Consider the following 144,179-nt stretch of genomic DNA (forward strand, 5'->3'; position numbering starts at 1 on the left):
CGCGCGATTCCCAAATTTTTGTGTGCTATAGCCCATGCCTTCCGCCTTGGGCCCGGATGGATCCGTCCTGGAATCGCCTAATATTTGTCCTGGACATCAAGTACGGCCTAAGAAACCATTGTCGCTGCCCCGAAATGACCAAATTACAATTTTGGCATTTTACATCCATAAACCTACAAATCCGCGCGAGTCCCAAATTTTTGTGTGCTATCGCCCATGCCTTCCGCCTTGGGACCGGATGGATCCGTCCTGGAATCGCCTAATATTTGTCCCAAAAATCAAGTACGGCCTAAGAAACCATTGTCGCCGCTTCGAAATGACCAAATTACATTTTTTGGCATTTTACAGCCATAAACCTGCAAATCCGCGCGAGTCCTAAATTTTTGTGTGTTATAGCCCATGCCTTCCGCCTTTGGCCCGGATGGATCCATCCTGGAATCGCCTAATATTTGTCCTGAACATCAAGTACGGCCTAAGAAACCATTTTCGCCGCCCCTAAATGACCAAATTACATTTGTTGGCATTTTACAGCCATAAACCAACAAATTCGCGCGATTCCCAAATTTTTGTGTGCTATAGCCCATGCCTTCCGCCTTGGGCCCGGATGGATCCATCCTGGAATCGCCTAATATTTGTCCTGGACATCAAGTACGGCCTAAGAAACCATTGTCGCTGCCCCGAAATGACCAAATTAAAATTTTGGCATTTTACATCCATAAACCTACAAATCCGCGCGAGTCCCAAATTTTTGTGTGCTATCGCCCATGCCTTCCGCCTTGGGACCGGATGGATCCGTCCTGGAATCGCCTAATATTTGTCCCAAAAATCAAGTACGGCCTAAGAAACCATTGTCGCCGCTTCGAAATGACCAAATTACATTTTTTGGCATTTTACAGCCATAAACCTGCAAATCCGCGCGAGTCCCAAATTTTTGTGTGTTATAGCCCATGCCTTCCGCCTTGGGCCCGGATGGATCCATCCTGGAATCGCCTAATATTTGTCCTGAACATCAAGTACGGCCTAAGAAACCATTTTCGCCGCCCCTAAATGACCAAATTACATTTGTTGGCATTTTACAGCCATAAACCAACAAATTCGCGCGATTCCCAAATTTTTGTGTGCTATAGCCCATGCCTTCCGCCTTGGGCCCGGATGGATCCATCCTGGAATCGCCTAATATTTGTCCCAGACATCAAGTACGGCCTAAGAAACCATTGTCGCTGCCCCGAAATGACCAAATTACAATTTTGGTATTTTACAGCCATAAACCTACAAATCCGCGCGAGTCCCAAATTTTTGTGTGCTATCGCCCATGCCTTCCGCCTTGGGACCGGATGGATCCGTTCTGGAATCGCCTAATATTTGTCCCAAAAATCAAGTACGGCCTAAGAAACCATTGTCGCCGGTTCGAAATGACCAAATTACATTTTTTGGCATTTTACAGCCATAAACCTGCAAATCCGCGCGAGTCCCAAATTTTTGTGTGTTATAGCCCATGCCTTCCGCCTTGGGCCCGGATGGATCCATCCTGGAATCGCCTAATATTTGTCCTGAACATCAAGTACGGCCTAAGAAACCATGGTCACCGCCCCGAAAAGACCAAATTATATTTTTGGCATTTTACAGCCATAAACCTGCAAATCCGCGCGAGTCTCAAATGTTTGTGTGCTATCGCCCATGCCTTCCTCTTTGAGCCGGGATGGATCCGTCCTGGAATCGCCTAATATTTGGTCCCAAAATCAAATACGGCCTAAGAAACCATGGTCACCGCCCCGAAAAGACCAAATTATATTTTTGGCATTTTACAGCCATAAACCTGCAAATCCACGCGAGTCCCAAATTTTTGTGTGTTATCGCCCATGCCTTCCGCCTTGGGCCCGGATGGATCCATCCTGGAATCGCCTAATATTTGTCCCGGACATCAAGTACGGCCTAAGAAACCATTGTCGCTGCCCTGAAATGACCAAATTATATTTTTTAGCATTTTACAGCCATAAACCTGCAAATCCGCGCGAGTCCCAAATTTTTGTGTGCTATCGCACGTGCCTTCCGACTTGGGCCCGGATGGATCCATCCTGGAATCGCCTAATATTTGGTCCCGAAATTAAATACGGCCAATGAAACCATGGTCACCGCCACGAAAAGACCAAATTACATTTTTGGCATTTTACAACCATAAACCTGCAAATCCGCGTGAGTCCCAAATTTTTGTGTGTTATCGCCCATGCCTTCCGCCTTGGGCCCGGATGGATTCATCGTGGAATCGCCTAATATTTGTCAAGGACATCAAGTACGACCTAAGAAACCATTGTCGCCGCTTCGAAATGACCAAATTACATTTTTTGGCATTTTACAGCCATAAACCTGCAAATCCGCGCGAGTCCCAAATTTTTGTGTGTTATAGCCCATGCCTTCCGCCTTGGGCCCGGATAGATCCATCCTGGAATCGCCTAATATTTGTCCTGAACATCAAGTACGGCCTAAGAAACCATTTTCGCCGCCCCTAAATGAACAAATTACATTTGTTGGCATTTTACAGCCATAAACCAACAAATTCGCGCGATTCCCAAATTTTTGTGTGCTATAGCCCATGCCTTCCGCCTTGGGCCCGGATGGATCCATCTTGGAATCGCCTAATATTTGTCCCAGACATCAAATACGGCCTAAGAAACCTTTGTCACTGTCCCGAAATGACCAAATTACATTTTTTGGCATTTTACAGCCATAAACCTGCAAATCCGCGCGAGTCCCAAATTTTTGTGTGCTATAGCCCATGCCTTCCGCCTTGGGCCCGGATGGATCCATCCTGGAATCGCCTAATATTTGTCCCAGACATCAAATACGGCCTAAGAAACCATTGTCGCCGCTTCGAAATGACCAAATTACATTTTTTAGCATTTTACAGCCATAAACCTGCAAATCCGCGCGATTCCCAAATTTTTGTGTGCTATAGCCCATGCCTTCCGCCTTGGGCCCGGATGGATCCATCCTGGAATCGCCTAATATTTGTCCCAGACATCAAATACGGCCTAAGAAACCATTGTCGCCGCTTCGAAATGACCAAATTATATTTTTTAGCATTTTACAGCCATAAACCTGCAAATCCGCGCGAGTCCCAAATTTTTGTGTGCTATCGCCCCTGCCTTCCGCCTTGGGACCGGATGGATCCGTCCTGGAATCGCCTAATATTTGTCCCAAAAATCAAGTACGGCCTAAGAAACCATTGTCACCGCTTCGAAATGACCAAATTACATTTTTTGGCATTTTACAGCCATAAACCTGCAAATCCGCGCGAGTCCCAAATTTTTGTGTGCTATCGCACGTGCCTTCCGACTTGGGCCCGGATGGATCCATCCTGGAATCACCTAATATTTGGTCCCCAAATCAAATACGACCTATGAAACCATGGTCACCGCCACGGAAAGACCAAATTACATTTTTGGCACTTTACAGCAATAGACCTGCAAATCCGCGCGAGTCCCAAATTTTTGTGTGTTATCGCCCATGCCTTCCGCCTTGGGCCCGGATGGATCCATCCTGGAATCGCCTAATATTTGTTCCGGACATCAAGTACGGCCTAAGAAACCATTGTCGCTGCCCTGAAATGACCAAATTACAATTTTGGTATTTTACAGCCATAAACTTACAAATCCGCGCGAGTCCCAAATTTTCGTGTGCTATCGCCCATGCCTTCCGCCTTGGAACTGGATGGGATCCGTCCTGGAATCGCCTAATATTTGTCCTGGACATCAAGTACGGCCTAAGAAACCATGGTCACCGCCCCGAAAAGACCAAATTATATTTTTGGCATTATACAGCCATAAAACTGCAAATCCACGCGAGTCCGAAATTTTTGTGTGTTATCGCCCATGCCTTCCGCCTTGGGCCCGGATGGATCCATCCTGGAATCGCCTAATATTTGTCCCAGACATCAAATACGGCCTAAGAAACCATTGTCGCTGCTTCGAAATGACCAAATTATATTTTTTAGCAGTTTACAGCCATAAACCTGCAAATCCGCGCGAGTCCCAAATTTTTGTGTGCTATCGCACGTGCCTTCCGACTTGGGCCCGGATGGATCCATCCTGGAATCGCCTAATATTTGCTCCCGAAATTAAATACGGCCTATGAAACCATGGTCACCACCACGAAAAGACCAAATTACATTTTTGGCATTTTACAACCATAAACCTGCAAATCCGCGTGAGTCCCAAATTTTTGTGTGCTATCGCCCATGCCTTCCGCCTTGGGCCCGGATGGATCCGTCGTGGAATCGCCTAATATTTGTCCAGGACATCAAGTACGGCCTAAGAAACCATTGTCGCCGCTTCGAAATGACCAAATTACATTTTTTGGCATTTTACAGCCATAAACCTGCAAATCCGCGCGAGTCCCAAATTTTTGTGTGTTATAGCCCATGCCTCCCGCCTTGGGCCCGGATAGATCCATCCAGGAATCGCCTAATATTTGTCCTGAACATCAAGTACGGCCTAAGAAACCATTTTCGCCGCCCCTAAATGACCAAATTACATTTGTTGGCATTTTACAGCCATAAACCAACAAATTCGCGCGAGTCCCAAATTTTTGTGTGCTATAGCCCATGCCTTCCGCCTTGGGCCCGGATGGATCCGTCGTGGAATCGCCTAATATTTGTCCCGGACATCAAATACGGCCTATGAAACCATTGTCACTACCCCGAAATGACCAAATTACATTTTTTGGCATTTTACAGCCATAAACCTGCAAATCCGCGCGAGTCCCAAATTTTTGTGTGCTATCGCCCATGCCTTCCGCCTTGGGCCCGGATGGATCCGTCGTGAAATCGCATAATATTTGTCCAGGACATCAAGTACGGCCTAAGAAACCATTGTCACTGCCCCGAAATAACCAAATTAAATTTTTTGGCATTTTACAGCCATAAACCTGCAAATCCGCGCGAGTCTCAAATGTTTGTGTGCTATCGCCCATGCCTTCCTCTTTGAGCCGGGATGGATCCGTCCTGGAATCGCCTAATATTTGGTCCCGAAATCAAATACGGCCTAAGAAACCATGGTCACCGCCTCGAAAAGACCAAATTATATTTTTGGCATTTTACAGCCATAAACCTGCAAATCCGCGCGAGTCTCAAATGTTTGTGTGCTATCGCCCATGCCTTCCTCTTTGAGCCGGGATGGATCCATCCTGGAATCGCCTAATATTTGGTCCCGAAATAAAATACGGCCTAAGAAACCATGGTCACCGCCCCGAAAAGACCAAATTATATTTTTGGTATTTTACAGCCATAAACCTGCAAATCCACGCGAGTCCCAAATTTTTGTGTGTTATCGCCCATGCCTTCCGCCTTGGGCCCGGATGGATCCATCCTGGAATCGCCTAATATTTGTCCCGGACATCAAGTACGGCCTAAGAAACCATTGTCGCTGCCCTGAAATGACCAAATTACAATTTTGGCATTTTACATCCATAAACCTACAAATCCACGCGAGTCCCAAATTTTTGTGTGCTATCGCCCATGCTTTCTGCCTTGGGACCGGATGGATCCGTCCTGGAATCGCCTAATATTTGTCCCAAAAATCAAGTACGGCCTAAGAAACCATTGTCGCCGCTTCGAAATGACCAAATTACATTTTTTTGCATTTTACATCCATAAACCTGCAAATCTGCGCGAGTCCCAAATTTTTGTGTGCTATAGCCCATGCCTTCCGCCTTGGGCCCGGATGGATCCATCCTGGAATCGCCTAATATTTGTCCCAGACATCAAATACGGCCTAAGAAACCATTGTCGCCGCTTCGAAATGACCAAATTATATTTTTTAGCATTTTACAGCCATAAACCTGCAAATCCGCGCGAGTCCCAAATTTTTGTGTGCTATCGCACGTGCCTTCAGACTTGGGCCCGGATGGATCCATCCTGGAATCGCCTAATATTTGGTCCCGAAATTAAATACGGCCTATGAAACCATGGTCACCGCCACGAAAAGATCAAATTACATTTTTGGCATTTTACAACCATAAACCTGCAAATCCGCGTGAGTCCCAAATTTTTGTGTGCTATCGCCAATGCCTTCCGCCTTGGGCCCGGATGGATCCGTCGTGGAATCGCCTAATATTTCTCCAGGACATTAAGTACGGCCTAAGAAACCATTGTCGCCGCTTCGAAATGACCAAATTACATTTTTTGGCATTTTACAGCCATAAACCTGCAAATCCGCGCGAGTCCCAAATTTTTGTGTGTTATAGCCCATGCCTTCAGCCTTGGGCCCGGATAGATCCATCCTGGAATCGCCTAATATTTGTCCTGAACATCATGTACGGACTAAGAAACCATGGTCACCGCCACGGAAAGACCAAATTACATTTTTGGCATTTTACAGCCATAAACCTGCAAATCCGCGCGAGTCCCAAATTTTTGTGTGTTATAGCCCATGCCTTCCGCCTTGGGCCCGGATGGATCCATCCTGGAATCGCCTAATATTTGTCCCAGACATCAAATACGGCCTAAGAAACCATTGTCGCCGCTTCGAAATGACCAAATTACATTTTTTAGCATTTTACAGCCATAAACCTGCAAATCCGCGCGAGTCCCAAATTTTTGTGTGCTATCGCACGTGCCTTCCGACTTGGGCCCGGATGGATCCGTCCTGGAATCGCCTAATATTTGGTCCCGAAATCAAATACGGCCTATGAAACCATGGTCACCGCCACGGAAAGACCAAATTACATTTTTGGCATTTTACAGCCATAAACCTGCAAATCCGCGCGAGTCCCAAATTTTTGTGTGCTATCGCCCATGCCTTCCGCCTTGGGCCTGGATGGATCCGTCATGGAATCGCCTAATATTTGTCTTGGACATCAAATACGGCCTAAGAAACCATTGCCACTGCCCCGAAATGACCAAATTACATTTTTTGGCATTTTACAGCCATAAACCTGCAAATCCGCGCGAGTCCCAAATTTTTGTGTGTTATCTCCCGTGCCTTCCGCCTTGGGCCCGGATGGATCCATCCTGGAATTGCCTAATATTTGTTTCGGACATCAAGTACGGCCTAAGAAACCATTGTCGCTGCCCCGAAAAGACCAAATTACAATTTTGGTATTTTACAGCCATAAACCTACAAATCCGCGCGAGTCACAAATTTTCGTGTGCTATCGCCCATGCCTTCCGCCTTGGAACCGGATGGGATCCGTCCTGGAATCGCCTAATATTTGTCCCGAAAATCAAGTACGGCCTAAGAAACCATTGTCACTGCCCCGAAATAACCAAATTAAATTTTTTGGCATTTTACAGCCATAAACCTGCAAATCCGCGCGAGTCTCAAATGTTTGTGTGCTATCGCCCATGCCTTCCTCTTTGAGCCGGGATGGATCCGTCCTGGAATCGCCTAATATTTGGTCCCGAAATCAAATACGGCCTAAGAAACCATGGTCACCGCCTCGAAAAGACCAAATTATATTTTTGGCATTTTACAGCCATAAACCTGCAAATCCGCGCGAGTCTCAAATGTTTGTGTGCTATCGCCCATGCCTTCCTCTTTGAGCCGGGATGGATCCATCCTGGAATCGCCTAATATTTGGTCCCGAAATAAAATACGGCCTAAGAAACCATGGTCACCGCCCCGAAAAGACCAAATTATATTTTTGGTATTTTACAGCCATAAACCTGCAAATCCACGCGAGTCCCAAATTTTTGTGTGTTATCGCCCATGCCTTCCGCCTTGGGCCCGGATGGATCCATCCTGGAATCGCCTAATATTTGTCCCGGACATCAAGTACGGCCTAAGAAACCATTGTCGCTGCCCTGAAATGACCAAATTACAATTTTGGCATTTTACATCCATAAACCTACAAATCCACGCGAGTCCCAAATTTTTGTGTGCTATCGCCCATGCTTTCTGCCTTGGGCCCGGATGGATCCATCCTGGAATCGCCTAATATTTGGTCCCGAAATTAAATACGGCCTATGAAACCATGGTCACCGCCACGAAAAGATCAAATTACATTTTTGGCATTTTACAACCATAAACCTGCAAATCCGCGTGAGTCCCAAATTTTTGTGTGCTATCGCCCATGCCTTCCGCCTTGGGCCCGGATGGATCCGTCGTGGAATCGCCTAATATTTCTCCAGGACATTAAGTACGGCCTAAGAAACCATTGTCGCCGCTTCGAAATGACCAAATTACATTTTTTGGCATTTTACAGCCATAAACCTGCAAATCCGCGCGAGTCCCAAATTTTTGTGTGTTATAGCCCATGCCTTCAGCCTTGGGCCCGGATAGATCCATCCTGGAATCGCCTAATATTTGTCCTGAACATCATGTACGGACTAAGAAACCATGGTCACCGCCACGGAAAGACCAAATTACATTTTTGGCATTTTACAGCCATAAACCTGCAAATCCGCGCGAGTCCCAAATTTTTGTGTGTTATAGCCCATGCCTTCCGCCTTGGGCCCGGATGGATCCATCCTGGAATCGCCTAATATTTGTCCCAGACATCAAATACGGCCTAAGAAACCATTGTCGCCGCTTCGAAATGACCAAATTACATTTTTTAGCATTTTACAGCCATAAACCTGCAAATCCGCGCGAGTCCCAAATTTTTGTGTGCTATCGCACGTGCCTTCCGACTTGGGCCCGGATGGATCCGTCCTGGAATCGCCTAATATTTGGTCCCGAAATCAAATACGGCCTATGAAACCATGGTCACCGCCACGGAAAGACCAAATTACATTTTTGGCATTTTACAGCCATAAACCTGCAAATCCGCGCGAGTCCCAAATTTTTGTGTGCTATCGCCCATGCCTTCCGCCTTGGGCCTGGATGGATCCGTCATGGAATCGCCTAATATTTGTCTTGGACATCAAATACGGCCTAAGAAACCATTGCCACTGCCCCGAAATGACCAAATTACATTTTTTGGCATTTTACAGCCATAAACCTGCAAATCCGCGCGAGTCCCAAATTTTTGTGTGTTATCTCCCGTGCCTTCCGCCTTGGGCCCGGATGGATCCATCCTGGAATTGCCTAATATTTGTTTCGGACATCAAGTACGGCCTAAGAAACCATTGTCGCTGCCCCGAAAAGACCAAATTACAATTTTGGTATTTTACAGCCATAAACCTACAAATCCGCGCGAGTCTCAAATTTTCGTGTGCTATCGCCCATGCCTTCCGCCTTGGAACCGGATGGGATCCGTCCTGGAATCGCCTAATATTTGTCCCGAAAATCAAGTACGGCCTAAGAAACCATTGTCACTGCCCCGAAATAACCAAATTACATTTTTTGGCATTTTACAGCCATAAACCTGCAAATCCGCGCGAGTCTCAAATGTTTGTGTGCTATCGTCCATGCCTTCCTCTTTGAGCCGGGATGGATCCGTCCTGGAATCGCCTAATATTTGGTCCCGAAATCAAATACGGCCTAAGAAACCATGGTCACCGCCCCGAAAAGACCAAATTATATTTTTGGCATTTTACAGCCATAAACCTGCAAATCCGCGCGAGTCTCAAATGTTTGTGTGCTATCGCCCATGCCTTCCTCTTTGAGCCGGGATGGATCCGTCCTGGAATCGCCTAATATTTGGTCCCGAAATCAAATACGGCCTAAGAAACCATGGTCACCGCCCCGAAAAGACCAAATTATATTTTTGGCATTTTACAGCCATAAACCTGCAAATCCGCGCGAGTCTCAAATGTTTGTGTGCTATCGCCCATGCCTTCCTCTTTGAGCCGGGATGGATCCGTCCTGGAATCGCCTAATATTTGGTCCCGAAATAAAATACGGCCTAAGAAACCATGGTCACCGCCCCGAAAAGACCAAATTATATTTTTGGCATTTTACATCCATAAACCTACAAATCCGCGCGAGTCCCAAATTTTTGTGTGCTATCGCCCATGCCTTCCGCCTTGGGACCGGATGGATCCGTCCTGGAATCGCCTAATATTTGTCCAAAAAATCAAGTACGGCCTAAGAAACCATTGTCGCCGCTTCGAAATGACCAAATTACATTTTTTTGCATTTTACAGCCATAAACCTGCAAATCCACGCGAGTCCCAAATTTTTGTGTGTTATCGCCCATGCCTTCCGCCTTGGGCCCGGATGGATCCATCCTGGAATCGCCTAATATTTGTCCCGGACATCAAGTACGGCCTAAGAAACCATTGCCACTGCCCCGAAATGACCAAATTACATTTTTTGGCATTTTACAGCCATAAACCTGCAAATCCGCGCGAGTCCCAAATTTTTGTGTGCTATCGCACGTGCCTTCAGACTTGGGCCCGGATGGATCCATCCTGGAATCGCCTAATATTTGGTCCCGAAATTAAATACGGCCTATGAAACCATGGTCACCGCCACGAAAAGATCAAATTACATTTTTGGCATTTTACAACCATAAACCTGCAAATCCGCGTGAGTCCCAAATTTTTGTGTGCTATCGCCAATGCCTTCCGCCTTGGGCCCGGATGGATCCGTCGTGGAATCGCCTAATATTTCTCCAGGACATTAAGTACGGCCTAAGATACCATTGTCGCCGCTTCGAAATGACCAAATTACATTTTTTGGCATTTTACAGCCATAAACCTGCAAATCCGCGCGAGTCCCAAATTTTTGTGTGCTATCGCCCATGCCTTCCGCCTTGGGCCTGGATGGATCCGTCATGGAATCGCCTAATATTTGTCTTGGACATCAAATACGGCCTAAGAAACCATTGCCACTGCCCCGAAATGACCAAATTACATTTTTTGGCATTTTACAGCCATAAACCTGCAAATCCGCGCGAGTCCCAAATTTTTGTGTGTTATAGCCCATGCCTTCCGCCTTGGGCCCGGATGGATCCATCCTGGAATCGCCTAATATTTGTCCCAGACATCAAATACGGCCTAAGAAACCATTGTCGCCGCTTCGAAATGACCAAATTACATTTTTTAGCATTTTACAGCCATAAACCTGCAAATCCGCGCGAGTCCCAAATTTTTGTGTGCTATCGCACGTGCCTTCCGACTTGGGCCCGGATGGATCCGTCCTGGAATCGCCTAATATTTGGTCCCGAAATCAAATACGGCCTATGAAACCATGGTCACCGCCACGGAAAGACCAAATTACATTTTTGGCATTTTACAGCCATAAACCTGCAAATCCGCGCGAGTCCCAAATTTTTGTGTGCTATCGCCCATGCCTTCCGCCTTGGGCCTGGATGGATCCGTCATGGAATCGCCTAATATTTGTCTTGGACATCAAATACGGCCTAAGAAACCATTGCCACTGCCCCGAAATGACCAAATTACATTTTTTGGCATTTTACAGCCATAAACCTGCAAATCCGCGCGAGTCCCAAATTTTTGTGTGTTATCTCCCGTGCCTTCCGCCTTGGGCCCGGATGGATCCATCCTGGAATTGCCTAATATTTGTTTCGGACATCAAGTACGGCCTAAGAAACCATTGTCGCTGCCCCGAAAAGACCAAATTACAATTTTGGTATTTTACAGCCATAAACCTACAAATCCGCGCGAGTCACAAATTTTCGTGTGCTATCGCCCATGCCTTCCGCCTTGGAACCGGATGGGATCCGTCCTGGAATCGCCTAATATTTGTCCCGAAAATCAAGTACGGCCTAAGAAACCATTGTCACTGCCCCGAAATAACCAAATTACATTTTTTGGCATTTTACAGCCATAAACCTGCAAATCCGCGCGAGTCTCAAATGTTTGTGTGCTATCGTCCATGCCTTCCTCTTTGAGCCGGGATGGATCCGTCCTGGAATCGCCTAATATTTGGTCCCGAAATCAAATACGGCCTAAGAAACCATGGTCACCGCCCCGAAAAGACCAAATTATATTTTTGGCATTTTACAGCCATAAACCTGCAAATCCGCGCGAGTCTCAAATGTTTGTGTGCTATCGCCCATGCCTTCCTCTTTGAGCCGGGATGGATCCGTCCTGGAATCGCCTAATATTTGGTCCCGAAATAAAATACGGCCTAAGAAACCATGGTCACCGCCCCGAAAAGACCAAATTATATTTTTGGCATTTTACAGCCATAAACCTGCAAATCCACGCGAGTCCCAAATTTTTGTGTGTTATCGCCCATGCCTTCCGCCTTGGGCCCGGATGGATCCATCCTGGAATCGCCTAATATTTGTCCCAGACATCAAATACGGCCTAAGAAACCATTGTCGCCGCTTCGAAATGACCAAATTACATTTTTTAGCATTTTACAGCCATAAACCTGCAAATCCGCGCGAGTCCCAAATTTTTGTGTGCTATCGCACGTGCCTTCCGACTTGGGCCCGGATGGATCCGTCCTGGAATCGCCTAATATTTGGTCCCGAAATCAAATACGGCCTATGAAACCATGGTCACCGCCACGGAAAGACCAAATTACATTTTTGGCATTTTACAGCCATAAACCTGCAAATCCGCGCGAGTCCCAAATTTTTGTGTGCTATCGCCCATGCCTTCCGCCTTGGGCCTGGATGGATCCGTCATGGAATCGCCTAATATTTGTCTTGGACATCAAATACGGCCTAAGAAACCATTGCCACTGCCCCGAAATGACCAAATTACATTTTTTGGCATTTTACAGCCATAAACCTGCAAATCCGCGCGAGTCCCAAATTTTTGTGTGTTATCTCCCGTGCCTTCCGCCTTGGGCCCGGATGGATCCATCCTGGAATTGCCTAATATTTGTTTCGGACATCAAGTACGGCCTAAGAAACCATTGTCGCTGCCCCGAAAAGACCAAATTACAATTTTGGTATTTTACAGCCATAAACCTACAAATCCGCGCGAGTCACAAATTTTCGTGTGCTATCGCCCATGCCTTCCGCCTTGGAACCGGATGGGATCCGTCCTGGAATCGCCTAATATTTGTCCCGAAAATCAAGTACGGCCTAAGAAACCATTGTCACTGCCCCGAAATAACCAAATTACATTTTTTGGCATTTTACAGCCATAAACCTGCAAATCCGCGCGAGTCTCAAATGTTTGTGTGCTATCGTCCATGCCTTCCTCTTTGAGCCGGGATGGATCCGTCCTGGAATCGCCTAATATTTGGTCCCGAAATCAAATACGGCCTAAGAAACCATGGTCACCGCCCCGAAAAGACCAAATTATATTTTTGGCATTTTACAGCCATAAACCTGCAAATCTGCGCGAGTCTCAAATGTTTGTGTGCTATCGCCCATGCCTTCCTCTTTGAGCCGGGATGGATCCGTCCTGGAATCGCCTAATATTTGGTCCCGAAATAAAATACGGCCTAAGAAACCATGGTCACCGCCCCGAAAAGACCAAATTATATTTTTGGCATTTTACAGCCATAAACCTGCAAATCCACGCGAGTCCCAAATTTTTGTGTGTTATCGCCCATGCCTTCCGCCTTGGGCCCGGATGGATCCATCCTGGAATCGCCTAATATTTGTCCCGGACATCAAGTACGGCCTATGAAACCATTGTCGCTGCCCCGAAATGACCAAATTACAATTTTGGCATTTTACATCCATAAACCTACAAATCCGCGCGAGTCCCAAATTTTTGTGTGCTATCGCCCATGCCTTCCGCCTTGGGACCGGATGGATCCGTCCTGGAATCGCCTAATATTTGTCCCAAAAATCAAGTACGGCCTAAGAAACCATTGTCGCCGCTTCGAAATGACCAAATTACATTTTTTGGCATTTTACAGCCATAAACCTGCAAATCCGCGCGAGTCCCAAATTTTTGTGTGTTATAGCCCATGCCTTCCGCCTTGGGCCCGGATGGATCCATCCTGGAATCGCCTAATATTTGTCCTGAACATCAAGTACGGCCTAAGAAACCATTTTCGCCGCCCCTAAATGACCAAATTACATTTGTTGGCATTTTACAGCCATAAACCAACAAATTCGCGCGATTCCCAAATTTTTGTGTGCTATAGCCCATGCCTTCCGCCTTGGGTCCGGATGGATCCATCCTGGAATCGCCTAATATTTGTCCCAGACATCAAATACGGCCTAAGAAACCATTGTCGCCGCTTTGAAATGACCAAATTACATTTTTTAGCATTTTACAGCCATAAACCTGCAAATCCGCGCGAGTCCCATATTTTTGTGTGCTATCGCACGTGCCTTCCGACTTGGGCCCGGATGGATCCCTCCTGGAATCGCCTAATATTTGGTCCCGAAATCAAATACGGCCTATGAAACCATGGTCATCGCCATTAAAAGACCAAATTACATTTTTGGCATTTTACAGCCATAAACCTGCAAATCCGCGCGAGTCCCAAATTTTTGTGTGCTATCGCCCATGCCTTCCGCCTTGGGCCCGGATGGATCCATCCTGGAATCGCTTAATATTTGTCCAGGACATCAAGTACGGCCTAAGAAACCATTGCCACCGCCCCGAAATGACCAAATTACATTTGTTGGCATTTTATAGCCAAAAACCTGCAAATCCGCGCGAGTCCTAAATTTTTGTATGTGAACCTTCCGCCTTGGACCCGGATGGATCCATCGTGGAATCGCCTAATATTTGTCCAGGACATCAAGTACGGCCTAAGAAACCATTGTTGCCGCTTCGAAATGACCAAATTACATTTGTTGGCATTTTACAGCCATAAACATGCAAATCCGCGCGAGTCCCAAATTTTTGTGTGCTATCGCCCATGCCTTCCTCCTTGGGCCCGGTTGGATCCGTCGTGGAATCGCCTAATATTTGTCCAGGACATCAAGTACGGCCTAGGAAACCATTGTCGCCGCTTCGAAATGACCAAATTATATTTTTTGGCATTTTACAGCCATAAACCTGCAAATCCGCGCGAGTCCCAAATTTTTGTGTGCTATCGCCCATGCCTTCCGCATTGGGACCGGATGGATCCGTCGTGGAATCGCCTAATATTTGTCTCGGACATCAAATACGGCCTAAGAAACCATTGTCACTGCCCCGAAATGACCAAATTACATTTTTTGGCATTTTACAGCCATAAACCTGCAAATCCGCGCGAGTCCCAAATTTTTGTGTGTTATCTCCCGTGCCTTCCGCCTTGGGCCCGGATGGATCCATCCTGGAATCGCCTAATATTTGTTCCGGACATCAAGTACGGCCTAAGAAACCATTGTCGCTGCCCCGAAATGACCAAATTACAATTTTGGTATTTTACAGCCATAAACCTACAAATCCGCGCGAGTCCCAAATTTTCGTGTGCTATCGCTCATGCCTTCCGCCTTGGAACCGGATGGGATCCGTCCTGGAATCGCCTAATATTTGTTCCGAAAATCAAGTACGGCTAAGAAACCATTGTCACTGCCCCGAAATAACCAAATTACATTTTTCGGCATTTTACAGCCATAAACGTGCAAATCCGCGCGAGTCTCAAATGTTTGTGTGCTATCGCCCATGCCTTCCTCTTTGAGCCGGGATGGATCCGTCCTGGAATCGCCTAATATTTGGTCCCGAAATCAAATACGGCCTAAGAAACCATGGTCACCGCCCCGAAAAGACCAAATTATATTTTTGGCATTTTACAGCCATAAACCTGCAAATCTGCGCGAGTCTCAAATGTTTGTGTGCTATCGCCCATGCCTTCCTCTTTGAGCCGGGATGGATCCGTCCTGGAACCGCCTAATATTTGGTCCCGAAATCAAATACGGCCTAAGAAACCATGGTCACCGCCCCGAAAAGACCAAATTATATTTTTGGCATTTTACAACCATAAACCTGCAAATCCGCGTGAGTCCCAAATTTTTGTGTGCTATCGCCCATGCCTTCCACCTTGGGACCGGATGGATCCGTCCTGGAATCGCCTAATATTTTTCCCAAAAATCAAGTACGGCCTAAGAAACCATTGTCGCTGCTTCGAAATGACCAAATTACATTTTTTGGCATTTTATAGCCATAAACCTACAAATCCGCGCGAGTCCCAAATTTTTGTGTGTTATAGCCCATGCCTTCCGCCTTGGGCCCGGATGGATCCATCCTGGAATCGCCTAATATTTGTCCCGAACATCAAGTACGGCCTAAGAAACCATTTTTGCCGCCCCTAAATGATCAAATTACATTTGTTGGCATTTTACAGCCATAAACCAACAAATTCGCGCGATTCCCAAATTTTTGTGTGCTATAGCCCATGCCTTCCGCCTTGGGCCCGGATGGATCCATCCTGGAATCGCCTAATATTTGTCCCAGACATCAAATACGGCCTAAGAAACCATTGTCGCCGCTTCGAAATGACCAAATTATATTTTTTAGCATTTTACAGCCATAAACCTGCAAATCCGCGCGAGTCCCAAATTTTTGTGTGCTATCGCACGTGCCTTCCGACTTGGGCCCGGATGGATCCGTCCTAGAATCGCCTAATATTTGGTCCCGAAATCAAATACGGCCTATGAAACCATGGTCACCGCCACGAAAAGACCAAATTACATTTTTGGCATTTTACAGCCATAAACCTGCAAATCCGCGCGAGTCCCAAATTTTTGTGTGCTATCGCCCATGCCTTCCGCCTTGGGCCCGGATGGATCCGTCTTGGAATCGCCTAATATTTGTCCAGGACATCAAGTACGGCCTAAGAAACCATTGCCACCGCCCCGAAATGACCAAATTACATTTGTTGGCATTTTACAGCCAAAAACCTGCAAATCCGCGCGAGTCCCAAATTTTTGTGTGCTATCGCACGTGCCTTCCGACTTGGGCCCGGATGGATCTGTCCTGGAATCGCCTAATATTTTGTCCCAAAATCAAATACGGCCTAAGAAACCATGGTCACCGCCTCGAAAAGACCAAATTACATTTTTGGCATTTTATAATTATTTCCCACCATTATTATTGATCTCTCACATGCGTCGGGAGTGATGTTGTTCAACAACTACCTAAATATATACTCTTTCCTGAGTAATACATACTAAATAGGCACAGCTAATTGAGGGCCCTTCAATCAACCACAAGAATAATATAGTTGAACAAATAGAGAAAATACTATGGCTCAATTATATGAACAAATAGACAAAAGGTTCCATCAAAACCCTAGATAACAAATTAGCTATTCATAATAGTATGCAAAATTAAATACAATACTAAATGCCATAACCAATAATGGAAATAGGAAGAAGGAAGTGAGAACCTTGTAGAAGAATTCTCCGCCTTGCTACTAATATGTTCTTGCCTCCTTAGGTCGAATCCTCGGTCTCCTTAGCCCCATTAGGTCTAAATTATGTCAAAAGTATGTCCAAGGTCTTCAAAATACCGTTTTCCATGTATATATACCAAGTATGGTTGGGCACAAACAATTACACCTTCTCCTACGCGAAAAAGGACACATTTTCCGGATAGGACGTGCACGGTCGTGCTTGGACCGCACTTAGACCGTGCATATCCACTTTGATTCTGTCTGACGAGCGCGGTCTGAGCGCGGCCTCACTATTGACATGCAATTTTTACCTTGTTCCGATTGGAATTTGGAAAAATGTAAAACATGAAAGTTGTAGCCCTTGGAGTTAGATTTCCAACCATATATTGTTCTGCCCAAATGGAGTTCTGAGAAAAAGTTATGTTTATTTTACTAGACAGTGCGCAATATGCCTACTCGATTCTTTGTTTGTTCTAACTATCATCTGTTGACCCCCGAACACGATCTCGGCTTAATTCCTTGAGCTTTTACTCAGACTTCAAAGCTCTAAATCAATTGAATTCATTCCATAACATCTACATAGCTTGGAATCCCTCCTACAAGGCATAAAACACACAATTAGTGCAAAACACTAGCGATTAAAGCTCAAACTCAATTAAGGTGCAGTAAATTAGAGTGTAATAAGCGACGAAAATACGTAATTATAGCCTATCATCAACACCCCACACTGCATGTACTCTGAGCCTCTTCTACAAAAAAGGACTTAAGAAACAATAGTCACCATTCCACCATAATTGTTCCTCGTTTTTTATGTTTCAGGGCCATAACACCGGAATTCTACCCGATTCTCAAAATTTTGTATGCTATAGCCCATGCCTTCCACATGGGTGCGAGCCCTTGGACTCAAATCGCCTAAAAAGGTTTTGGGCCATCAATAACGACCTAAGGAATAATAGTTACCGCCCTGCCATGATTGTTCCTTATTTTTTGGCATTTTAGGGCCATAAAACTAGAATTTCGCCCAATTTATAGATTTTCGTGTGCTAGCCCGCGCCTTCCGCATAGGTCCGGGCCCCTATAACGGAACATCCAAATTTTTTTAGGGCCATCAAAAATTACCCGAGGAACAATAGTCACCGCCCCTCCATGACAATTCCTCATTTTTAGGTGTTTTAGGGACATAAAACTTAAAATTTTGCCCTTTTCCAGATTTTCGTGTGTTATAGTCCACATCTTCCGCATGGGCCCAGTCCCCCCATATCTAGATTGCTTAATATTTTCCCATGCCATCAAAAATGACATGAGGAACAATAGTCATCGTCTCGCTATGGCCTTCCTCTTTTTTGTCACTTTTGGGCCATAAAACTAGAATTTAGCCCCATTCCCAGATTTTCATGTGCTATAGCCCAGTTTTCACAATATATAGCCCACAGCCCAACAACAATATGAACAAGAATCTCAATGATATTTTAGACTTCAATACCACACAAGAGGGAGGGTGATTTGTGTGGTGACCAATTTTTCGCTTAAACTGATTATGGAAGAACATGGTTCTTCTATATGTTCCTTTTGCTACTGTTGCGGAATAATAAATGTAGAAAGTAAAGAACACAAGTATTTTTACGTGGAAAACACCTGGCTCAAAAGGTGAAAAAACCACGACCTACTACTTAGTAGGATTTTCCCCAACACTTCACTATTTCACTGAGCCAAAATAGCACTTACAAAACTCTTTGTAAACCTAAGGATTACCTCTAATCCCGTCGTAGCAACCAGCCTCTAACTGTTGCGACAACTTCAAGTTAACTCTAACTTGAATACTCAAAGTACCTATTACAATTGCTTCTAGATAAAGCTGAAAAGTACAATATGAAAACACCTACTACAATTGAACTAGAAATAAAGAAAGACACATAAAACTCTTTATGGAGATTGTTCTTCAATCTGGTTCATGTAGCTTCAGTTTTGCACACTTGAATCATACACGAACTTCTTGCAAAAAGCCTTACTATTTTGCTCGCAATTCACGTTTAACTTCTGCATTTTTGTGCAACACCTGTAATGAGAGAACATCCTGCAATTTATAGAGTTAGTAGATGATAAAATAACTAGAGTTCTGATGCAACTCTTCCTTAGTGGAATATTTCTAGTTGATTTCAACTTCTAACCCCTTCCCTATCTTGGATAGTGTTCTCATTGATTAAGGAGTCCTTCTCCTTATTAATTATGCAACATTTTCGATCAGGATATATTAAATACATCAAGTTAAGCTTATCTCCTTCACGTGCATCTCACATGCTCGAATCTGCCCGTTTTTATGAACCTGAGGGATGGACCACTGGGATGGACTTGGTTCATGTCTGAGTTCCTTTGTCAATCTTCAAAACTCAACCTTTACTTGGGCCAACAAATTCCCCATTTTTGATGATGATAAACTCTGTGCTTTTCATACACTTATGCCCTGCGAAAACTCAGCTCAACATCAATACAAAGTTAGAAATTTTTCACTTATCATCAAGGATCAGGTACATTAGGCTATAAACATCACTATTCTTTTTTTAAAAAATAAATTACACTAAAAAACATTTTTTTCATTTTCTCAAAAATTTGGCAGAGTTTGCTTTTTTTTTTTTAAGCAATCCACTAGGCATAGCCTAGGGTTGGTTTTTATTAATATATAAAAAGAGAAACAAAGTGTCATGAAATCTTAAAAGGTGCACGAAATAAATTTTGTAAACTACATAATACCTATTATCAAAGTTGAGTAATGCACTCAAAGTTGATATCACACTTTGTATAACTAAAAGCCAGCCCATACAATTCATGCATTAGTATACGCCTTTCTCCTTCGCATTTGCTTCTATCCAGTTGCAATTTAGGTCCTGCTGTTTGCATACATTACTCTATTTGGCTTATCGATCTCAATGTTCAGTCTATTCTTTTGTTGGTGCGGCTAAATTATTCACGCGTCCAATCTGTTGTTCCAGCTTAAGATAGTCGAAATTCATTAGCCATGGAATGTCGACCTAGTGGTGCCTCCTAGGAAACTAGACGTGTGCGCTTACTCTTCTGTCGCTATTGCTTAATCGGAGCATCGTATTCCCACGCGTATACTCTTTTCGTTCGATCCCTTTGTTGTTGCTGCGCCGAAGATGAGAGCACTGGCCATTGTTTAAACACTGGCCATTATTTAATTACTGCCTTTATCGAAAACCGAGCTGGAACATCCCTGTGCTCGCACATGCTCTAGCATTTCTCGAATTGTGCAAATGTAGTACATGCTCCAATATCAAAAGCATTCATGTCTAGCATGCATTAACTTCCAACGTGCACAACTGCCACCATCCATGCGTGTATCAAGCATTTCTGAAAAGGCAATTGCATGTGTGTGTGGTTGTTCTTCCATTCCTTGAACGCTTTTTTGAGTTCTTCCTCAGAATCAGTGTCCTTCATCTTATGTTCCATCAGATTCAAGAACTCTGGAAAATCAATGGTTCCATTCTGATCAGCATCAAACTCACTGATCATATCCTGTAGTTCAGTTTCAGTGGGATTCTGACCAAGTGATCTCCTCACTGTTCCCAATTCCTTGGTAGTAATATAGCCATGGTCGTCCTTGTCGAAAAGGCTAAATGCCTTCTTGAACTCAGTGATCTGCTCCTCCGTTAGCTGCTCTGCCATTTCTCTCTCTCTTTTTTCACGATTCACGCTTTCCACATTAAACCATGTGCGCACATTAAAGGGTTTATCGATGTCTCCATGTTCCAGCTAAAGAGGTGTTGCCCATTGTTTTGCTCAAGATGTCCCCTTTAAAAAAGTGCGTTGTAATCCCCATGCTCATGCCTTCTTGTTTCCTTCAAAAGTGTCATTCACCCCTGCATGCGTTCCTTTGAAGGAGCTAATCCTCGTGGTTTGCGTTTATTTAAATAATGCGTGCATTTAAAGGTGCTCCAGCATTAGCTGTACCAAGCTTCATGCGTTCCAAAATGTTCCAATATGCTTTCCAAAAACTGCTCGACATGCTTTTGATTGTGGAAACCCAATGCAAATGCGTTTGCTGCAAGTTTTGCTTGAAAGTTTTACAAAGCAATATGCTTAGCAAGTGGTCCCAAAGAGAATGCTTCCCAAAGCCTCTTCTTTTTTGAACTTTATGTACGGTTATATTCCCTTTTGATAGCCTCTAGAACTCCTTTACTTATTTAATTTGTAGCTTCCCAAGTATGCAGGCGTACATATGCTCCAATTAACCAGGTGTGCAATAAACAAACTAAAAAGTTGTGAATGTTTGCTCCGCTTTTCCTCGAACACGATTTTTCCACCACGCTTGTTGTTGAGCCCATGTGTTTGTAAGATTCTTCAGGATGTGAGCTTCCAGCTTTTGTCGAGCATTTGGTTTGTCTTATGTTTCCAAAATGCATTGTGAAGTTTGTTCCACTCGTTTGATTAGTTCTCGAGTTCCCTTCATCTTCCAGCATTAAACAATTATAAACCTGCAAATCCTCGAAATTCCCTAGCATGCTGGTGCAAACTCCAAACGAATTGGCATCTATTTTTGTCCAGAACTTGAAATGCCCATCATGTTTTCCATGCTCCCATTTTGAGGAGAATCGCATGCTCTCCATAACTACATGGAAGTATCGATCCATCCCATTTTTCTTTAAACCCTTTTGCACCTGTTTTAATGTCCTCCCAGTGGATTGAATGCTCTTCCTTTTCTCTTTGCTTCTTATCTCCTGTCCACTTTCACCCTTAGCCTTGGACATTGCAGTTTATCTTCATTAACTAACCTCCTTCCTTGTGCATCCAGATGCCAGAAATGTTGGCATTCTATTTCTTCATGATCTAAAGCATAATTAGCCAAGTGATCTGCCAGCTTGTTGCCCTCCCTATGAATATGAGTAATTGTGTAATTGCCCCCATTCATTAGTTGCATCATTTCCTCTACCTACTCAGATATGATCTATGGTGGTTTCCAGATCCCATCCATTATCTTTTTTAATAGCATTGAGTCCGTTTGAAGCCATACACGAGAGTATTGCTGAAATCTGCAGAACCTTAGTGCTTCTACCATGGCCTTCGCTTCAGCTACTGTGTTTGTTGTCTCCTCAATCTCCTTCCCTATTGACTTGACTATGTCACCATTTTCATTTCTTATACAAAAACCTATTGAGCTCCTGCCTGGATTTCCCCTCGATGCACCATCCGTATTAACTTTTAGCCATCCTGCACTTGGAAATTCCTACATGACTTTGGTAACCTTAAGTTTTGGAGTAAAATTTTCCATCATAGCTAATAGATCTTGCCATTTGTGAGGTACAATGTCCATCCCAGGCTTTCTCACTTTCACCAATGCCTGGAGATTTGATGAAACTTGATAAATCATCCTGCTAGTTGTCACATCATCACCATACTTCATACTATTTCTTCTTTTCCAGAGTTCCCAGACTACACATGAGGGAAGTGCTTGCATTACTGGTTTGAGCCTTAAGCACACATTTGCAGTCCAACATTTTGTGATTTCTTGGTGCAATGTAAGTCCCTCCACAACTATTCCTGCCCTCGATAGAAAATACTTCCAAGTTGTCTTTGCAGTTTCTGATCTAAAAAACAAGTGCTGAAGAGATTCCTCGTCAGGCTGTACATAACACCAACATTTTGATGGCATGCAGTAGCCTACCCTTTTCAAGAAATCGTCCAAAGGTAACTTTGCTTTCCACACTTTCCACATGGAAAAAGCTATTTTAAAAGGCAATCCCTTTACCCAAATCATCTTATAAGTTGTTCTTGGTTCGTCTCTTCTTCTCGTATAATCCCATGCTGACTTAACACTGAAATATCCTCTTGTTTCCAGCATCCAACAAGGCATGTCAAGAACCTGCTGAGGTGAAGGTGGTCTGATTTTCTCCAGAATGTGTACTGCTAAGTCTTTAGGAAGCATTTCAAATAGCATGTCCATATCCCACTCACCATCTAAGGTAACATCATGTATATTATGTACAGTTTTATCAATGCCAAAGTCCTGAGTAACCAAAAAAATATAGTGCCCCAAGACCTGTCTAGTTTTCAAACCAAAAAAGTGAGGATCCCCTTTTTGTTTGCCAAAAGATTTGATGTTCAATCAGATCTCTGCATTCCAACATTTTTCTCCAAATGTGAGACCCCCTTTTCCATGGAACAATTACAGAATTCATTTTCTTACAGTATTTCTGACATACGAAAGCGCTCCATAGGCTTGGTTTTGTTCTAAAATTCCACCACAACTTGCTGAATAATGCCTTTGCTACATCATGCAGTGACCTGAAACATATTCCTCCTTCCTCAACTGGCATGCATAATGTATTCCATGAAGCCCAATGCCTACTAGTTCCTCCTACAGAGCTACACCAAAAAAACTGAGCAAACAATTTGTGCAACCTATTTATCACATAATTTGGAGGGTTTACAGCTGATAGTAGATGCATAGGCATGCTTTGCAGTACATGGGATATGAGAACTGCCCTGCCCTTACTGATAATAACTTACCCTGCCATGATTGCAGTTTGTCCATTACCTTAGTAATTAGGGGCTGATAGTATTCCAGCTTTCTCCTTGCATAAAATATAGGACAACCTAGATATATGATAGGAAAATCATTCCTATGAATGCCTGTGATCCTTTCCACCTTGCTGACCACTTCCATGTCTGTTAAATGATGCAGGTACACAGCTGATTTGGTCTTGTTAACAAGCTGTCCAGATGCAGCTTCATATGCATTCAGCACTTGCATAATCAGCATCAGAGATGTTTCATCTGAGGATGAGAAAATAATCATGTCATCTGCATACGCCAAATGATTGATCTTTGGACTCCACTTTGGCATCCCAAATCCACAAAAATACAGGTTAGTAGGTAGTGCATTGAGACCCCTAGATAATGCTTTTGTTACCAAGATAAACAAAGTTGGAGATACATGATCACCTTGTTTTACTCCCCTTGAGGACTTAAAGAACCCATGAGCTTGACCATTGATTAGAATAGAATACCAATTGTTTGAAACTAATCCAAAAACAATCCCTATAAACCTTTATGTGAATCCCATCTTTCTCAGTACCTTGGTTAGGAATATCCAAGATAATCTATCATAAGCTTTGGTCATATCTAGCTTCAGGATGACATTAGGTCCAGCCTTAGTTCTAAGCCTAATGTCGGTCACTATCTCCTGAGTTAGAAGGATGTTTTCTACTATATTCCTGCCCTTAACAAAACCTGATTGTTCCTCCGATATCAGACTTTGGAGAAATTTCACTAGCCTTTCATGTACCACCCTCGATATAACCTTATTAGAAAAGTTACTGAGGCTTATTGATCTTAAATCAGAAAAGGTGGTAACTTCTTTTTTCTTTGGTAGCAAAACTAGGTTTGTGTGTGTTACACACTTGGGTAGCGCATGACCATTGAAAAAAACCCTCACCGTGTCGTACAGGTCATCCCCTATTATGTCCCAACAAGAATGGTAGAATTTTCTTGTCATACCATCTGGTCCCCCAGCACTATCACCATTAAGTCCGAGTACTGCCATTTTAACCTCCTCTTTTGTTGGCTGCTTAATCAATTCTGCATTCTGCTCAGTGTTAATCAGATTAGGAACATGCTCTACGATATCAAATGCTGAAGGAGTAGCTGCTTCTGTGAACTATTCCTCGTAGAATTTGATAGCCTCTTCTGCAATTTCTTGTTCTTCTTCAATCCATGTTTCTCCACTATTTTGAATTCTGTTAAGTCGGAGTCTCTTCCTCCTACCTCTCACTTGTGCGTGGAAGAACTTAGAGTTCCTATCCCCTTCCTTGAACCAAGTCATGCCTGCCTTTTGTTGCCAATATTTCTCCTCTAGTGCAAGACATTTGATCAATTCTGGCTGAACCTTTTGTAGCCTTTCCTTGTTCATCCCTGTAGGATTTGCTTCAAATTATGCTTCATGAACCATCACTACCTCCTCCATGCTTGCTATATTTTGGAAAATATCTCCAAATGTAGCCTTACTCCACAGTGAAAGGGCCTTCTTTAATCTTTTTAACTTGTGATTAAAAAGAATATAAGGATTTGCACTGAAATCAGCTGTCCAATTCTCTTTCACCACATCTTTAAAAGTTGCATGTTTCACCCAAAAATTCAAGAACTTAAAAGGCTTTTTAATTGGTGTAGTCTCAATATCACACTTCAGATACATTGGACTATGATCGGAACCAGTCTTTGACAAATGTTGTACCTCTATTCCTGGAAATGTTTGTTGGAACTGAAGATTGGCCAAGCATCTGTCTAGCCTTTTGAATATACAGTCTTCCTTTGCTCTCTCATTCCACCATGTAAATATGCTACCTTTAAATCCAAGGTCGAAGAGATTGCAAGTGTTGACGCAGTGTCAAAAATCATCAATTTCATTCAATGACACAGGTAACCCACCAAACATCTCTTCTTCGTCCCATATTACATTGAAATCTCCTCCTACAAGCCATGGTGCATCCATATCCCTTGCCATTGCATATAATGAATCCCATAATTCTATTCTCTCAATTGCATCACACTTAGCATATATCAATGTTAGGACAAACTCCACATGCGATTCAGTATAAAACAATCGTAGTGTTAATTGTTGCACCATATTGTACATAACAGTTACCTCAAATACCTCATCTACGAAAGCCCAGATCTTGTTGGAAACATTTGAAATTGCTTGTGCAAGTCCTATCTTGTTTCTGTACCTTTCCAGTTTTTTTGCTTGTTGTTTTGGCTCCATTAATCCTACAAATTCATAGTGATTTTTCCTGTGCATTTTTGTTAACCTTTCAAAGGCTTGTTGTATGTTGACTGACCTTATATTCCAAATGATAGCATTCATCACTGATTGTTTGATTTAGTTAGCGTTCTCCTTGTGTGCACCCCAGATTTTGGGGCTGCAAAATTATCTTTTTGTTGATTCTTCTTACCTTTTGCTGTTGATTTTGCCTTTTCCACTTGCGTAGGTGATAAGTCACCTTACCTTGCAGCATTCATAAGGTGTTGGGTAGTTGATTCGTGATCCATGTCGTATCCTGATCTACCAGGTTGTCTTCCTTCCCTCCTGATGTAGCTCCAAATGCATTCTTTTTAGGGACCAAGGCCTTCTCTTCTCCTCATTTTAACAGCTGCAACTGCTTTTTCTCCAATGTAACAGTAACATTTACTATTTTTGTTTTTTGTTTTGGTTGTTTATCCTTCTCTGTTGTGTTGTGTCCTTGTGGGTCTTCTTGTGATTTCTGAAGTTTATCGTCTTCTGTTCCTCCAGGATCATTTACCTCTAGGCCTATTCCTTCATAGTTTCTAATTTCTGTGACTTCTGCTATCTGATAATTATTGTTGTGCTCAACAATTTCTGATCCTCCCATTATTAAAAAATTACCAATTGTATTGTTATCATTGGCATGGAGCTCTCCATTTACACTTTGCTCATTTACACTTTGCTCATCTTCTTCTTTATCCTTCTCATTTGGTTCCTCGTCAGCTTGTGCTCCTAGTGGTACTTCGTTCTCATCTGAATCGTATTCCCTTTATGCATCCCATAGTCTGCCTCCACAACCTTGCACTCTTTCTTTAAATGTAGATGATTTTGACCCTTCTACATGAGAATTTAGAGTTTTATTAAGTTCCTTGTTCACTAATGTATCTTGTGATGGGATTTCCTGGCATGATGTATTGATCTTCACTATTACTTCTCCTGTTTTATCCTTGAAACTTCTTTCTACCCATTGTGCAGTGTCGTATTTTGCTTTTGATGCCTCCTTTCCATTGACTAGACCATTAGTCGAACCAATCCCCGATGAGTTAAGATGAAAAGCTTGTGATGCTGGATTTAGCTTTCCCTCATTATTGACCATTGTTTCTTTGTGCTTCTGCTTGTCTATCTATAGTGCTTGTACCCTCCTTGTTCTTATTGTTTTCAAGCTGCTTAGCTGGTGTCATCTCCATTCCATTATTATTGAGACTAGTATTTTGATTTACTACATTTCTAACTCTGTTGTCCTTCACTTCCTTCCATTGCTTTTTTGATGTAACATTCACATTACCCACGACCTTTCTACTAGATAAAATCATTATAGGCTGTGAGTTCCCTATGTTCTGCTTCTTAGCTGTATCTGCTTTGTTAGCATTCTCCTTCTCCACATATAGTTCAGGGTGTATCCTCCAACATTCAAATTGATCATGCCCTTGAAGTTTACAATGTCTGCAATATTTAGGCAGCATGTCATATTGAATTCTCACCCATTCAGTTCTTGTTGTTCCATTAGCTTCATTGAATATGTCCATCCTCACCTTTTTAGGCAAATCTGCAAGTAGATCAACTAGTACCTTCACCCTAGCACAACTAGGTCTAGTTTTATTAATTGTTGCCATGTCTAGATGCATAGGTTTACAAACTGTTGTAGCAAGAGAAAATAGACATTCCTTCATAAAAAAGGTTGGCAATAGACCTGAGAATGAAATCCAAGCCATTGACTTGGTGTTTCTTCATCTGCTCTAAACTTTGAGTCGTAAATCAATGGCCTAAGCTGATATTGATAGCCACCCCTGTCCTTTATGTAATGAGTTTTTGATGAGAAATGTAGATAGTCCTGCCTTAACGTCATTCTAATTAAAATGTGCCTATCCCTTAGAAATCCAATGTTACACTCACCTTTAATTCCGCATTGAATTGGTATTAACTTATGCAATTGTTGAATTTCTGGGATTCCATAAGAACATTTACCAACTATTGCATATTGTAATCCTTCGATGATATCCATCCTTTCTACTTTTGCTTCTATGAACTGAATAACATGCTCTCCATTCAATATTATAGGTGGCCGAATGGGAATTGGCTCAACTTCCTGTTGCTCATGCATTGCAGCATTTAAAGTGCAAGGTTTCAGAATTTTGGAGTAATCCATCGGTTGTTTATTGTTATTTGTGTTCCCTGATGTTTGTGCAATGTTTGGAGGAGGTTGGGTAGGCAGCGCAGCCACCAATGGTGGCTGGACACCTACCTGTGTGTTCATTACAGTTGTAATTCTTTAGCACATTAATTACATGACAAAGGTGCAGCAGCTTTGCAAGAAAATGATGCTATTGTAATTCGAATTAGCTTCAAGTTACTTACTTCTTATGGCTGTGAATCCAATTTCACAGTCCAAATTGTAAAAAAAAACAGTAATTTCGATTTAAAATGAAGTTTAGAATTCAAACCAATCTTAGAAGAGAAGAGAACACTTTCACGTTACCAAAATAAGCTGTTGTGCTGAAAAGTAGCGCTGGAATTAGCTGAATCGCTGAAATTGAATGAAAAACAATGTCTGCTACAGTAACTCGTGAAAATGAATTTAATATCTACAAAAATTGACTATAGATATGAAGTTGAAACCAATTGGGTATTATTCGTAAGGAAATTATGTATCTTTTGACACCAAGTTTGGTTAGTTCCACCATCGGATGACGGAGTTATGACCGGAAAATGATGACGAAATTACTATTCCTTCTCTTCCTAGAGAGAAGGCAGAGAATTTTACTGTTTTGTCCTCTTGGTATTTTCAAAGTGTAAAGCATAGCCTTTTTCCCCTTTGGCATCATTGAAAAGTTGCATAAAATGTGAGATAACCAGATTTTAAAACTTACTCATGGCCACTAGGGATACTTCAAATGCAATCATGGATTAATCATCATAGATCAAGCTAAAAAATTTTAACCATAAAAGAAATATAAACAAACAGTTAGAGCAAAAGACATTGAATTTCATTGATGATTGATAAGATTCTACCACAAAGCATAAGAAGAAATAAAAATACTGAAAACATGAGCAAAAGAAACAAAAAATCCCGAACTAGGTCACTAGTTAATCTACACTAGGCTTAAGGCTGGGAAGAACTAGGTGCTTGGTTTTTGACTTGGAGGAGTTTCAGCATACCTTGAAGAATGCCATAATTTTTCTCTTTTTCTCTTGCCAACTCAGTTCTGAGAGTATATCTCTTAGTCTCCACCTCAACCAACCTCTTCTTCAACCTTTCAATCTCAGTATCCTTAGCCCCACTTTCTTGCACCAAGGATCTGACCTTGTTATTCACTGGTACCTTTTGGATGAACTAGGTTCTTTAGGAGTGACATTGACTTCATAATCGCAAGCAAATAGAGTATTAACCCAAAAATGATCCACGTGTGTACTAACCACCCACTTTTTTATAGGTATATTGAAATGTGCAAGCACAGTTGTGAGAATGAAGCCATAGGGAATGGTATGAGTTTTGGCGCCTTTAATAACTCTATCAAGAAGTTGGATTATAGCTTTCAGTCACTTTCTTCTGTAGGTCTACGAGAGTTTCCTCTACAGATGAACCAGGTGCATCTCCCCAAACAGTCATTGCACTTGTGTCTTTGGTTAAACTCACAAGAGTGGGTGAAGAATCAGCCACTCTTGTCCCATTTCCCCTCACAGTACTCCTAGCACCCTTGCTCTCCTTTTTTTCTTTTTCATTTTTACCACCAACTTCTTCAGATTCTATAGTCTCACCACCTGCTATAGATCCTACAAATCTATTTTCCAAATTTGCAACGACTTTAGAAATTGTCTCAGGAGATTCTTTAGAATCAGAAGGTACCTGTTCAATTTTGGAAGAACCACTCTCTTCCCCTTGAGTAGCAGACTTAAAAGAATCTAGGTAGTTTAATACGGTCAGGAGTCTTGAACGTAAGTGTTTCACTTGTAACAGATAAGTTCACAAGAACTTTGGTATTTGGTAGGACTCTGCTCATGATCCAAATATAGTTATTTCAAATTATGTAGAGTATAGAAAACATACCGTGTTATCTTGATGAACTAGGTTCTTCACTGATAATTCTCGTATGTAAGTCTAAATTCACCAAAATAAAGAAAATATAATTAGAGATTAATGGGTCATTTTAACACATGGCACAAGAGTATACTATGGAAAGTATGAGATTGAGCAAGATTTAATCTAATTATACACAATTTACAGACTTTCTAACCAATTTTCTTTTCAATTTTTTTTAATTTTTTTCGTTTAACCTTGAACTGGTCCTTTTAGGTGATCTTAATCATCTCTAATTCCAAACTGTTCCTCTCAAAGTGATCTCTACTTAAGGATTTTGTGAGGATGTTAGCAATTTGCTTGTCAGTAGCACAAAACTCCACAGTGATCAAGCCTTTCTCATAGTTGTCCCTCAAAAAATGGTGTTTAACATCTATATGCTTAGTTCTCTTATGATGAACCGTAGAGGTGGGCATCGCTCGGTTCAGTCCGGTCGTGAATGTTATCGGTTCAACATATCGATTGTCGGTTTATAAATATACTAAACCGATAAGATATTGGTTATCGGGTATTGGTTTGTCGGTTATCGATCCTTATCGGTTCGGCTATTGATTTATCCGATAAGAATAAAAAATATCCAAAAAAATCATGTTTTTATTATAGAAATCGTGATTAGACTTCTAAGAGAAAGGTACTGAATTTTAGCTCATAAGAAAAGATGGATTAAATTTCAACTTTAAAAAAGAAAACTTTCTTTATTTACATTTGAAAATCTCAATATCATCTCAATTTTTAAAGTTATAAGTTAGTAGGAGTAAGGAATAAAATATTCAACAATCTAATCTTACTAACTATCTTATTGGGGGCGGGCATAATGAATAGAAAAATAATAAAATCCTAATCTTGTAAAACTAAAGAATCAGTGCAACAAAAGAAACAAATATAAATACAAAAAATCTAAACAATTAATTCTTTAAAGTATAAAACTAAAAATCTTAACTGAAGAATTAAGATGAGAAATTCAGAAAAGTTTAAAACTTACTCTAAGGATTAAGGTTTAAAGATAAAGAGTAACTGCCGAGAGAATTGAGAAAATGAAATCATAAGGTGACTTTATATACTTAGTGAGTAAAATAATAATTTTGTTAAAATTTATTGGGCTATCTTTAAACCGTTAATAAGATTGGGCAAACCGAGACCTGAACCGATATCCCAATAGTCAAATAGCATTAAACCGTTATCGAACCATTTACCCAATAACCTGATATCGAAAACCCAATAGTATTTTATCGGTTATACCCGATATATGCCCAGCCCTAATGAACCGGATTCTTAGTCATACTAATAGCACTATTGTTATCACAGAAAATAGGGATGCAACCAACTTCAATACCAAAATCCATCAATTGTTGCTTGATCCACAACAATTGAGCACAATCATGAAGCAGCAACAACATACTCAGCTTCAGCAGTAGATAAGGCCACTAAATTTTTCTTGTTAGTAGCCCATAACACAAGACATGAACTAAGGAAGTGTGTCATACCTGAGCTGCTCTTCCTATCTACTAGGAAACCTACATAATCAGCGTCAGCATATCCCACTAGGTTAAAATTACTTCCTTTTGGATACCAAAGGCAAAGGTCAGTGGTTCCTTTCAAGTATCTCAATATTCACTTGACAGAAGTCAAGTGGGACTTCTTTGGATTTGCCTGAAATTGAGCACAAAGACCTATATTGAAAACAATGTTAGGTCTACTAGCAGTAAGATACAAAAGAGAATCAATCATTCCCCTATACAACTTCTGATCAATAGATGAACCAGGTTCATCTATATCCAATTTCATGGATGTTGTATAGGGATGTCAAATTTCTTTGGATGTTCCTTCCTAGTTTTGTTATTGAGAAATAGGTTCATGGACAGGTTCCCTCGAAGTTCGAGGATCAATTCCTCTCTAGTCAGTTCCCCATGTCATGTTGCCCTGGGTGGAAGGACATGTTCCATCATCTGTTCCTTCTTGTGATGCATCTTCAGGTTGGATAGTGGTTTCACCATTTGGATTTCTTATCAACCCAATCTCTTCATTATCTTGTTCCTGCCTCTCGGAAAGAATGTTAGTATTTAAAAAATAACATATACATTTTTTTTGTACACGCATAGTTTTTTTAGTGTATATCTTATAAGTACTATGTAAAGAATATCTCCAGAATACTCCCTCATCACTTCTGGGATCATACTTACCTAGAGAGTCTTTGCCATTATTGTGCACAAAGCATTTGCATCTAAATGCCCTAAGATGAGATATATTTAGCTTTCTCCCTTTAAGTGACTCATAGGGAATCTTCTTAATAAGAGGTCTAGTCATGCAACTATTTATGATGTAGCATGCAAAAATTCAGCAAACTTAGCATTTCCAAGTTCAATTCCATGATTAGACCTAATTGATGCAAGTTGATTACCTAGTTGTTTCTGAGTTTTTCTAACAAAAGAAGTAAACATGTCAAATGTTTCATCTTTAGATGTTAAAAATAATGTCCAAGTAAACTAGAGTAATCATCAACCTCCGCTTAATGTTCTCATTGGACCACAGAGATCCATATGGACCAGTTCCATCGTTCTGGTGGTGCTTACCACTTTCTTGCATTTAAAAGAGGATCTTACCTGCTTCCCCCTTGTACAAGCCTCACAAACTTTGTCTTACTTGAACTTGATGTTAGGCATCCCTATCACCCCTATCACCAGATCCTTGGAGACTAATTTGTTGAGTTAACTCAGACTTGCATGTCCAAGTCTCTTGTGCCAAAGGAGGGGATCATTGTCCAACACACTTAAGCAAGTGAGTTTATTTTCTGAAAGTGTGGACAAATCTACAATGTATGAATTGTTTACTCTTTTTCCCTGCAAAACAATCTTGTCAGTGGTAAGATTAATCACAAAATATTTGGTAGAGGTGAATGCTACCAAGTTACCTCTATCACACAATTGTGATTGTCTTATTAGTTTGTATTTTAGGCCATCTATCAAGTAGACATTCTCAATAGAGTGAGAATCGGTCTTACCTACCTTTCTAACCCCAATGATTCTTCACATTTCCAAAGGAGACATTACCTCATTGGAGGTCCTTAAATGGAAGGAACTGGTTCTTGCTTCGTGTCATATGCTTTGAGCAGCCACTATCCATGTACCATATTTGGTTGCTCCCCTTCAGTTGAACCTACAAAAGGAAATTAGGGGTTAGTCTTAGAAACTCAAACTAGTTTGGGTCCCTTTCTATAGGCAAAACGGTAAATCAAATTCTTTTTAGCCCAACCTGGCAGCCTATTTTTCCCTTGAACAAATTCTTTATTCTTTTTACTAGACTTTTCTTTTGCAATACATTCAGATTTATAATGACCAGGTTTACCACAGTGTGTGCAAATTATGTTCTTAGGAAGTATGAGGTACTTGCTTTTGGGATCCCACTTAGGTGCAGGGGTCCCGTAGCCAAGTCCTCTCTTATTGCTACTATGGTGTTCATGTAGCCATGAAAGTGCATCAGAGGACCTATTCCATTTACAGGTTATGTCTAACTCATGCTTAACCTTGTTTAGATCCTCCTTAAGGACTATTATTTGCTCATCTCTTTTGTACAACTCATCTTTCATTTTTTTTACATTTTCTTCTAAAGTGAGTTGTGTGTGATCTCTTTCTTTTTACCAGTTCTAATTTCAATTTTAGATTTTCAGATCTAAGCTCAAGGATAATGGTGTCAAGTTCATGAACCCGATTCTTTAACTCACCATTTTTACTTTTACTTTCACTAGCCCTAAGTTTCAAATTTTTGCACTTAACTTTCAAAATCACACACTCCTTAGACAGTTGTTCCTTTTCATTATTTAGATCCTCAGATTCATCAATGAAATCCAGGAGTAACTCAGATAGTCTTTCTTTAGATAAAAATTTAATCTTGTCTTTGAGATGAATTATACTTACCTCAGATTCCTTATCGGATTCTCCAATTACCATAAGTGCTTGTTCATCTCCATCTTCACCCTCTGAGTCCTCATCTGAGCTTTCTCGCCAGGCAGCAACCATAGCCTTTGTTGATCCTTTGTTCTTCTTGGGTTGAACCCGTTCCTTCTTCATGTTCCTTCGTTCAGCTCTTTCCTTCTTCCATTCAATTTCCCATTGAGGGCAGTTTTTTATGTGGTGATCAGTCTTCCCACACTTGTAACAACCCTCATTGGTTTGTTTTTCAGGAACCCTTGGTTTGATGTAGTTTCCACTTCTTGAAGGACAATTTCCTCTTATTAGGTACTTCTTGAAGTCCTTTGTGATCATGGTCATTTCATCCTCCTCTAGATCAGCACCTTCAGTAATTCTGAATGTCAGGCTCCTTTCCTTCTTGGGTGCATCCATCTTCATGGATTGCCTTCTAAGTTCATAGGCAGTGAGATTTCCAATTAGCTCATCCAACTTAAGAGTGGCAAAGTTCTTTGATTCTTGAATAGCAGTGATTTTGCTTTCCCAAGTAACAGGCAAAACCATTGTCAGAATTTTCTCAACCTTGTCTTCTTCAAGAATAACCCTTCCAAAAGACTTAAGTTCATTTTTCAGTATGGTGAACCTTGTATACATCTCCTGGATGGTTTCCCCTTCATTTATGGTGAAATTCTCATATTGAAAATACATCAGTGTTCCTCTTGATCTCTTTACTTGAGGAGTTCCTTCATGAGCCACTTGTAAAGTGCCCCATATTTCCTTAGCAGTGGTTGTTGATACCCAATTTTTCCCTAGGTATTTTTGTACCCAAAATACTTCCAAAATAGCATACATGTGCATATATCAGCACATCCAAGAGTTTTGGTATTTTTAATGATTTTTAAACCAATTTATTGCCTATTTTAATACCATAAAATCCAATAATTACTCCCAAAATTATTATTTTGGGTGAATAACTTATTTTATCCTCATATTTTCATCAAAATATAATTAAGGTAATTTTTGCATATTTTTACAAATTCATTTGGCATTTTTAAAGTTAAATTGCATATAATTGCAATTACAGCCTATTTTGTAATTGATAGCATTTTATAATTACAAAATTAACCCCAGCATTTTAAATTAATATTTATATAATATTTGTTTATCAAATACTTTTAATTTATTTTTAAAATCGTTATTGCTATTTTTATAAAACAAAATGGGAAAAGTGGCTATTTACAATCTAGCCTCAATTGTATTCCAATTTCAGCCAATTTGGCACCCCAATTCAACCCAACTCAGCCCCAAAATTGAGCCCAAATTACCCAGCCCAATTACCACTCTAACCCGACCCAACACCTATTCAACTGACCCAGCCCATAACCCCTTTTAAATCCCGGTCGTTGATCATTTAGATCAACGGCCACCGTTGCTTCTTACCTTTTTAATCCAAACGACCCTAAACCCTACCTCATTCTTTCAGAGATGCCGCCTTTGAATCCCTTCTTTCCCTCAACTCTCTCTCAACTCACCTCAAACCCTAGCCGCCCCTCTCACTAAAACCTCAATCCATGGCTTCCCAGGCTTATTGGAGACCTATACCAGCCTCTCATGGCTTCTATGTGCTCGTTTCTGAGGTCCTATGACCAGATCTTGAAAGGTTTTCGACCAAGCCTTTGCTTGATGACTATTCTCCAGTCGTCTTCAACCTTTGTCCGGCCAGCCATGGCTATTCGAGTTCGACCTTCGACTCTCCTGCTTAGATCGATGGTTTTCAAAGCCTTCCTCATCACCTGGGTTTCTTACGAAACCCTAATCTCTAAGGTTCCTCTGATTTTATTTCAGATCTGCTCCAGATCTATGTATGTTTTGAACTTGCTAAGCATCTTTCTCAAAGTTTCTTTACTTTTTTGCTTTCAAAACTCTTTATTCTTTAATTAGGGTTTATGTTAAGGTATTTCGAATCTCTTCTCTGATTATTGACATGTTTTACTGTGTTTGCTTGTGTTGTTTTCTATATGAGTTAGCATGTTTAAAACCCTAATTCTTGAGATTTTGTTCGAGTTTCGTAGTCTGTTTGTAAACATTCGTTTACCTTGTTTTTCTATCTAAGTTAGCATGTTGAAAACCCTAATTTTTGGGGTTTATTCGAGATTCTGAATTTGTTTGCTTGTTTCACTTGTTTATCGCCTCTAAACCTGACTGATTTTGAAAACCCTAGTTCTTTGGGGGTCTATTTGAGTTCCTGAAGTTCTTCGTCTGTTGAAATTGCTCAATGTGATTCCTTTACTTCAACTCTCTTTTTTCTTTTTGTGACTCTTTTGGTTCTGAGTTCTTGCTACTTGTCAAACTCGACTATGATTTTCACTCGACTCTTTGCATGCCTCTGATCCTTTTCTCTATTACTAAACCACTGAAATCTGACTATCATGCTTCGAATGCTTACTCTATGCTACTACTGTATGTCGTTTCTTTTGCCATAGCTTGGCCTCACATGTCTATTACTTGTACATTCCTTTATATACTAAGTCCCTTCTATGATTGATTTTCAAACTCATAACGGATTTCAAAACTTTTCCCTCTTACTCGCCTGATAAGGGTTAATTGATTCTCTTTCTTGGTTTGGCCTTACTAAACCCTTTCCAAAAATAAGTACAATCCTGTACTTGGACTTAAATACCTATTGTATGATTTTACTGCTCCTTTTATGGCAACAATCATTCTGCTTACAGACTGATTTTCTTTTCTTATTTACCTGTTAGTATCCGTTTGAACAATAATCCCTTGATTAAAGGGAAGTCTTGTGTTAATTGATTCTGGTTGTGATCATGCCCATACTTGTGTTAAAGTTATACTTGTTACCTTATTCTTTACTCGTTTTCAAAATTATAAATACCTATACTCTTCTCTTTCAAAGACACGAACACACACAACATAAGTCACTACTTCTTCTCTAAAATACTTTTAGTTTTTTCTTAAAAGCACGAGTTTTTCTCTGAACTCATAAGCTAGAGTCCTCTTCTCTAATTGTGCTTTGGCTGCAAGTATTCTGCTTTTCTTCTTGCTTACTTTTCTACAACTGGTATGTCTCTTCTTGTTTAAATTCTGCCTCTCTCTTATGTGTTTATGCTTCAGTCTTCTCTTTGTTTATTTTACTGCTTTTTGCAAGTTTGTTTATTCCTACTCCTATATGAATCCCCATCCCTAAACCCTTTGTATGTTGAGTTATGGTTCAGAAAACATGACAACACTTGATATTGTTGTTCATGTATATGGACTAGACTCCCTGAGTCCTAAACTCTTTCAATTCCCATTCCCCTTTCCCTTTATGTGTATTCTGAGCCTGAGACTTTGGTCTGGCAGTGTCCTAATCACTATCCAGACCATAGTCTGACCTTCAATAGGTTTGTGCTCTTCTTTATTAGCTGAACAGGCCTGGTCAGGGGTGTGCCAGCCTATCCTATGGCTAGGCATGACCACCACCCTGCCATGGCACTCCCTAACCCCCCTCTTGCACTTACACTCATTCTTAGAAACTAAGTTATGCCCTTCTCTTGTGAACCTTGCCTTGGGACCCCCTGAGCTCCCTCTGAACTTGGACACCTGAGGGCTGGCCCTTCCACACTGCATTATAACTCTTTCTAATTAATATCTTGGGTGTAAGCACTGCCTCTTGAAACTCCTTGGATCTCTGAAATGCCCTAGATAAGAGAAAGCTTTGGAAATCTGGATTTCCGGAAGTGGTTCAATCTCATATTATTAGATACTAAGTCTGAATTAGGCTGCTCGGATGTAGCTGTAATTTCTAATGTATTTTTATTTCTGTCTTATTTTTCTGGTCTATAATAATTTGTATAAACTCGGAGATCTAGTAAAAAGAGGAGGGGATTTACTTTTATGCACAAAAGGGTAGAAATCATGCCTATAGGACTTTTATTGTTAATCTATGCAATCTCACAAGTAGAAACCATGCATATAGGATCTAACTTCTGATTTCTGCAACTATGCATATAGATACCATGCCTATAGGGATTTGCATTTCTGCATTTATAATGACACTAGGCAAACCGTTAGGTTTAATGATAAATCAACATATAGATATCATGTTTATAAGGTTGTTAACGTTTGAAAGGTATTAAAATCAGTAACTCGTAGAGATCATGCCTATAGGAACTTCAAATCAGAATTGTTTTACTCGTCTAAAACAGTACTGACCCTTTTTGCTAAAACAAGCGACTTTCTGCACGTTTTCTGAACCTTTAAAACTTTTCTTGCAACCAAATTAGTGCATCTTTTTCCTTCTTGATAAATATTCTCAAATCAGTGCATATTTTCTGAAAACTTACTGCTTTCCTGATAATTTGACAAACATTTTTTCAAATCAATCTGAATTCACTTCTTTATACTTATCTGATAAACCTTTTGAATCAGTCTGCAATTCAGTTCTTTTGTTAAAACTCAGCAACTCTTTTTCTTAAACAAGTATGTTTTCTGAAACTCGTTTTAAATCATTTTCTTTGTATTAAGTCTGCAATCTTTTCTGAAACTTATCTTATTCTGCAACTCCTTTACAATCAGTAGTTCCGTCCCACACTTAAGGTAAAGTTGACTAATTAAAGTGGCTCAGTCTTTGACAACTGCATTCGAGTGAGCCTAATGCGGACTTCCTATCTAAAAGTATGTGTTGAATCAGTCCGCTTATCGCTTTAATTTTAAAGACCAAACCAGTACATGCAAGACATGCTAAACTCTATGGCTTATCTGATTTAAGGAGGTTTACTTGAGCCTTACTTGCTTATCTGCCTCCACTTTTACTTGTATTATGTGTTATGATTAACGCCTTAGTATTTTGTCCTTTGAAACTCTCAAAAGGCCCCCAAACCCCTTTCCCTTTAGGATTAGTAGTCCTAAATGCATCTGGGACTAAGGATTGGGACGGGTACTAACATGCAATAAGTAACGAAACTTACCGCGCTTTAATACCTTAACGGGGTGGGAAGGGTAGAATATGGATATGATGACCGGTGCGCTAATATCACGTGTGACCCCTTTTATGAGGAGTGATTGCTGGATATTGCATTGATGTGATCCATATTATCGGTAAACCTAGGACCCCTTTCCCCTTTACTTGTTAATTTTTAAGTTTTCTTTTAAAACTAATTTTCTAAACTCTCTACTTCTTCAACTCTTAAACTTGTTTGCAAAATTATGTGAAGCCCTTTGCTTTATTTTTCTACTTGTCTTCTTAAAGTCACAATTATAGCATGGCCGGGAACCACACTTGTGGATCCTGAGGGGTGCCTAACACCTTCCCCTCGGGATAATTTCTAGCCCTTACCCTAATCTCTAGTCTCTTCATCTCAAACTCTTCTAAAAAGTGCCCTAATGCACTATAATCATTAGGTGGCGATTCTTCAACTTCTAAACCCAATTTTCGAAAGGGAATAGAGTTGTCCTCCCAATGTCGTATACCCGATTTTGACCCATAGAAAAAGGGGGCGTCGATAGTGGTACAACTTTGAAGCCAACTGTACTCATCGAACCCAGTCCATACACAAGCCATTTCTTGGCCTTGGCATTCTTCTCTCATTTCTTTAAGTCTTCAGCAGTGCAGTTAGCTCTTGTCTTTGGCACATCCACTCCTTCAACATTCTTCTTTATAATTGCCAGGGGACCATCAGTGACTATGTCCCAGAGTTCATAGTCTTCTCCTATGATATGATCTCTCATCCTGTTCTTCCACCAAGAAAGAGTAGAGGCCTAGTAGTGGATTGCCCTTCCCAGTTTCCAAGTGGTGCGCTCATCTTGATCTGTTCCTAAGGTGTTAGCCTCTTCAAGGATAACCTGCTTTGATACTAATTGATGTTTTAGACTTCAGTACCACATAAGAGGGAGGGTGATTTGTGTGATGACCAATTTTTCTCTTAAACTGATTGTAGAAGGACCTGGTTCTTCTATGCGTTCCTTATGCTACTATTGTGGAATAATAAATGTAGAAACTAAAGAACAAAAGTATTTTTACATGAAAAACACCCGGCTCAAAAGGTGAAAAAACCACGACCTACTACTCAGTAGGATTTTCTCCAACACTTCACTAAATCATTGAGCCAAAACATCATTTACAAAACTCTTTGTAAACCTAAGGATTACCTCTAATCCCGTCGTAGCAACCCGTCTCTAACTATTGCGACAACTTCAAGTTAACTCTAACTTGAATACTCAAAGTACATATTACAATTGCTTCTGGATAAATCTGAAAAGTACAGTATGAAAACACCTACTACAATTGAACTACAAATAAAGAAAGACACATAAAACTTTTATGGAGCTTGTTCTTCAATCTGGTTCATGTAGTTTCAGGTTTGCACACTTGAATCACACACGAACTGCTTGCAAAAAAACTTGTTATTTTGCTCGCAATTCACGTTTAACTTCTGCGTTTTTGTGCAACACCTGTAATGAGAGAACATCCTGCAATTTATAGAGTTAGTAAATGAAGAAATAACTAGAGTTCTGATGCAACTCTTCCTTGATGGAAGAGTTCTAGTTGATTTCAACTTCTAACCCCTTCCCTATCTTGGATAGTGTTCTCATTGATGAAGGAGTCCTTCTCCTTATTAATAATGCAACCTTTTCGATCAAGAGATATTAAATACACCAAATTAAGCTTATCTCTATCACGTGCATCCCACATGCTCGAATCTGCCCGTTTTTATGAACCCGAGGGATGGACTACTGGGATGGACCTGGTTCATGTCTGAGTTCCTTTGTCAATCTTCAAAACTTAACCTTTACTTGGGCCAACACTCAATAATAACAATATGAATGGGAATTACTTAACAAGGAAAGATATCTCGAAAATAAACAATTTCAACGTCAATGTGATATTAGCTTTCATAACTTCAACTTCAACAACTCAAAATGGAGGCTTTCCGCGGAATGACAATTTTCACTTTAAAAGTACAATATATGCTTAACAATAAAATAAAAGAGATGGTATGAACTAGTATCTATATCTAAGTACATGGAATAACTCAACACGGAAGGACAACATGAAATAACAAACTCCAAATAAGAATAACTCGACAATAAAAGAGGTAACAAGACAATAAGAGAGATAACAAAAGCAATTAAAGCATATAAGAGCATGTTTGACAATAAAGAATAGAGCATGTAATAACAATATGTAAATCATGTAAGAGCAATTTAAAAATGACAGATATAACATGATATTACAATTTTTAATTTAATGCATGAAATAGTCTAAGAGTCTAGTCCGGTCAAAGTACCACACATAAGCCCGTGTACACACTCGGCACCTCGTGTACACGTCTATCACATAACTCAAACAACACAAATCAACCTAATTCCTAAGGGGTAGTTCCTCTACGCTAAGTTAGGCAAGATACTTATCTCAAACAAGTCAAATTAATCACCTAATAATCTTTTCCCACGAATATCCAACTTTGGACTTCTCGAATCTAGCAAAAATATTTTAATACCATAAATACAAACCATAGGAAGCAATTCCAGGTAATAAAGTTGCAATCTTTAAAAAAAATCAAAAGGTCAACTTATAAAGTCAACTCGAAACCCGCACTTAAGAACCCAACTAAACTTACAAAATCCGAACACCCATCAATAATGAGTCTAACCATACCAAAAATTTTCAATTCTGACCTCAAATCAACCTTCAAATCCCCAATTTTCACTTTAGGAAAGTTTTACAAAAATTCCCCATTTTTAGTTTAATTCACTAAATAAATGATAAAAAATAAGATGGAATCATGAAAAATGAACAAATCTGAGTAAAAACAATTACCCTGATCCAAATCATGAAAATCCCCTCCAAAATCGCCCAGCCGAGCTATCTACCTCAAAATATGATATAATAACTCTAACCCTCGAAGTGGATTTTTAACATTCTACCGAGTGACTTACCTTTTGCGATCGCGGACAATCCTACGCGGTCGCGAAGAACAACTTCCAGCCACACCAAAATTTTCCTTACGCGAACGCAGGCTAAGAGTCACGAATGTGAAGCATACATTCTCCAGAACTATGCGAACGCCGAAACAACATCGCAATCGCGTAGGCTAATGCCTGGCACCTTAGCTGAACTCACACTACTACGTGAACACGAATGCTCAACCGCAATCGCGAAGATCACAACCATCTAAAGCTTCGCGAACGTGTCACCACTTCGCAAACACGATGTACATTTTGCCTGCCTCCAAGAACACTCTACGTGATCGCGTCCTTCTCCTCGGGATCACGAAGGAGAAAACTAGACACCAGATATCAGCAGCTCCTAAAGTCCAAAACATGGTCCGACGACCATCCGAAACAATCCTCGGGCCCCTGGACTCCCTCCAAACACACCAACCCGCCCTAAAACACAATACAAACTTATTCTAACCTTCAAATCAAATCAAATAATGCCAAAACCACGAATCATACATCAATTCGAGCCTAATGAAATAATGAATTCCCAACTTCTAAAACCAAATGCCGAACCATACCAAATCAACTCCGAATGACCTCAAGTTTTGCACACTAGTCCCAAATGACACAACAGACCTATTCCAACCCTCGGGACCGAAATCCAAATACGGTATCAACAAAGTCAACTCTCGGTCAAACCTCTCAACCTTCCAAACCTTTCTAACTTTCGCCAATTCAAGCCAATGACATACAGACCTCCAAACCAACATCCAGACATACGCTTAAGTCAAAAATCACCATATGAAGCTATCAAAACCATCAAAACTCCATTATGGAGTCATCTACACAAAAGTCAAACTCCGATCAACTCTTTCAACCTAAGCTTTCAACTTTGGGACTAAGTGTCTCAATTCACTCCGAAACTCACCCGAAACTAAACCAACTACCCCAGCAAGTCACATAACCATAATTAAATATAGAGGAAGCAACAAATAGAGAAACGTGGCTAAATTACTCAAAATAACTGGCCAGATTGTTACATACAAGGACATTTCGTATTAGATATGTAGTTGTCCGTTATTTCACTATACTCGACTTTAATATACTAACCATCATCAGCTTTGTCTCTAGGAACTCTATGCTCGCACCCCCATTCTATAATGACCTTTCCCCTAGTCCTATCCATCTTTCTCTCAGTGGTAGTAGCTTTACCACCACTGCACATCTGTTGTATACTGTTCCTTGTACGTATGTTCATGCATTTAATATAATATGCTATATTTTGCACACACAAAAAACAAAACCAAATAGAAGATTAATAACGAGCTATTTGACTTCAATTTATATGCTCACGGATGTGTGACTAACTTAAACTCACTACAAATTATTACATCTAAAAAAAGACAAAAATAAAAAAGCTTTATTTCCAACGTGCTACAACAAAGATGCTAACTTATTTGACGAAATAACAATTTCATCTCTAAATTTATCTCGGACGATATACATGTGATAAAAATTTGTATGATCACTCACCGCCTCCATTCACATCTCCAACCTTTTGAATCACCATTATGGCACCGCAAAATTTCAAATTGTGAAGACATTTGTCTCTCAATAAAAATGATGTATAAAGCTGAGAATTAAATCTCAAATTGTCTAATAGTTAGTTGTAATAATTTTAAAAAATAATAAAATTTTAAAAGTTAATTGTAATCATAATTTTATCCAACATGGAATGCACTACAAAGGGTAAAAAACTTAATTGACATTAAGATACATAGATTCGTTAGTCTTGAAAGAATGAATGACGGAAGGATTAAATTGGTTAATTTTGAAAACGTTTGAGTATGTTTTTTGTCCACAAGAATACTTAAGGATTTAACTTGAGTTGTGGGTGTAAGTTAACCGGAAAAGAAGTGTATTCAGATCAAGGCATGTGTCTGGTTCCAGGCGTCGAAGTTGTAGGAGCATTACTCCCTCGTACGCGGAAAGCCATCCTTCTTATGATATATCCCAACCCCACCAGAATTAGTCGCCATTGCTGGATAGCAAAGTTCACATACCGATGAAGAAGTGAGTCAAAATGTCGGCTTCTCAAATGCTAGGCGGGCCTTCGCGCTGTGGCTGGGTACTGGGTCCGTCCCTTGATAAGATCATCAAGAACGTCGCCTGGAGGAAACACTCGCAGCTCGTCGCCGCCTGCAAGTCCGCTCTCGACAAGCTTGATTCCGTTGTTGACGACCCTGTAGATCCAGCTTCCTGCACCCCTCTCTATGGCCTCTCTCCTTCCGATGCTGATTTCGTCTTGCAACCCCTCATCATGGCTCTCGACTCTGCATCTCCCAAAGTTGTCGAACCCGCCCTAGATTGCGCCTTCAGGTTATTCTCCTTGGGCTTGATCCGATGCGAGATCGACACCCCCAGCCCTAACCCAAGTCCTCCCTCCCTCATTTTCCGCCTTATAGATTCCGTCTGCAAATGCGGCGCTCTTGGGGACGAAGGAATCGAGCTTGCACTTCTCAGGGTCTTGCTCTCCGTCGTTCGATCTCCCTACGTGCTTGTCAGAGGTGATTGCCTTGTCCACGTTGTTAGGTCCTGTTACAATGTCTATCTCGGGGGCATGAATGGCACCAATCAGATCTGCGCCAAGTCCGTCCTTGCTCAGATGATGATGATTGTTTTCACCAGGGTGGAGGAGAACTCCATGATGGTGGAATTCAAGACCGTCTCTGTGGCTGAACTGTTGGAGTTCACGGATAGGAATTTGAATGAGGGCAGCTCTATACAGTTCGCCCAGAACTTTCTCAATGAGATTGTGGATGCCAAATCCAAGGAAGGCCTTGCTGAATCGAAATTGTGTTTGCAGTTGGAGAATGACAAGGGTGAAAAAAAGAAGGGTGAGCCCACCGATGGGGAACTTAGTGAGGGAGCTGATCTGAGTGGTTACAGTAAAATTAGAGAGGACGGTTTCATGCTCTTCAAGAATTTATGCAAGTTGTCTATGAAATTTTCATCACAGGAGCATGCAGATGACAATATTTTGTTAAGGGGGAAAGTGTTATCGTTGGAGCTCCTAAAGGTTATAATGGATAATGCTGGTCCAATTTGGCGCTCAAATGAGAGGTTTATGTCATTCTGTTACTGTGTTCTGCTGATTTCTTGCCGTCTATTTCTTTTTGTTTGTTACGCAGGGTCTACTCATTCAACTAATATGGCCGGGAAATTACATCTTATGCTTTTATGATAGACCCTCTTAAGTCAAGGAGTTAACTTCTGTCACCAGTTCGACAATAGATCTTTCTAATTGGAACTTTTAGATTAGTTTTGCTTGCAAGATGTGATGGTTTAAATAAATGTCTAGCTTCCCCTGATATACAGACATTACATAGATTGATATGATAGTTCGCCTGCCCTTAAAGAAATCTTTGGTGGTGTAGAATGTAGTTAGTTCTCAGATAAAGGATGAAAAAATGTCAGTGGGAGAGCTCACGAAGCTACAAGTGTCGTAGAAACGGATTATTTGTAGTATTTGACCATTATGCATCTCGGCTATTCCACCAGATACCAAGCTTATCGTGATTGCATGAAGTTGTGGTGTAAACTTTGAAGCTTGGGTTCTTGTATCTTTTCACTACATGTCATTTCGAGTTGATTTATGTTCGCTTTGAGGCTTTTTCTGGTTGTTTCTGTTTAAATTGGAGCTCCAACTAGACTGTCTTTTGAGCTCATTTCGAGATCTTCAAGCTTAGTCAAGTGATATGGTTGTCTCACTCATATTGACTTGAAGTCAATCTCCCCTTCAGATCTACTTTGCTCTCCGTCTTCGAATATGGCCTCGGTCGAGGCAACAACCAGTTTTCTACAGGATTCTTGTGTTGTGACTTACCTTTGAAGGAAATTCTTCTTTTTGTTCATTTGTTTCCTTGTTTTACATCTCTGGTTTTCTGAACCTTGAAACTTGGCGGCACAGAAGTGCAAATGGCCTCCGGGTACCTCATTCTGGTTCACTTGCTTTAAGTTCCACTTTTAGACTTTTGTCTTGATGGGTCAGAACCACTTCTTAGGCTCATTTTAACTTCAGTTCATGGTGTAGAATTTTTTAAAAGTGGCCTGTCATTATGTAGTCCACTTTCTCCTTGTCTTATGGGGTCTTCATCATTCTCTTCTTGTGTTGCCAAAGTGAAAACATAACTAAGGCACATATTTAACTACAGAAAGGCACAAATAATCCTAATTTAGAAAAAGTCAAAAATAATGAATAAGGGGTAAATGTGATGCAATAAAAAATTATTTTTAATACAAACAACAATTATATGAACAAAGAAATTGAAAAACCTTCAATCAAGTGAAATATATGATTTGAGATTGAGGCGTAGCAATAGTATTTGTTGTTAAGTGAAATATACGAAGTACAAATCATGTTTATCGAGTTCCAAACCATTTTAAATTTGTAATTCAGATGCAAAGATACAAATTTAAGTTTCTAATTCAAAATTTAGCGAATGATTATCTTATACTAAATTTTGACTTTTCTGTTTCTCATCTCTTACGCTTTGCAAGTTATCTTAATTGTTAGAGTCAACCCTTTTCAAGATAGAGTATGTGGACGATTTGACGCATGCCTTAGGATAAGTCTCTTGGTGAAGCACACAACTTATCTATGCTTAGCTTCAGTCTTCAAAAGTTAAGCTGGCATCAAGCGAGTCCTTGACAACACTAACCTTGCCATGCGTTCAATTAGAGCTAGGCTTGACGAGCAGCGGGGGAGCTGGGGGCGTAAGGGGTTTCATCAGAACCTCCTTCGCCGGAAAAAACACTTTATATATAGTATAAGTTGAATCCCCTTGGCTTGTTCTTTTGTTTACTTCTATATATTTTGAATTCCTTTAGTGATAATCCTTGATGTGCCACTATGAGGCTCAAGGACCTTCCCCTTTTTCATAATGGACCTTGCTTCCCCCACTTACATTAAGTCCGCTCCAGGCCTACGTTTTATGGCCCATCTGTGTTCATATTTGTATTGCAAACGTACAAATGGGTCGTCCTATGCCATTGGCGGTTGGTTGTCGTCTTCTTCCTCTATTCTAGTGTCTTTTTGTACGTTAGTGATGACTAACGATTGTGGTTCTCACATTGCCTTCAGATTGAAAGACATTGGTCTCAACTTTTTTGGGTCGTAGTTGATGCTTCGAATTTGTCCACTCAGCTATTTTTCCGGTGAAACCCATTTTTGGTTACACATAGTGCTATTCTCATCCAAAATTTAACTACAGTACTCGTCTGCCTTGGTCCTTTACTAAAGTTTATTTTAATTTTAAGGTCCTTAGAAATCTAACCCCAAATGGGGCATTCCATGCATGAGAAGCGGATCCGCTACGTCTCGGGTGAACCTTCTGACTTCTGTCACATGTACACACCCTGTATGACTTCTAAACTCCAACTTCTTCTTGGTTTTAGAGTTCGAGTCTTCACCATATTATCATGCTTGCGGCTTGGTTCATGTTACAACCCTCACTTCTTTTGACATTCTGCTCCAGAAGATTCCTTACTTACTGGCAGAAGTTTTAGAGAGAAGGAAGAGATGGTAAAAACTTGACTGACAGATTAACATTTGTAGGATAGCAAGTCTTAGATTATCATTACTGGTAAAAGTTGGACTACAAATCCTTGTAACGGGTCTTGCATCTAATACTGAAGTTGATGTAAGAGAGTTTCTCAAAAAAAAAAAAAGGTTTCTCACAACACTTAAGATATTGAAACTCGTAATGAAACAAGAATATGAAAGTAAATCCTGATGTAACTGAGTTTGCTGTAGCTGGAAAAGTGATTTAAGCTAAAATTTCTTTTAGATTTATTCTTGATTGTAGATTTTATCCTACAACATTCAACTTGATTGATAAAGAAAGTCCGCCCTTCTTTATTCTTAATGTAGCAAAGTCGAGCTTTGTGTAGAAGTCATTTGTCTCAACTGGGTTCTAAAGAACTCAAGATAATAATATGTTAAAGTATCTGCATTTTCGAAAAAAAGGTTGATGTATCCGGTATATTTCTGGCTTAACATTGTCCTCTGAATACAGGTTTCTCAATGTTATCAAGCAATTTTTATGCTTGTCATTGTTGAAGAACAGTGCATTATCTGTGATGACGATCTTTCAACTTCTTTGTTCAATATTCAAGAACTTATTATCAAAATATAGATCTGGGTTGAAATCGGAAATTGGAATCTTTTTTCCCATGCTCATCTTACGTGTGCTGGAGAATGTGCTTCAGCCTAGTTTCTTGCAGAAGATGACTGTTTTGAGTTTGCTGGAGGAGGTATCAAAGGATCCTCAGATTATCATTGATGTCTTTGTCAATTATGATTGTGATGTCGATGCTCCCAACATTTTTGAAAGGTACTTTTTGTTAGTTGTGCTCTACTTTTTGCTATGACTGTAATCTATGTCCTCTAGTATGTGACCAAGTAAACTTTGAAGAAGAACAATCATATATTTCACTAATGGCGTATTTGGATTATATTATGTAATGGTTTGTTTCATCAGTCGTAGACACTGCTGCATTCATTTTACAAGCTTCTTAGTTGATTGTTGAGATTTATTCTGATGTTGCACTCTTTTTTCAAGCTTCTTAGTTGATTTTGATGTTCACAGTAAAAATCCAGAGTCGAGGTCCTTGAGTTTTATTATGTTTTTGGTTGGACTTTAAAGTATATGATGGATTCTTTAACCGAAAAAGGTTATAGTAGAATGTTTCTCTTTGTTGTTAGGTATGAACCGAAAATCCAAGTCTGAGATACAACTTGATCTCCAAGTCTAATAGTTTTTGACTCGGTCTAGACTTGTCCCAAGTTTATTTAGTTTCCAAGACACTTCCCATATTAACCTCAGACTATTTGCCGATAGCGTTGGCTGTAATAGGAGGCAAAGGCGAAGGGGGCATGCGCCTCTCATATCCGAGGTCACATGGCTAAGGGTGATGGACTTTGGGAATAGGATGGTGCAATGGTGAGGTAGTTATCAAAAGGAATATTGTCTTTCCAAATGGCTAGCAAGATGAAATTCCTAAGAAGGGATAATTGAAGGTTGAACAAACAGGTTTATGGGTGGGCAAAGGGTAAATAAGATTGCTAATGCCTATCTTGGAGGAATTAGAGAGTAGATAGGGGAGATAGTTAGATTGCGGAGGAGAAAGTGGAGTTGGCAATAGTCCAGGAAACTTCATGGAGGCAAAAACCAAAGAAGCTTTGGTATAAGAGCTTTAGGCGAGAGACTAGTTGTTGTGCAATCACCCGCAACATACAAGTGATAAGCTCCCTTGCCATCAATGTTGTCAAAGGCGGCAAAAAAAGGCGCAATGAAGGAAAGAAATAAATATATATGTAATTCAAGGAAAAAAGTTAATAAATTCACTCATAATATTTTCCTTAGTAACTAATACACTTGTTTGTCGATTACTATTGTTGTTTAATAATGCCCAATTTAAGATAACAAAATAAGTGCACACTTTAGTGCCTTGGTACACACACTGAAATGCAACTTGAGCGAAGCGAAGCACCCTGTCATGCACCTCCACGTGCCAAGGAGACTCCTTTTCATTGTGTACCTACCTCTGGGTACCCACTGCCCGAAACCTTGTCATGCACCTCCATGTGTGTCCCGGTGTTATCAAAGGCGAAAAGCGCAAAAAACCTTTAAGGTCTGTTGGAGCTTTAAGCGCGAAGCGCAAGTAAAGCGTGGACTTTAATGAAGAAAGGCGCAAGTGAAGAAAACTACAAATATATATGTGTAGTCAAAGACTAATATCTATAGGCATGCATACCAAATATATGAACAAAGAAATTGAAGAAAATTTATGATAAAGTAAAATATCAATTGTTTAGTATCGCCTATTCAGGATTACGCTCATTGGCAAGGAAAAGTATGCCTTAGAGCCTTGATGACAATACTGAAGTGTCCGCTAAGCGAGGCGAAGCACTCAACATGTTTTGAGCCTCACTTTCAGGGCTTCAACGCGCCTTTAATAACACTGTAGTGTTACGCTCCAAAATCCCACCAACTCATGATGGCACCTAACCCGACTCGCTAGGTAAGCCAATCAACATATAACACAGCTCAGACGGAAGATCATCAAATACATAATAAAATAAGAATGCGAAAATTAATTCAAATATCCCCAAAAACTGGTAGTACAAATCATGAGCCGCTAAGATTAAGAAGTACAACGTTGGTGTGAAGAAAATACATTATCTGTTTGGAGTTTACATAAACAGAAATATAAGTCCTATACTACCATGAACAAATGGTAACTTCAAGCTTGTAACAGGAACACTGGTACATCTTCAATGATAGCCTTCGACTTCCATAACAGCTCAACTCCAAAATTTGCACACAAGGTGTAGAAGTGTAGTATGAGTACAATCGACCCCGTATATTCTGTAAGTATCAGGACTAATCTCAACAAAGTAGTGACGAGTTTTAGTAAAAAAATACTCACTTTATATAACCTTTGCAGCTCATAGGCATACACAATAACAGAGAAATAGTTAAGAAACAATCAAAGAACAACAAATATCAGTAGTAAGGTGCTCAATCAAAGAGGAAGGTAATAAGCATGCCTTTTCAATTAAACAAGTCAAAGCAAATACAAATGCACTTTCACATACAAAAGAGATATGCACCAAGTAATGTTTACTCGAATATTTTTGTATGAATGTAGAGTGTCTATGCATGATAAAGTCCAAATTACATATCAATTACCAATTAACATTTATTCTTATGCTTCTATATGAGTCCAAAATGTCCTTGCATAATCTCATGCCAACATTATGCAAAATATAGAGTACTTAGAAGTTCTCTATATTTCCTACCAGCATAATAATCTCTAATAGAGCTAAAAAACTCATAGAAAGCATACCATTTGAATTAAATGTACTAATACGAGTAAAACATATTCTACCTAAGTGGTATCGGCTTTATAGATCTTTTCCTTCCATTGTGGCATGTGCTCTAGCCTCTAGGTCTACCCATCAATTTTAACGCCTTCATTCACCATGGTTTTGCACCTAAGGAGACCGGTGCATCTGGAGGTCGATGCAAAACATGACAAAACCATTTTAGACGACTTCCTCTCATTTTATGCTCAATGTGTGCTACTTGCACCTTCCAACAAATGCGAACAATTTTAATCTTGTATTGATACACATGCATTTTAGCATCTTCATCTCTGCAACACTCATCTTGTGGATGTGTTGGACTGTAGCATCTGACTTTTCACTCTCATATAACATTACTGGTCTTGTATTTGTTTTATAGAACCCACCTTTCACTTTGGTGGGCATCCTTCTATAACATAATGCCTCGATAGCACTTCTTCATTTCAACCATCTAATTTTGATTATTTTTGTATCATCTTCACATATCATTCATTCTCTTTGACCAACGAGCCTAAATATTTGAATTTACATTTAGATACCACAATCCCTTCTAATCTCACCTGAACTTCGCATTTCTTATGCTAGCTAAACTTGCAATGCATATATTCGGTCTTACTTCTGCTTATCCTAAATCTCTTACTCTCTAGAGTGCTTCTCCGTAGTTCAAGCTTTGGGTTGACACCCTCGTTGTTTTAGTCAATTAGGACAATATTATCAGCAAATAGCATATGGGGAATCATCTTGTGCTGTATTGGAAAAAATTTCTCTCCATTATCTGAACTTCTATCAATAATATTGGAATCTAGAATCGTCGGGCATTTTCACTTGCATTTCCTCTCTCTTATCTGTGTTGTTCACAATCTCTAAGGAGTTTTCCTTCTGCTGCTTCTATCTGGAAATCTAAGGTTCTATTAAAAATTGAGGCTTATGTGTCCCTTTGTTGCCTGAAAGCTTAACACCTATAAGCTGTTACAATTAAGAAAACCTTACTAATTGAAAGTACATATTAGGCGATTGCGCGTAAAATAAACTATAAAGTTACTCTCTTTTTAATTTGTCCCCAGGGCTTTGATCTTGTGGTAAGAGTGCAATGCGTGATGTGTGTTAGGCAGACATCATGGGTTCGAACCCTGCTGCATAGAAAACTCTGGTATTTAAGTCGAGAAAGGTTATCTATCGAGTTTTGAACCGTTTGCCACTGGTTTCTAGGGATTTCTCGGTTACATAAAAAAAGAGTATTTTTCTTTTAAAAAAATTAGCAGTTATATATGTTGAGAATATAGTGTATAAATAGGCATTTCTTTATCAAATCATCAATACATCTCTCTCATATTTTCCCGTGTCGGATATCAGCTATAGGATGAATATCTTATTCTCCCATAGTTCGATAACAAATATGAACTCAACCTTAAGATCAAGAGTAAGGTTGTGTCCTTAGCTCATTGGCGATTTTGAACAAAGTATTGTGATACTGTTGTATGCCAAGAACTTGTGAATGCAACTATTTAAACAGTCACTTTTAATGAGACAGGAAGCCGACCTCCTTATCCTTGCTTGGCTCTCTTTTGCAGCAATGCACATGCTTTTTTGCTGTTGTATTATACTGTTATTCATATATGTTTCCTGTCACTGAATTCTTATGTTATTTTCATCTAAATTGAATTAAAACAGCTTTAATTCCATCAGATATTTGCAGGACTGTTAATGGTCTTCTTAAAACTGCTCTTGGTCCACCTCCTGGTTCCACTACTACATTGTCTCCAGTCCAAGATATTACATTTCGTTCTGAATCAGTGAAATGCTTAGTTACAATTATAAAGTCAATGGGGACGTGGATGGACCAACAACTGAAGGTAGGGGAGCCCAATCTAGATAAGGTGTCCGATCATGAAGTGCCAGAAGCCGCTGCCAGTGTTTGTGAAGAGGGAAATATTATTGACTACGAGCTGCATCCGGAAGCAAATTCTGAATTTTCTGGTGCTGCTGCCTTGGAGCAGCGCCGTGCTTATAAATTAGAAATACAGGTTTATCATCTTTGTTTGCACATTCCACTATCTTCATTCTCTGCTTTCATTCACTTCATGGTACTTGAGGTATGGTTAAGTACTGACAACTCTAATGAATCAAATGCAGAAAGGTGTTTCCCTGTTCAACAGAAAGCCTTCAAAGGGGATTGATTTTTTAATGAGCACCAAAAAGCTTGGCAATTCCCCAGAAGATGTAGCCTCTTTTCTGAAGAACGCGACCGGATTAAATCCATCCATTATTGGTGATTATTTGGGTGAAAGAGAGGAGTTTCCTCTGAAAGTTATGCATGCATATGTCGATTCTTTTAATTTTGAAGGTATGGACTTTGGTGAATCAATCAGATATTTCCTTAGAGGGTTTAGATTACCTGGTGAAGCTCAGAAGATTGACCGTATAATGGAGAAGTTTGCGGAGCGCTATTGTAAATGCAACCCAAACTCTTTTACCAGTGCAGAAACAGCTTATGTGCTTGCTTACTCTGTGATAATGCTCAATACAGATGCACATAATAGCATGGTGAAAGATAAGGTACCCTGGGAATCTCTCTGAAGTGTTTTTCTCCTAGGTGTATGATCCAGTGCATGTTTTCTTAAATTCTCCCATTATTGTCTGCTACTTTCATTCATTTCTACCCTTAGGGGCGGTTTGGTTTGAAACAAGTTACATGAATTAATAATGCATGGATCGAAAATTTGGGAAAATTTAATTACCAAAAAAAGTTAAAATAATACAGGGATTGTAATATGGGGTTTATTCTTGGTTAGATGTTTACAAATTCCTGGTTAGTTTGTTATATTACAAATTAGTACACAATCTATAATTTAAAATATGAGTTTTACTTTTTCAACAAAATAAAAGTTTTCTATTATTATGAGGGTTAGTTTTGTAATTTAGTGCTTATATTCATGTATTACCGATGGCCACATTCTTACTTCACACTCTTTTCCACGTGAAATAATAATAGCTTTCCAGCACAACTTATGCAAGTATTATTTATGGAAATAAAAAGTAGCAACCAAATATTGTATCAGTTAATGTGGAATTGTGTGCAGAGTTTAAGGACCTGTTTGTCCATACAGAATTTTTCCTTTTTCGATTCTTTTTTTTTTTTCCAAAACTTGTTTGGTTATACATTGGATTGAATTTTGAAAAAAAATTTGAAGATGGGTTTCCAAATTTGAAAAAGAGGGTTTTACCACTTTTTCATGTAAAATTTCATTTTTCCTCACAAAACTACAATATTTTCATGTCCAAACACAATTTCAAGTTCCAAATCTTTTTTCAACTCCAAAAATTACTTTTTTCATAAATCACAATTTTTATGTCGAAATGCCTACTAAATCTCCTCACTACCCAACCAAATGACTAGCTTACTGGCTTGTTGAACCTGTGTCACCCGATCACATAGATTAGTTCATAAAATACAACTTATTAAACTTTAGTTCTTTTGCAATGGGCCAAAGCTCAAAGTTAGTACTGTAGTCATTGCAAAATATTGTCCTTGAACAAATATATTCTTATTCGAGAGGTTGGTATTGAATTTGTCTATGTTTTCTTGAGGATGACAATAAGAAAGAAAAATATGTCCAGTATATAAGTTTCCAATAATATTATTAGTGGCCATATTGGACAAGGATTAGAGTATAAGAGTTGTGACTTATGACTATGAGAAGAGCACAAAACCAATATTGAATAAAAGACATAATGTGCTTGAGAGTTGGCTATATATACACCTTGAACTTTTTTGAGCTTATCACATTCATTATTGTTTTTAGGAGAATTGTGTAATGGTTGATTGAAGGTGCCACATGCACATCTCAATAGCTTTCAATCTGGGGTGTCTGTCATTCATTCATTCAGTCACTCATTCCATTCTTTGGTATTAACAACTTAGCCAATTTTGGAGGCAAAATCACTAGGCGATTTCTTCCCATTTGTCCAAGCCTTCGTGGACAGAGTTATCCGTTACTTGTACTGGTTGGAGGTAGCAGGTGCTCCATAGAATTAGTTGAGGTGCACAGACACCACGATTATAAAGAAAACAAAAACAACTTAACCAATTTACCGTGCTGTCAGCTTAATGTAGTGAAAGATCAATAGACTATGCAAATTTGACATTCTAGGAATAGGTTAAATAGTACATAACATGCAACACACTAATGGCGAACCCCAATAGATAAAAGGGCTTTTCAAGCCTCTTGTCCTTCCTTATGAGTTTTTACTCGGCATTAAAGTATATAATAAGAATTCTAGTGAATGAAAAATAATGGAGTAATATAAAATAAAACCCCTGAAATAAGATGGTTAGTGATTTTGTGCATATAAATTCATAGCTATATTGACAGATGAGAATTTGAGTAAAAGAGGATAAAATATGCCAACGGGTGCTTCAAGTGCAAATGTCTAGGTGAAGATGTGGACCACCTCCTCCTACATCATTGGGTGACAACTTGCTTGTGTTTTGAGATGGTTTGGGATGCAGTAGGCAATGTCGGGCACAATGGAGGAGGCACTGGCCAGTGGGAAATTCAGAAGGAGAAACAGAACTTGAAGAGTCGGGAATGTTGCCCCACTAACACTTATGTGTTGGACCGATGGAAGGAAAGAAATAAGAGAGCTTTTGATAGGACAGAAAACAACTATGTGCATTTGAGGAATGGCCTCTCCTTCCTAGTTTCTTTTAAATGCACCAATAGAAGATTGAGTGTCATTCTTAGAGAATCATATTATGTTGTAGATTCTCTACTTTTTAGTATGCTGCTAGTATACGGTAGATTTTCCCATTAGTATTAAAATTATTTACTTATGAAAAAGATCCATAGTATAAGGAAGATGGCGTAGAACGTTCAAGGATAGTGATGCTTAGCTAAAATAAGCTTAAAAGGTCAAATTGTGTCAATATGTATGGACTATAAGAATTTAAAACCTTGTAAAGCTATATTTGGATGAATTTGCTACTACCTTAATTAACAATATTTTTAGTTGAACCTTTACTACAAAACTAAAGTTATTTCTTTACAACGTATAAAAGTTGGAATTCTACATGTAATAGATTCTGTTTGTGAATATGAATTTAGAAATGAAGACTTCTAAAAAGTTTTCCGTATTTGTGATTTTTATATAATATTAACAAGAATGATGTCCCTTATCAAAGGGAATATTAAGAAAAGTTATGTCAAACTAGATAGAGCTTCCCAGTGAATGTTAAATGTCATTCTGTTAGCTTATAATTAATTATCTTGTATTAGGAAATTCAACGGCGATCTTGAGTTTTGCATGAAAGGATAGTGTACAAGTCACGGATAGTGTACAAGTAACGGATATGAGTTACCAATTGTTTTTGATATTGACTGATATGGGTTACCAATAGTGCTGCAACCAATTATGGGGGAGGCAACATCTTCATTTTCCAGTATTTGAGACTTTGAAAGCACATAGTTACTGGGTTGGAGAGTATCTTTTTTGTCTGTTTTAGTCTTTTACATTTAGTCTATGCACTTGGTCATCTTAACTTAGTTACACATGTAGATGTTACTTGTAAAATAATGTGATTGGTTTTCTTCGGAATTAACTGTTGTATTTCTCCATTTAGATGACAAAAGCTGATTTCATCCGGAACAATCGAGGGATTGACGATGGGAAGGACTTACCTGAAGATTATTTGGGTGCTCTCTATGACCAAATAGTGAAAAATGAGATAAAGATGAATGCAGATTCTTCTGTACCGCAAAACAAGCAGGGTAACAGTCTTAATAAGCTTTTGGATTTGGATGGTATACTGAATCTAGTATGGAAACAGAGAGAAGAAAAACCACTGGGTGCCAATGGGGTTCTTGTGAGGCATATTCAAGAGCAGTTTAAAGCAAAATCTGGAAAATCGGAGTAAGATTTAATTCCACATGTTGACTTTTGAATCTATTTTCTGGCTGCATATGTACCAATTGTCAGACGATAGGAATCTGACTCTTTCTTTATCATCTGCGTACGGGTTGATATTTTCTTTCGATGAGTCGCTGCAGTCTGTAGAATTGCGAAACTATCACATATACGGACTATTGAAAGGATTGTGTGCCTTATAGTCCCCATACATATGATTTAGTTTTCTCAAGCTGGCCTCATATGTCTTCTTATCATGGATTTTCTTGTTCAGATGGAAAAGAATGCATAAAATTATATTATGTCCTGTTGCAGGTCTATCTATTATGTCATTGCAGATCCAGCTATATTGAGATTTATGGTAGAAGTCTGCTGGGGTCCCATGCTTGCTGCTTTCAGTGTCACCCTAGACCAGAGTGATGATAAGAATGCCACTTCTCAATGTTTGCTGGGGTTCAGGCATGCTGTGCACATTACAGCTGTGATGGGTATGCAGACGCAGAGAGATGCTTTTGTCACATCTATGGCAAAGTTCACTTATCTTCATTGTGCTGCAGATATGAAACAAAAAAATGTTGATGCAATGAAAGTAATTTCCATCTCCCTCAATTTCTGTCATGTCAGTTTACCATCTTATGCTCAGACGGTAGCAAACTTGCAACAAATGAAGAGTAACCCTACATAATAATACACGCACGCCACATATCTTCTTTTTCTATGAAGTAAAATAATTATATTAATATGGGAAAAAATTCTGTATACAACAAGTGCACCAAAAGGTTGAGAGTAAGCTCTACAAACTACACATCATTTTCGATACAAACAAGAACCTTGTCTATGCACTATAAAAGACCAAAAGCACGAAACTATTCCTCAATTGTACAAGTCACTTTCAATTCCATCAAAAGTTCTACTAATTTTGGAGGACAATTCCTTTATGCATCTTTTGGACTTTATGGCTGGAAAGATACAAGAGATGCTTTGAAGGGCAAAGAAGACATATCTCTAGAATTAAGAATAAATGTCTACATAATTTCTATTTCTGGTGTAAGACTAGTATTTTGGAGATGTAGATCAATTTTGGACTTTATTGAGATGCTTGGGAAGTTATTGTAACTGGCTATGTTGGAGCCTTCTTTCATGTAATTTTGTGTACCATCTTGGTACTTTATTTAATGAAACCTTTACCTTATCCAAAAAAAATAATAATTCCATCAACAGTTCTACTAATTTGAAACTCATGCAGAATAACATCCTTCTAATTGCATGCAGACAATAATGTCGATTGCCATTGAAGATGGGAATCATCTTCATGAAGCTTGGGAGCATTTTTTGACGTGTCTGTCTCGATTTGAGCATCTGCAGCTGCTGGGGGAGGGTGCACCATCTGATTCCTCTTTTTTTACTACCTCGAACTCTGAATCTGAGGAAAAGACATTGAAGTCAGCTGGATTTCCATCACTGAAGAAAAAAGGGACACTCCAAAATCCAACTGTTGCTGCTGTTGTTCGAGGGGGTTCATATGACAGCGCAACTGTTGGAGCTAACTCTCCAGTATTGGTGACTCCAGAACAGATAAATAACTTCATTTCAAACTTAAACTTACTTGATCAGATCGGCAACTTTGAACTAAATCACATATTTGCTCATAGCCAAAGGCTGAACAGTGAAGCAATAGTTGCTTTTGTCAAGGCCCTTTGCAAAGTTTCGATGTCAGAACTACAGTCTCCAACAGATCCCCGTGTATTTAGCCTTACAAAAATTGTTGAAGTTGCGTAAGATTCTGTCCTTGAACTCATCAATTTTTACCTCACAAAGAAACTTTTATAAAGTGAATATGATGAAAGTATGATCTTGATTATGCAGGCACTATAACATGAACCGTATCAGATTAGTGTGGTCCCACATATGGAGTGTTCTTTCAGAGTTCTTTGTGGCTGTTGGTTTGTCAGAAAATCTTTCAGTTGCAATTTTTGTCATGGATTCATTGCGACAACTTGCTATGAAATTTTTAGAACGAGAGGAACTGGCGAATTACAACTTTCAGAATGAATTTTTGAGACCATTTGTTATTGTCATGCAGAAAAGCAATTCTGCTGAAATCAGGGAATTGATAGTTCGTTGTATTTCCCAAATGGTTCTGAGTCGTGTCAATAATGTAAAATCCGGGTGGAAGAGTGTTTTTATGGTAATTATCACATCTTTAGTTCAACTTTTTATAGAGTTTTGCTTTATCCTTATCAGGTATCATCTAGTACATAAATGATTGTTAGCGTCTTTCAGTATCTATTTCTATTGCTCTCTTGCTTATTAGCATTCTATTCCCTCTGTCCCTTTTATGGTGTGAGCTTTCTTTTCCAGGAATCTACTTGTACTTCCTAACTGAGTTTCATGTGAGATATATCCTCTTTGATGCGCTTAGTTATTTATGTGATTTAGCTACTAATATTTTACTGTATGACAATTTTTGTCTTTTTGTTAAGTCTTTAATATGTGGTATAGAAATGGAACCTGGGATATGATAGGTCTTTATATGCACCTTTGCAGGTTTTTACAGCTGCTGCTGCAGATGAAAGGAAGAATATTGTGTTGCTGGCCTTTGAAACCATGGAAAAGATTGTACGGGAATATTTTCGTTATATTACTGAGACTGAAACATTGACTTTTACTGATTGTGTTAGATGCCTCATCACCTTCACAAACAGCAGATTCAACAGTGATGTTAGCCTCAATGCTATTGCTTTTCTCCGTTTCTGTGCTGTCAAACTTGCAGAAGGGGGCCTTGTTAGCAACGAGAAAAACAACAATAATGATTCATCTATTCCAGTGGTCGAAGATGAGGCTTCAGATGGGATGTTCTTCACAGATAAAGATGATTATATGTCTTTCTGGGAGCCTCTGCTCACAGGTGTCTTGTTGCTTTTCTTTTTCCCTATTTCTGCCTTGCTGGAACATTAAACAATTCTTATTGGTGAACCTGCCTAGTTGTATCATGCAGTGACAAGTGGCTAATGCAACGGGGGGTTTCTTACACGTGTGGAATGACCAATTTTTTTTAGTCAAATTAGTTCACCATCCTTTCTGCATAATCCTCACACCTTTAAAAATGGGGAGGACCAGAGGAAATTTGATTATGAGTGAACTGGAAATGAATTTCAGAATCTGAATTGTGGAGTGCACATGTAATTTTAAATTATATGAACTTCTGGAGGAATTTCAAAAGTTGCATTTTTCTATTGTAGCAATTATCCCCGTGTATAATTACTGGAGGGTTCCAGGTTAAACTTTTTGAGTCATTGTTGATCCTGTTTCAGGGTTATCAAGATTGACTTCAGATCCCCGATCAGCCATCAGAAAGAGTGCATTGGAAGTTCTTTTCAATATCTTGAAGGACCATGGCCATCTCTTTCCACGCCTATTCTGGATTAATGTCTTCAAGTCTGTAATCTACCCAATGTTCAGTCCAGTAAACGATAGCGCAGAAGCTCAAGTGAAGTACGACCAGTCTTCATTTAAATCCAGATATATACCACTGGATGGATGCTTATGGGACTCTGAAACTTCTGTGGTGGCAGCTCAATGTTTGGTGGATCTATTTGTTAATTTCTTTGGTATGGTGAGGTCTGAATTGCCAAGTGTTGTGTCTATAATGGTTGGATTTATAAAAGGTTCTGGCAAAGATCCTGCAACCACTGGGGTAGCTTCTTTAATGCGTTTGGCAGGTGATTTGGGAGGCAAATTTCGTGAAGAGGACTGGAAGGTTATCTTTCTAGCTCTGAAAGAAGCTTCAAATTCCACTCTACCCAATTTTTCTAAGCTTTTGAGAACAATGGACGGCATTGAGATACCCATTAGTCAGTCTGATAATGATAGGGAGTTTTCTACTGGGGCTGGATTAATAAATGACGAATCAGAGGATGACAACCTGCATACTGCACGATATGTTGTTTCAAGAATGAAGGATCATATAGCGGCTCAGTTGCGCATCATACAGGTCCGTCTTCCGCCCTTCCCTGCCATTCTCTGAGTATACTTGTTTGTTGTCCTATTTGGTGTTGTTTCACTGGTCAATTGTTCCGCATAGAATATTTTTCTATTAATTTGTATATGGCCCCTGGTTTATTAATTTGTATTCGAACCTAGTAGGGGGCAGTTCATCTGTCTTGGTTAATTGTTGCTCACCTGAATTCAAATTAAATTTCTCACCCATGTGGCCCCTGACTGAAGCGACAACGGGACCCTTTGTTTGGCTCGATGAAACCCTAGCAGAGGTCTTCTCTCTTTCCCTTTTCAGGGAACAACGGTTCCTATTCCAGCAGATATGGTGACTAGGGCATCTTCTAAAATTGAGATTTCAAATTTTTGATCTCCAAGCGGCAATTCAATTTTGTTGGGGATAATTTCTTTTATGCGTGCAACGCAACTTCGAGCCCAGAAAAAATGCATCCTATTCTTTGTATCTTCGTCTATTCCGACAAATCCCCCACAATAATCACCAATCTTGCGTAATCTTGCGGAAGGTATCTGAGGACCAACCATGCAGTGGAATCCTAAAAGCTTTCACCCATTTGTGTTCCGACATCAGTGAGGAAGTCTCCATCTCCGGGACCACCAGTCAAGAGAGAGATGTCTACCGTTCCAAAACCAATCTCCAGCTTTAACTCTTATGGCTTCTTGCATGCAAGGAAACACGAAAAGAATATGGGCAAAAGGTACCTTGAGGCCAGCTGTGGTTTTCCACCTATTGACGAACAATTTCTGTATCACCTCTGAGTTGGGGCTCTGATTAAATGGATGATTGGAAACACCAAGGATCTGAAACAGAGAAGAATGGAGACCTTGTCGTAGTAAGAAGCTGCTACAATTGTCAGTGAGTCCCTTTTGTAATGTCCTTAGTCTTAAACAAAGCACACGGAGCGAGACACTTAACAACGTGCACACAACTTGCAAGGTTAAGTCAGAATGATATTAGTAGCGCTAGATAGCACAAGAGAGATTGCCAAAGGAAGCTTTGTATTAGAGAGAACTTGCCTGATTGCTTGATACAAACGAGCACTCTCTTAGGGGTAGTGTGCAAATAAAGTAGGGCCTATACAGTTTATAATTGTATACAAATAAGGACCGACTCCCGTCTTCCAAAGGGAACCTCTCCATCCTTACGGAATACCTATACAACTCTCCTCGGGGTAGTGTCGAATAAAGTAGGGCTTATAAATTTATAATTGTGTATAAGGACCTCCATATCTACAAATAAGGACCTACTCTTGTCTTCCAAATGGAACCTCCATCCTTCCGGAATAGACCACCAAGATAGCTAAAATGCTGCAAGCTTCTTGCGTAGAACTGTTGTATGCCGAATCGCGCCTATGCGGCGTGATTATGTGGCAGGTTATCATACTCTCTCCCCTCTAATTTCGTGACGATCGCGGCGCAATGCTTGCTCCATGAATGCATTGACCTTATACTTGAATTGCCACAAGCCTTCATATCAATATGGCCCCTTCCGGTGCTCGCCCCTTCTAATGAATAAGGAACATGGTGGTAGGCTTTGTCCCTTTTTCTGTGTGGCCGGGTAGTCAATAATTGGTTCAATGTCCCTATCATGTGGAGGCAGTGATAGTGATGGGCGCACGGCTGGACTGGCCCATGCTAGAATCATCCTTATCTTCATGGTACGGCTTGAGCATGCTGGCTTGAAAGATAGGACAAATCTTAAGCTTGAAAGCCCATCAAAAGCGCATGGCTGATAACTAACTCCTGCCTTCATCGCTTGGCAATCTGGAAGGAATGAAACCTGCGGTGCTTTGACAGAATCTCAACTCAACACACATCGAAAGCTAGACTGGATGTTAAGTTTGTAATGTAAATAGTTCTATTTTCTGGGACTTTGTCAGAGCTAAACCCTATTCTTGTAATTTGAATGCATCTACTGGATGCATGGTTAATAAAATTCACCTTACCTGATTTAAGAAAAATAAAAAGCACTACTTTTTGCTTTTGTTGGATATAGTCCTTAAGGAAAAACAATTTTCTAGAACTATTATGAAGCCAATAATGTTATATAGTAGTAAATGTTGAACTTATACTATCCACATGATCATGTGATAGAAATGGAAATATTTAGATTGGATAAGATCATGAATTATCACATTAAACAGAAACAGCAAGTAACACGCATAGAAGATAGAACGAGAGGAAGTAGACAGATAATTTGGCTATGCCCCGACATAGACCTATACATCACCAGTAGGTCGGACATTATCATGATTGAAAGTTTTAAAAAAGGAATAAACATAGTTCATGCATTAACTTTGGTCTATTTCCCTGCTTCCTTTTCGTTATTTATGAACTGTCTGGAGAGATATTTTCAGAGTTCCCAATGTTACAAAAGAGTTATGTTAAATGCACTGTTATTAGAGAACAGTATGATTCGCTGTGCTTTTCTTATTCATTGTGCTGCTGTTTTTTGATGTGCAGGTGTTGTCTGATCTCTACAAGATGTGTCGGCGATCAGTATCAACTGATACTATCAATATCCTCCTTGGTATTTATTCATCTGTTACTTCTCATGCCCAGCAATTGAAATCCGAGAAAGGTGTACAAGTGAAGCTGCAAAAAGCATGCTCTATCCTTGAGATACCAGAACCTCCGCTGGTGTATTTTGAAAATGAGTCCTACCAGAATTACCTCAACTTCTTGCATGGGCTGCTTGTTAACAATTTATCATTGGTTGAAAAGAGAAATATAGAAACGGAACTTGTGGGTGTATGTGAAGAAATTCTACGCGTATACTTGGACTGTGCTGGATTGAACTCTGTCAAGAGGAAACCAGATGTTAAGGCAACATACCTGTGGAATCTTCCTTTGGGTTCAGCTAAGAAGGAAGAGCTGGTAGCAAGGACTCCCTTGGTTTTGTCAGTATTACGCATTCTCAGCAGTTGGCAAAGCGATTCTTTTAGGAGATACATTTCTCAGTTGTTCCCACTAATGGTAGATCTTGTTCGGAGTGAGCATAGCTCAGGAGAAGTTCAGCGTGAGCTCAGTCATTTTTTTCAATCCTGTATTGGCCCCATTATTATGAATTTGTGATATATATTATATACACCATTTACTGAGCTATGCTAGGCTGCCTTGGCCATTTCTTAGCCATTTAACTGACCATAAATATTGCTACTTCCTGATTTTGTTTATACTTTAGGCAGTCTGAAAATTTTGTTTCTAGGCTCAGGATATGAAATTTTGGAAGCATTAATCTTTCTATCAAGAGGCTCGTTCATATTTAACATTCCTATGAACCTTGTTTATCACCTCAGCAGATACTTTATTTAAATGCCTTCCTGGTGCAGTTTTTGGTACTTTGTCCTATCTCGTCAAAAATAGAAATTCTTAACTAACCATCTGTTATTTTATTATGTTCTAAATCATTCCTAGCTGAGAAAGGATAGTTGGAAGTGTGTTTCACGTAGTTCCTAGATACATGAACTCAAGCGAAGCTCTTTACTTTGAGAAATTCCTATAACTTCCCTGTTAATCTTACTGAGACCACTAAGGTTTGACATACGTAACATGACACAGCTTTTGATTTGATTGTGTCATCTCATTTATTTACCTAGATATTTTATGACGAAGCAAATAGAGAATTCATTTCTACTCTCTACTGAGACTAGTATCAGCTTTATAGTTCTCTTATTTGGGAATTCAACCTTTTTTCTTTTGGTACCGGGTGACATTAGTAGTTAACATGTTTTCATAGTTAAATCAACATAATTGATTGATATGTAAAATAGTTGAGAAAATCAAACTACAAAAATGGATGTAAAGCGGATTAAATTAAGTTTTCTGAAGTAACACAATGTTTAAAATGATTTCTATGCCTGAAGGATTCAAAATCAACTCCGTCTATTTAATCTTAGGTTGGCAGATGCAGCAGTATCTTGTACATAGTGATTTACCAGTTGTACTTCAGCTCAAGTATGTGCTTATTTAGGTTAAGCATGCAGCCCAACGGATGAGGGCAGATGGTTCGAGGTTCAGAAAGATCTCACATACTCATATTACTCGAGCAGCTGATGTGGCAAGAATTTGTACAAAAACTAACAGACTGGGATGAGGTACCATACGAGATGGGATAAGAGGAAATAGCGTGACAGCTGCTTTCTGCTATAATACATACATCACCGTCCAGAGCAAATTATAAAACCTACGAGTTACCCGGCACTAAAAAACATAAATCTATCAAACCAAATTCTGTATCACGGGTGAATTCAACACCTTCATTTCCCAAACAACTCACCCTAGGGTGTCATCTGTTGTTGTATAAGGCCACTCACCTCCGGCTAAATATTTGATTGTTCAAATGGTACACGCACAAAGAGCTGCCCATGCAGAGTAACCACAGCAGAGGTCTGGTGAGGATCAATTCTTGAAGGTAAACTGACTACCTGAAAAAGAAACTAGTTTTCATACGTTAAAATTGCAATTGAAAGAAGATAAAAACCTATAAATGTTAATGACAAACATGATTTCTCCCAGTTTTTTTTCCTTTTCTCCTTTCTCTTGTATTCGAGTGAACAGTTCTAACTAGAAATTCACCAGAAATGTGGATGGATGACTCCCAATTGCCCAAGAAACTAGTCATCAAGTAACAATTTTATTGACATGGCAAGAAAATTCCTAGTGTAGAGGTGGTATAGGAAAGTAAAGAACCAACAAAAAATGTGCACCCAAATACACCATATATGTGTCTAATGGCAATGGAATATTAACCCTCTGGGGATTGAGATTTGACCCCCGCGGCCACTTTCAAGCCAAACTTACTTCAAATTATATTTATGTACATATGTCCACAACATTCTTGCAAAGCCAAAGCAAAATATGTACAGGAATTATGAATATGCATAACAAACAAACCAAACAATAAAAATACTAGAGAATTAATAATGATCGGCAGAGCTGGAAGTATTATAGAAACGAAGTAGGAAAGCAGGACAAATGAAAGCATAGCACTGTCCAGATCATAATAGCCTCCTAAATAAATCAAAAGAAGAATTACTCAAAAAAAAAAGTCTTTTTTTAAAAAACCGTGCCGTCGGGACCAGCTTTTGCACCTCAACTAATCCACGGGTTATCTGCTATCTCCCACCAACATAGGTATCGGCGAATTAATCCATCAAGGCTTGGATTACAAGTTTACAACCCACTTCGTTGACCTTAGAACTTATGATTCTCAACCCATTTCATTGACCGCTATGGGTGCCTAGTAAAAAGGAAATTCTTCATTGCGAAGTAAACGTTGCACATTATCAAAGGGCATTAGGTGTCTCCACTAATGGGGATTAGGAATTGTTGTACAAAAATCTTACACGGTATATTAAGTATAAGAGACATTTCCTCATGAATTTCAAAACTGTTTACTTCTCTAACTTCTCTTCAGAATATCAAGGTGTTAGGGGAAAGAGTTGTAACTTCTTTTAGCAATGGATTTCTTGGTAAGCTGCTGATCTTCCATCCAGTCTACACGTCCTCGCATAATATATTTCGTCTTTCAACTCTCAAAACAATATCCCAAAAATGTTGGCCTATGAAAAACTTCCTGATTCAACAGAAACCACTATTTACCCCTATAGTTCCTAATGACTTCGCTAACCTTACTACTATAACTGAAAGCTACTTAATGAAAGAATTCTGATGCAGTTGAATTATGGTTCATGGGACAAGGAGTTGAATGTCTAATTAAAACTCCTCGCTAGATTTCACAAAAATAATAACTTTATGTGGGTGAACAATGAACATCGGAGCTCAATAGTGGGTCTTACACAAAGTGTGGCTGGTCGCTGCAGAATTACATTTTGTCTTTTTGTTTAGGTTAATATAGTTGTCATCCATGAATTATCACCTATGCAGCTCATGTGTGACAATCAAGCTACCTTGCATATTGCATCTAATCCAGTATTTCATGAGAGAACCAAGCATTATTAAGATGATTGCCCCTTTGTACAGGAAAAGATAGCATATAAAGATACAATTACAATCTTTGCAGACAGAGATGAGTAATTTGAAGACTTTTTCTAGAAATCACTTAAGAGGGCCAGAAATACTCTATGTAGTATCAGGCCTGGAGCATATTATTTGCAAGCTCCGACAAGATATGGAGTCATTGATTTTGGTCATACAATATGGTCTGGAATAGTCAAAAATTAATATATTATAGAATTATGTACTCATTTAAAATATTGTTAGAGGGATTAAAATTATTGTAGATAAGGCTACATTATAAAGTATAAATGCACAAGGGCTGACGCATAGTCCTCATGCATTCTCAAACTTCTCTTTCTCTGGCCTGTTCTCTTCAATTCATTTAATGAGATAAGAATCGGTAAAATTTTCTTGGCATCATAAATAAAGAAAAACATGGTGCCAAACCATGCAAGCAGTTTCTTTTTTCTTTTCGGATAAATAGGTGAGAAGAATGGCATTATAAGCCTGTTTGATAAGTGATATAAAAGGTTCTTTCTTCCACCAACATTAAGGAATATGTTTATTAGATTGCTGAGGGCAGTTAAAGCACACACTTCATTGCCACAAAGCAACACTAAACAGCAGTAGTAAATTTGTTTGGGTAATACACAGATGATAAGCATAGCTGAGGTTATTTCTTATGATTCATCTGACTACATCAACGGCATGAGTACATAACAAACAAATCAAGGCAAATAACAGATGCTGCACTGATGGCAAATGAAGTACTTGATTGGAGGCTAAAATCAGGACAACCTGGTTTGATTTTCAAACTTGACATTGAGAAGGCATTCGATCAGATTAAATGGTCATACCTTATATGCATGCTCAGAAGAATGGGATTTGGGGAAGGCTGGATAAGGTGGATAAGATACTGCATTACCACAGTGAAGTTTTCAATCTTGATCAATGGTGGGGCAGTGGGTTCTTCTCTCCTCAGAAAGGTCTCAGGCAAGGAGACCCTCTGTCCCCATTCCTATTTATTTTAGCAATGGAAGGACTAAGCAAAATGATACACAAAGCTACTCAACCTCAATGGCTGGAGGGGTTTAGAGTTGGAAATGAAGTCGAGACCTCTATAGGTGTCTCTCATCTGTTATATGAGATGATACTCTTATTTTCTATGGAGCTGAAAGATCCCAAGTCATGTATTTGAATCTTACTCTCATGGTTTTTGAAGCAGTGTCAGGACTTCACATGAACATGTTAAAAAGCACCATTTATCCAGTAAATGAAGTCCCTGAATTGGAAGAGTTTGCTAGATTGATGTGTTGCAACGTGGGCTCATTTCCTACTGTCTATCTTGGACTACCACTAGGTGCAAAACACAAGTCTCATGCTATTTGGAATGGAGTAATGAAAATTTTGAAAAGAGACTAGCTTCATGGCAGATGCAATACTTATCTTTAGGTGGGAGAGTAACCCTGATAAACAGTGTATTGGACAGTATCCCAACATACTTCATGTCACTTTTTCCAATTCCAAGTACAGTACAGAAGAAGCTGGACCAGATTAGAAGATCATTTCTTTGGGAGGGAAATAGCCAAGGACATAAATTTCACCTGATTAAGTGGCCTAGAGTCATCTTACCAAAGAAACTTGGGGGCTTGGGAATCAAAGATCTAGCATTGCACAACAAAAGTATGTTCATGAAATGGCACTGGAGATTCAATAGGGAGAATACTGGAATGTGGAAGGAACTGATAATAGCAAAATATGGAGTGCAAAATAATCGGTGTACTAGACTTAGCAACTCACCTCATGGAACAGGACCTTGGAAGCACATCTCAAAACTATGGGGGGAATTTGAGCTCAATACAAAATTCAAGTTGGGAAATGGATCGCAATTATTATTCTGGAAGGACAAGTGGTTGGGACCTATGGCTCTAAGAGATGAGTTTCCCAACCTATATAGAATAGCAAGCAATCAGGGATCCTATGTAGATCGGAACTGGAACAACAATGTGTGGGAACTTCTCTTCAGAAGAAATTTTCAAGACTGGGAGCTGACTGAACTAATGGAGCTATATGCTAAATTAGCAGGGGTCACTATCAATCCACATGCCAGGGATAGTATTCAATGGGGGGCGACTCTATCAAGGGTGATTTTACAGTCAAGAAAGGATATGCTCTCTTGTGCTCCAACAAAGAACTGATTGATAACTGGCCATGGAAGCTAATCTGGAAGACAAAGTTACCTCCCAAAGTGATCTGTTTTTGCTGGCTAGCTTTGTATGAAGCTTGTCTTACCCTAGACAATCTAAGCAAGAGAGGCATCCAGACTGTAAATAGATGCTACATGTGCAGAACGAACCTCGAGAGTGTGAGACATCTGTTTTTGCATTGTCCAGTAGCAGCAGACATTTGGAACATGTTCCTGTCAATTTTTGGGATAGCCTGGGTCATGCCTAGCTCCATCAAAGATGCCTATGAAAGTTGGTGCTCTTGGAAAGTTGGAAAACCCATCAAAAAGACATGGTTAATGGTACCTGCCTCAATCTTTTTTTTTTTTTTTGATTTGCACCGGGTGTCCGACTCTCTATGAGCTCCGACTATTCCCGGGGGTGCACAGGCCCTCGGCAAGGAGTTTCCCGCAAGTGCACCACGGTTAATTCAGGTTTTACCCCGTCCGATGGCCCTCAGAAATTGTTTGCACCCAGTGGGTTTCGAACTTGAGACCTTGAAAGGGAGCAAACCCCAAGGCTCAAGTCAATTGCCACCAATCTTTTGGTGTATATGGAAGGAACGAAACCGTAGGTGTTTTGATGGGATCTCAACTTCAAATCATGCTCTTAAAGCTAAATGTTTAGTGGATTTATTTAGCTGGCTTAACCAATCTCCTGTATCTAGCTGTGAACAACTTTTGGAAGGTGTATGCTCTCTAGTTATAGATTAATCTTTGTATCTGAGCAGTCACCTTTTTCCTTCTTGTAAATTTTTGTAAACATCTTCTTGATGCCTTTACAACAACAACAACAACCCACTATAATCCCACTAGTGGGGTCTGGGGAGGGTAGTGTGTACGCAGACCTTACCCCTACCCTGGGGTAGAGAGGCTGTTTCCAAATAGACCCTCGGCATCCTTCCCTCCAAGAACTCCCCACCTTGCTCTTGGGTTGACTCGAACTCACAACCTCTTGATGCCTTTAATGAAAACCTATTCCTTCATCAAAAAAAACAAACCTTTTTGAATGGAGCAACACCCCAAGGATTGTCCAGCTGTTCAGGTTGGCCAGAAATAACCAAGCGCCCAGCTGGATCAGACTGCACGCGAACCTGAAAAGTTTTTTAAAAACACCCAGAGGTATATCAAAACAATGGTTAAGCTGCGAATGACAGCTGCGACTAATCAAAACACCAGAAGAAAAATCATAATCTTTCCTGTTACAGCAAATGGTAGAATTGCAATTGTCTGCTTTTGCATCAGCAATGATCGAATAATCATTACAAACGTGATAGGAGATTAGTCAATCAATTAACTGCCCGGAGTGAAATTTACAGAGATAGTCCAGTTCAGTATTGACACAGAACACAAGATACGTGAGAATCTTAATTGGTTACAACTGAAAGCAGTAAGCAACAGTACGCATTTGACAAATACACTTTGTTCTGATATGGCAAGTCCAGATAAAATATAACCACAAGTTATGGACTACGCTCACTGACAAACGTAATATTCAAACATTTTTATATCCAACAGTCATCGGGTACAGCTTCCCCAGCTGGTACACAGGAGATCAACAAAAATAAGGAGAAACAACAATGTTAGGATTTACCTCTTCACGCAAAAGGCCAGGAACTAAAGCATACACTTCGTAACAATCCTTCTGTACAAATCATTTTACATTGGAAGTTAGTCCCCATGGAGAAAATACAAGACACCACATTAGAAAACGAATCATGCCAGTGGAGAAAGAGAAACGTACAGTTCTCTGCACATTGATCTTCACCCAGTCAGCTGGAGGGCCAATATCCGCTACCATTGTCTCCAAACTGCAAATTTTGGGGATGTAAAGGTGTTTATTAGTCTTCAGGAAATAAAAGATGCTTCCACAACAAGCAGCTGTAACAGAGTGAAAAAATTTACAAGGATATCAAAGAAGCTCCACGACAGTAGCACATTCCAATTAGAAACATGGTTGTACTCAGCAAAATATCAATAAATCGAGAAAACAAGGATAATTCTTAATGTGATTATCCATGCCTTTCACAGAAAGAATTGTTCACAATAATATCGAAATGTGCATTCAAACTAGTAACCTGCATTTCCATTATGCAAGCCACCTGAATTTATGTGTAAGCAACGAGTCCGTTAAGAATCTAGAGGAAACCCGGAATCTTAACTGCGGTTTTGATACTTTCATGCATGTAACTTTGGCAACCTGCTCCATGGGGGATGGCTTTTTCCGCTTCAAACCTTAATTGAGAAAGGGAGTTCAGTGTAAAAAAAAAAGGTCGCAACTAAGATTGTCTGTAAAAGGATTGTGCTAACAAACGATACCAATGCTTTTAAGTTGCTTTTCACGCTTTGGCATAGACACAGTGCTCTTCTCCTGCGACAAGGAATGGAAAGGAAAGGGCAGCATTAACAGCACCATTTGAGATGACCCATTTGCTATTCTCTTGGGGAATAAACTAATAGACATCTTCACAGACCTTAATGATAGGATCTCCAACCTCACCATTACCAAGAAGACGTTGAGAATGCCAACCTTGCATCGCTCGAGCTGCCGCATCTCTTCTCGCTCTACCAGATCCGGAGGCTTGATTCCCCTGCAACAACAGAAGTTCTAATAGTACATGATGCATGAAGAGATAATTATGGAAACATAGAAATGCCACTACAATTAGTTTCTTGTGGAAGGAAGGCCATAGCTCCTTTATGATGTAGCAACCAGGATCCAAATGCACCTATGTCTCACCATTATTTTCCATAATAAGGACACACTGGATCTTAAAAACACAGTTAACACAGAATAGTAGGAGACAGATTTCAAAAGCACAAGAGATAAAAGGTCGTGGGTTTACACCAGGGTTCTTCATTGAGCCACCACTTATTTACCTAGTTATGGATGAGCTAACCAACGTATTACAAGATGGATTCCTGAGGTGTATGTTATTTGCCGATGAGATTGCGCTAATTGACGAAACTAGCGAGGGTGTCAACCAAAAGCTTGAGCTATGGAGAAGCACCTTAGAGAGTAAGGTTTTAGGATAAGTAGAAATAAGACTGAAAAGAGTGAAGTTAAGGTGAAATTAGATGAGATTGTGGTGCCAAAATGCAAACAATTTAGATATTTAGGCTCGTTGCTCCAAGAGAATAGAATAATAGATGAAGATGTTACTCATAAGGTTAAAACCGGATGGTTGAAACCGAGAAGTGCTACTAGGGTGTTATGTGATAGAAGGATGTCTACCGAAATGAAAGGTAAGTTGTATAGAATAGCTATAAGACCGGCTATGTTATATGGTAGTGAATATTGGGATGCTAAAGTCCAACATATCCACAAGATAAGTGTTGCAGAGATGAGGATACTAAGATGGATGTGCGGTCACACAAAATTAGATAAGATTAAAAATAACCATATTTGCCAGAAGGTGCAAGTAGCACACATTGAGGATAAAAATGAGAGGTCGTTTGAGGTGGTTTGGTCATGTCCTACATCGACCTATAGATGCTCCGGTCCATAGTTGTGAAACTATGGTGAATGAAGGTGTTAAAAGGGAAGAGGTACACCTAAAATCACATGGAAGTAAGTTGGCTCAAAAGACCTACAAATCCTTGAAATCAATGCAAACTTAGCTAAAGATAGATCACAATGGAACACAAAGATTCATATAGATAATATCCACTAGTTTGGAAATAAGTTAGACTTGGTAGAGAACTACTACTTCTATTATTATTATTATTATATATATATATATCTTATTTTTCACGTTCATGTTCACTTTTATTTTGTTAATGATGATGATATGAGTTGAATTTAACGAAAGATGTTAACTAAGGCGCAATTGTTGTCGTTGTTGTTTAAGAATCAGAAGGCAAGATCAGTCCTATGCTATATCGGACTCGTAGCAGAATGACATTAGCTCATCAACCTGCAGGCTTTTCAGGTTATCCCAACAGCTTGTAAGTTCCAAATCAAGGAAAACTCTACTAATTGGTACAACAACTCCACCATCTCATGAATATAGACCCTGCTCCACTAGGAAATGAAAATTAAAAGAAGTCCAATTTGCATTGGGCAATCTATATCACATCTATAGCTCTAATCTATGTTACGCGGGCTCTTTCAAATCTTTGCCGCATCCGTGTCGTCACGACATAGGTGTGGGTGTGAGTGTGGGATTCATACTGGATTTGGTCAACTTACCTTGGGTACTGTAACTACATTCCATGACCGAAAAGTATAGATTGATTGGGTATTTAGTTTGATCTTTGGGTATGTGTGTGTATATATACAGTAATAAATATATATATATATATATAAAGTTAAAGAATGCTTTTCCATTACGCGATTATCTTATGCATAAAATATTGGTGTTTATAAATAATACAGTTTTATTAGTTTTAGTTCAATAACTTCAACTAATTGAAATACATACTTTGTATATCATAATATACATCTATTAGCCATACCCCCGAATCCGAAAATTTATGTGATGAAGAATCCAACCTCTACATTCGAACCCAGAACGGATACTTTTTTTGATAATGGTAACATTTGTACTAATAAAAATACACTAAGGCAGCGCATAACCATATGTAGAGGGAATAGTAGGTCAATCTTGATCTACCTAATTACAAAAAGCCTAACATGTCTACCATAGATTCTGTATCCTCTACAACACCCAGAACGGATACTCGCACTTGAGTTTGAGCAACATAGATGGTGTTACTCCAGAAAAATTCATTTTACATCCATAACTTCATAGCTCTAATACTTAAATAAAATCAGTGTAGAATTGTGTGACCCCCTCATCAAAAAACCGATCTTAGCATCCGCATCTCTACGACGCTCGTCTTGGGGATGTGTTGGACTTCAGCAGCCCAACTTAAATTGTACCTTTTATTTATTTATTTAATTATACTTCTCAACAATTAGGTTAGGAATGTAAGTAGCAGAAATGAGGATGTTGAGGTGGATGTGAGGGCACACTAGGATGGATAAGATTAGGAATGAGGATATTCGGGAGAAGGTGGGCATGACTCCCATGGATGACAAGATGCGGGAGGCGAGGCTCAGATAGTTCGGGCACGTACAGAGGAGAAGCCTAGATACCCCGGTAAGGAGGTGTGAGAAGAGGTAGAAGGCGGCCTAAGAAGTATTGGGGAGAGGTGATCAGGCAAAACATGAGATGGCTTCAGATTTCAGAGGACATGACCCTTGATAGGAAGCTGTGGAGGTCGAGCATTAGGGTTGTAGGTTAGGACGTAGTTAAGCCTATTTCTACTTCGTACCAATGTGAGACTAGTCTGATAGGATTTTTGTCTTAGACTGCAAGTGGTTAATGTTGTATTCTCACTCCGTTTTTCATAGCGTCGGGTCTATTTACTGGTTATTGCTTTTGTTTTTCATCTATTTTCTGGTTTTTATGATGTTATTATTTTTATGGTTTCTGTTGATGATACTGATATGTTGTCTCTTTTCGTCTCCTTAAGCCGAGGGTCTTTCAGAAACAGCCTCTCTACTCCCTCGGGGTAGGAGTAAAGTCTGCGTACACACTACCCTCTCCAGACCCCACTAGTGGGATTTTATTGGGTCAGTGTTGTTGTTGTTGTCTCAACAATCAGGTTACTGAGAAGATCACAAGCCTTTTGTTGTAAGAGAAATGGGAACTTGAAACCCGCCTGATCTTGTAAAAATTGCAAAACCAACTACTTTGCAACACCTCTAGGCAAAGAGTATACAACAATACATCCATCAAAATATGCACAAACCTATAAGAAATTAAAATTTTCCATCTGATACAAAAATGCACTTGTCTCCTCATAAAACATGAGCTTAAGTTATGGGAAAAAAAGTGTATTTGAGTATATGGCTTTCACCTTTCTAATCAACAAATCCAAACAAAGGAACACTTGATAAATCATCCCAGGGCATATTTTCCTAATAAATAAAGCTGAAACAAAAATCCAAAAGAGTGATAGGGGGAAATTTTTTATAGAGCTTTCAGGGTCCAAATTAGTGCAGATAAATGGCAGAAAAGACAGGATGTTTAAGGGTCGAAAAGTTTTGTGATGGGCAATGGCTCCAAAATGAAGCCAAGGGCAGTGTTTAGAAGAAATAAGCAACAAACTCTGTATTGAATTTACGAAAAGAAAAACACAACTGTTGTTCATTACACCATCAGTGACAAGAATCTAGTTTAAATTGCGGAAAAGGAAAAGATAACTGTTGGGAATCACACCGTTTGTTAGTGGAAACGTAAAAGAAAGAACACAAGATTTAACGTGATTCGGATCAAAATAATCCTACGTCCACCAGAGAACAGTTGCCTTTTTAATATTAACAAAGGAAGGGGAGAGTTCCCAATTACACTTAAGAGAATTTCTCTCTTAACTCTCTACTCACTACAATGTGTTGTATTATTTTTGGGATGGTTTCTACAAATGAAGGAGTGCATCTATTTATAGAGGTAAAGACCTCCTCTTGATGTCATTAGTGACATCAAACTACCTCCTCTTGATGTCATGGGTGACATCAAAGGAGGAAGCTTACTCCTAGCATCCACACCAACTCTTCCAATTGGCATGCCATTGTTGACTAAACATAAACCAACACCTTCAATCTCCACCTTGGTTTGCGTTTCGAGCGTGCATGTGAACAACTCTGGTCAAAACTTCTAAGCTTACGGGGCAACCCCGTTGTAAGAAACAAGAAAAATCAAACCATTGTTGAACATACCACCTCCACCTAACAACTGTTCTCTTCGGAGTTGCATCAGTTGATGCACACCCCCGCCAAGTCCTTGCAGTGTGCAAACTTAGTGAGTGAGACTATCTTGGTCAACATATCTGCAGCATTGTCGTCTGTGATAACCTTCACGACCTTAATAGTTCCCTCTTCAACAACATCTCGAATAAAATGAAATCTGACATCAATGTGTTTAGTGCGCTCATGAAATCTCTGATTTTTCATTAGATGAATAGCACTCTGACTATCACATCTAAGAGTTGATTCCAGCTGAACCAAACTCAATTCCGCTACTAAACCTTTCAACCAGATAGCTTCCTTCACCGCCTTCGCTGCTGCGATGTAGTCTGCTTCTGTCGTAGACAAAGCGGCAATCGACTGCAGAGTCGACTTCCAACTAACGGCACTGCCAACGAGGGTAAAGATGTATCCAGTTGTGGACCTTCTTCTGTCAAGATCTCCTGCATAGTCAGAATCTACATAATCGAGAATTGAAATACCTCCACCACTTTTTCGAAAGGTCAGACCAACACCAGAAGCTCCTTTGAGATATCTCAATATCCACTTGACAGCTTCCCAATGCCTCTTTCCTGGGCTGGACATGTATCTACTTACCACACTTACAGATTGAGCAATATCTGGACGTGTGCATATCATAGCATACATAATGCTACCAACTGCACTGGCATAAGGAATCTTTGACATATGCTCCACCTCATCCTCGGACTGAGGCATTTGTAACTCCGAAAGTTTAAAATGAGGAGCTAATAGTGTACTTACAGGCTTGCACGTATGCATATTGAATCTCTTGAGAACCCTTTCAATATACCTCTTCTGAGAAAGATGTACAACACCGTCTTCTCTTGAAATCTCCATACCAAGGATTTTCTTTGCAGCTCCTAAATCCTTCATGTCAAATTCCTTACTCAACAGTTTCTTCAAAGCATTTATCTCTGTAATGTTGTTAGCAGCAATAAGCATATCATCAACATACAACAGTAAATAAATCATTGAGTTACCAGACATCTTCTTGTGATACACACAGCTATCAAATGCTCCTTGAGAATTCATGTGTAGTCATGAATGCATCAAACCTCTTGTACCACTGTTTAGGGGATTGCTTCAAACCATACAAAGACTTCTTTAGTTGGCATACGTGATATTCTTTTCCCTCAGCTAGGAAACCTTCAGGTTGATCCATATAGATTGTCTCTTCTAGATCACCGTGTAAGAAAGCAGTTTTGAAATCAAGCTGTTGAAGCTCCAAGTCAAATTGGGCAACCAATGCTAGTAGCACGCGAATTGAGCTATGCTTCACGACTGGAGAGAAAATCTTATTGTAGTCAATTCCCTCCTTCTGACTGAATCCTTTTGCAACCAATCTCGCCTTGAACCTAGCATCTTCCACTTCAGGAATTCCCTCTTTCTTTCGGTAGACCCACTTGCATCCAACTGTCCTCTTCCCCTTTTGTCTTTTCACTAAGACCCATGTCTGATTCTTGTAAAGAGACTCCATCTCTTCAGTCATGGCTAACCGCCATTGTACAGCATCCTTGCAAGAAGTTGCTTCAATATACGAGAAGGGCTCCAGATCCTTAATCTCTTCTTGTGCAGCTACGAACGCATATGCAATCAAGTTTGCTTGATCTATAAGGCGTTCCGGTTCTCGTGTTTGCCTCTTCTCCCTCCCTTTTGCAATTGTGTATGGTTCATTGACTGCAAGTTATTCAAGGTCTACATCTTCTGACTCATCTTTAACCTGAGTCTCTTGATCCTTTTCCTTGGCAAGCTCCACCAGAAGCTCCACCTGCTCGTCGTTCTTGTTTCCTGAAAACTCCACGGAAACTTTACGGGGATCAAGTATAGAGGATTCATCAAAGGTGACATCTCTACTAACTATAAATTTGAGTAAAGATAAACACCAAAGTTTGTACCCTTTTACTCCATCCACATACCCTACGAATATGGCCTTCTTAGCCCTTGGTTCAAGCTTTCCTTCATTAACGTGATAATAAGCTGGACACCCAAATACTCGTAAGTATGAATAGTTAGAGGGTTCACCTAACCATACCTCATTCGGAGTCTTAAAGTCAATTGCCGGTGCTGGAGATCGATTGACAATATGAGCAGCAGTGTGAACTGCTTCAGCCCAAAATACTTTGGACATTTTGGCTTGTAGGAGAATACAACGAGCCTTTTCAAGAAGAGTTCTGTTCATTCTCTCGGCAACTCCATTCTGCTGTGGGGTATGCTTGACAGTCCTATGTCTTGAGATCCCATGAACCTTGCAGAATTCATTAAACTCTTTATTGCAAAACTCCAAGCCATTGTCTGTGCGAAGATACTTGATTTTCCGCTCCATTTGATTTTCAACCAAAATCTTCCACTCTTTAAATGCTTCAAAAGCATCACTTTTTGCCTTCAAAAAATGCACCCAAACCTTTCGTGAGAAATCATCAATAAAAGTGAGAAGATACCTCTTTTTGCCCTTCGATGGAAGTTTAGAGGGACCCCATAAATCTGAATGGATGTAGTCTAGCACTCCTCTTGTCTTGTGTTTGCCAGTGCTGAAGCTGACCTTCTTTTGCTTCCCTAGAACGCAGTGCTCACAGAAGTCAAGTGTGCTGATCTTCTCACCTTCCAAAAGGTTACGATTGCTCAACATCTCCAGTCCACGTGCGCTCATATGACCCAGTCTCACCTTCCAAAAGAACGCACTGTAGATGCATTTGCAGAGCCAACAATGGTGCTTCCGGCCAATGTGTAAAGGCCGTTCTCCAGCTTGCCTTTCAGCATGACTAAAGAACCTTTAGTCACCTTTATAGTTCCTGCTTCGCTCATGTACCTGTAGCCTTGTTCATCCAGAGTACTCAGGGAGATCAAATTCTTCTTCAGATCAAGAACATGACGGACTTGTGTAATAGTCCTCACGACTCCATCATGGCAGCGAACCCGAACTGAGCCAATGCCAACTATTGCACAAGTTGCATTATTGCCCATTACTACGGTTCCTCCACTTTTCTCATAGCTGCTAAACCAGTCTTTTCGGAACGTCATATGCAGAGTGCAAGCAGAGTCTAACACCCATTTGTTTCCATAACTACTATTATTATTACACGATGTTGTTAGTACATAATCATTATCAAAATCATGTACCTGTTCAACTGTGGATGCACTCGCCTTTTCCTTGAACTTTGACATTGGGCAGTCTCGTTCAAAATGCCCCTTCTTGCCACAACCCCAACACTCTGTATTCTTCTTGTTCACACGAGACTTTGATCTGTGCTTTGATTTGCTCTTTCCCTGTTGGCTAGTCCGGCCTCTCACAAAGAGCCCACTTGCCTGGTCATCTCTATCTCCTTCAATGTGCCTCCGCACATCACTAGAGTTAAGTGTTTGTCGTACTTGCTCAAGCTTGATAGGCTCCTTGCTATACATCGTTGAATTCTCAATATCACGATATCCTGAAGTCAATGAAAATAGCAAAGCACATACAAGCGTCTCCTCCTCCTTTTTAATTCCTGCAATCTGTAAGTCCATGACAAGTTTATTGAACGCATCTAAATGATCTTGTAACGAAGTACCTGACCCCATCTTAAATGTGTGAAGACGTCGTTGTAACAACATCCTTGTTGTCATTGATCGGTCTTGGTATAGCCCTTCTAGCTTTTCCCATAACTGTTTGGCCGTCTCTTCGGTACTCGTACTCACTTCACAAAGCACGTTAGGTGCAAGGGATAGTTGGATTGCACTCAATGCATCCCCTTCAATCTTCTCCTTGTCGGGAGTTGATATATCCTTAGGATACTTTCCGTCAATAGCATGGATTGAACCTTCCCTCCGCAGTAACGCAATCATCTGGATCTTCCAGATATTGAAGTTGTTGTGTCCACTGAATCTATCAATTTCAAACTTCATGGAACTCATCTTTGCTTGTTCTTCCTCCTTGGATCGTTAAAGAATCTTGTTGCTCTGATACCAATTGTTAGCGGAAACGTAAAAGAAAGAACACAAGATTTAACGTGGTTCGGATCAAAATAATCCTACGTCCACCAGAGAACAATTGTCTTTTTAATATTAACAAAGGAAGGGGAGAGTTCCCAATTACACTTAAGAGAATTTCTCTCTTAACTCTTTACTCACTACAATGTGTTGTATTATTTTTGGGATGGTTTCTACAAATGAAGGAGTGCATCTATTTATAGAGGTAAAGACCTCTTGATGTCATTGGTGACATCAAACTACCTCCTCTTGATGTCATTGGTGACATCAAAGGAGGAAGCTTACTCCTAGCATCCACACCAACTCTTTCCACCAACTCTTCCAATTGGCATGTCATTGTTGACTAAACATAAACCAACACCTTCACCGTTCAAGCACATAACTAGAGTTGCATCTCTAATCCAATGAAAGCTAGATTGCAGAAAAGAGTTCTGCAATGGCTGATGTAAAATAAACCATTAAACACGGCAGTTTGCGTTGTAGACTAAAGAAAATAATTCCCAAATTGAGCAAAGGAGTTCTTTCACTTGAAATACTATTATTTCCAACTTCAAAAAATCAAAACGATAGCTACAGATTGAAATAAGAAATTGTTCACTTAAACACACAAATCGACAGGAAAAAAAATTGATGATAACAACTAGGTGTTTATAGGTCATCCTCTTACTTTTCTAGACCAATTACTATTAAAAAAGAATGTTCTTCCACTAAAGAAAGTGAACCTACCTCCCACCCACCCCCACCCCCACCCCACCCCCAAAACCCCAAGAAAAAAAGAGAGGTTACTCATGGGTTAATAACATCTTGCAAGATGGATAAACAGTAATACCTGGATTCCAGAACTAGTCGGTTCTGCAAAAGCAGCTTCAGCAAATGGAAGCTCACCACTACGCATTTTGTGCTTTTCATATTCTAGTAGGGCCTGCAAAAGCCGACAGCTCATCAGCCTAAATGCAGTAAGGTAAAATAAAAATACAGCAACAAAAGAGTTATGAATAACTCTTAAACACTTCTTTAATACCAACATATTAGGACCAACGAACGGGACCAGTACAGATGAGGAACATGAATAAACATGGGATCTTCTTTAGGAGGTTATTCATGTATCCGTCATAAAGCATTGGACATAATAGAGAGAGGGGCATATGTGGCAAAAACGAATACTCCAGATTGTGGTGGCAGTCGGTATTTGACCGGAAACTAAGAAAACCAGTAGTAGGTTATAAATATTTATGAACCTGCACAAAAAGTTCTCCTTTTCCCTCATGCGGTCAGGTTCAGAAAATTAGTGTTTTTCCTTTGGGAAGGTGAGAGGGAACAGTATAAATCTGAAAAGCGTTATAATTATTTATGAACCTGCACAAAAGATTCTCCTTTTCCCGGTCAGGTCCGCAAAATTAGTTTTTTCTCTCTTTTTTTTTCCGCAATCCGCTAGGCAAGCGCCTAGGGCTAGTTTTTTATTAATAAAAAAAAAAAAAATACAACAATTAGGAATAGTACAAATAAGGGGGACAATAGCACCGGTATTGTTACCCATATGTCTTGGCTATATAATCACTCCTCTGCGCCTCACAAAGCCTATGGCAGCCTCATGTAGAGGATTCATGGTGCAGCTGCCTGCAAAGTCTCACGAGGGCATATAATCTCATAGCCGTGTGGATAATTTCCAAAGGCATAGGACCAAGGTAACACAAACCGGGCTAGACCTTATCTTACTAATCCTATTGAGGCGTAAAATAGCCTCACCTACTAGCATGCATGTAAAAAATAAGAACTGGAGAGTACCAAATATTCAATGATCATCACAGAGTTTATAACATACTCTGTGATGATATTACAAATGAGTATACTAACATAATGGTAGAATAAAATGAAGAAGGAATTAAATTGTTGTCCCTTCTTGCCCAAACTTGTAAATTCTTCAATTTGTAATTCTTTGTCATCACTGTCCCAGCTCTTCAAAATGTCTTCAAAAATCATGACTTCTTTTTTGAACAGTTTGACCTCGTTGAGGTAGTTGGGGCAGCCTTCTTTTGATTGGCAACTCTCATTGGAGGTCGCCTAACATTTGAAAAATTACTGACCTTCTCATCCCAACTATTTTTCCTTGTATGTGCTTTCATTATTTTGTCGCTATGCATAGGAGATAAATCACCTTGTTTTGCTGCATGTGCACGACATTCTTTCAAAACAGCATCTTCTTCTCCTTCCTCATACATATCTCTATCCACATTCACAGGATGCGGATAGTTGTCGACGAGGTCCTGTGTCATCAAAACATTTCCTTGTTGTGTATTTGCCAAAGCTGTCGTGTTGTGATGTTGCTTTATGACTTGCATTTTATTCCTGTTTTTACTCACATTTCCTGTGCTAACAATTTGCATTGAACTTACTGAGTTTCGATGTGTAGAGTCTGCCAATGCATCAAGCAATTTTCTATCTTCCTCAGAAATCATAGGAGTACTGGATTCCTGTTGTTTCTGTCCAGCATTTGAGTTCATTATTGCAGTACTTGGTGTGCTTTCAAGTTGTTGTTGTTGTCCAGTCATATTGCTTACAGTAATGTCCTGTTGTTCTCTTGAATTTGATGAAAGGACTGTTGCTCTTGATGTGTTCCCTATTTGTTGTTGCTGTTGGAGTAGAGTGTTAGCATTCTGCAGTTGTTGTCCAGATTCAAAGCTAGCCAAATATTCATGTTGCCTCTGTTGTATTATAGCTGGTTTTCGGAATCACAAGATGGTCGGGGCCTGTCTTGCCAATATAGCAGTGTCAACAAATCTTGGAGCTCCGCAATCTCCCAATTTTGCATGTTCCTTCTAAATGAGAGGTCTCATACTACCCCTCCATGCTCCTTACGAATCTGTTGGACCATCAATTCCTTCTGGTTTGAAACTCTGAAGACGTGAGGGAAGGAGACCCTCAGAGTATCCTCTCCACACCACCTATGATTCCAAAAGTTGATTCTCCTCTCATCCCCCTGTAAGTGATGTTGCCATTGAATGCTTCTCAATTCTTCATGATGCTCCTCCACATGCCACACCCGAAAGGTGTTGTGATTGCCTTGGTCCTCCAATCCCCTCTCGTGGAATCGTACTTTTCTACTATGACCTCCCTCCATAGAGCATGCTCTTCTACCTCGAATCTCCACAGTCACTTCCCCAACAAAGCTTGTTAAATACCCTAAGATCTTTTACTCCAAGTCCACCCCACTTCCCACTTCTTTGGGGAAGTGACTGTCTGTCAATTCACCAGATGAAACTTTCTAGTTCCATCCGCCGCATCCCAAAGAAAATTCCTTTGAAGCCGTTCCAGTAGATATTGCAATGAGTCATTTTCTTATGTTTTTGGATAGGTGAAGCAAATGCTAAGGAGTTCCTGATAAACAAGGTTTTTGAAAGGCTCGTTCTGCTAGAAATAAGAGATGGAGGAAAACAACAAGCACTAAAAGACCTAGCTAGTTAAACATGAATGAAAAAGAGATGAGGGGACGTGGAGATAGGCATTCAGTTTTGAAGCATGGAAAATGACAGTTTGGAGCCTCAAACTGGCAGAAAAATTGGGAGAGGCATGTGAAAAAACAATTTGTTCAAGGAAATTGAGCACATAGGCCAGCATTATCGGAACTTCTTTGTCCTATCATATTAATGTCCTCACTTGGGTCACAGCATTATTGGAATTTAAAGTAATAATCTTGAAAGGTCCTAACAGGCCATTCTCAAGGAAAATGGTGCAGATTGGGACTTTATGACTGCCAATCAAATCTTTTAATTTTAATAACTGAGATTTTTGTTGGTCATTTGGATAAGATCAACCAAGGAATTTATGTGGGATTTGAGTTTTAGGAAGAACTTACAAGGTTGGGATGTCACAGAATTCCAAAGTTTGATAGCAAACAAAGAATTCCACAAGATAGGCAAGATATTTGGAGAAGGAGGAGAGGGAATAATGACTTCTTTTCTGTTAAGTTCTCTTATGAGAAGCTTCTGATTTGGAGGAGTCCGCTTTTCCATATCTCTTGACTCTCGGTATGGATCAGCAGAGTACTGAAAAAGGTGTGTTCTTTCACTTGGCTAAGTACGAGGGGGTTGATATTGAAGGCTGAAAATTTGAGGATGCTTCATGTGCAAAAGCTCGAGAGAAGACGTCAATCACCTCCTTTTACATTGTTGGGTAGCATCTCACTTAGGGTGGGAAATACTGAGATAGTTTGGTATTCAGTGTCTGATGATGACAGGAACAGTCATAGAAGATATTTTTATCTGACGTGGATGGTATGGGAAAAGAAAAAAAAGAGAGCTTTTAATGGAATACTTGGAGTGCAAGTTCAGCGGCGTGACTCATGAAGCGGATGTGGACGTGAGGCTTGATTCACAAGTCATCCCCAAGAGAGCGAGTTTCAAGTACCTTGGGTCCATCATCCAAGATAATGGAGAGATTGACAATGATGTCACACATCGTATTGGAGCAGGGTGGATGAAATGGAGGCTCGCATCCGGTGTTTTGTGAGACAAGAATGTACCACCAGACTTAAAGGTAAATTCTACAAAGTGGTGGTTAGACCGACTATGGTGTATGGGACAGAGTGTTGGGCAGTCAGAAAACCCATGTCCAGAAGATAAAATGGCATAAATGAGAATGTTGGTTATTCGGTACAATGTGAGATTGGCCTCCGTGGTGGACAAGATGCGGGAAGTAAGGTTAAGATGGCTCGAGCATGTGAAGAGGAGGGGCACAGCTGCCCTAGTGAGACCATGTGAGAAGTTAGCCCTGGAGGGTACGAGGAGAGGTAGAGGTAGACCAAAGAGGTATTGAAGGGAGGTGATTAAGCAGGACATGGCGCAACTTCAGCTTACCGAGGACATGATCCTTAATAGAAGGGTGTGGAGGTTGAGGATTAGGGTAGAAAGATAGTATATAGTGGAGCGTATTTCTTTCCCATACCAGTAGTGTTAAATTGCTTTTATATTTTCCTATGCTCGGTTTTCTTTTACTACCTTGAGTTTATGTTTCTCATTCTTATCCCTATTCTTGTTTTTTCCGCTTCGGTTAATCTTTTATCATGTTGTTGTTTACTGCTTACTACTATTGCTATTGCTATTGCTATTGCTTCTTTTTCATCTTTCTGCGGGTCTACAACCTCTCTACCCTCACAAGGTAGGGGTAAGGTTTGCATACACTCTATCCTCCCCAGACCTCACTTGTGGAATTACACTGGTTTGTTGTTGTTGTTTGTTGTTGATAATAGAACAAAGGATTTTGTCCATTTGAGGAACAGCCTTTTATCCTTTATTTCTCTTTTGCTGCACCTACCCATAAAATTCTTTTATGTCTAGAAGATTGGGTTCGTAAAAATTTATATTTTTTTATGAAGAAAAAGTAAATAAATAAGTGGCCTCGTAGAAAATAATATATTATTGTGAGGCTTTCTACTTTTTGGTAAAATTCTTATGTACGGGTGTTCCTTTTTTTTGGTTGGAGGGGGGTAACATATTTGTATATCAATAATAACTACACAAAAGGTGTGTAGTCCCCATATTTACAAGGAAGAAGAGAGGAAAAACAACTCTTAATCCTTTGTCTTCTCACAAGGATCTTAGTACATCAAAGGGTGTGTATACAGGTGTTTTATTACCCTTCATTAATCCCAAAGAAACATATCCATGAATCGTTGGTGTTACACCCTATGTTTCGTACATGAAAGTACACCGTAAGTCAATTGATGTAAGCTCGAAAATGAGATTCTCTTTGAAAGTATATAATGATTTAATGATATTACATCCATATTTCCGTTCAGCATACAAATGACTAGGTTGAGGACGAATGCACTTAAACGCGAGAAAGGAGATTTTGGACAAATAAAAACGAGATGCTTGCCTACCTGACGTGCCTGCTTCACCAACTTACTTTCCGTCCTACTTGCTTGAGCTACTCGACACATGTCTAAATTATTTAATGAGGATGAGACGCATGTTTCAAAATGGAAAAAGAACCAACATGAATCACCTACTTAATCATATTAAGTAGGTGACAAGTAGGTACATCACCTACTTAGAGCTTGTGGATCAAATTAAAAGGGAATGGAAAAGGATAGAGATGGATAAGTCTTGGGGCAGCCCAAGACCCATCTGCCCAAGCCCATTAGTGGGGCCATATAAACATAGATATATCTCAATTTCACTTAGAAGTACAATTCACCATCCCTCTCACTCTATTGCGACGTGAAGGAGCTCCAAAATTTATCCCAAGATCTCTCTCAAAGTTATCCGGGTTCAAGACCAAATCCACAAGTTGGTAAGGTGATTTCTCTCTTGGAAGATCAAGATCACCTAATTATCTCTCTTTGCTTTGTTGTTTGGGGTAAAGAGCTTGTTTGAGCTTGAAGTAAAGCTTAGTTGGACAAGTATTCTTGCTGCCAAGGTAAGGTTTAACTTCTCCTATCTGTATTTAAGATCATTTATCTATATCTAGTTGATTTGTTAAAAGAAACTTGTGAAGTAGGTTGAACTTCATGTTGAAGTGTTGTAGTTGCTGGACTATTTTAGAGTTGAATTCTTGATGTTTTATGGCTGGAAATCAGTAGAATAACTTAAGAATACTATTGCTATTGTGGTTGATGTGTTTGGAAGAAGAGAAGGCTTGGAAAGTGCAAGTAAGAAATTGGTTGTTGGGTGAGATGGTGTGGACTGTTTTGGTGATGTATTGTAACAAATATGAGGTTAGAAAAAAGATATATATATATATATATGTTTGTTGATATTCTAGGGTAGGGGTAAGGTCTGCGTACAATCTACCCTCCCCAGACCCCACTTGTGGATTTTACTGGGTTGTTGTTGTTGTTGTTGATATTCTGGACATGTTGATTGATTTGAGGAGAATGAAAAGAATAAGGGGAGGTGCTGTCCAAAATTTCGTAGACGAGCTAGTCGCACATTTGTGTTGAGTTCTAGCTTCCATAAGCTTAACAATGGTCCCTTGTTGTTTGTTGTGGATTGAAGTACTAACGGGCTGGACAGTCGTCGTGTGGTTAGGTAAACGACAAGGTATGTCAAGGCTATCCCTTCTTTCCTTTTGGCATGATCCATATGATAAAAATGAAACGAGCAAACGTGCAACTTTCATAAATGACTCTATTCATAGAAGTACTAGGGGTGCCTATGTTCTTGATTCCCCATATGTCCTATCATTATATCGTCTGTTCATGGGTCTCAAAAAATACGTAAGTTGATAAAGTTTATCCGAATGCATATTGATCTTATGACATTCCGAGAGATCTTATTGACTTACTTCTTATGCATTGCATTCATTTATACATGCACATTAACATATGACCACATGGCGTTATATACGTGTATATTATATGTATATGGAGTATGGGGAAAGGTTATGGCGTTATATACGCACTACCACCTGATCAAGTGGTATACGTTGATGATTTCGGCCACAATGGCCGAGACGATATGATGGGATGCCCCCAGAGGCTTGATTATGTTATGTACGCATATACCTATGCATGGCATGACACATCAACCACAATAGCTTGATGATGTTTACACACATACGCATGACATTATAAATGTTTCATGATTCACAAAGTTATTCAGACTTACAGGTTGAGTCTTTTACTCCATGTTTCTTTCATGTCCATTATATACTGTTTTTCATGCCTTACATTCTCGGTACTTTATTTGTACTGACGCCCCTTTTGCCTGGGGACGCTGCGTTTCATGCCCGCAGGTCCCGAGAAATAGGTTGTCAGTCTTCCAAGTAGGCTATCAGCTCAGCGAAAGGTGTTGGAGCACTCCATTTGTTCCGGAATTGCCTATTTGGTCAGTATGATTTGGACATGTATTGATTGGTATGGCGGGGCCCTGTCCCGACCTTTATGACATTTATGTACTCTTAGAGGCTTGTAGACAGATGTCATGTATATGGATACTTGTATGGCCTTGTCGGCCTATGTTTTCCGTATTCTGCATGTATATGTATATATGTCTTTTGGACATGTTTTCCTCACGTATGTTATTCACATGATTCAGTAATTTATTGACAGGTGTTATTCATGACCTGCCCTTAATTCATGTTTATATCTTAGACGCATGCTTAGGGGTGTTCGACGGGTAGGACTCGGGCACTCGTCATGGCCCATCGGTTTGGGTCATGACAGTTGGGAAGATAGAGGATGGCATATCCATTGAGGAGGAGCCTCAATAGAGCCAGGACCAATATAATCCTTGTCCATTGAAAGTCAGCTCAACTGAGCCATTTACCATTTGCAACCAAGCTATACATCCAAGGAAGTACCTAGAACCAGATACAAGAAAGTTAATCCAAGAGAATTGGTTTACGACAAGGATCAGTGTAAAGTAGATCTCCAGTGTCTTCTTTGTACTGCTTTTACAAATACTTGTCTATCAAAAGATAATGGACAGAGAAAGAAGAGACTAGAAGAAGGGTTGCCATTGTAGCTATATGAAGGGATGAAGGTGCAATATAGACATAACCGCAAACAAAAAATAGGATTTTTCGTCTTCTTTCCCGTTCTTGGTTTGAGAAAGAACATTTTCCCAAGTCAACCTATTCTTTCAGATAGGACATCCCTTGTTTGTTTTATCATCCTAAAATGCCTATCTATGTGCCCGATAATCAACCAAATAAAAAATTTTACACCTGAACACTGGGAATGTGCCAAACCCAGCCCGGAGAATAAGAATATCTCCATCAGAATCTAATCCATGTACACATGGTTCTTCCCTATTGAACCTTTATCCAAAGACAACAAACCTTCCACGGCAATAATTCATAACCATCGGAATTAGATTCCAGGGATGTTATAATCATAGTACAACTAGATGTTGGCCTAACCTAAATGAAAACTTTAGTCAACTGAAGTATTCATGATCACTCGCTTTATATCACGTTTAAAAAGGATTGAGCTTGTACAAATCTTGAGTGCCCTAAACACACTATCTAAACAAAAAAGTTCCGGCAATTAGAATCTGAAGACAAATAAAAATTCAAGGAAACAGTTTTAGATTAACCTTCTCGTAAAAACATCGGAATGTCCAAGAGACAGTAGTACAAGTCCTGCACAAGATTGAACACAATATATCATCAAGACAATTCCATTTTAAGAAACATCAACTACTAAAGAAAATTCTAATGTCACGCAGGAGAGAGCTACTAAAGAATCTTGTGCAGGACAGTAGTACAAGTCCTGCACAAGATTGAAAACAATAAATCATCAAGACAGTTCCATTTTAAGAGACACCAACTACTAAAGAAACTTCTAATGTCATGCAGGAGAGAGCTAGATAAAACATAAGAATCAGAAAGAAACAAATGTTAATGGAGTGAACAGTAAGGCACGGTGACTGCTGGCTGTATTCTGGTTCCTGTATGTGTCTCACAATCACTGCTCTGATACCATGTTAGAAATAATACACGGAAAAATTATTTTATTGATTTATTAAAAATGATACAATGAGCCCTATAGATAATACATATTCTACTCCTACTACATACGGGACTAGGATTATTTATACAGAACTCTATAACAAACATCATTGTAGATAAAGGATCCCGTTGTCGTATATCCCTTGCGCTTTGAAAGAATTATGTGGGACTCTCGTTGATTTTCCAAATCTCATTCTTTCCATTTCAAAGTCAAAAAACCCCAATTGAAATGACCATGATCCTTTTCAAAGTCAAGCTTGCACGACAGCCTCAGTCTGCTAACTCATTTGCAAACAGAGTTGCACCAAGAATTTGTCAACCTCCCAAAAAGGCATTCCGGATTGGTAAATATCATAAGATCTAAGATTTTCTTCAGTTTAATAGAACGCATTGCTTGCTTCCGCATTTGATGTTCTAAGAAATACTCTTATCACCGGGAAAAAAATGAGTGTTTTGTCTTGAACAAATGTGGAAGCAAGCACAATATAGCAGAGCTATCTACCAAACTACCTTCCTCTGATTGACTAGATACAGCTGTTGCAACCTAAATGAGCAAAAGATTGAAATATACTTTTGTAGCCTAACAAGTCATTAGCCCAACCAAAGCTTTCAGATTTTCTTGTCAATATCAACTTAATTTTCTACATCTAAACTAACTCATAATTCAAATTCTACTACAGCCATGCATTTGACCGCGTGGTTAGGGACCGCTGAACTGATAAATATCCTAATCCATTGGAGATATCGCCTAGCTCTCGTCTCTCCATGTTGCCCAATACGATCAAAGAACCCTAATTCTAAACAATATAGGCAAACCATAAATATGAGTTTGTCATTACTTGGGGGGTTTGAATGATTCTCCTACTTGCCGCCATAGCTTGCATGATGTTACCTGTAAAACCATAAATAGTAAATAACTGATCAATAAAGCACTGCCGCCCCATCATAAGCCAACAATGGATTTTTTAAAGCTAGGAAAGAAACAGAAGTTTGTAAGCATGAAATACTAGAATTCAACCCCATATAGTAATCTCTATGCAGAACCAAAGATAAAGCTCTTGTAGTCTTTCCTTAACTCGAATATGTTTCTAGAATTGTAGTCAGTAAACTTGTATGGAACACATGAGCCAAAAAGCTGGAGGCTCTTTAATAAGAAAAGAAAGCTATATTAAAAGCCAAGTAAAAAATTAATGCATCGAATAAGCAGAAGTCTCCTCCAGTCCACTAATCCACTTAACAAAAGTCAAACATGAGCCAAAAAGTTGGAGGCCCTTTAATAAGAAACGAAAGTTCTACTAAAGCCAAGTAAAAAATTAATGCATCAAATAAGCAGAAGTCTCCTCCAATCCACTAATCCATTTAAAAAAAGTCAAGTATCATGAAAGAGGCCTAAATTCTTACAGCGTAGAGGAAAAGAAACCCGAATCTCAATCATACTGGTATAGTAAAAGAAACCACTCCTGAAAGGTTAAAGCATAGTCCAACCAAATACACCAGATTACCACCAGCGAAGGAGCGCTCCGCAGAACTTTCCTATTCTTGCTACAACTAAAATACCGATATAAAATGACTAAACACAAAACAGGTTAAAGTCTTAATGTTTCTTACATATTTGCTAACTTGTTATTAGAGGAGTCAAGGGTTCCCATAGAATCTCCTAACTTTTTGTACTATAACACATTTGGCACCTGTTGGTACCCATGTCAACACGACTATCCATCAACAAGATCAATACAACTCTGTCTCACCACAGGAAGAAAAAAAAAAGGAAACTAACTGAAGATGGAGCAACAATAGTGACCCCTGTAGGAAAACTAGTTCCAATTTACTAAGGTTAATTTCTTACAGATTTAAGAAGTTTTTTCTCACTTCTTTGGCGCTTATACAACCTTGTGCTAGATGTTTATTCTTGTGGAAATATAGGTCTGAATCCTAGAGTCTTTATCCTCTGACATAGGCACTTTATTCATCAAAACTAAACCAATTGGTATTCCCATAAAGATCCATCAATTCCCCACCAATTTCCCCACTATTCCAGCGACAAATTGAACCTAATATGCCCACTTCTCTATTTTGCAGGGGATTTCTTATGTAATGAGTTTGTATGGAACGCTCTTTAGGTCTCTATATACATTCTTTACAGCGGTGACTAAACCTTGGTTATTTTTCAATATTCCACTCGCCTAGGAGAAAGGGAGAGGGAAACTGAAGGAAACCACTAGAGCTTATTCTTTTTCTTTTCCTCTTTCTTCAGTTCCTCATACTGTTTGCCTAGCCCTCAGAAATACCAGTGCAGTTAATATTTTCCAGCCCCTTTCTTGAACCTTCACTTAGCCATTAACCATCACAGATCCTTTTCAATCCAAAACACTTCTTTTCACCCCAAATTTGCATTATTCTGACTCTTACCAGTTACACAAGTTTGTCAATTAAATGGTAACGGTACAGCAGCGTATTGAAACTCTATACGGACCTGCTCATAACCACCAAGTCCGATCACTGCTCTCCACAACCTGACAAACATGATAACAAAAATAATTAGACCAAGTTCAAGAAACACAGTAAATAGAGATTCTGAAACAAGTGAATAACTAACTTGAGACAATTTAATGGCTCTCCATAGAACCGCGGGGCCTTGAACTCCAAGCACCTTTCTTTGTGGAAAGTCTCTAGCCCTTTCATAAATGCAGCTTGCTCTTCCTCTGTTCCAGACTCATCGCCCCCCATGGGATTTATATCCAGCAGAAAGGTCTTGCCAGGAGTTTTCACATCAATATCATGTTCAACATCCAATTCGGGCTTTAGTAATTCATCCTTTATTTTATTGGCTGATAGCACCTCTGTCTCTTTCAACAAATCATCCGATCCCTCCTTTGTTTCATTTTCCGTTGATGCCTGCTTCAGAATCGCTCCTCGCTTCAGGTTCTCCTCCATTTCTTTATTGTTTAAGAGTGAGGCACACCTCTTCACTCCAATTTTCAGTTCTTTTTTTCCAGCAACATATATCGTACATGATTCCATTTGAGTTGCCCGACCACTTACCTCCCCTTCAGTCACCCCATCTTTCCGTTTTTTAAGTTCTTCATCATCCGCTCTAACTTCCGTAAGACTCTCATTCTGGACGATGGAGTCCAATTGATCAGTAGAATCAAGATTAGTACTGTCCCTGCAGCCACGAGGACCTTGAGATTCACTAGCATTTACATCGCCTTCAGCTTTGGAGGCAACGGTGGGAGATTTGAACAAAACATTTTCGTCTGCTGAGTCTCCTTCTTCATTCTGCACCCGAGAACTCGTAGCATCAAGTATGCTGAAGTCTGGGGTCTCCCTCTTTGTGCAACTACCGACATCTTGAAACAGCTCCTTCCCTGCAGTCACCAACTCTTCGCCCAAGTTCTCTTTTTCTGCAAGTATGTCCTTTTTTGACACGGTGCCATTTGTGATGCCGCTACTGGAAATGGCATCCCCCTTTTCTGGCAGGGTTTCTTTGTTATCTTCTATCTTACAATCAACCATGTCTGTCTCGAAATGCTTGATTACAACCCAGAAAATGGCAAGAAACGAAAATAATTTCTGCAAGAACAACCGGGCGGCGAATGTGAATCTTCGGCTTGAAGCCACTTTTCAATCCAGAAAAAGAAAATGACTATTTTACCTAAAATTAGCTTTTAAATAACGTTAACACCGTTTTGATTTGTGAGACAGTTAACTTGAAAAATGATTTGAATTCAAACCTGAAAGCAGCTTAACTAGCTTCTTAACCGCTGCCAGCCTCGAACTAGCCGAACTCCTAATTTAGCATAGAAAAAATAAAAAATGAGGAAAAACAAAATCTTTATAGTTGCTTCAGATGAGATAATGTCAAAACCAACTAAAGTTGCGCCATGTTCAAGACGAAGAGAAAAAAAGGAGAGGGTCAGGAGGTCTTAACGGGATTGGATAGTTTTCAGAATCAAACAAAGCAATACGTTAGAGCTAAGGGATTGATAGACCTTGAAGGAATTGACGCCGGCAATGTCGACAGAGAGCCCTAGTAACGGCTGAATCTCCCGCCAGCGAGATAGACAGATGAACGGCAAGAAGCTTCGCGCTCCCAAAAATCCTTGGGCTCTGCGAATGCGGGCATCATTGTGATTTTAAGATGGTTTTCGAGGAAGGAAGTGCATTTAATGCCATCTGCCACGCATGCTTATTTTGCAAGTTGATTTATTAAAAATAGGTATTGGATACATACTATAAATTATAAATTTAAATACACCAAATACTAGGATTCTCAAGTAATATTAAGATGTTTTATGAATAAAGTTAAAAGACATCCGACCAATTTTATCTCTGTTGTTTTAGCCATTATGCTATCAATTAAATTTGGGTATATCTCTATATTTTAAAATTCAATTGGTCCAATAGACGATATTAGAAGAATCATTTTTTGATCAATTTTATCTTCACCATATTCTTCAGCTTTAACAATATCAATTACGCCTTGATATAATTATCTCTCAAGGTTAATTGTTGTTTTGTGGAGTATTCAAACCTCGTTTTTTCTCGTTTAATGTACATGTCATACACAAAAAATTTAAAAGGATGAACTTTAGTGTCGTTTTGTCCCTGTACTTTCCTAAAATGATCCGGATATACTAAAATATATTATCCCAATATTTAAGAAGTGTATTGAATATAAAATAAGTTCATAAATCTAATAAACTAAAAGTAGTAGGATATAGACTCACAAAATTCTAAGCAAGTATAAGTGTTAATTCATCTTTCTCAAATATATGCAGAACCTTACTTCTTTCTCAAGAACAAGAATCAAATAACATCATAGTTAATTGTAGGTTATATGACAATATCTTTCATCAAACGTTGATATTTTAAAGCTATTTATGATACGAAAGCTTTTAGATACAATATTGGAGTTGTTTTTTATAATATTGTTTAACAAGTAAGTGTCGGCGTCCCAGTTGGTCTAGTCAACATATAATCTCTCCACCACCTCTTGGTGGACCAGTCATCTGAAACACAGCAAAATCGACCTCGTTGGTCTCAACTATACTCATGTTCCGCAGCACCTCGTGGCAGCGGTCTAGATAATCATGTGGGTCCTCAAAAGATGCACCACTGAAATGAACTAGAAAAAGCTTGGTAAACTTGTCCAACCTCAACAAAGCCTCAAAAGACATAGCGAGCCTAACACCGGCCTGTGCCGCAACAACTGGCTGAACCACCCCAATTGGCGGAGCTGCCGGAATCTGATACTGGGGAGTCATCTGCTATGGGGTGTACATAGCGGGAGTATGTTCTCCTCCCCCAGCCTGAGAGACAGCTGGTGCCACCGGAAATGTACCGGTCTTGGCCACACTCTCTATAAGGCCCGCGAAACAGACTAGAGCATTTTGAAGCACTAGAGTGGCTATGAACCCCTCCGAAAACTGAGCTGGTCTGATGGGTCTAGTCTAAGTTGGAACCTCCTCATCAAAATCTACCTGAGGCTCTATTGCAGGTGCTACTACTCGAGCTCTAGGCTAAGCTCTGCCTCGGCCTTTGGCGTGGCCTCGACCTCTGCCCCTGGTCGTAGCTGCCACTGGGGGCTCCAGCTCCTGGCCGGCTACTTATGTTGTGCGGGTTCTCACCATCTACGAGAGAACAAGAATAAAAAGGTTCAATTATCAATGAAAGAATAAAATCGCACTATAAAGAAGAAAAGAAGTGAAATTTGTTCCTAAACTCCATAGCTTCTGAAAGATAAGTACATACGTCTCTGTACCGCTCCCCATACTTTTACTAAGCTTGCTCGTGACTCGTGAGACCTAGGTAACTTAGTGTTCTGATACCAACTTGTCACGACCTAGAATCTCAAAGTAGAAGTCGTGATGGCGCCTAATGTCACACCTCCTTTTTCACCTGCGCCCGCAGGGGCGTAGGGGGAGTTTTTCCAATTAAGGGACAATCGAAACGGGATTTATTATTTAATTCAAAGTTGTCACTTAGGAGATTTATGGTGTCCCAAGTCATCGGTTGAATCCTGAATCGAGGAAAAGATTGACTCTGTATTATAGTCCGCGAACCAGAAATCCAAGTAAGGAATTCTGTTAACCCGGGAGAAGGTGTTAGGCATTCCCAAGTTCTGTGGTTATAGCACGGTCGCTCAACTATCATATTCGACTTATTTATCTGATTTTAATACATGTTGAATCCTATGTGCAAATTTTAACTGTTTACCGCTTTTATTATTATTATTATTACCGAGCATTGCAACATCGTGAAAATACATCTCGAACCACGTCACATCAATGCGCCTGTGGTTATTGACACATTTCAACTCTGTTGAGATTTGGATTTAGGTCACATAAATGTGCACCCGAGTTTAAGAAGATAACATTATTAAAAAATGCGCCTAAAGCGACTAGCGTATCATTATTTTGGGTAGGGCCGTGAAATTTTGCTAAACGGCCCATCCCAAAATCTAAGTAATTTTACCAACACGTATAGAGGTCCACGCAGCTTGTGTATTTTTGTTTGTCGAGGCTCGTCTCATTCATTATTTTTATAAGGAATTTGCAACATCGTGGAAATGCATCTCGAACCACGTCACAATTAATGTACCCGTGGTTAGCGACACATTTCGACTTCGTTGAGACTTGGATTTGGGTCACATAAATGTGCACCCAAGTTTAAGAGAGTAAATTATTTAAAGCGCGCCGGAAGTGACTTGCGCGTTATTATCTTTTGGGGAAGGTCATGAAATTCGCTAAACGGCCCGTCCCTAAGTCTAAGTATTTTAAAATAAATATTTATTGAGGGCCCCACAATTTTGTATTTTTTATTCGGCGAGGCTCATCTCATTTTTATTCAAGGATATCCTAAAGCGACTATGATTTTCTATATATTTGTCTCTAAGAATAAAGAAAAATCCTAATCAATTAGCATTAAAAGTTCGGGCTTCAAGTTCAAGTCTGGGTCCAAACAAAAGGAAACACCTTCTAGTTTGAACCAGCTCCCTAACTTAAGATCCGTCGCCTGCCGTTGTAAATATTAACAAACTAGCTACCATTTTGATCCAGTTTAACTTTAGCTTTATTATATGAATTGGATTATTGGAATTAACTATGTGGAATACAAAGCCATTTTGAGCTCTTTTTACGATTTGTTGAAAAATGCATCAATGCTTAAAAACTGACACCAAGCTAACATTAATCACTAACATTTGAGAACTAACATTAGTTACTAACATTATTTACATTGCTATTTAAAATGATGTTATTTACTCAAGTGAACTCGCAATTTCAGAATTAGACCTATTAAACCAATATGCTGATTTCCATAAACTATTTGAACCTGTTTTGTGACATAAACTATTTGAAACTATTTCACGACTACTGAAAAAAAAATTAAATACAGTATATTTCATAACTAGTAATCACCAACTAAGATTAAGTACAATTGATATTTCATGTTTGTAGAAATAGATTCAATCAGTCCAGCTTATGCATTCCAAAGTCATTCCAATACATACATACTATGAAATATCAAGTGAACTACTGCTTATACATCAAATTAAACACAAAGAAACAGGGAAAATTCAGAAATCCATTCCAACGACTCTTTACTTCCTTTCCATTAAATTTGAGAGTTTTAGAACGTGTACCTGGATAGTGGAAATACAAGAAGATGAAGGAGCAGTCAACAACAGTAATAACACAACAACGCAGTGACAGAACAACCCAGTGACAGATCAAAAAGGAAGGAACCGGCAAAGTTCCAGCAACACCCAATGAAAACAGTAGCCAATAACCAATAACAAACTCTGGAAGAACCAATTGAAACCCCAGAAATACCAAACAGCAACACCAATGAAACAACAACAGTACTAGTTCTGATATTCAGCAGTAAAAGAAAAGACCCACTTTTCAGTTTCTTAGCTCTCCAAACACTGAACCTTTTGGATTAAAAACCAGCCTGTCTTTTACTCTCAGATTACTAAACTTTTAAATGTTAAAAATCCAGCCTAGACTCTCTCAAAAAAAGACTGAAAGAGAACTGATTTTTTTCTCTCCAAAAACCAGCCCCTTTTCTCTCTTGAAATGACCCTATTTATAACCCAAAAACAGGTATTGGCAACATATTTTAATCAATCCTTTTTAAGTTTTTCATACCATTATGTTTTGTTCCCCACACTTGCATGTCTTGTTCCCCACACTTGCATGCCTTGTTCCCCACTAGCAAATGTCTTGTCCCCCACTATGTATTAAACAATGCTTTATTTTAATATTATTAGTGCTTAGTGGACAGAGCACTCAAATTAATCATTTTTAAAACTTGAAATCCCAAAATACCCCTGAAACTATTGAAATTACCATTCTACCCCATCCGCTATATCTAATCCTCATAATCAATTAACCAAACTATAGCAGTTATAACCAATCTTAATTGAGAAATCCTAACAATTGACTAATTAAACACATGAAACCAACTCCCAATCAACAACATTAGGACAATTCAACAAGGCCAGATTCATATCAGAACAAACAAGTATATCCAAATCACTAAACACAATCATCAATTGAACTCAAAACAATAGGAAAGTCGTCAAAACGCATACACATATAATTTCAACGAATATGCATTAGGATACTTCATGCGAAAACTTTATCAAAATGAACCCACATTAAAACGAAACCACAAATAGATCCGTGAATACCATAGATTCGAGGTAAGAGATATGACCTTTATTACTGCACTTTCTTGCTCAGTTACGCACAATGAAAATGAAACTCCAAAGAAAAAGCAAAAAATCCGTGAACGAGCTATGGCTGACCTTTATGCTAACGATCTGACGTCGAACAATGCTGAACTTCCGATGAAACACAGCTTCGTTCACAACACTGTTTCGACGCTTGACTAACAAACACGGACTCGGACGGAACCTCGACGCACTGCCTCGACTTACGACCGAGCGCGACCTCGGATGGTTGGTCTCGTTTTGGACTGGAGGGTGGCTATGAAGAAGGTGAGGCAGGCTGTTTCAGGTGGTCGAACGACGTCGATGGAGAAGGCTGGTGCTCGCGACTGGAGGGTCATTGGGCTGTAGGTTGTCGACGGGAGCTTGGAGATAGAAGTGGGGTGGTCGTTGGTTCGAAGAAGAAGGAGGACAGCCATGGATGTCGATGGAGCTTGGAGATGGCAGTGGGGTGGTCGTTGGTTCGAAGAAGAAGAAGGAGAGGGCGGGTGGTTTAGGGTTTTTGGATTGGAAATGAAAATGAAAATGGAGAAGGGGGTGGTCGTTTGGGCTATGGGGCAGACCGGGTCGGGGATGGAGTATGGGCTGGGTATCTGGGTTTCAATTTCAAAGGGGAAGAAAAATTGTGACTTTAAATTGATTTGGCCCAAATATGACTTAACACTCTTTTATTTTGCCTTTTTTTTCTTAAACTAATAAAACTAAAAATTCCAAAAATCCTAAATTAACTTATAGGACTAGATTAATTTATAAAAGTACTAACTAACTTTTAATAACAATTAACACACACAATCAAATAAAATCACATAACTTGGACATGAAATGCTAAAAATGCAAAAATACATTATTTTGTAGTTTTTTTTCTCTTAAAAATAAAACATGGTTCAAATAATTCCTAAGTGCACAATTAAATCTTAAATGTACATGCAACATATATTTTTGTATTTTTAATTAATTAAAACAAACTAAACATTAGACAAAAATAATTATCCGAAATGTCACGTAAAGTTCTCAAAATTATACCCAAAGGCAATTTGTTTTATTTTTCGATTTCTTTGGGAGTAGTTTTCATGAAGCAGAAATCATGTGCTCACAGCTGCCCCTCTTTGGCCAAAAACACAAAAAGTTTTCGTGCAAAGATAAAGTGAGCGGATACGAGCGATTTTTGCCTGTTAGAATATTCCGTGTGAAGCATTTTTTGAAAAGATTTAACCGAACCTTTGCTTCAAAGGTTTCCTACATATCTCTGGCTAGAAGGGAATCAGGTTAATGTAGTTCGAGAAGTTTTTGTAGCTGGGACTATCATGGGACTGCATTTTTGCTGTTACTGCTGTTGTATGCTGTTACTACTGCTTTCCGACCTCCTTATTACACCGGGCCAAAAGAAAACAAGAAGCTAGACTAAACTGGGGATTACAACATCTTATCTTTTTTCAACTTGCTCTTGTAGTCTTCCTTCCGATTTTTGCGATGGGATTCATGCTGGGGGTATTGTGTTGTAACCCTCCGCATTACTGACCTTTGATTCGATCTTGAAATGTATTCCTCTGTTCTGCAGGCGGGCTCCTAATTTTAACAACTTAAAAAGTAACACCTTCGCTCTATGGGTGGGCTCCCGAATGCAACAACTTTAAAATTTAACAACCTCCGTTTTACAGGCGGGCTCCTGACCTCAATCTTGAAATTTATTCCTATGTTCTACAGGCGGGCTCCTGACTCCAACTTGACTTTAAAAAAGATAATGCGGCCTCCATTCTCCAGGTGGGTTCCTGACTTCATCAACTTCAAATATAACAACCTCTGTTCTAACAAGCAGGCTCCTGACTGCGTCAACTTAAAATATAACAACCTCCGTTCTACAGGCGGGCTCCTGACTTCATCAACTTTAAATATAACAAACTCCGTTCTACAGGCGGGCTCCTGACTCCTTTATCTTAAAATATAACAACCTTCGTTCTACAGGCGGGCTCCTGACTTCAGCTACTTCTTAAAAATATAATACCTCCATTCTCCAGGCAGACTTCTGATTTCGTCTGCAACTTGCAATGATAACAACCTCCATTTTACAGGCAGGCTCCTGACTTCAACAGCTTCTTAAAAATATAACTCCTCTATTTTTCAGGCGGGCTCCTGACTTCAACAGCTTCTTAAAAATATAACTCTTCTATTTTTCAGGCGGGCTCCTGACTTCAACAACTTCTTAAAAATATAACACCTCCATTCTCCAGGCGGGCTCCTGACTCCTTCAATCTTGAAACATAACAACCTCCGTTCTACAGGCGGGCTCCTGACTCCTTCAACTTGAAATATAACAACCTCCGTTCTACAGGCGGGTTCCTGACTTCAACTACAACTCAAAATGTAATACCTCCATTCTCCAGGCGGGCTCCTGACTTCACTACTTCCCAAAACATAATACCTCCATTCTACATGCGGACTCCTGACTTCGACTACAACTCAAAAATATAACACCTCCATTCTTCAGGCGGGCTCCTGACTTCAATTATGACTTAAAATGTAACACCTCCGTTCTCCAGGCGAGCTTCTGACTCCAACTTGACTTTAAAACATAGCACCTCCATTCTCCAGGCGGGTTCCTGAGTTCAACTTCAACTTGAAATGACAACAACCTCCATTCTCCTGGCAGGCTCCTGACTTCAACTACAACTCAACAATATAACACCTCCATTTTTCAGGCGGGCTCCTGACTTCAATTATGACTTAAAAAATGTAACACCTCCATTCTCCAGGCGGGCTCCTGACTCCAACAACTTCTTAAAAATATAATACCTCTATTTTTTAGGCGGGCTCCTGATTTCAACAACTTCTTAAAAATATAATACCTTTGTTCTTCAGGCGGGCTCCTGACTCTACCACTTCTTAAAATATGTTTTATTGTTGTTGCTCCTTCCTGCCTTCTGAACCATTTTCCTTCTAACTTGAAATTATCTTTTTTAGAACTGTTTCCCTCTAAACAGGTGTTTCATTCCTTTGAAAACTGCTGGGGATAACACCGGTGTTTTATTCAGAAATATGTTATTTTCCTTCTTCAAAGACTACTTCCTTTAAAGTTGGCTCTTTCCTTCCACTAGAACTACTTCCCTCAAACTGGTATTTTCACTTCTCTGAAACCTGCCGGGGATAACACTGCTGGGGAATTATCTTCCTTCTTTAAGACTAGTTACTTTCCTCCTTTTAACAATGGTGGGGATGATACTTATTCAAAGACCACTACCTTTAAAACTTGGGTTATCTTGTTTCTTCCAAGATTGCTTTCTTTAAAACTTGTATTGCCTTCTCCCGCAAATTGCTGGGGATTCCACTTCCTTCAAAACTTGTGTTATCTTCCATCTTCCCCAAGTGAGTATCTGATTTCAAGAAAATTTTCGCAATGAGAGAAACTTTTCTGCCCCAGTTTGATAATCTTTTTTGTGGCCATGTCTTCCCGCTGTCAATAACATTTCCTTTCCCTGCTTCAAATCAAAGAAAAATTTGTTAATTTAAAACGTGGTGAGTGGTCGTGTCACTCCTGCTGGGGATGGTTTTTCCCTTTTTTCTTTCCCTGCTTTGCGTTTTATTACAAAACTTGCTGGGGATGATATTATTTGTTGAGGATGATATTCCTGCCGGGGATGGTTTTTCTTTTCTCTTCCTTCCCCGCTCTGTGTTGTCCGACTATCGCGGAACTTGGTCGATAATCTGTCGGAGTTGTTCCTGCATCTCGCAAATCTGCTGGGGATCCTCTTGGAGTTTGATCCATAACTTTTCCACTGTTGTTTTTTCTGTTTTTCTCCAACTTCCCCTGGAATCCTAGACCAATCCATCATTTGGTCTTGCAACGAACGTCTTTCTCGTTCCATTGCATTATCTTTGGCCCGTCCTATCCATATTGTGCTTTTGCACCATCTTGGCAACTGGTAATAAGCTCTGAAAATCCTTTTCAAAAACAAAACTGCTGGGGAGATAAAGTCTTTAGACCAAAAATGAAAAAATGATGATTTAAAAAGATAGAAAAAGAAGAAGTCTTTATGAACAAATGTTGGGGAAAAGGAAAGAAAAGAACCTATCTGAATGATATAACCGATCCCAACGATCATGTCGTGCATTCCGGATTAATCAACCCAGTCTACTTGTATCAATCAATCTTTCGGACGGCCTCAACTTGCTGGGGATAAACAGGCACTCAACTCTTTGCCAAATGCGGATCCTTTCTGCCAATCTTGTCTTGTCGCCTCATAGTGCCCTTCGAGGAGTTTTCACTAATAAGACTCTCTCATTTCTCTCAACTCTCGTCGCCTTATGGTGCCTGTGAAGGTTTTTACCAATAAGACTCTCTCATTTTATTTCTCTCAACTTCCGTCGCCTTATGGTGCCTGTGGAGGTTTTCACCGATAAAACTCTCTCATTTTATTTTATTTTATTAGCTGGGGATTGGAGTGTTACCGATATTACTCTCTCTGTTGGGGATTCTTTCGGCTATCGATTCATTTCCAGCTTATAATCTTCTTCTCTACTGGGGATCAGAGTGTTATTCCCGACTTCCATTTGTATGACTTGGCACTTCTCGGATACTGATCGGGAGGTCTTTTTTTGGACATCAATATGGGTTTTTGTGTATGGCTAAAAGAAAAGGGTAAAAAAAGTTCAAAATAATTTTGATGGGTAAAACATTACAACTCTTGGAATCAACTTTCTTTTCCAAAATTATAAACACAACTTCTGCCACAATTTTTCTTGCTTAGGGATTTTTTTTGTTTTTTTGTTACACTATGACCAAGCCGTGAGGCGCCTACGTATCCTCTTTGAGGAATCAGGTCAAACGTAGTTCCCAATTCCTTTGTTTTTCTTGTGACTTTCTTTTGTCTTTATTATCATTATTTTTCTCTTCTCTTTTTCTTTCATTTTCATTACTGATTCCAAAAGAGGGGTATGAAAGAATAAATAATGCTCAAAGGAGGAAGCAAAGGTTAAAGTGTTTAGATAGAAGAAAGAATTGTCTCCGTTATTTCATTCTCCGATAAATGCCAATTACAAACAATCAACAATTACAGTCAAAAAAAATCATACATAATATCTCTTAACTGCGTCAGAATTGATAGCCATGTAGATATCTGTTAAACATAGAGCGCCATTGGACAACACTCTGGTTACAAAAAATGGCCCTTGCCAATTCGGGGCGAACTTGCCTTTTGCTTCGACCTGATGTGGCAGGATTCGTTTCAACACCTGCTGCCCCACTTCAAATTTTCTGGGGCGCACCTTCTTGTTGTAGGCTCTTGACATTCTCCTTTGATACAATTGGACATGACATACTGCTGCCAATCTCTTTTCATCAATCAAGTTTAACTACTCCAATCGGGCTTTGACCCATTCATCGTCATCAATCCCAGCCTCAGCGACAATCCGGAGGGACGTGATTTCAACCTTTGCCGGTATCACTGCTTTAGTTCCGTATACCAACAAATAAGGAGTTTCACCTACTGAAGTACGAAAAGTAGTGCGATAACCCAACAATGCAAATGGTAGCTTTTCATGTCATTGTCTTGAACCTTCTACCATCTTCCGAAGTATCTTCTTTATGTTTTTGTTGGGTTCCTCAACTGCTCCATTCGCCTTGGAACGATAACGGGTGGAATTGCGGTGCATAATCTTAAACTGCTGACATACCTCTTTTATCATATTGCTGTTAAGATTAGCACCATTATCCGTGATGATCACTTTGGGGATCCCAAATCTACAGATGATATGGGAATGGACGAAATCCACCACTGCCTTCTTGGTTACCGACTTGAAAGTTTTATCCTCAACCCACTTGGTGAAATAATAGATGGTTACTAGAATGAACCTATGACCGCTAGAAGCTGCCGGCTCAATCGGTCCAATGACATCCATGCCCCATGCAATAAATGACCATGGTGCTGACATTGTATGAAATTCTGTTGGCGAAGAATGAATCAAATCTCTGTGTATCTGACACTGATGGCATTTTCGCACGAAATTGATACAATCACGCTTCATAGTGAGCCAATAATACTCTGCTCAAAGAATCTTCTTCGCCAATACATATCCGCTCATATGTGGCCCACAAACTCCCGCATGTACCTCTGTTATCGCTGTCGTGGCTTGACCATCATCTATGCATCTCAGCAATCCAAAATCTGGTGTTCTTTTGTATAACACTACTCCACTGAGGAAAAATCCATTTACCAATCGCCGAGTGGCTTTCTTTTGATCTCTGGTGGCCTACTCCAGGTATATCTCCATCCTGAGGTATTCCTTGACATCATAAAACCACGGCTCGCCATCCATTTCTTCCTCTATCATGTTGCAATAAGCATGCTGATCACGAACCTAGATATGTAATGGGTCAACATGAATTTTGTATGGGTGGTGAAACATCGATGTTAAAGTGACCAAAGCATCGGCAACCTCATTATGAACTCTTGGGATATGTCTGAACTCCACTGATCGAAATCGTTTACTCAGATCAAGCAAGCATTGTCGATATGGTATGAGCTTCAAATCCCTTGTTTCCCATTCACCCTGAATTTGATGCACCAGAAGGTCCAAGTATCCAAAGACCAAGACGTCTTGGACATCCATGTCTGTAGCTAACCGTAAGCCCAAAATGCATGCCTCATATTCAGCCATATTATTGGTACAATAGAAACATAGTTGTGTCGTAACAGGATAATGATATCCTATTTTAGAAATAAGTACCACTCATACTCCAACTCCTTTCGCATTTGCGGCTCCATCAAAGAAGAGCTTCCAACTTGGTTCCTCAGATAATTCCAACTCATCTACATGCATCACTTCTTCATCCGGAAAATACGTCTCCAAGGGCTCGTATTCTTCATCAACGGGATTCTCGGCCAAGTGATCAGCCAATGCTTGGGACTTCATGGCCGTCCTCGTCACATAGACGATGTCGAATTCTGTGAGTAATATCTACCATTTCGTCAATCTCCCTGTGGGCATAAGCTTCTGGAAAATATACTTCAGTGGATCCAAGCGTGAAATGAGATAAGTAGTATATGATGACAGATAATGCTTCAATTTCTCGGCCACCCAAGTTAGGGTGCAACATGTCTTCTCGAGTTGAGTGTACTTAACCTCATAGCCTGTAAACTTCTTGCTGAGATAATAGATGGCTTTCTCCTTCCTTCCTGTAATGTCGTGTTGCCCCAGTACGCAGCCAAATGAATTCTCCAGGACCGTTAGATAAAGAATTAACGGTCTTCCTAGCTCAGGTGGAACCAACACAAGTAGATTTGACAAATATCCTTTGATCTAGTCAAATGCTTCCTAACATTCTGCCGTTCATTCTACCGCAGCATCTTTCTTTAATAGCCGAAAAATGGGTTCACAAATTGCTGTGAGTTGAGCAATAAACCTGCTGATATAATTCAACCTTCCCAACAGACTCATTACTTCTGTCTTGTTCTTCGACGGTGGCAAATCTTGGATGGATTTGATCTTTGATGGGTCCAACTCAATGCCCCGCCGATTGACGATGAATCCCAACAGCTTTCCAGATGGAACACCAAATGCACATTTGGCCGGGTTGAGCTTAATATCGTACCTTTGAAGTCTTTGGAAAAACTTCCTTAGGTCTGCTACGTGGTCTTCCTGATGCTTGGATTTTATGATCACATCGTCCACGTATACCTCGATCTCTTTGTGTATCATGTCATGAAACACAGTAGTCATTGCTCTCATGTACGTTGCCCCCAGCATTCTTCAAACCAAATGGCATTACCCAGTAGCAATAAGTTCCACATGGTGTAATGAAAGCCGTCTTTTTCGCATATTCTTCATCCATCAGAATCTGATGATACCCAGCATAGCAATCCACAAAAGACCTGATCTCACGTCCGACACAATTATCGATCAAGATATGGATGTTGGGTAATGGAAAGTTATCCTTTGGGCTTGCATTGTTCAGATTGCGGTAATCGACACACACCCTGATCTTCCCATCTTTCTTCGGCACTGGCACCACATTATCCAACCAATCGGGATATCGAGTGACCCGAATAACCTTTGTTAGCAGCTGCTTGGTTACTTCCTCTTTAATCTTCACACTCATATCTGTTTTGAACTTCCTCAATTTCTGCTTGACGGGAGGGCATACCGGGTTAATAGGCAATTTGTGAACCACTAAATCAGTGCTTAACCTCGGCATGTCATCATACGACCATGCAAAAACGTCTTTGAACTCAATAAGTGCTTTGATTAGTTCTTACTTGATATTCGGTGCAATGTGGATGCTTATTTTAGTTTCCCTGATATCATCCGCATCCCCTAAATTGATGGCTTCTGTATCATTTAAGTTAGGCTTGGATTTCTCTTCAAACTGACTTAACTCTCTGTTTATCTCTTCGAAGGCTTCATCCTCATCGTATTCCAATTCATCATCATAATCGACTTCTTGTACAATTAGTTCAGAATCATATTGATTTTTTAGACTAGGTTGAAGATCCGTTATGCATGTCATGTCATTAGAACCAATATAAAGAGAACTGTTCAGAAAGAGAAAAGAAGAAAACAAAATTAGAACAAAATAAGAAGAAAAAGGCTTTCACTTTATTAAAATACGAGATAACAGAGTTTCACACTTTGCCGAATACAAAACAAAAACTAGATTACAACCCTGGAATAATCCATAAAGACAAGAAAGAAAAATCAGAGCCCACTACCAAGACTCCCTCCGGGTAGGAAGGGGAGTAGTCATCCAATTGTTGATATTTGCCCTAGGCCCCACAAATTGTACATCAAACCTACTGGACCCTTCTCCAGCTTCTATCATGTTGACATCGGCGAACAGCCTTTCAAAGCCCTCATTCAAATCTCCATCTGGCCCAATCAGTGGTCCGAGAACTTTCGGGACCGACAACTTTCTGATACCTGCTCTGACAAATGATATGGATAGGCGCGGGATTGGCTTGGGAAGGACCCAGACTCTTTTCCTCAACTTGCGGGCCTGCCTCACATCTGCCGTTGTAGGCTTGAACCCCAACCCAAAAGTATCCAGGTTTTTGGGCAAAGAAACCGGCTGAACAATACCCTGGAGATCAGCCCCTAAACCTTTGCCTGGCACAAACCCGTTCTTCAACATCTTCGAGGCTACCATGACAGTTGCAGCTGTGATCCTTGGAAGTGGAAGGTCCTCGCCTTCAGAAATTTTATCCACTGAAACCGTATCGAAAACCGGGTAGACCCACGGTCCCTTATTATCATCAGTCTCTATGAAGGGCACGATGGCATCACTTACGGCGCTCACATTGTCTTCCCCATGTACTATGATCTCTTGCCTATCCCACTCGAATTTGACCATCTGATGTAATATAGAAGGCACTGCTTTGGCGGCGTGGATCCAGGGTCGCCCCAACAGAAGATTATATGACTCTGCCACGTCTAACACTTGAAATTCCATGGTGAACTCGACTGGACCAATTGTTAATTCAAGTATGATGTCCCCCACTGTATCTGTACCACCACCATCAAACCCTCGAACATAGATATTGTTCTTGTGAATCCTATCACCATCGACCTTCAGTTTGTTCAATGTGGCCAAAGGATAGATATTGGCACTGGACCCATTATCAATCAGTACTCGAGTAACTACCGAGTATTCACACTTCACAGTCAAATAAAGGGCTCTATTATGTTCTGTACCCTCCACGGGCAACTCATCGTCTGAAAAAGTGACCCTGTTGACCTCGAAAATCTTGTTTGCTCTTTTCTCGAGATGGTTCACAGAGATCTTATCCGGAACATGGGCTTCATTCGGCAACTACATTACTGGACTAATAACAACTGGTCCTATGCATGCCCCCTTCACGGCTACTGGCTTGCTTGATATCCCTTACACCGTTACTTTGACCGGCTCTGGATTCTTGGCAACATCAGACGAACTCTTCCCTATCACCAACACTGGTTTGCCTTCTACCCTTTCCGACTGTACTACCGCTTTTCCTCTGATCAACTTTTCTTTCGGACTAGCACGAATCATTATTACCGTTTGTGAGGGCTTCTTGAGCTTCCCTCCTTCGTGCACTAGTTCGATCATGTGGGTTTCATGGTGTGCCGGCAACGGGTTCTGATTGATATTAGGTGGCTCTGGCTCCTGGACCTCGATCCTATTTGTGTCAATAAGATCTTGTACGGCAGTCTTCAACTTCCAACACTTCTCAGTATCATACCCAAGAGCCCCCGAATAATATTCACAGCTTACCGAGTGGTCCGGATTTTTGGGAAGGGGATTTGGAAATTTGGGCTCCACAGGACTCAATAGGCCTAATGCCTCAATTTATGGAATAGAGTAGTATAGGTTTCTCCCAGCGGAGTGAATGTTCTCTGCCTCTGCACCCTTTCATTCTTGAAAGTCTGATTCCCACGGAAACCTGGTCCTGAAGGATTCCTGTAGGCCCTTGGTGGTGGATATGTATTTTATGGAGGTGGATATGTGTTTTGTGGAGGTGGATATGTATTTTTGGGAGCCAGCGCACGCTATTGCGGGCAAACCGGAGGCTGGGTGTAAGTTTGGGCGTGATGGACAGAGAAATGTGGCTCTTGTGATAGGTAGTAGGGTTGTGGAGGGCCGTATGGAATGTGTGGGTGATTTGAGTGATGGGGTCTAGCTTGGTAGTGGGGGGACCTCTGGATCTGGACCAAGTACCTGCCTTGACTATTGCGACATCTTCCCTTTTCTTCTTTCCGAGCGCACCTCCCGTGCCGCTCTGGATGGACTGAGTGGCTGCTTTAATCGCCGAATAGCTCAAGATTTTGTTGGACTTAAGTCCCTCTTCAATCATACCACCCATTTTTACTACTTCGTTGAAAGATTTGCCAACTGACGTCACCAAGTGACCAAAGTAAGTTGGCTCTAGAGTCTGTAGAAAGTAGTCCACCATTTCCCCCTCTCGCATCAGAGGATCAACTTTTCCTGCATGTTCTCTCCACCGGAACCCAAATTCTCTAAAGCTCTCTCCCGGCTTCTTCTCAAGTTTCAGCAATGTGAGACGGTCAGGGACGATCTCAAGGTTATACTCGAAGTGACCTGCGAATGCTTGTGCTAGATCGTCCCAGGTGTACCACCTGCTCGGATCCTGTATTGTGTACCATTCCAGTGCAGACCCACTGAGACTTTGACCAAAGTAAGCTATTAGCAACTCATTTTTACCACCTGCTCCTCTCATCTTGCAACAAAAACCATGTAGATGTGCCATCGGATCACCGTGCCCCTCGTATAGATCAAACTTTGGCATCTTGAACCCTGCCGGCAATTGAATGTCGGGGAATGGGCACAGATCTTTGTAGGCCACACTAACTTGGTTGTCTAACCCATGGATATTCCTAAAGGACTGCTCCAAACTTTTAAACTTTCGAAGCACTTCGTCTTGCTCTGGGCTCTTAGCCGGCTTTTCAGTCTCTATCGGGATCTCGAAGGGAGTGTTATAAGTATGAGGCTCGTATGCTTTGAAGGTTGGTTCAGGGGGGTAATATTGGTTATCGTGAGCCTGAAACAATGGCTCGCTGGATGATCTCTGTAGCGTGGCTGGTGGGGGTGCCACAAAAACAGGAACATTTGATGGATGAGGGTTTTGATTGGGTTGTGAAGCTTGGGGATCATAGGCATTCCTTCCCTGATAGTATTGGTGACTGGGGAAGCTTGTCGAAGGGCCGGGGGAAGGGTATTCCGACGTGTATCCGGGTGGGAGAGTGGGAATAACAGGAGGGTTAGGCACCTGTTATACCCTAGCTAAGGCCAACTGCATTTCTTTCATCTCCCGTCTCATCTTATCCATTTTCTCCTTCAGCATTTGATTCTCCGTCCTTTCATCCTCGACACTTTGGTCTGAACTAGTCATACTTTTTAGTACGGGCCCTTTGGATCTTGTTTGGTAATGGTAATCTGCCAGAACGTTCTAACAAACTAACTGGTTCGAAATCTCTGGATAGACAACAAATTTGTTAGCGTTAGAGTTTAACACATACTGCAATTTCACGTTGGGGGATGCAATTTTCCTAGTCAGTTTAACCATTTCTAACATGTCTTTGCTTCGACCGCATGCGTCATTCCGGCTTACTTTGTTTGTGCCTCATCTAAAACTTTCTTTATCTCTCCTTTTATTTTCTTTCTTTTCTTTTCTTTTATTCACTTTTTCTTTTTAGTGGTGGTCGAATCTTATGTGGATTGCCTACATATCATGTTCCCACATGAATCAGATCGGGCGTAGTTCTGCCATATAAGTGCGAAAAGCAAAAAGATAATTTTTGGAAATTTTCGATTTTTCATTGATAAACATTCTATTACAAACTAGATGCTGCTTGGAAAGGAAAATAATAGACTCAAAACCAAACCAAGTACGAACTCAATAACTACCGACATACCCTGATGCGAAATAAAGACAGACTTTAACCGACAACAGACTCTAAGAGAAAGAAAATGCAGATTCAAACTATGAACACATAAAGGTTTTAAATTTGGGTGCCTGCGGACGTCATTCGGCCTCGCCGCGGGTTTAGGTGTAAGGTTCCTTTCCAGCTACTCCAATTCATTCATGATTTGCTTCACAAATATCATCACCGCCGAGAAGAAGGTAGTACGGGTCATGTTTTCACACTCCCGACATTTCCTGGTGATAGCACGAGCAATAGTCAGAATCTTGTTCCTAGTTCGGTCTTTCTCTAGGAGTAGGCGTTCTATCTGATCCCATCTATCCTTCAAAACCCGAGAATCATGCAGATGTTGTTTCCGTAACTGCTGTATTTCATCTTCCATCGAGCCCATCAGATTATAGCAGTGTTTACTCTCGGTTTCAAAAGCCTTGGCTTGTTGAGTCGCCTTGCTCTCTAGGGTGGTCACCTTCCTTTTTAGACTGACAATGGTCTTTTCATAATCTTTCCTTGCCTGCTGTAAGTACTATGTACGCTCTTTCGTTCTCTTTGCCCCTTGTGCCTGGAGTTGTGCTATGGTATCCTCAGATTTCTTCAAATTATCCCGGCGCTCACCGATTTCCTTTTTCAACCCTTTTATTAACCGCTCATCCGACCGACTCCTTTGTTATTTGTCAGCATCTCTCCTCATCTGTCGGATTTGGGCTTTCAGCGCCTCGTTTTCTTGGGCCAATTTGCTCTTTTCTCCCCGATCGGCATCAACTTGCAGACTATTTTCAAATTCCAGGTCTCTAATCTGTTGCCTCAGCTTGCCTATTTCTTCCCTATAACTCTCTTCTTTAGCCAACCAATCCCACTGTTCTTGCGACTCCTGGACGAACTCCTGGAGATGAGGCCTTTTGGCCGGTCTCCCAAACTCGATTTCTTTCCTAAACCAAGCAAGGTATCCCGAGGAAACTTCACCTTTTGACCGATTATGTATACATGTATTGGCTGTTAAGTATTGACACTCGCTCCAAAATTGTCGGACTGCTGCTTCAGGAAACTATCCGTTGGGCCCGATCTCGACTACTTTGCCACTAAGATCTTCATCTTTCGGAACTATTTGTCATCTCCCCAATTGTATCAAGACTCGATACGGGTCATAGGGCTGAATACTCCGGAGTCCCATCAAAAGGAAATAGGGTCCAGTGGTTGGAATATATATGATTTCATCCACAGGCAACCATCCTAGTGTCCACTGGATTTGGCTGGCGGTGAGGGTCCGAAAGAATAATGTCCACGCCGTAACTCCCTCGGGTAGACCGACCCCCTTGATTCTTGTGTAGAACTCTTCTATGCAAGTTTTCTTCGAGGAACCATAACTCAAGAGCTGGGAACAATGGCAGAGATGCTCAGTCATCCATATTTGTAGCAACAAGTTACACCCCTCGAAAAAGTTCCCTCTTGCTTTGCAGGCTGTGAGAGCTCGGAAGATATCAAATACTATCATAGGCGCAAGAGTGCTTTTATCTTGAATGAGCAAGGTACTGACGACCCCGACTATTTTCAGATCAATATTTCCGTCTTTCCTTAGAAATACCAAAAGGCCCAAAAAGGTTATCATAAAAGCCACTCGTCTATGCTCGTCCCATTTCTGACGGTTACTTTTGCTGCATAACTTGTTACCCGGGATGTTGAATCCTCCGACATGACCGTATCTATCGTATATGAAGCGCAGATTACAAAAACCCGTGGCCAAATTTGGGTTATGGACCATCTTGGGTATCTTTAACGAATCTAAAAACCGATGCACAATGACAGCTCTTGGAGCAACCAGGTATTTTTGCCTTAACGGAACTTCAGCATTTCCGATGTACCCGGCTATTTCCTCCAAAGTCGGGGTGAGCTCAAAATCGGAGAAGTGGGAGACATTGTGTGCCGGGTCCCAGCAGGTGACCAAAGCTCTTATGATATCCCCCCGAGGCTAGATTTCCAGTAAACCCGTAAGACCTTTTAGATATTTCTTGACCTCATCTTGCCCTTCACTACCTAAATCATCCCACCATAGCTGCAACTTGAAAGGGATTTTAGTCACTATTAAAAAAGGTTCATTTTGCATCATGCTCATCCTGCACATTTATTAAGGTGATTAAGAAATAAAATTCATTTGACTCAACAAATTGACTATTTTTTAATTTTTCACAGCTTAAAAGGAAGATCCGGCTCCGCACACGGCTTTTCAGCACTTCGGGAACGAAGATTTTAAAGCTGGGTGAGTCAACCGGTCAAAAATTCAAAAATGAATAAAAGTGTCTGTTTATGCAAAGTCAGCCCTCCGGCGTCCCTTTCGGGAACATTCGGCTATTTGTGCCAAAAACGGCATCACTATTTATGTTGACAATTAAAATTTGACATTTTTGGCTATTTTTGCAAAAGGGAAGGTTGGACCCGATGAGGGTTGCCTACGTATCTCGCACCCTGTGAGAATCAAACCGGCATAGTACGGGTAGATAAAACAAACTTCATTTGAAAACAAGACTTTTCAATGAAAAACCATTTTTCATAAACAAAACCCTTTTTTTTCATTTTCTCAAAAATTCGACAGAGTTTCGATGCTATTTGGTCATTGATTTTTTATTTTTTTTCAAAACAGGCGATTAGCTACTTCTATCTCTCTTTCCTCAAAGTATTCAAAAGCTGGTCAGCATGCGAGTCCGAAGCAAACAAATGCACAGTTAGCAAGTTGGATGCATCAGGATGGTCTTTTGTCGTTTTGGTACACCTGTCCTTGACAGACCCAACCCCTGTGTTGAGCCTCCAAAGTCAAATGCACATGATGCAAACAAACGTTCCTACTAGGGATCCATCATGAAGCTGAGTTATTCTAGGTTCGTAACCTGGGTATTTGTTCTAGACTGTGTACCCGAGCGGACAACTCGAGTCGAGGAGGGGGCTACGTACCGGGGACCCGCGGGATCGACCGGTTTTGTAACTTGTCCGGCCTTTTTCTTATTCCAAGGTATGACACTAACAGAATAGGGAGTCTCGACCAGCAAGCACATCCCTGGAGGTAAGGAGAGAAGGGTTTCAGCACAGTTTATATACAGTTCAGATAATATCAAAGCGGTAAAAGCAACATTTAGCACATTAGGCCCAAACATGTAAAAATCAGATAATAAACAAAGCCAATTATAACAATTATCTAAGCTTGAATTCTGAACTCTGAACCAGAGATTCTGGGTTTTGTCCCCAGCAGAGTCGCCAGAGCTGTCACACCTCCTTTTTCACCCGCAGGGGCGTAGAGGGAGTTTTTCCAATTAAGGGATAATCAAAACGAGATTTATTATTTAATTCAGAGTCACCAATTAGGAGATTTATGGTGTCCCAAGTCACCAGTTGAATCCCGAATCGAGGAAAAGATTGACTTTGTATTACAGTCCGCGAACCAAAAATCCAAGTAAGGAATTTTGTTAACCCGGGAGAAGGTGTTAGGCATTCCCGAGTTCCGTGGTTCTAGCACGGTCGCTCAACTATCATATTCGGCTTATTTATCTGATTTTAATACATGTTGAATCCTATGTGCAAATTTTAACTATTTATCGCTTTTATTATTATTATTTTAACCGAGCATTGCAACATCGTGAAAATACATCTCAAACCACGTCACATCAATGCGCCCGTGGTTATTGACACATTTCAACTCTGTTGAGATTTGGATTTGGATCACATAAATGTGCACCCGAGTTTAAGAATATAACATTATTAAATATGCGCCTAAAGCGACTAGCATATCATTATTTTGGGTAGGACCGTAAAATTTTGCTAAACGACCCATCCCGAAATCTAAGTAATTTTACCAACACGTCTAGAGGGCCCCACAACTTGTGTATTTTTGTTTGTCGAGGCTCGTCTCATTCATTATTTTTAAAAGGAATTTGCAATATCATGGAAATGCATCTCGAACCACGTCACAATCAATGTACCCGTGATTAGCGATACATTTCGACTTCGTTGAGACTTGGATTTGGGTCACATAAATGTGCACCCGAGTTTAAGAGAGTAAATTATTTAAAGCGCGCCGGAAGTGACTTGCGCGTTATTATCTTTTGGGGAAGGCCGTGAAATTCGCTAAACGGCCCGTCCCTAAGTCTAAGTATTTTAAAATAAATATTTATTGAGGACCCCACAATTTTGTATTTTTTATTCGGCGAGGCTCATCTCATTTTTATTCAAGGATATCCTAAAGCGACTATGATTTTCGATTTATTTGTCTCTAAGAATAAAGAAAATCATAATCAATTAGCATTAAAAGTTCGGGCTTCAAGTTCAAGTCCGGGTCCAAACAAAAGGAAACACCTTCTAGTTTGAACCCGCTCCCTAACTTAAGATCCGCCGCCTGGCGTTGTAAATATTAACAAACCAGCTACCATTTTGATCCAGTTCAACTTTAGCTTTATTATATGAATTGGATTATTGGAATTAACTATGTGGAATACAAAGCCATTTTGAGCTCTTTTACAATTAGTTGAAAAATGCATCAATGCTTAAAAACTGACATCAAGCTAACATTAATCACTAACATTAGTTACTAACATTATTTACATTGCTATTTAAAATGATGTTATTTACTCAAGTGAACTCGCAATTTCAGAATTAGACCTATTAAACCAACATGCTGATTTTCATAAACTATTTGAACCCGTTTTGTGACATAAACTGTTTGAAACTATTTCACGACTACTAGAAACAAATAATTAAATACAATATATTTCATAACTAGTAATCACCAACTAAGATTAAGTACAATTGATATTCCATGTTTGTAGAAATAGATTCAATCAGTCCAGCTTGTGCATTCCAAAGTCATTCCAATACATACTATAAAATATCAAGTGAACTACTGCTTATACATCAAATTAAACACAAAGAAACAGGGGAAATTCAGAAATCCATTCCAACAACTCTTTACTTCCTTTCCATTAAATTTGAGAGCTTTAGAACGTGTACTTGGATAATGGAAATACAAGAAGATGAAGGAGCAGTCAGCAACAGTAATAACACAGCAACGCAGTGACAGAACAACCCAGTGACAGATCAAAAAGGAAGGAACCAGCAAAGTTCCAGCAACACCCAATGAAAACAGTAGCCAATAACCAATAGCAAACTCAGGAAGAACCAATTGAAACCCTAGAAATACCAAACAACAACACCAGTGAAACAACAACAGTACTAGTGATTCAGCAGTAAAAGAAAAAACCCACTTTTCAGTTTCTTAGCTCTCCAAACACTGAACCTTTTGGATTAAAAACCAGCCTGTCTTTTACTCTCAGATTACTGAACTTTTAAATGTTAAAAATTCAACCTAGACTCTCTCAAAAAAAGACTAAAAGAGAACTAATTTTTTTCTCTCCAAAAACCAGCCCCTTTTCTCTCTTGAAATGACCCTATTTATAACCCAAAAACAGGTATGGGCAACATATTTTAATCAATCATTTTTAAGATTTTCATACCATTATGTTTTGTTCCCCACACTTGCATGCCTTGTTCCCCACACTTGCATGCCTTGTTCCCCACTAGCAAATGTCTTGTTTCCCACTAGTAAATGTCTTGTTCCCCACTAGCAAATGTCTTGTCCCCCACTATGTATTAAACAATGCCTTATTTTAATATTATTAGTGCTTAGTGGACAGAGCACTCAAATTAATTATTTTTTAAACTTTAAATCCCAAAATACCCCTGAAACTATTGAAATTACCATTCTACCCCATCCGCTATATCCAATCCTCCTAATCAATTAACCAAACTATAGCAGTTATAACCAATTTTAATTGAGAAATCCTAACAATTGACTAATTAAACACATGAAACCAACTCCCAATCAACAACATTAAGACAATTCAACAAGGCCAGATTCATATCAGAACAAACTTAACAGAACAAACAAGTATATCCAAATCACTAAACACAATCATCAATTGAACTCAAAACAGTAGGAAAGTCGTCAAAACGCATACACATATAATTTCAACGAATATGCATTAGGATACTTCATGCGAAAACTTTATCAAAATGAACCCACATTAAAATAAAACCATAAATAGATCCGTGAATAACATAGATTCGAGGTAAAAGATATGACCTTTACTACTGCACTTTCTTGCTCCGGTACGCACAGTGAAAACGAAACTCCAAAGAAAAAGCAAAAAATCTGTGAACGAGCTATGGCTGACCTTTATGCTAACGATCCGACGTCGAACAATGTTGAACTTCCGATGAAACACAGCTTCGTTCACAACACTGTTTCGACGCTTGACTAACAAACACGGACTCGCATGGAACCTCGACGCACTACCTCGACGTATGACTGAGCACGACCTTAGATGGTTGGTCTCGTTTTGGACTGGAGGGTGGCTATGGAGAAGGTGAGGCGGGCTGTTTCAGGTGGTCGAACGACGTTGATGGAGAAGGCTGGAGCTCGCGATTGGAGGGTCGTTGGGCTGTAGGTTGTCGACGGGAGCTTAGAGATGGCAGTGGGGTGGTCATTGGTTCGAAGAAGAAGGAGGGCAGCCATAGATGTCGAGAGAGCTTGGAGATGGCAGTGGGGTGGTCGTTGGTTCGAAGAAGAAGAAGGAGGGGGCAGGTGGTTTAGGGTTTTTGGATTGGAAATGAAAATGAAAATGGAGAAGAGGGGTGGTCATTTGGGCTATGGGGCAGACCGGATTGGGGATGGGGTATGGGCTGGGTATCTGGGTTTCAATTTCAAAGGGGAAGAAAAATTTTATTTGGGATGATGGACTTTAAATTGATTTGGCCCAAATATGACTTAACACTCTTTTATTTTGCCTTTCTTTTCTTAAACTAATAAAACTAAAAATTCCAAAAATCCTAAATTAACTTATAGGACTAGATTAATTTATAAAAGTACTAACTAACTTTTAATAACAATTAACACACACAATCAAATAAAATCACATAACTTGGACGTGAAATGTTAAAATGCAAAAATACATTATTTTGTGATTTTCTTTCTCTTAAAAATAAAATATGGTTCAATTAAATCCTAAGTGCACAATTTAATCTTAAATGTGCATGCAACATATATTTTTGTATTTTTAATTAAATAAAATAAACTAAACATACACAGACAAAAATAATTATCCGAAATGTCACTTAAAGTTCGCAAAATTGTACCCAAAGGCAATTTGTTTTATTTTTTGATTTCTTCGGGAGTAGTTTTCGTGAAGCAAAAATCACATGCTCACACTTAACATCCACTTGCTAGACAAGCCGACGTGAGGTAGTCAAATCGCCAAATTTTAATAGTTTAAACAAATTATGATAAATAACGAGAGATATGAATTCAATTTACTACAACACCAGCATAAGTCATGTAGTAATACATATTCCTAAAGATCCGGAGCCACAAATACACGAGCAACTAGAAGTTCTACAAACAACATCTGAAATAAATACAATTGTTTCAAAAGAAATAAACAGTAAAAGAGGAAGGGGACTCCAAGGTATGCGGATGCCAACAGATCTACCTAAAGTCTCTAAATGCAATGATCCGAACTGACACACCTCACGCACCAATCGGACCAATACCAAAATCTACATAAGAAGTGCAGAAGGACACCTACGTAAATAAACATGTACAAGTATATATACGAAGCAATAACAAACAGAGATTAATAATGTACAAACTAGGAGGGGACGTGCAAAAGGGGAAGGATACGATAACTACAGTAGGAGTAACATCACGTAACATCCAAATAAATCATCAACAATGAAGACAGATGAACCGATGATATAAAATGACACGACATCACTGATAGTAGCCTATATTATGCGTTGTAGATACTATTTGTCACACCTCCTTTTTCTACCTACACCCCCGGAAGGGCGTAAGGGAGTTTTTCCATTTAAAGGACAATCGGAACGGGATTTAATTATTAATTATTCAGAGTCGCCACTTGGGAGATTAATGGTGTCCCAAGTCACCGGTTGAATCCCGAACCGGGGAAAAATATGACTCTGTTAACAGTCTGCAAACCAGAAATCCGAGTAAGGAATTCTGTTAACCCGGGAGAAGGTGTTAGGCATTCCTGGGTTCCGTGGTTCTAGCACGGTCGCTTAATTGTCGTATTTGATTTTATCTAATTTCAATACATGCTAGCTTATGTGCCTTTTATTTAATTTTGAACCGCTTTTATTATAATTATTTTTTTCAAAAAAGAATTGCGACGTCGTGAAAACGCGTTTCGAACCACGTCGCAATCAATGCACCCGTGGTTATCAACACATTTCGACTTCGTCGAGATTTGGATTTGAGTCGCATCGATGCGCACCCGAGTTTAAGAAGGTTATTTAATTAAAATCGCGCCTAAAGATTCTAACGTAATATTATTTTGGGGAAAAGCCGTGAAGTTCGCTAAATGGCCCTCCCAAATTCTAATCATTTTAATAACCATTTATTGAGGGCCCCACATTTATTTATTTGTGCGGTGAGGCTCGTCTCAATTTGTGAACCTTTTTTCTATCATTATTTATTTTTAGAAATTACGACGTCATGAAAACACGTTTCAAACCACGTCACAATCAATGCACCCGTGATTGTCCACGCATTTTGACTTCGTCGAGATTTGGATTTGGGTCGCATCAATGCGCACCCGAGTTTAAGAAGGTACTTTAAGTAAGTCGTGCTTAAAGATTCTAACGTATTGTTATTTTGGGGAAGGAGTCTTCCAAGTGCTGGTCTTGCAGCTGCTGCACTTCTGCCTCCATTTGGGCCAACAAGTTGTAACAATGTCCACTTTCAGTTTAAAAATCTCTAGCCTGCCTAACTGCTTTACCCTCAATGGCAACCACTTTTCTCTTTAAATTGGCAACAATTTTCTCATGGTCCCTTTTCAACTGATTCAAGTATTGGCGACGCTCTTCGGTTCTTGTTGCCCACTGTGCTTTAAGTTCTGTCATGACATTTTCAGATTTTTCTAACTCATCCCTCCATTCTCTGACTTCGCTTTCCAATCTTTTTACCAATTGTTCATCGGATCGGCTCCTCGGTTGCTTATCGATGGTTATCTTCAACTGTCGGATTTGGGCCCTAAGTGCTTCATTTTCTCGGGCTAGTCTATTCTTTTCCCCTTGATCCGCGGCAACCTGTACACTGTTTTCGAATTTTAAACTTTCACCTTGCTGCTTTAGTTTACCAATCTCAACTCGATAGCTTTCTTCTTTTGCTAACCAGTCCCACTGCTCTTGGGATGACTTGGCGAAATCTTCGAGATGAGGTCTTTTAGCCGGTCTCCCACATGCCACGTCACCTCTGAACCACTCGTGATACCCTGGAGCAATTTCCCCTTTGACCCTATCAGACACACAAGTGTTTGCCATCAGATATTGACACTCACTCCAAATTTGATGAACTTCTTCCTCGGGTAATCGACCGCCAGGACTAATTTCGACTACCTGGGTACTCAGATCTTCATCTCTTGGTACTACTTGATATCTCCCGAGTTGCCTCAGAACCCGATATGGTGCATAGGGCTGTATGCTTTTGAGTCCCATCAATAGAAAATGCGGTCGGGCTGCTGGCATATATATGACCTCTTCGACAGACAACCATCCAAGCACCCACTGTATCTGGCTAGCCTTGAGGTTCCGAAATAATAATGCCCAAGGCGTGACTCCTTCAGGTAGACTAGCCCCTTTGATTCTCGTACAAAATTCTCCTATACAAGTTTTCTTAACCAAACCATAACTCAATAACTGAGAGCGTGGGCACAAATGCTCAGTCATCCACATTTGTAACAACACGTTACATCCCTCAAAAAATTTGCCCCCAGCTTTGCACGCAGTGAGAGCTCAGAAAATGTCAGCCACGATCATAGGTGCTAAAGTGCTTTTCCCCATGGTTTGCAAAGTACTGACGACACCCGCTACTTTCAAATCAATATTACCATCTTTCCTCGGGAATATTACGAGGCCCAAAATAGCTATCATAAATGTCACTCGTCTGTGTTCCTCCTATTTTTGTCGGTTATTTCTACTGCAAAGCTTAAAGTCTGGATTATTGAACCCGCCCACATGGCCATATCTATCGTACATGAAGCGGAAGCTGCAGAAACCCTTTGCAAAATCTGGGTGATGAACTGTTCGGGGTATTTTCAAGGAATCCAGGAATCGGTGTACAGTAATGGCCCTAGGAGCAATCAAGTATTTGAATCTCAATGGAGCTTGATCACTTCCAATGTACCCCGCTATTTCTTCCAATGTTGGGGTGAGTTCAAAGTCTGAAAAATGAAATACATTATGTGCCGAATCCCAATGGGCGACCAATGCCCTGATAATATCCCCCCGAGGCTAAATGTTTAATAAATCCGGAAGGTCTTTCAAATATTTTCTCACTTTATCTTGCCCCTCTTTGCCTAAGTCATTCCACCATAATTGCAGCTCAAAAGGGACTTTAGTCATTATTGAAAAGGGCTCATTCACGTTATTTTTGCAAAAAGGGAAAGTTGGACCCAAAGGCAATTTGTTTTATTTTTCGATTTCTTTAGGAGTAGTTTTCGTAAAGCAAAAATTACATGCTCACACTTAACATCCACTTGCTAGACAAGCCGACGTTAGGTAGTCAAATCGCCAAATTTTAATAGTTTAAACAAATTATGATAAATAACGAGAGATATGAATTCAATTTACTACAACACCAGCATAAGTCATGTGGTAATACATATTCCTAAAGATCCGGAGCCACAAATACACGAGCAACTAGAAGTTCTACAAACAACATCTGAAATAAATACAACTATTTCTAAAGAAATAAACAGTAAAAGAGGTAGGGGACTCCAAGGTATGCGGATGCCAACAGATCTACCTGAAGTCTCTAAATGCAATGATCTGAACTGACACACCTCACGCACCAATCGGACCAATACCAAAATCTACATAAGAAGTGCAGAAGGACACCTACGTAAATAAACATGTGCAAGTATATATACGAAGCAATAACAAACAGAGAGATTAATAATGTACAAACTAGGAGGGGACGTGCAAAAGGGGAAGGATACGATAACTACAGTAGGAGTAACATCACGTAACATCCAAATAAATCATCAACAATGAAAACAGATGAACCGATGATATAAAATGACACGGCATCACTGATAGTAGCCTATATTATGCGTTGTAGATACTATTTGTCACACCTCCTTTTTCTACCTACACCCCCGGAAGGGCGTAAGGGAGTTTTTCCATTTAAAGGACAATCGGAACGGGATTTAATTATTAATTATTCAGAGTCGCCACTTGGGAGATTAATGGTGTCCCAAGTCACTGGCTGAATCCCGAACCGGGGAAAAATATGACTCTGTTAACAGTCCGCGAACCAGAAATCCGAGTAAGGAATTCTGTTAACCCGGGAGAAGGTGTTAGGCATTCTTGGGTTCCGTGGTTCTAGCACGGTCTCTTCATTGTCGTATTTGATTTTATCTAATTTCAATACATGCTAGCTTATGTGCCTTTTATTTAATTTTGAACCGCTTTTATTATAATTATTTTTTTTAAAAAAGAATTGCGACGTCGTGAAAACGCGTTTCGAACCACGTCGCAATCAATGCACCCGTGGTTATCAACACATTTCGACTTCGTCGAGATTTGGATTTGAGTCGCATCGATGCGCACCCGAGTTTAAGAAGGTTATTTAATTAAAATCGCGCCTAAAGATTCTAACGTAATATTATTTTGGGGAAAAGCCGTGAAGTTCGCTAAATGGCCCTCCCAAATTCTAATCATTTTTAATAACCATTTATTGAGGGCCCCACATTTATTTATTTGTGCGGTGAGGCTCGTCTCAATTTGTGAACCTTTTTTCTATCATTATTTATTTTTAGGAATTACGACGTCATGAAAACACGTTTCAAACCACGTCACAATCAATGCACCCGTGATTGTCCACGCATTTTGACTTCGTCGAGATTTGGATTTGGGTCGCATCAATGCGCACCCGAGTTTAAGAAGGTACTTTAAGTAAGTCGTGCTTAAAGATTCTAACGTATTGTTATTTTGGGGAAGGTGGTGAAATTCACTAAACAAACCTTTCCAAATCTAAATTGTTATTGATTAAAGCCAGCACTTTGTCGAATTGGAATTTGAACACCCAGGAAGAAATGTTAAACAAGTGGGCTCTGAGCCCCTAAGGCCCAAAATCTTGCCATTGCACATGCTGCAGGCACAGGCCTTTAGAACGCTAGGCGTTAGGTATAAGGCAGGCCCAAAATTTTAATTAACAGTCGTACAGCCCAGGGATCGAATCCTTGGGCACCCTTTGATTAAACTTAATTTCTCAAGCCTTGATGCAACTAGGCCCTAGTTCGATTTATCATTTAACCCAAATCTGGGCTGCCTGCTAGTACGCCTGGCCCAAAAATGGCCTAGTATGAAGCTGTTGGTTGTACAATTCATATTAGTCCAAAATTAAAAGCAGTCATGTGTATTGAACTCAAAATCAATTACAACTTTGCAGTTTTAACTTCAGCAGACTGTGGAACTTAAACAAATTAAAAACTACAATTTCATAAACATGAAGTGCACAGTCTAAACAGTCCACAGCCCTTACTACATACATGAATTTAAATACCAAGTGCTCACTTACTAATTAAAATGATCAAACTCATGCTTGACAGTTCATCAGTCTCGATTATACAAATCAGTTATTGGCTCGAATCAACACCAACTAAATCAATTATTAACAGTCAGACAATTTAAACAAACTAAACTATGAAAAGGCAATCATCAGACAATGTTTCCAAAGGCAACAGAATTCCAGTAGCATTCTCATTTTCTCCACTTCAACTTGGAGTTACATAGATGCCAGTCAAGGAAATGTACCTGGGAAGTGAAATGGAAATAGGGAAAAGGAGAGGAATCAGCTACTTTCAACAGCAGCAGCAACAAACCCAGCAATGTTATCCCACAGAAATACAGGCAGATTGCTTTGAAAAACTAGAAATATAAGCAGACTCCCACAGATCAGTTTAACATACTTCAAACATACCCCTGACCCTCACAGCTGCACTCAAGCACCTTTGGAGTAAGGCTAAACCCAAAACCCAAAAATTGAAATCCAAGACTAGTGATGAAACTGTGAAGTTATTTCGGATTTCTCCATTGTTGATGTTTTTGTTTTTCTGAATAATCTTAGAATTAAAATGCTAACTGAAATAAAAAAAAAAGCAAGGAGGAACTGAAATTGAGAACTCAGTGCTCAAGGCAGAAAATGGAGAGAAGGCCCCTTTTCCCAAGGCATTTCATACCCTTTTATAAGCAACCCCAAAGAGAATAGATTAGGTTCTGATTTGCCAATCAGTCCCTCCCTATTTTCAGTTTGGTCCCTCTAGTTTTATCTTGCTAAACAAGTAACTGCACTACAATTATTAAAATCTACACTTGTACCCCATTTTAGAAGGCCCTAAGGTATTCCTCTACCCATACAATACCTATACTGCCCTTCCCTATACCTTGATATTACTATTCCTATCAGAACTACCCTTTTCCATACCCAGATTACCCCTGAAAGCCTTTCAAAATCACTGAACCTACCCTCATCCTTAACAGCTATACCCAATACCCTAGCCCAATCTGAAACTAACTAAAATTAATTAACTAGCAATCAGAAACTAACTAATTAGACTAACCAAAACCAATTCTGATCAATTATACCAACTCAAACAGGCTAAACGAGATTGAACTGAGCTTAAGCTACCATGATTAATATTAAGTGAACTTTAAACTAATTCTTAAACCATGAACTTACAATCATTCAACCAAATATCAAACTCAGAATCAATAGTAATTAACAGAACTTAAGCTAATACAATTAAACCATAAAATTAACAGAACAATTAATGAAACAAAACCATAAAGAATACTTCAAACATGCGAGTAAAAAGAAGCAGTAAAAAAAACTCACAGAGGCAATAGGGACTCCGACCAGTCAGAAATATCTGAATCCGTTCAGATTTTTGACGCGTAACATCCCTAACCATGTGTTCTTACAAGAGAACACATGGTTAAGGATACTACGGTTCGAAATCAAAAGGATTTGGTTTTAGGGTTTGGCCAGAAATTCTTAGATCTAAGATTCGGGCCGTTTTACAGTGATTTGAAAGAAAACAACCATGGATTAGTGTTGAGGAAGGGTCGGGGGTTGTGGGGTATGATTTTGGGCTGATTTGGACGAACTTATTACTTGGCCGGAAAACTTCAAATTAAGATTCGAGGAGTTCCGGCCTTGTTCGAGGTGAACCAATGGGTGCAATGGAAAGAGGAGAGTGAGGGGGATCTGTGGTGTTAACCTCGGAGTGAATGGCGTAGTTTTTGTTCACCGCCGGCAAGGGATTTAGGGGCGGCACGGATTAGGGTTTGAGGAGAAGGGGTGGGGTGAGGAAGATGAGGCAAATGGGGGTAGGGGGAAAGGTTCGGATACTTAAATACTAAGAACCTCGTTAGTTCCGGACCGTTGGATTGATGAGATCCAACGGTCCTGATCCAGGGACCCCGAAACGACGCCGTTTCGTCTAGAAGGAAGGGGGCAGACCGGGTAGGGACTTGGGCTGGACTGAATTGAAATGTTTTTGAGGCGTTTGGGCCTGAAATGTTTCAATGCATTTGGTCCAAATTTTGGGTCTTAAATAAGACCACTTTTTATACTCTCATTTTCTTTTTCATTTTCTTTTCTTGCTTTTACAATTTTTATAATTTTTTTTTAAAATTTTTATACAGATGTAAAACTAACATGAAATCCTGATTGTTTTAAAACAAAGATTAATTAATTCCTAAAATTGTTCAAAAACTATTTCGTGACAAATTCACAATAAAAATCCTTAAAAATGCAAAAGTGAACTATTTTTTTTTGTGATTTTCATGCTTTGTTATAAAAAAATTATCCCTTAATTGATACTAAATATAAAAATTAAAACATAAATGCAAATGCATACTCTTTGTATTTTATATGAATTAACATGCGCAAATAAGATGCCAATAATTAATCACAAAATGCCACCAAAATTCACAAGAATTGTAAAAATAAAGAAAAATTATTTTGTTGGAATTTTGGGAATTATTCATATATATGGCAAAAATCACGTGCTCACACTATTTATGCTCTAAGTTAACCATATTTTGTTGATGTTTTAAATGCTAAATGATAACAAAATGCTCTAATTGAGGTTTTTATACTTTGCAGAAGCTACTCCAAGTTAGGATGAGGATATAGAGTGTTTTGGGGTCAAATATATAGATACGAGACCAATAGAAAAGAGCCCGGATGAAAACAAGAAGAAAAGGTGAAGAAAACTGGGCAACAGTCCACCGCGACCGCGGTAAGGCAGCGGCCGGAACGCGGTGGAAAAAGGGGCAAAACAGAATAGTCTAAAACGACCGCGGTCGATCTGGAAAAGGCCGAGAAAGTCCAGGGGCTAAAGTGTAAAGCGTGAAAAACTTATCCTAACCCTATATAAACTCAACAAACTCGTCCAAGTCAAGGTTAAGCTTGTTTTTAGATTCGACCTAAGGAGGCAAGAACACACTGGGAGCAAGGTGGAGAATTCTTCCACGAGTTTTTCACTTCCTTCTTCCTATTTCCATTATTGGTTACGAATTCTAGTATTGTATTTTTCATACTATTATGAATAGATAATTCATTTTCTAGGGTTTTAGTGGAACCTTTTGTAGGATAAATACTTGTTATGTTTTTATATAATTGAGCCGTTGGATTTCTCTACTTGTTCAACTACGTGTTTGTTGTTGTTGATTGAATGTCCATCATTTGACTGTGCCTATTTAGTATGTACTGCTCGAGAGAGAGTACATATTTAGGTAGTTGTTGAACAACATCACTCTTAACATATGTGAAAAATCAATACAGTGGGTCTAAAGGCAGGTTTAGAAATAACAAACCCTTGACGTGGTCATAATGAACGGTTAGATAAAGCCAACTAGTGTAGTTCAAGAGAATATGTCTAGTAAATTGTTGTAGTTGCTCGAGAGAGAATTACGACACATAAAGTGCTCCCGATCAGTAGAGAATACATTGGCAAAATTGTAGGGAACATAGCTAGAAGGATTCCGACAATTGGGAAAATCATAACTCTAGACCTCCTTAATTTAGTCTCCAACCCTTTGTCTCGTTAGTTGATAATTTTACCGCTTTCTAGTATTTGCTAGTTAATTAGTTAGAAATATAAATCTCAATCTTTATAATTTAGAAAATTGTTCAAACTTGTCTTTTTAGTGATATTAAACAGATATAGCTAAGCCTTAGTTCTTTGTGGGATTCGACTCCAGACTTTTAGACCGGATTATATTTGCAGCGATCACTTATCCTTTTTAGGACTAGAGTTGGGCGTGATCAATCACCCTTCGTGCTTTTACTCTCATCCATACCATGAAATGATGACATAAGTAATATGAAATGACACGATATCATTCTTCGTGCTTTACTATATTCTGTACCACAATATAATGAATAAATGATATAAATGGCAAGATATCACCCTTCGTGCTTTAGCTCTCTTCCTCACTATGTATAAATCAATAAATGAGGTAAGTACAATGGCACGACATCACCCTTCATTTTTTATACTCTTTCTTACCATGGAACAAAGATAATATAATTTCGGTGAGTAAATAATGCGGAGATTTGTATTTAACATCAAATATGATGCTAAGGTACCAACTTCAACTTCCAAAATACTCAGCAATTACCAAATAAGCAATAAATATAGAAAGAATGATCAAATAAGTAATATCCTATCCTAAGCATAGATATCGTAATTAAAGAAGCAATAAAACACAAGTAAACAAGTTCCACCCGCATGCTTTAACCCAACAACAATGCATAAGTACTCGTTACCTCATATATATTTTGTACTCACACATTTAACCATGTAGAAAATAGACAACAAGTCATAATCCCTCAAGTCAAGGTTAACCACGACACTTAACTCGCTTTGCAATCAAATCAAAGCTCAACTGGGGCCTTTCCTCTAGAATTCGCCTCCAAACCGCTCGAATCTAACCAAATATCGTTCAAAAAATTCAAAATAAACTTTAGAAACTACCCACGAGTGAAAAAGATTCAAACTTTAGTGATTTCTGAAAAAGACAACAAAAGTCAATCCTGGGGCCACTTGGTCAAAACCCGAGATTCGGACCAAAACTCAATTATCCATTCACCTCCGAGCCCGGTTATGTGATTAGTTTTAAAATCCGATCTCAAATTTACAAACAAAAAAAAACAATTCTTCCAGAATTTATCCCTAGTTTTCTACCATGAAAGGACACAAATTAAGGTTAGAAATTAATAGTGTTGATGAAAAATGGAAGAAAACAAGTTAAGTATACTAACCTATGAAAGAATGATGAATTTTCTCTTCAAAATCGCCTCTAGGCCGAGCTCTAATGAAAAGATGGTGAGAAATGGGTGTAATCCTGATTTTTGGAAGTTTAAATGACTGGACGTCAGGTGTTCATCGTGTTCGCAAGACACATGACGCATTCGCGAAGAGCGCTGCCTAGATGGCCATCGTGATCGCGATATACTCTACGGATTCGCGTAGGCTTAGCCCACCTCACCTTCGCGTTGGAGAGCCTGGGCTCGCGTTCGCATAGGGTAAAGGTTCCAGCCCCCAGTTCCCCCTCCTAACTCTACGCGTTTGCGAAGGAATGGTCGCGTTTGCGAAGCGAAGACAGCTCACTACTCCGCATTTGCAAAGAACAATTCCTACCTAGTCCCAATTTACTCTTCGTGATTGGGGGAGTATCTTCGCGATCACGAAGAAGAACACACCAGATGACATCAGTAGCCCAAAACAAGAAATCTTCTAAGTCTGAAATGGTCTGTAGCCTATCCGAAACTCATCCGAGCCCTTCGGGCTCCAAACCAAACATACACATGAGTGTAATAACATCACACCACATGCGATCAAAACATCAAAATAACACATAGAATCACGAATCGGACACCAAAATAAATAAAATTCTCAAAGAAACTTAAAAACTTTCAATTTTTCAACCGGACATCTAAATCACGTCAAATCAACTCTGTTTGCACCATATTTTACAAACAAGTCATAAATACCGAAATGAACCTATACCAAGTTCCGGAACCGAAATCCGAACCCACTAGCAAAAAAGTCAACATACGGTCAAACTTAAGAATTCTTTAAACTTTTAAATTGCTAGTTTTTAACAAATTACGTTAAATCAAGTTAGGAACTTCCGAATTCGATTCCGGACATAACGGGACCCACAAAGACCTTCAAAACACTGATCCTCTCCGTTTGATCAAAATGTTGACAAAAGTCAAGTCAAGTGAGTTTTTAAGGCACGACTTTACATTTTCATCAATTTTCTCATAAAAACTTTCCGGAAAAAGGACACGGACTGCGCACGCAAATTGGAGAAGGTTGAATAGAGCTATTCGAGGTCTCAGAACACAAAAATGAAGGTTGAAACTGAAATTAACCTATCAGGTCATCACATTCTCTATCTCTAAAACAAACGTTCATCCTTGGTTGGACATAAAAAGGTGACTGGACCGGTAAAAAGGTGACTGGACCGGTAAAAAGGTGTGGATATCTACTCTGCATGTCCGACTCGGACTCCCACATGGCTTCCTCGATCGGCTGACCTCTCCACGAACACTCGAACTGAAAGATAACTCTTAGACCTCAACTGTCGGACATGCTGGGCAAGAATAGCCACCGGCTCTTTCTCATAAGTCAAATACTGTCCAATTAGATTGAACTGAAATCTAACACATAGGACGGATTACCGTGATACTTTTAGAGCATTGACACATGGAACACTGGATGGACTGATGATAAACTAGGTGGCAATGAGAGCCTGTAGGCCACCTCACCTTCTCTCTCAAGAATCTCAAAGGGTCTGATATACCTAGGGCTCAACTTGCCCTTCTTTCCGAACCTTATCACACCCTTCATGGGTGAAACTCGGAGTAATACCCTCTTTCCAACCATGAATGCAACATCATAAACTCTATGATCGACATAACTCTTTTGCCTAGACTGAGATGTGCGGAGTCAATCCTGAATAATCTTGACCTTATCCAAGGCACCCTAAACCAAATCTGTACCCAACAATGGAGCCTCTTCCGGCTCAAATTGACCAACTACAAACGACATCACCTTTCTTACAATGGCTAATAGGGAGCCATCTAAATGCTCGACTGGTAGTTATTGTTGGAGGCAAGCTCCGCAAGCAACAAAAACTTATCCCAATAACCTACGAAATCCATAACACAAGCGCGAAGCATATCCTCCAATCTCTGAATAGTGCGCTCGGACTGTCCGTCAATTTGGGGATAAAATGTTGTACTCAACTCAACCTGCTTGCCCAACTCAAGTTGTATTGCCCTCCAGAAGTGCAAGGTGAAATGCGTACCATGATCAGAAATGATAGCCACGGGCACACCATGAAGACGGACGATCTCGTGGATATAGATCTCAGCTAACCGCTTTGAAGAATAGGTAACTGCCACTAGAATAAAATGTGCATACTTGATCAACCTGTCCATAATGACCTATACTGCGTCGAACTTCTTCTGAGTCTATGGAAGTCCAACAACAAGATCCATAGTGATATGCTCACACTTCCACTCAGGAATCTCTAGCCTATGAAGCAAACCACCAGGCCTCCGATGCTCGTACTTTACTTGCTGACAATTTAGAAACCGAGCTACATATGCAACTATATAATTCTGCATCATCCTCCACCAATAATGATGTCGCAAATCCTAATACTTCTTCGTGGCACCCAGATAAATAGAATACCGGGAACTGTGAGCCTCCTCAAGAATCAACTCACGAAGCCCATCCATATTGGCACGCAAATACGACCCTGCATTTGTAAAACCTCATCATCTCTAATAGTAACCTGCTTGGCACTACGGTGCCGCACCGTGTTCATAAGGAAAAACAAATGGGGATAATCATACTAAGTAAGATCATGAATCTGTGGGCAACACTAACACTGGCACCGTAGTCAAAGCAATCTTGAGCTTCTAAAAGCTCAACTCACCCTCATTTGACCATCTGAATGGGGCACCCTTATGGGTCAATCTGGTCAATGGGGTTGCTATAGATGAAAACACATCCACGAATCGGCGATAATAACCTGCCAAACCTAAGAAACTCCGGATCTCTATAGCTGAAGCAGGTCTAGGCCAGCTCTGAACTGACTAAATATTCTTAGGATCCAACTTTATGCCCTCTGCCGATACGACATGCCCCAAAAAGGCGACTTAGTCCAACTAAAACTCACACTTTGAAAACTTGGCATATAACTGACTGTATCCCAGGGTTTGAAGTATAATACGAAGATACTGCTCATGCTTCTCTTGAATGCGGTAGTAGATCAAGATATCATCAACGAATGCAATCACAAAGGAATCCAAATAGGTCTTGAAGACCCAATTCATCAAATACATAAATGATGTTGGGGCATTTGTCAACCCAAATGACATCATAGGAACTCATACTGAGCCCGAAAAGCCGTCTTAGGGACATCAGATGCCCTAATATTCAATTAATGGTAGCCAGACCTCAAATCAATCTTCGAAAACACCTTGGCACTCTGAAGCTGATCAAATAAGTCATCAATACTCGAAAATGAATACTTGTTCTTAATCGTGAGTTTGTTCAACTACTGATAGTCTATACACATCATCATTGAGGCATCTTTCTTCTTTGCAAACAACACAGGTGCACCATAGGGCGATACACTAAGTCTAATGAATCCCTTATCAAGCAAATCTTGCAACTGCTCCTCCAATTCCTTTAATTCCAGTGCGGCCATACGGTATGCTAGAATAGAAATGGGCTGAGTGCCCGGAGCCAAATCAAAATAGAAGTCAATATCTCTGTCGAGTGGCATCCCTAGTAAATCTGTAGGAAATACCTCTAGAAACTCATGAACAACTAGTACTAAATCCATGGAAGGAACCTTTATACTAGAATCGCGAATATAAGCCAAATAAGCTAGACACCCCTTCTCGACCATACAACGAGCATTCACATAAGAGATAACCCTACTGGTAGAATGGCGGGGAGTCCCCCTACAATCTAATAGAGGCAACCTCGTCATGGCTAAGGTCATCGTCTTGGCGTGACAATCCAATATAGTATGATAAGATGACAGTCAATTCATACCCAAGATGACATCAAAATCTACCATATCAAGAAGTAAGAGAACTACACTAGTCTCAAGACTTCTAGTAGTAACTACACACAAGAGATAGAGACAATATACAAAAATAGAATCTCTCACATATGTGAACACATACACAAGAGCACTCAAAGAATCATGAGGCATATCCATATATGAAGTAAAATAGGATGACACGTAGGAATAAGTAGAGCCTGATCAAATAGAACTGATGCATCTCTATGGCAAACTAGAACAATACGTGTGATAACAACGTCAGATGACTCAACCTCGTGCCTAGCTGGGAAAGCATAAAATCGGGGTTGGGCCCCACCACTCTGAACTATGTCTCTAGGACGATCCCTAGCTGACTGGCATTAATAGTAGCATATATTATGCGATGTAGATGCTATTTATGCTCTAAGTTAGCCATATTTTATTGATGTTTTAAGTGTTAAATGATAACAAATGCTCTAATTGAGGTTTTTATGCTTTGCAGGAGCTACTCCGAGTTAGGAGGAGGATATAGAGGGTTTTGAGGTCAAATATATAGATACAAGACCAATCGAGAAGAGCCCGGATGAAGACGAGCAAGAAAAGGCGAAGAAAAACTGGGCAACAGTCCACCGCGACTGTAGTAGGGCCGCGGCTAGAACGCGGTGGAAAAAGGCGCAAAACATAATAGTCTAAAACGACCGCGGTCTGACCGCAGTCGATCTGGAGAAGGTCGAGAAGTCTAGGGGCTAAAGTGTAAAGCGTGGGAAACTTATCCTAACCCTGTACAAACTCAAAAAACTCGCCCAAGTTAAGGAGAAGCTTGTTTTTAGACCTAAAGAGGCCAAGGAGTCCGAAAATTCGACCTAAGGAGGCAGGAACACATTGAAAGTAAGACGGAAATTCTTCCCCGAGTTTTTCACTTCCTTCTTCTTATTTCCATTATTGGTTATGAATTATAATATTATATTTTTGCATACTATTATGAATAGCTAATTCGTTTTCTAGGGTTTTGATGGAACCTTTTGTAGGATAAATACTTGTTATATTTTTATATAATTGAGCTATTGGATTTCTCTACTTGTTCAACTATGTGTTTGTTGTTATTGATTGGATGATCATCAATTGACTCTGCCTATTTAATGTGTACTACTCAAGAGAGAGTACATATTTAGGTAGTTGTTGAACAACGTCACTCCTAACGTATGCAAGAAATTAATACAGTGGGTTTAAAGGCAGGTTTAGAAATAACAAAGCCTTGACGTGGTCATAATGAGCGGTTAGATAAATCCTACTAGCTCAATTATATAAAAATATAACAAGTATTTATCCTACAAGCTCGATAGAGAATTACGACACCTAAAGTGCTCACGATCAGTAGAGAAATTGGCCCAATTGTAGGGAACATAGCTAGAAAGATTCCGACAATTGGAGAAATCATAACTCTAGACCTCCTTAATTTAGTCTCCAACCCTTTGTCTAGTTAGTTGATAATTTTACCGCTTTCTAGTATTTGCTAGTTAATTAGTTAAAAATATAAATCTCAATCTTTATAATTTAGAAAATTGTTCAAACTTGTCTTTTTAGTGATATTAAACAGATATAGCTAAGCCTTAGTTCTCTGTGGAATTCGACTCCAGACTTTTAGACCTAATTATATTTGTAGCGACCGCTTATACTTTTTAGGACTAGAGTTGGGCGTGATCAAATTTTGGCATAGTTGCCCGGAAACTAATGGTGTAGCTATAGGTGTACATATTAATAGGTTGCAAGTTTGAACTTTTATTTTTGTTTTGTTGTATTTGTTTTTTTTTAATATTTTAGTTTTACTTTTTAATTTGAGAAACATGACATCCTGGCCATCTGAAGCCTGATAGTGCAAGTGAGCCCATCAATAAATCTCCTCACTTTCTCCCTCTTAATAGGGAGAAAGATAATAACATGGTGAGCTAGGTCCACAAAACGAGTCTTATACGTGGTAACAATCATATTACCATATTGAAGATGCTCAAACTGCCTGCGGTAATCCTCTCGCAGAGTGACCGGAATGAACTTCTCTAGAAACAACTATGAAAATTGATCCTAAGTAAGTGCAGTGACCAGTTGGTCTAGTCAATATATAATCTCTCCACCACCTCTTGGCGGAACTAGTCATCTGAAACACATCAAAATCGACCCTATTGGTCTCAACTATACCCATATTCCACAACACCTCATGGCAGCGGCCTAGATAATCCTGAGGGTCCTCAGAAGATGCACCATTGAAATGAACTGGAAAAAGCTTGGTAAAAATGTCCAACCTCAACAAAGCCTCAGAAGACATTGTGGACCTATCACCGAACCATGCCGCAACAACCAGCTGAACCTAAGCCTGTTAATCAGGTCGGGCCAGCCCAATGACAGTCTGGTTCGACCCGGTTCACCCCGGTACACTAGGGGGTGGGACGGGTTGGGGGAGCCAGATGGGAACGAATATATTTTGGTAATCGGTGCCCCAAAACCTGGTTAGCCCGGTTACCCACTACCGGATTTTTACCGGGCTACAACCCGGTCCAGCTCGGTTACTATTGGAAATTTTCAAATAATTATCGTTGGGCAACAACCATTTTTTTGCAAATTTGGCCATTTCGGCTTACCCCCTTAACAAAATAGACCCCCCACCCCTAATAATTGATAAATTACATTTTTAACCTTTAAAAACTATAATAGCCCGCCTTCTTCTTTATTTTTTCTCTCAATTCGTTCTCTTTGTTTACTCTAATTCTCTTGCAATTCTCTCTTGACTATTGAATTGCCTATTGATCTCAAGTTCTCAATTAATTAATATTTCAAGTTTATCAGTTATTTATAGTAGCCATTACAATATTACAATTATCAAGTGAAATGTGGTTACCATTTTTTTAGGTTCAAGTTAAATCATGCCCCGTGCTTCTAGAGTGCGCCCACATATTTGAGAATACTTTGAGACGGTAGAAGAAAATGAAGAAGTTCGTAAAGTTTAGTGCAAGAACTTTGGTCTAGTCTTTAATATTCGTCAAAAGTGGCAGGGCACAGCTGGTTTAAGGAGGCATATCAAGGGTTGTGTTGAGTGTCCTCCATCAATTTGTATTTTAAGTTGATTTGAGACTATTTGTGTTATTTTGAATTTGTTAAACTTATTTAAGCTTAACGTGTTAGTGTATTGGACAAGTTAATTTGAAGTATTATTACGCAATGAAAATATGAAATAAAAACATTTGAAGTTTGATCCTTACATATTGGTCTTATTAAATAATTTTATGTCTCCACTTAATTTCAATTTTCAAATTTTATAATTCAAAATTCAAATTTAAAACTTTAAATTTTAAAGCTTAAAAATTTAATTGTATGCCTTAAATACTTATTTTATTATTTAAAAGTTTGCAAACACTTTAGTAACAATTACATTGAATAAGGAAACATAAAACACTAAAAAAATATAAAAAAATAAACCTGGCCCGGTCCAGACCCGATAAGCTCGAACCCGGACGGGCCCACCAAAACCCAAAATATCCCAGCCCACTACCAGCCTACCCCACTAATCTTACGGGCTATTTTTTTTCTGTGTCCAGCCCGGTCGTGCCTGTTCGGTAAACACCCTTAGCTGAGCCACCCCAATTGACGGGGCTGTTAGAGTCTGATACCAGGGAGTCATCTGCTCTGGGGTGTGCGTAGCGGGAGTCTGTGCTCCTCCCCTAGCCCGAGAGATGGCTAGTGCCACCGGGAATGTATCGGTTTGGGCCACACTCTCCATAAGTCCCACTAAACGGATTAGAGCAGTCCTGAAGCACTGGAGTGACTATGAACCCCTCCGAAATTTGAGCTGGTCCGACGGGTACGGTCTGAGCTGGAACCTCCTCATCAAAATCTACCTGAGCCTCCACTGTGGGTGCTGCTACTCGAGCTCTAGACTGAGCTCTGCATCTGTCTCGGCCTCTAGCGCGACCTTGGCCTCGACCTTTGCCCCTGGTTGTAGCTGCCACTGGGGGCTCCAGCTCTTTTCCGGCTACCAATGTTGTACGGGTTCTTGCCATTTGCAAGAGAATAAGAATAGAAGGGTTCAATTACTAATGATAAAATAAAATCGTACGATAGAGAAGAAAACAAGTAAGATTTATTCCTAAACTCCATAGCCTCTGAAAGATAAGTACAGACGTCTCCGTACCGATCCCTCAGACTCTACTAAGCTTGCTCGTGACTCGTGAGATATAGATAACCTAGTGCTCTGATACCACTAACATCCACTTGCTAGGAAAGCCGATGTGAGGTATTCAAATAGCCAAATTTTAACAGTTTAAACAAATGATGATAAAACACGAGAGATAGGAATTCGATTTACTACAACACCAGCATAAGTCATGTAATAATATCTACTCCCAAAGATCCGGAGTCACAAATACACGAGCAACAAGAAGTTCTACAAACAGAGTCTGAAATATTTACAACTGTTTCGAAGGAAATGAATAGTAAAAAGGGAAGAGAAAGGGGACTCCAAGGTCTACGGACGCTAGCAGATCTATCTCAAGTATCCAAATACAATAATACGAGCTGACGTACCTCATGCACTAGTTGGACCATTACCAAAATCTGCACAAGAAGTGCATGAGTGTAGTATGAGTGTAACCGACCCAATGTACTCCATAAGTGTCGAGCCTAACCTTGACGAGGTAGTGACGAGGCTATGACAGGACACCTATGTAAATAAACCTGTGCAAGTATATATACGAAACAGTAACAAACAGAGAGATTAACAATGTACAAACTAGGAGGGGACATGCGAAAGAGGAAGGATACGATAACTACAACAGGAGTAAATCACGTAACAACTAACTAAATCATCAACAATGAAGACGGATGAACCGATGATATAAAAATAGCAACCCTTCGTGTTTTTAATCTCGTACTTACCATACAATGATGACATAAGTAACATGAAAGGGCATGGTATCACCCTTCGTGCTTTTACTCTCTTCCTTACCACAATATAGTGAATAAATGATATAAATGGTACGATATCACCCTTCGAGTTTTAACTCTCTTCCTCACTATGTATAAATCAATAAATGAGGTAAATGCAATGACACGACATTACCCTTCATGCTTTTACACTCCTCCTTACCATGAAACGAAAATAATATAACTTCGGAGAGTAAATAATGCTAAGATTTGTATTTAACATCAAATATGATGCCAAGGTACCAACTTCAACTTTCAAAATACTCAACAATTATCAAATAATCAATAAATATGAAAATAATGATCAAATAAGTAATATCCTATCCTAAGCGTAGATATCGTAATTAAAGAGGCAATAAAACACAAGGAAACAAGTTCTACCCGCATACTTTAGCCCAACAACAACGCGTAAGTACTCGTCACCTCACATATACATTGTACCCACGCATTTAGTCACGTAGCAAATAGGCAACAAGTACTAATCCCTCAAGTCAAGATTAACCACGATACTTATCTTGCTCCGCAATCAATTCAAAGCTCACCCGGGACCTTTCCTCTAGAATTCGCCTCCAAACCACTTGAATCTAACCAAATATCGTTCAAACAATTCAAAATAAGCTTTAGAAAGTACCGATGAGTGAAAATGATACAATCTTTAACGATTTCGAAAAAAGTCAACAAAAGTTAACATTGGGCCCGCTTGATCAAAACCCGAGATTCAGACCAAAATTCAATCACCCATTCACCCATGAGCCAGGTAATGTAATTAGTTTTGAAATACGACCTCAATTTGAGGTCTAAATCTCAATTTTATAAACCCCTCAATTCTTCCAAAATTCCTAGTTTTCTACCTTGAAAGAACATAGATTAAGGTTATAAATTAATAGATGTTGATGAAAAATGGAAGAAACATGTTAAAATATAATAACATAGGAAAAAATGATGAATTTTCTCTTCAAAATCGCCTCTAGGCCGAGCTCTAATGAAAATATGGTGAGAAATGGGTGAAATCCCAATTTTTGGAAGTTTAAATGACTGGGCATCAGGTGTTCATCGTGTTCGCGAGACACCTGACGCGTTCACGAAGAGCACTTCCCAGATGGCCATCGCGATCGCGACATACTCTATATGAATTCTCATAGGTTTATCCCACCTCGCCTTCGCGTTCGCAAGCCCGGGCTCGCGTTCGCATAGAGTAAAGGTTCCACCCTAGTTCCCTTTCCTAACCCTACGCGTTCGCGAAGGGAAGATCCCCACTACTCCGCGTTCACGACAATCTCTTCGCATTCGCGGAGAACAATTCATCCCCAGTCCTAATTTACTCTACGCGATTGCAGGAGTATCTTCACGATCGCGAAGAAATATACACTAGATGACAACAGTAGCCCAAAACCAGCAATCTTCTAAGTCTGAAATAGTTCGTAGCCTATCCGAAGCTCACCCGAGCCCTTTGGGCTCCAAACCAAACATGCACACGAGTTTAATAACATTATACGAATTGTTCGTGTGATCAAAACATCAAAATAACCTAAAGCCATGAATCAGACACCAAAACAAATGAAATTTTCAAAGAAACTTAAGAACTTTCAATTTTTCAACTGGACGTCCGAATCACGTTAAATCAACTCTGTTTTGCACCAAATTTTGTCGACAAGTCATAAATAGCGAAATGAACTTGTGACAGGTTCCAGAGCCGAAATCCGAACCCGATAGCAACAAAGTCAACCTACGGTTAAACTTAAGCATTCTTTGAACCTTTAAATTGCTAGTTTTCAACAAATTACGGTAAATCAAGTTAGGGACTTCCAAATTCGATTTTGGGCATTTGACCAAGCCAAATTGTGATATGGACCCACCGAAACCATCAATATACTCATTTGCGTTCGTTTATTCAAAACGTTGACTGAAGTCAACTCAAATGAGTTTTTAAGGCACAATTTCATATTTTCCTCAATTTTCTAACTTTTTATAAAAAGAACACGGATTGCACATGCAAAGCGAGGAAGCTTAACTAGAGCTATTCAAGAAACACAAAAATAAAGGTTGAAACTGAAATTGACCTATCGAGTCATCACATTGGTACAAAGTTTGAGCTAGAAGTATTAATTTATGTTAGAGATATTTCATATATTTTTAATTTGTGATTCATTTTTTGCTTATTTATGTTATTTTTTTCTTTGATACTTGTTGTGACCACTACTTATCGGGTATTATTTCTGCTTGTGTTCTAATTTTATTAGCATAGGCATAAAAAAAAGACTACCATATAGACACTTTAATTATTCTTGCGACCATATGGACATTTCTTGTTGGTAAAAGCGTGTCTTATAAACCTCTCATGCCAATATGGCAAGATGTCTGTTTTGAACTCAAGTTTGTGCGCCTCAAGCTCTTTAAACTTTTTTTTTTTTATAAATTTTATTGTAGGCCTTCTATTTTCACCCTCCTTATTACTCATTTTCAATCACTAAGTTAATTAGTGAAATAATTCCGAACAATGGATACCAAGAAAAAATTGTGGCATCAAATGTACATAATATAACATGTTTCACAAGCTTAAAAAAGTATACTTCTTGACTTACGGTGTTAATGGATTTCATCGACCGCCATCAAATATGTCATCAACTGCCAGCTGAAGAGAAAAAAAATGATGGAAACAAATCAAACCCCTCCTTGTTGCTCAGTTCAATTTGTGTTCTTATATTCTTTCCGATGAACCTGTAAGCTATATATGAATCTTCATTTGTATATATGTCCCTTGAGAATGGGGACATTTTTTTTAATGTTGTGTTGCTCTACTTCGTGCAATGCATTTTGAATTTGGTCAAATTTTGGAAAGCACAAGAAAAAATTATTTGTTAAGTGCAAGAAATACGGTTAGCCAATATCCAAAAGGTAAATAAGTAGTTAACAAACAACAAAAATACTCTGATGTGATTGTAAAACTTAATAAAAAGGATGATAATGCAAAATGTCAAATTTGTAGATGAACCTAGTTTCTATCTTGCTATTATGAAATTATGAGGCATAGGATTTTCTCTTATACTTCATATTATCTGAGGAAAAAAATAGTACATATATTGTGTTAAGGAATTTTGAGTTTTAACTGAAATAAACAAATTATATATTTATTTATTTAATTAAAAAAATCAAGCATAATATTTTTTTTTCTTTCTTTCCTTCATCGCATTACCATTTTTGCTCGTAGCTTGGAAATGATATTGATGCTAAAAGCTTTTTTTTTTTAATTTTTTATTGAAGAGACAAAACGGTTGCACTAATAGAAGAGGAGGGATTTTCACATTTTCTAATATATATCTATATTATATTAAAAACACGAAGGCCCTTAGCGAAATGTCGTTCGCCTTTTGTACCCTTTAAAAATAAATTTCATACTAAACAAAATAGTTATTTGATAATTTTCGTAATATGTAAGGCTTTCAAATAATTAAAAATATTGACCATTAAATCTTTTCCCATGTAATATTTAGGAGTTATAAATTAAGTAAGATTTGACTTAATAAATCCTTTCCTTATTTAAATGATCTACAATAATTTTAACTGCGATCCTTCCCTTAAATTGGAGCACTTGATTTTTCTTTCTTTTTTCAATAAAAAATTCTTGAAACTATTTTATTTACTTGGTTTCTTTTTGTTAAAGCAGCATGTTTTGCTATCTAATTGAATACTAATTGTTATGTTTGCAGGAATCAATAACATACTACATATGAGCGGACTTACGAGAAGATAGCAACGGCAAAAAGGTTAGTTTTTATACGTGTTCATATCTATGAGTATATAATTTTAAATAATAGTTAATAATATATTTGAGTGGTAAAATAAAAATGCTTTAAAAAAGTGTAAATTATAAGAACTTCTGCAAGAATATCTTATAAAAATTATTGTTATTTCTATGAATTTATACTAAATACAAATAAATAACACGAAAATAATTTTATCATGATTCTTTAAAGATTTATCAAATAAAATAAAGTGATTTTTTTTGTTTTTTAGAGTTATAAAGTGGATTTTTTTGGTCTTTTAGAGTTTTCTTTTTGTTTGTTTGTTTGTTGCTAACGGTCTTTTAAAGAATTGAAAATGGAGAGGTTGATCCTACATAACTAATAAGAAAAATTGATGAGTGATGATATAAAGTCTAAAAATAACTAATATTGAGTTAATTTTACAAAAAACTTAATATATAAAAACATAGAGAGATGCTATTTGTTGAAGAAAAAAAAGGTTTACTTAATTACAACTCATTTAATTTAGAATAAATTTACCGTTATTTATCCTCATTGTTTCAAGTTTTATTTTTTGCAAATTTGGTTCTTAATAGTATACTATAATCAATTTCTTTCCCTGTCAATAATATTCTTATGAAAACAAAATTAAGTACACAATAAATAATTTTTGATTTATATAAATAACACTAATAGTTCAACAAGCATAAAGATCCAAAATAAAATAGTCATTGATTCTTTACTATTTTAGAATAAATTTTTATCTAAAATAAAATTTTGTAATGAATTCGACAAAAGTGTAATTACAATTCATATTTCCAATTTAGCGAGCTATATATCTTACACTTTTATTTATTTCTTACACTTAGACCATATCAAAGTAAAATAATCGTCAGTTAAAAATTTGTAATCTATTTATCTACATTAACATATCTTACACTTTTATTTTATGACTCAAGTGCAATTTTTAATATGATACTAATCCGGTCTCATTTAAAAAAAAATTATTATCGTGATAGGGTACACGCGCAACGTGCATGCACTAAAACCAATAGAATGAAATAGTGAAACGTGATAATTATATTGGATGAAGTGCATAAGGCGAAGGTATATATGTGATCATAAAAATAGTTAAGGTGTCTACATGAGAATTGACACCAATTTTTTTGTGCTAATTTTAAGTGTATTAATTTGGATACAATATACACAACTTGCTTGGATGGTTGTTACACTCATTTCATAATGTATTGTATTATATCGTTTTGATGTATACAATATTTGAATAAATTGTATTGTTTGTTATCGTTTTATGATGTCATGCTCTAACAATATGAAGAATAAACTTACAATATTGCAAAGAAAGAGTAAAACACGATATTAAGTTATTATATAAAAAATAGGGTAAAGGATAAAATAGGATTATTTAATAATAAGCAAAGGCAAAACAAGAGGAAAAAATATGGTAACGACACGACCACATCATACCAGTCATTACATAAAGTGGCACTTTTCATCGTTACATAATGATAGATTTAACGATACAATACTATAAAATTTAAGTAATAATCAAAATAAATATCATATTTAAAGTAATAATACTATATAATACAACATGTAACAGCTGTCCAAACAAATTGTAAAAGCTTGTATGGATGGTTGTTACCAGAGGCAGACCTATGCTATACCGAGAGGGGTCACCAACACCCGTAAAGTTCGGCAAAAATTTCATGTATACATGTATATATCCTTAGAAAATAGTGATATATTAGTAGTGTGCACCCTTTATACAAAGCAAATTTTAGTTGAATCCAAAAGTGCACCCTCGACCTTAACATCTTGGGTTCGCCTCTGGTTGTTACGCATCGTTTTATAATATATCATATAACATTATACTGTACTGTAATTTTTTAACAAATATGATCGTTTGGATACATTTTATTGTTTTACGTAGTTTCATAATATCATACACTAGCAATTTAAAAAGTAAACTTACAATATTACTAAGACTTATTATCAAAAAGAGTAAGATAAAGGAAATAATAAATTAAGTACGAAATAAGAACAAACAAAAAAATAACGGTGTGATCACACCATATAGGTAGTTATATAAAATGGAATTTTTCATTGTTAGTGACAAGGGATATTTTATTGTATTTACACCAACAATATCATACAGTAAAATCAGGTTACAACCTTCCAAACAAGTTGTAAGGAGAGTAAGTGGAACAGAAGATCCTTACCCACCCGCAAAGCCAATTTGGTCCGTTCCCCGTTCTCCGAGCAACTGTCTTCTCTGCTTCCTTTGAAAGTAGAGGGATTACTCTATGCTCCGGCCTTTGGTTTTCTGGCGATTCATTATCTTCGGCTAACTATTTTCGCAAACCCTAAAGTTGTAAATTATCAACTCTCTCTTTCATCTGTCGTTGATTCACATACACACACACTTCAATACCCACTCGTGGATTGGTTTTACCTATTTTCAGCTATCGTTTTTTTTACCATTATGAAATCGATTCTCTTAGAATGTTGTTATGCCTGTGATTCTACGGATAAATATGTAAGGATATTAAACTTAGATAAAAGGTGGAACGTGAAAGCAAACTTCTCTGTCTTACCCATGGCGGCTCCATAAAATTAGTGGCCCAAAGCCAAATTTTAATAATAGGCGTTATACTTATTTTATTAGTAAGTATGCACACATATGTGTAAAAAAAAAAAAAAATCTTGCCATTTTTTTCATACTTGTTGTTTATAGTATATATTCTTAAATGATATAAAATCTTTAACTTCACATAGTATTATTATATTATTTATATTAGAAAAGAATAATTTAAATAAATGAGATGTTAGACATGTATTTGCAATATGTTATCTTTTATATTGTTGTAAAAAAATGTATTTACTAATATGAAGATTTAAGCAGTTTAATTCAAAGTTTTAAAAATATTTTTATTATTAAAGAGTAGACACCTTTCTTTCCTTTTTACAATCTTTTTGAACTTTTTTATTTTTTCTACAAACATTACTATTTTCTAATTTGAAATAAAATTATAAAATTCATTATTAAAAATTTTGGAGGACCTAAATCAAGGCTTTACTAGTCTCCTACTAGAGTCATTTGCCCATACCTGATATTCTCAATCAAATTTATAGAGTCTCACTTAAGATAAGGTAACAATAACAAGAACATTAAATGAAGTGAGTGTGTCATTCTGTTACTAAATGTGAATGAAGCTGGTTGAACAATACATTCATGGTGGGGCGGTAGTCTGTAAACAATTGTTTGATCGTTAATGAGGGGCGACTCAACAGAACTGGTGGCCTAAAACCAAAATATATTAAAAAGACCATGAAACATCTTTTACGAAATCCATATTATTTTGAGATACAAAAAAAACTTACATGACTTTGATATAGTGGTGAGAGCGCAACCTGTTCTATGGTTAGGCGCACGTCATATGATATTGAATTCTTCTTTTAAGTGAAAATGGTAAAGGGCGAGCCCATTATCCATCATGTTTTGAATCTTGCGATATTTGTCTTGGGGATTTTTTAGTTAAAAAAGATAAGACACAAAAGAACTTGCTTTCTGGTGTGTGGATCAATTAAATGTGACAAAAAGAAATAGTTAATTTAGAGAATTTGATTTGAAATTAGAAAGTAAAATCGTGAGAACCATGAAAAAAGACTATACATAAAGAAAGGAAAATAAAATTGATGAGAAGGTAAATGTATTATTTAATTTAGTGAATTTTTTTATCTAATTAACTCACTCAATCTTAGATCCATCAAATATTAAAAGTTATTAAAATTTGAAATCTTTTATTAATAATTATATAAATATAAATTATGGAGTATATATTATATAATAATATAGTAGTGCTTCTTATTTGTTTGTGGGGCCTTAATTATTTGGGGACTTACCCTAGACCCGCCCTTCCGTCTCGTCACATCATCCGAAGGAACATGGAGAATGAGGTGATCGAGTTTGATATAGGCTTAGGAGGTGGGGGTGGGAGTGAAGATGGGGATGGAGATGATGTTCTTGACGAGGAGAATGTAGCCAGCTGCTTTGCAGCAGT

At 39.3% G+C, this 144,179-nt stretch overlaps 4 protein-coding genes across 8 annotated transcripts in view; 2 read left to right on the plus strand and 2 right to left on the minus strand.

The window, feature by feature from the left end:
• Positions 1-22,332: 22,332 nt before the first annotated feature.
• LOC107830035 (uncharacterized) lies at positions 22,333-25,866 on the minus strand. The gene is made up of 8 exons (XM_075248694.1): positions 25,533-25,866; positions 25,113-25,448; positions 24,880-25,019; positions 24,544-24,693; positions 24,184-24,408; positions 23,616-24,072; positions 23,276-23,463; positions 22,333-23,112 (listed from the first exon to the last, which is right to left on the minus strand). The coding sequence occupies exons 1-8, from the start codon at positions 25,864-25,866 to the stop codon at positions 22,333-22,335; spliced, it is 2,610 nt and encodes an 869-aa protein (XP_075104795.1).
• Positions 25,867-43,737: 17,871 nt separating this feature from the next.
• LOC107784009 (brefeldin A-inhibited guanine nucleotide-exchange protein 1) lies at positions 43,738-63,933 on the plus strand. Of its 2 annotated transcripts, none has more exons than XM_075248691.1 (11): positions 43,738-44,931; positions 47,886-48,203; positions 52,437-52,764; positions 52,874-53,296; positions 56,361-56,650; positions 56,960-57,233; positions 57,917-58,419; positions 58,511-58,832; positions 59,192-59,552; positions 59,959-60,638; positions 63,122-63,933. In XM_075248691.1, exons 1-11 carry the CDS (start codon positions 43,892-43,894, stop codon positions 63,731-63,733), a joined length of 5,151 nt encoding a protein of 1,716 aa, XP_075104792.1. In that variant the 5' UTR covers positions 43,738-43,891; the 3' UTR covers positions 63,734-63,933. The 2 variants fall into 2 exon arrangements, with proteins under 2 accessions (XP_075104792.1, XP_075104794.1); XM_075248693.1 differs by having other exon boundaries at positions 43,757-44,931; positions 52,427-52,764.
• Positions 63,934-64,673: 740 nt separating this feature from the next.
• On the minus strand, positions 64,674-93,223 carry LOC107784010 (AT-rich interactive domain-containing protein 6-like). 4 transcript variants are annotated; one of them, XR_001647604.2, is made up of 14 exons: positions 93,027-93,221; positions 92,769-92,824; positions 91,631-92,607; positions 91,508-91,547; positions 89,874-89,926; positions 88,620-88,665; positions 80,411-80,503; positions 71,318-71,434; positions 71,163-71,214; positions 70,922-71,078; positions 70,588-70,654; positions 70,438-70,488; positions 69,845-69,937; positions 64,674-65,085 (listed from the first exon to the last, which is right to left on the minus strand). XR_001647604.2 is itself a non-coding variant. In XM_016605058.2 (14 exons), the coding sequence occupies exons 3-14, from the start codon at positions 92,548-92,550 to the stop codon at positions 64,981-64,983; spliced, it is 1,710 nt and encodes a 569-aa protein (XP_016460544.1). In that variant the 5' UTR covers positions 92,551-92,607; positions 92,769-92,824; positions 93,027-93,223; the 3' UTR covers positions 64,674-64,980. The 4 variants fall into 4 exon arrangements, 3 of the variants coding, with proteins under 3 accessions (XP_016460544.1, XP_016460545.1, XP_016460546.1); XM_016605058.2 differs by having other exon boundaries at positions 71,006-71,078; positions 93,027-93,223; XM_016605059.2 differs by lacking the exon at positions 92,769-92,824 and having other exon boundaries at positions 71,006-71,078; positions 93,027-93,166.
• Positions 93,224-143,987: 50,764 nt separating this feature from the next.
• LOC107784681 (protein FAR1-RELATED SEQUENCE 5-like) overlaps positions 143,988-144,179 on the plus strand; it is a 9,686-nt gene continuing 9,494 nt past the window's right edge. Inside the window, exon 1 of the mRNA XM_016605844.2 lies at positions 143,988-144,179. This exon is cut by the window's right edge and continues 2,035 nt beyond it. Within this exon, the coding sequence (XP_016461330.1) occupies positions 144,064-144,179 (116 nt within the window). The 5' untranslated portion in view covers positions 143,988-144,063.

This window comes from Nicotiana tabacum, unplaced genomic scaffold (assembly GCF_000715075.1).
Source record: "Nicotiana tabacum cultivar K326 unplaced genomic scaffold, ASM71507v2 Un00025, whole genome shotgun sequence".
Taxonomy (NCBI): domain Eukaryota; kingdom Viridiplantae; phylum Streptophyta; class Magnoliopsida; order Solanales; family Solanaceae; genus Nicotiana; species Nicotiana tabacum.

Coding starts and splice junctions, on each gene's coding strand:
- LOC107830035 (XM_075248694.1), bottom strand. CDS start 25,866: ATGGAGCCAAAACAACAAGCAAAAAAACTGGAAAGGTACAGAAACAAG. Junction 24,073..24,183: donor CTTGGATATTCCTAACCAAG/GTACTGAGAAAG, acceptor GGGTTCTTTAAG/TCCTCAAGGGGAGTAAAACA. Junction 23,113..23,275: donor ACTGTAAGAAAATGAATTCT/GTAATTGTTCCA, acceptor TTGGTTACTCAG/GACTTTGGCATTGATAAAAC.
- LOC107784009 (XM_075248691.1), top strand. CDS start 43,892: ATGTCGGCTTCTCAAATGCTAGGCGGGCCTTCGCGCTGTGGCTGGGTA. Junction 52,765..52,873: donor CTTATAAATTAGAAATACAG/GTTTATCATCTT, acceptor AATCAAATGCAG/AAAGGTGTTTCCCTGTTCAA. Junction 53,297..56,360: donor ATAGCATGGTGAAAGATAAG/GTACCCTGGGAA, acceptor TTCTCCATTTAG/ATGACAAAAGCTGATTTCAT.
- LOC107784010 (XM_016605058.2), bottom strand. CDS start 92,550: ATGGTTGATTGTAAGATAGAAGATAACAAAGAAACCCTGCCAGAAAAG. Junction 80,504..88,619: donor TCCGATGTTTTTACGAGAAG/GTTAATCTAAAA, acceptor CGGCTTTTGCAG/GCCCTACTAGAATATGAAAA. Junction 71,215..71,317: donor TTGGAGATCCTATCATTAAG/GTCTGTGAAGAT, acceptor TCCTTGTCGCAG/GAGAAGAGCACTGTGTCTAT.